This window comes from Melitaea cinxia, chromosome 6, assembly GCF_905220565.1.
Source record: "Melitaea cinxia chromosome 6, ilMelCinx1.1, whole genome shotgun sequence".
Taxonomy (NCBI): Eukaryota; Metazoa; Arthropoda; class Insecta; order Lepidoptera; family Nymphalidae; genus Melitaea; species Melitaea cinxia.
This window is the reverse complement of record NC_059399.1, coordinates 3,560,059-3,664,837: the sequence shown is the minus strand read 5'-3', so window position 1 is coordinate 3,664,837 and position 104,779 is coordinate 3,560,059. Positions and strand designations below refer to the sequence as shown.

Genomic DNA, 104,779 nt, shown 5'->3' with positions numbered 1-104,779 from the left:
GATGCTGCTGCCCGTCTTCGGCCTGTGTTTTTCAAAGCCAGCAGTTGGATTGTTATCCCGCCATCGGTCGGATTTTTAAGTTTCAAGGTGGTCATGGAACTGTGTTATCCCTTAGTCGATTCTTACGACACGCTATACCTATATTCTTTAATGCCCTAATCAAACAGCATATATGATACATAGTGTGTCAATAATCCTTTCTATTAAAATGTCAATGTATAATAAATGTAATAATTATGATTATCAATAATGATATATAATGACGCAATCGTTGCGAAATGTTTTTATTCAAAAAAAAAAAAAATACAGTCGAATTGAGAATAAAAGAAAGAATCCTCCCTTTTTGGAAGTCGGTTAAAAAGTACAAAATAAGTTTTAAATTCACATTAGTTTAATTACAGTTTTGTTTTCATACATCCTTTAAAAGGCCTTATTTTATTTTATCCTTAACACAAGCCGGCTTCAAGCAGGATATTTACAAAATGTTATAGTAGCAGTAACATTTAATGACATCTTAAAAATAAGTATTTTTGAGAATGTGGTCCTTAGTTATTTTTATTTTATAGTATAAAAACTCGGTCAAATTGTTGTTTTACTCAATTATACTCTCTCTGTTTTGTTTGTGTTTACAGTCATGAGTTATAAAAATACATTTAGAAAGTTACTGTGATAGATGTTTTTCTTGTTATGTATAGTTAAATTGGAGGGTGCTGGGTCAATAAAGAAGGTTGAGGATATTTTGTAGTTTTATTAGTAACCCATGCTGACCATCAGCGCGAAACGTTTTAGTATCTCGCTGATCGCCACGAAACACGTGAAAAAATACTGAGTGCATTGCAGATGCACTCTGCTGTGCAGACGACGCGCGACGTCCACTCGGCTCGACATATGGATGTGAAAAAGTAAATTTTATATTAATAAGTTAGACTAAGTTGTATGGATTATATTTTTCCCTATTAAGGATGAACTTAAAAAAAAGAAAATGATAGTTCGATTCTGGCTATTTAATCGATTTTTCGCAAATCATATCATTTCAACAAGAAAATCGAATATAACTACTAACTAAACGATTTTTTAAAAAAAATATTTTATCCCTAGAGCGACACAAGAATGCCTGAACTGCCCTAAAGACATTGTGGCAGGGATAAGAAAATTTAATTGATTTTTATTATAGTCATGAAAATCGATTTATTTTTAAAACAAAATAATCAGTACGTGTCACATCCTTATAAAGGCGCGCGTGCGATGATAATCGCTTACGGCTACGTGTCTTTTAATTTCTAATGAGGTTTTTTATATTATAAAATTACCATAATATAGACAAGACAACGTTACTGCAGCTTACTGACGAAAATGAATAAGTAAGTAAAAAAGGTTACGTTTTAAATAAATCACAAGCTTATGTGCTAAAATAGCATTATTTATTTTAAGTTTAAAGTCAGTTCAGTTTCTGTCTTTAATTTCGTTACATGTGATTTATATTTGATTTTGATGCCTTTTGACGTAAAGCTGCAGATTTTAATTAATTTTTTTAACAGTGTAGTGTGTAATAAAAATTATTTTTTATTATACGTTTTTGAAGTAAAACTTCTTTACGCACGCTTAATTGAGGAGTAAGTTGGTAAATGCGTGACGAGATCGTTACGAAAAGTGTGATTGGGTGAGACGAACGGAAGTTGAGAGGGAGATATAAGTTAGATGAAGCTAAAGAAGTTTTACTTCATTATTTTGGTCTAAAGCACACTCGTTTTTTTATTGTTGTTTAAGTTTTAAGAATAAAAAATAGTTGAAACTTAAATTTAGCTAAGTTGATTCAGGTGATATTAATTCAACACGTCATATTAAAATTATTTAACACATTGAATTTCCCGCACAAAGCTTAGTGACGTTTTAGCTGCTTGATGCTAAGTTGCTAAGAACATATGATAATGGTATTCCGTTTTAGCCCAAAACATTTAAGAAAATATATAATTACTACTAAACATTTCGGCAACTATTAATTTACACAAATATCTCGTTATATAATCTTTTAACATATTGTAACTAAAGTATATAACAATAAGCAAAATGTCGTAAAAACAATTAAAACATATTCTATTGCCTAATAGGAACGTAAGTGAACATCGCTTCGCATCAGCTGTTGAATAAAAAAAATAACGGGAAATAAGCGATGGAGATTGGTCACACCGACGGCCACATCAAATCTGGGGGTCTAGCGTGTGACCCTGTTATTTCTATCCTGCAATAAAATAGCTGTGTAATCCTAGATAAGTTCTGCATTGTTAAAACGGTAAAATAAATAATTGGTGGTGTGATATATGTGTAAAATATGGAACGTGCAACAGGAACAGAAGTATACGGGTGTGGCTCGTCCCATTCGACGGACATAACGCTAAATATACAAACGACAACGGGTGGTAGTTTCTCTATTAGTGTGAACGGTAAAAACACAGTGGAACATTTAAAAAAGCTCGTTTCCAAAAAACTAAAAGTGTCAAAGGACAGAATATGTCTTCTTCATCGCGAAAGGTGAGTGCAGAGCCGTCAGACGCCAAACTTCTATTGTTAAACATAGTTATCACGGAAATAAGTTGCGTCGATATGATGACGCATCCGCGTCCTTTGACATGATTATTGATAAATGATTTCGTTTTCGCAGACAATTGAGAGATGGTACTCTACAAGAAAACGGCTTACTCGATGGGTCGCGGGTCATTTTACTTCCGAGTGTCGAGACGGGCCTTCTGGTGAGTACGTCACGTAATTTCGAAACTCAATTCAGTGCCCCATGATAATCACGTGTTTCACAACAGTGTAAAGCTAATCAATAACAGTTTATCATTTGTTAATATGATGTTTATAATGTATTTCACATATTTCAGAGTCAAAGGCCCGAAAACTCGGTGATGCAAGCTCTGGAGTCGCTTAATGACTCACAAGTCAATGATTTTCTGAGTGGCAAATCTCCTCTAAATTTGACCATGAGATTAGGTGATCATATGATGTTAATACAATTGCAGTTATCAACTTTGAACTCTAGTTCATCAAGTGGCTCTCGGACTTTAAAGACATCCACATCAAGTAAAAGTTCACATATAAGAAACAAGTGTGATTCGAGGGACACTTCACAGTCATCTCATAAATCATCACATTGTGAAGAATCAGTTGGGCAGAGTGATAGGAATAAACAAGAAAATCAGATGACTAGTTTACAAAAGCAGGATCTAGATATGTTACAGAATGCCTTTGATTTATATCGTACAATGGCTGAAGAGAAATTTGCAGGAAAATCAAGTACAGTCAAAGAGGAACCGACAGATACATCAAAATGTTCACTTTCAGATTTGTCAGACACATTAGAAAGTGAACAGTCTCCTATTAAATCTCTATCTAATTTGGTGTCTAGTCCAATTGATACAAATACCTCTGAAAATAGAGGTTTGACTGTAGCAAGTTCTGTCAAGAGTAGTTTAATAGACTTATTATCGAGTAATAAATTACCAATGGAATCTGTGCCCTCAACCAGTGCCATGTGTGATAAAGTCTGTCCGACGACTTCACATGTTTCAGACAGTTCTGTTAGTGATGACAGTGACAATTTCACTGACCAAAGTTCATTCCTTGCCGAGAGCACTATAGATGAATATCCAATGGAGAATTTATTTAACAGTGCCGTTGATAAAGGCTTGTTCAATGAACAGGATGAGTCGATGATGGACAGGGAGATATCTAATTTAGCCACCACAAGTCATGGGACACAGGAGACACAAGCAACTTTGCCTTCATTCCAAAGTTTGAACGAACCATTAAAAAATAAGCGTTTCCAGTATCTTCTTCATAAAACCTCAAAATTTAAACACCCGATTGGTCACAATAAGCAGAAAGCTTTCATGCAATCTGTTGCAAATAAGCACAAGAAAAAGATTTCTCCAATCAGTAGTCAGTCAGATGCAATTTTCTCACACCAATCAACCTCTAGAAACGAATTGTGTGCCAGTGCAAAAAAACAAATCCAGTCAGAACATATATCACTACCATCTACTTCAAAACAAATACCTTTTAGAGCTCCAGAGGCACCTAAAAAGCCACAGAGAGCATCTCCCACTCCACCTGTTGATACAAAAGCTCTGATAGAGGCATCAAAAAATTTAACACAAAAATTAAAGAAATTATCAAAGGAGGTACTAACCAACAAGATTGATCTCAAAACAGTGGAATCAGTGCGCTCGAAAATAGGTCCAGGGGCAGTGATAGAATCCATGAAACACCATGGGAAAGGAATATATTCCGGCACATTCTCGGGAACACTGAATCCAGCTCTTCAGGACAGGTAAATTTTTTTTGTCATATAATTATATTGGTTCACCACAGCTCACCTGATGCTAAGCGGTTACTTGTAGCTTTTAGATGCCTGCACCACCAGAAGCATCGCAACTTCATTGCTGACCTTACCTCCGACCCTTCCCAGGATCTTTGACCACCTTACTCACCACTGGAACACAACACTGCTTGAAAACAGTATTATTTAGCTGTGATCTTCTGTAAGGTCGAGGTACTTCCTAGTCGGTATATAAATATCATATTCTTTATGTTATGGATTATTCATTCATATATTTAAAGTATCAACCCTTAAAATAAACATCCTTATACAACAAGTTTTTGTCTATTTTTTTTAATGATGCAGTTCATTTTTAACTACTTTATGACATGTTCAAATGATTATTGCAATAATAAGTTATTAAAGAACAGTCAAAATCCAAGTGTACAACATAAATTTTCTGTAATCACCCAGAAGACACCTCACTCACTGGAGCAGCCATAATTATTAAAGAAAATCTAACACATGCACTTCGTAACTGTTGTCTTGATAACTATAGGCTGTAGTACTTCATGAATGACAGTGGACACTTAACCTAGCTGCCATCTATGTCCTCCTTGACACAAAATAACTAAAACAACATTCTTTGATTTCTTCATTACTCTGGGGCAAAGATTTATAACAGAAGGGGACTGGAACTCTAAATCACCTAGTGAGGTTCCAGGTTGACAACTAAAGGGCGTGTGGCGACATCTATCGCGCGAAATACGAACGACTACAAAACTACGTAATTAGAGAACACTGACGTATCCTACATCGCGCTATCAGTTTTCAAAGTGATTAAGTATATATACAAGAACCGGACAACAACCGTGGGGGCGTTAACCCGCCAGACACAACTTCCGTCTGGTCGGAGGATCTCCCCGACGTGATATGAACACGCAACCTTTGCAAAAGCCACGTCATAGTGACGTCATCATCACTTGACCCCGAGCATGAAAATCAGCGCAACCTTCATCGTCATCATCACTTCCTCAAGCTTTCGAGCAGCGAGTAGTATCCAGCATCTACGGCTTCATCCAGCCAGCATCTACGACTATTACGGGTATCTTGACCACCAGCATGCAGCGGACGCGCATTCCTGGTCATCGCCCACAGCCTTCTCAGCGACTTTGGCACAGCACACTGCATTTGGGCCGGTCAGCAAGCAGAGACGCACTTCTCTCCTGGTCGACGCAGCAGCCAGCCACTACGCAGCACTGCACCACTCCTACTCACTGGAGCATATGCAGTATCACCGCAGACAGTTCCGACTCACTGTGAACTATGCGGCATCTGGTTCCGATTCACTGGAACATTCCACTGGCCCAGCAAGCACCACAAGATGAATGGACGACTCAACCTGCTATCGACCTCCGGTCTCGGAGGGGAGTGATGTGGCGACATCTATCGCGCGAAATACGATCGACTACAAACTACGTAATTAGAGAAAACTGACGTATGCTACATCGCGCTATCAGAGTTTTCAAAGCGATTAAATATATACAATACAAGAACCCGACAACAACCGTCGGGGCGGTAGCCCGCCAGACAGAACACCCGTCTGGTTGGAGGATCCTCCCTTTTCGATGGCCAACGTGATTCTTCACACCCTGTTCATTACACCCCCAAACTGGTGACCCCGATGTGATCCTCACATCCGCCCAAAGGCGCAAACTAAAAAATGAGTTCAATAAGAACAAACTTCACATTTTATCAACAAGTAAATCTATATATTGGCGAACTGACACCGACAAAATACCAGACCTCATAGATTTTTTGCCACCAAAGGGAACAGTTGTACATTAAAGTAGAATCATGATTGGATGGTTCTTCAGATCACACCCCAGTTATATGCACACTTAGTACCATGTTTATTATCTTGAAGGAACCACATGAGACATTGAATAATAATAAAACTGATTGGGAAGGTTTGAAAAACTTTATAGATATAAATGTTAACCTTCAACTACCACTTAAAAATGAAAAATTAATTGAGGAAACAGTATTGTATGCTACTAATCTCATACAGACAGCAGCATGGTTATCTACATCAACTCTAAAATGTACCTCACATAAATATGACATTAAAAATAAAAAATCTTAAAACACACGATTAAGGCGACAGTGGCAAGTAACTAGGATTTTGTTGATAGGAAAGCAAAAAAAAATGTTAAACATAGCCCAGGAGGAGCTAAAATGAATGATTAAAGCAAAACAGGATAAAATATTGCAAGATAAACTGAGACTTTCAACATTTCAAAGCAATGAATTTAGTTTATGGAAAGTCACCAAATCATTTAAAGATCAACAGACCATGTACTACCTCCATTGAGAAAAGAAAGTGGAACCTTGATTAACAACTGATTGGAAATGGCAGTATGCACAGTTCTTGGAAGAGACATTTAAATCAAATGACCCAGATCAAAGATGAACAGGGTTATTTCCTGGTTAGGGAAATGGAGAATTGAAACTAGTGCTGCAAAATCAACACTATGTTTGAATGGGATCATTAATCTTCCACAGAAACACAGCAAAATACTTGGGGAAGCATTTAGACAGAAGACTTACCTGGAAAGATCATATCAAGGCAAAAAGAGAACAGGTATTGGCTAATAGGAAGACAATCTTCTTTGAGTCTAAAGAATAAATTACTCATCTATAAATCTGTAATTAAAGCAATATGGACCTATGGCATAGAAATCTCGGGCACTGTAAGTCACTCAAACATCAAAATATAATAACGTTTTCAAAATGAAACCTTAAAGTACTATACTGCAAAACCCACAATTCAGGAGGAGGTCAAATATTCATGCAAAAAGTACAGAAAAAGACTAGAAGAACACAAGAATAAATTGACCACATCCATGCTACACACTGACAAAAGCATAGACTGGCTTCTATTTAAAATACTTGCGCCAAGGCTGCATCATACAAGACATGAATACAAATCGCTGATAGATAAAATCAAATTGAAAAAATATATATTACATAAATATTATGTATTTTTTAAATCTAAAAGATACTTGCATTAATGTTAAAAATTGTAAGATATATTTTGTTATTACTATAGTGTACTGTATTGTACGTACATAAAGGAAATTTTGACATGAACATGATTGCAGGTTACCACTAGTTCTGTGTACTTATCAAGCAATAAAATATAGCTCTGCAAATAAATGACAATGCATCTTTAAACACATTAAAACCTTATGTTTTCTTAATGAGTATTTTTGTATTTCTTTAAAATATTTAACCAATATTAATATTTGTTATCTCCACATCTAGAGATTAGATATATTCATAATTATGTTTTCCTACTACAATTTGTTACTTTTGTCTTCTTTTACTTATTACAGATATGGACGACCAAAAAGAGATATTTCTACAATTATTCATATACTGAATGACTTGTTATGTGCAGCACCGCCCATTCCTTTACCACAGGTAATTTTCATATACATTTTTAGATTTGTATGCAAATATTGTGTAATTGTTTATATTTTCCCGAAAATACGAAGTAAAGTTTGTATAAATAGTTGACATTTCTACTGAATTTCAAATAATTATATTAAAATTTGGTTACAAAATATATAATATATAATACAAAATATGTTATAAAAAAATAAACTTGATATTTAAATATTTTTGTTAACCATTACAGAAGGAATCAAAACACTCTTGTGCAACTATAAATCTCGATGAAGATAAAAAATGCCTAGGCTGCAGTCAACCATCTTGTTCATATGGATTATGTGATGGCCACCTTCCGTCTACTTCAAGTAAAAACTGTATATGCGATCATAAAACATGTCAATGCAATCGACTAGACCCAAATGTGTGCATTTCATGTGAAGGCAAATCAATACCTGGGGAAACTTGCAAGAAATGCGATATGGCAAAGGCGTTAGCAATTGAAAATACAAAAACGAAATGCAAACTTGAACAATTAAGACTTGTCATGCAGCAAAAGAAACAGAGACGGGAGGCCCGCAAGTTAAAAACTCTGCCGTATACCACACCGACTAAAGCTATAACAGCGACAGAGCAACAAACTGCCATACAGGAAGAAATAGAGACTGTTGCTTAACACCAAATAATTTTATTATAACTGCATCTTGCTAGGGCTAGTGCACTCTCAAAAACTAATGTTTTGATTTACAGTTTATTGTTATTTTGATTACAGTTAAAATTAGTTTTGTATTTGAAAACACTAATGGTTCCATTTAAAATGGGCGTCCAGTGTGTTAACATGCTTTCATTGAGAGCTTGCAGATTGTATATTATATCGTTACCTGTATATTTTTAAAATTGACGAATATTTTTTTAACACTAAAAATTCGTTGATATTACAACTTTTTAAAACTGCGCATTGGCGAGTTACGTAGCTTTATCGCGTGTTGCATTTGAAGGTTGGCAACAATATATATATTCTAAATTACCATATTTAATAGTTTGATGAGTAGAAATTAAGCGCTATTATGCATGTACAAAATATGAAGGAACTAGCGAAATCATAGTTGATAGTATAACTAATCGCGTAGGGTACTGATTGATATTGCCTGGTGCGGCAGAAATGAATTTTTGTTGTTTTATTTTAGATTATATTTTATTATATTATTTTGGGACTGTCAAGTTTTAGACTCGTGTACCTAGTTAATTTTTTTTCCAGATCGATGTTGATTTATGTACATTTTGAAGGTTTTTGATGTTAAGAACTTAATTTTCACTCTTTTGGAGTATAAACATTTTCACGAGTATATTAATTCTTCTACCATTACACAAATTTAGTAGAAAATAATTAGCACTGTTATCTTTAGTTACTTTTTTGTTTTATTATTTCTTTATTTTCCAAACTGTTGTTTTAATAAATGTTTATTTTTCATTATACCTTTTTCTAGTTTGTTTTACTTTTCTTTGTTTTTACTAATTTGTAAATTATTTACAATGACTAAGAACACCAATCAATATTTATTGCAATAAGAAGATAATATTATTACAAGCCTATAAAATGATATATTATAGTGCATAACAAGCTTTGTATATAAGTAATAAATAGATACATAGAAACGCTTACTATTTTCTTTCTGTTTGTAAAAACGAAAAATGTACTTTAAATTGTTGTCGCTACAGAACATTAGCAAACCACTTTTAATACACTATTTAATTTTCAATATTCTGTGGATGTCGGATATTGTCTGAAATAAAAGTTTTGATGGAATTTGATTGCATAGTGTGAAATATATTTTAAAATTTAAATGTTAATCTAGTGTTCCGTCAGTAACGGTATATCGAGATGTGGTTTATTTACCGCTATATTTTATCTGGTATTTTGTTAAGAAATCTATTTTAGTAAAACAGGGATATGAGATCTATTCTCTAGGGATAGTTCGGAGATTGTTATAAATCAACACGATGTGGGGTTACGTCTTAGTCTTCCGTAACTTATTTTACGTTGCAGTTGTACGAATCCTACCTTGGCGAGGGACCAAGAGACAAGCTAATATAAAAACTCGATTCCGCAACTGTTATCAAAAGCAATAAAGTTTTCCTTACATTGCCGTTGAGTAACGCAAAGTGCCTATTGATGTGTAGTGAAGTATACTTACATAATTATAAGTGTTGTGCCATATGAAGTTTTTAGGTTCATTATAAAACAATTTTAACATGTGGCACCTACATTACCCTTGTTTTGATTCGGTTCTAACGATAAGATCTCATGAAACAATTGTATATACTTTTTTTTACAATGAAAGACGCACTTAAAGTTGTAATAACACTTTCGTTACCATATTTCCATAATCGTTTCGCTATCCGACTATTTCATATTTAATGGCTATTATTTCACAGGGTTCAAGCAAAAAATAGCAAATTGTTTTTGTCTTTGTATTTTGCATGTCTAGTAAAGAGAATAAAGTTACATACTAAATATTACTTGTTTTATTTGAAAATTGTGCAAATTTATAATAAATTCTTATTTGTTTTGTAGAGGTATTTTGTAAATATAGGTAATATAGGTGTAATTTGGTTTGCAAATAAAAACAATTTATTTCACTTTTTTTTTTTAATTTCCTGACATGTAGTGTGGTAAACTATATGATATAATAACACCGCACACAAAAACAACAGGTAAGTGAATAATAATTACGAGTGGGCTCGCTTATTGCTATTAATGATATGAATCATAAACTTTAAAATATTTACAATTTAACATATACCTAACGGAAAATTAACAGTTAATGAGACTTTTAACACGGCTGTTTTAATTGAAGATAAACAGATATTAAGAGCCCTGTGAGAAAACACTATACAAGGTTAGATTGTTTAGAAAGGTTGACAAGTGATTAATTATATTCAGTATTGTTTTCTTATGTTCACGCGAATTTCACTATTATTATGAAACAACTTTTTTGGAGGACCTCTCGTGACCATGGCTACCGTAAAGTATCCGAGACGTCGGGCATTTAGAAAACTTAATAAACTGCGATAAAATCTGAAAAAGTTGTTAAATTATACTCAGTATTTTTTACCACATTATATAGCATTATACTTAACTAGTAAAAATACTGTACTAATTTTTAATTGTTTCCATTAGTAAGAATTTATTACAACACTTAAATTTACAATAACTTCTAACATCAATCTGTCATGGGAAAAAGAAAAATCTGTAAATCTCGTTAATTATTTTATTATATAAAGTTCATCTCATATAAATAGCACATAACCCACACACTCGCACGCACAAACGGAACGGCTAGAACATCGCTATAAAATAAAAAATACGACTAAAAATTTTACACAATCACACGTAGAGGCCTAATAATCACTCTTATTTATATATTACGGTCAGTTCTAACGAACGACGAAATAATGCAACTATTAAAACGGAAAATAAAAAGGTAAAGGTAGTCGCAATAAAAACCGTGATATAAAAATATGAACAATCAAAATCGATAGTTTTAAAATATACACCTAAACGTTCTAGCCGCTACGCATGCCATCAGACTGAGGTTTAGAAGAGGAGCGTGCTCATGCCTCCCATTTCCGCTTGTTCCTTAACAAATATTTCGAAGTACTGGTATATAATTGTGACAGCCAGCAATATTCCAGTCCCTGAACCAATGGCTCCAAGAAAATCAGCCAATACTGAGAGGGCTCCGATACAAAGACCTCCAAAGGCAGCTGCAGTAGGGATGTATCTGTTTAGTTCATGGATCATTGAGTTATCACGGTGACCACGCATTACCATTTGCTGTTCTTTCAATTGTTTTGCGACCTGGATGATAAAAAAATACATATTTTAGCATTTTTAAACAAGTATACATATTGTAAGTGTATATATATGTATAGGGTAGTTCTACTCTATATTCAAAGTGGTTTTTTTGGTGTATATCACAACAATAATAATTTCAGAATTTTAAAAAATCTTAGTAATATAATTCATCAAATCCATTTGTTAGCAATTTGCCTATTATTAAGATGCTTGCTGAATGTTACAGTACATTAAAGTTTAACGACTACATGTATAATTCAACAAATCTTTCACTTACATCCTTAGCCGATGATCCAGACACATCAATCCAGGTCTTTGAGAAAAAGGCACATGAGCCCAACATGAAGAAAATATACAGTACTGCGTGGAGCGGGTCTTGAGCAATGTGGGCAAGGGACTCTGGGGGGCTGAAGTAGTAGCATAGGCCTCCAACAGGGTAGGCTCGAGCTGGGCCACCACCTCCTACATCGGCCCACACTCCGAGGAGATTTACTAAGAAGTTACCGCTGAATTTTACAGCTAACATCTGAAAAAAATAAAGGCCAATTTAAAACGATGTAACAACGCACGCGAACACTTTAGTTTTTTCTACATATACGTAACAACAACATATTCGTAAATTTAACACTATAAACACATTAAGGGCTGGTTTTACCAGTTCAACATAAAGTTTATCCAGAAAATAAGTTACGAACGGCCATTAGGGCCTATTTTTCCTCAATGAATATACTGCAACTTTTATATTCATATTTGCAAATACAAGTACAGTCGACTCTCGTTAATTCAAACTTGCGATAATTTGAACCTCTCTATAATTCAAAGTCATCATGAGTTCCCTACAAAATCTCTTTATATTTCCAACTAAATCTATACATTTTTACACACATGGTAATTCGAACGAAAAAAACCATTGCTACGGAACAAAACGACGCGTTAATTCGAACTTATCATCTCACTCATCATTCGAGTCTTTGTTTTATTATGATTAGTTTGACACACACTTCCGCACGAATTGGTTTGTTTAATTATGTTTATTGTTATTTTTTTATTAACCGACTTCCAAAAAAGGAGTTGGTTCTCAATTCGACTGTATTTTTTTTTTTTTTTTTTTTTTTTATGTATGTTACATCAGAACTTTTGACCGGGTAGACCGATTTCGACAAATTTTGTTTTAATCGAAAGGTGGTGTGTGCCAATTGGTCCCATTTAAATTTATTTGAGATCTAACAACTACTTTTCGAGTTATATCTAATAATGTGTTTTTACTTGACGCTTTTTTCGTCGACCTACGTTATATTATACCGCATAACTTTCTACTGGATGTACCGATTTTAATAATTCTTTTTTTGTTGGAAAGGGGATATCCCTAGTTTGGTACCGTGATAAGGAAACTAGGATCTGATGATGGGATCCCAGAGCAATCGAGGGAAACTCTCGAAAATCCGTAATAACTTTTTACTGGGTGTACCGATTTTGATAATTTTTAATTTAATCGAAAGCTGATGTATATCATGTGGTCACATATAAATTTTATCGAGATCTGATAACTACTTTTTGAGTAATCTTTGATAACGCGTGGTTGCTTGACTATTTTTTCGTCGATCTACGTTGTATTACTTGTCGATGTAATTGAAGTCGGTTTTTTTTTCGTTTGCGAGCAAACACAATTATGTTAATTACTGTTACTCTTTCGTTGTATACCTACATATTAAAAGTTTGTGTTAGTTATGAGTCCTAAAAAATATAAATGCTTAAAGATAGCTCAAAGAAGGTAATCGAAAAAGTAGAGGTAGGTGAGAAGAAAGGTGACTTTTGTTAGTGTTAAAGAATAGCAGTTAATAAATTTGTATGTAATAATTGATCAACACTTAATATTTCGAAGCTTTATTTATTTTCTCTCAAAAATTTCGAACCATTTGATATTTCGAACACTCGATAATTCGTAATATTTTTCGAGTCCCCTCAGTTTCAAATTAACGAGAGTCGACTGTATCTTATAAATACAGTGCAATTCGATGGTAAAAAGAATAATATATAAGAAATTGGATTCGTCAAATTGCATTCTGGTGAAGCAGGCCCTAAGTAAAAAACAAACATTCTTTGAAATATACCAATTCCTAAACCAAAAACTAACACTAGTTGACACAAATTGTTATGGTATAAGAAGGAATATATTAACAAGAATAACTTGCTTAAAATAAATTTACAATGTTGAAAATTACCTGTGAAATAACATAAAGATTGGAAACGAGAGCAGACTGTAAAATAATGGGAATATTTGATGTGTAGAACAGTTTGATGGGGTAGGATGAGTACTGGCCGCGGTAGCGAGCGGACTTGATTGGTAGATCCACTCGGAAGCCCTGTAATACAGAAAATTTATTCTTTCAGAAAATATACATATATCTATCTCATTAGCATTTATGATTACAGATAATAGATAACATGTACACAATTTATTGTGAATATTAAAATAGATGTAACACAAAATAAAATAATTGAGCAATGATATAAAAAGGACTAAATTATAGAGAAATTGTTGCATAGTTTTAAGTGTGTCACTTGGGCACAGTTTTGCCAATTCGACAAATACCAAAAATCGAATCGGAGCACCCCGCTCCACGTGGTCTTGGTCTGCCCTACCCCTAGTGTTCTTAAGAAACCGGAGGCGCGGAGGGAGGGCAGCCGTCGCACGCAAGGGCGGAAGGGCTGCACTTCCCGCAGCGCCGGAGCCAAGCGTTATTCTAGCTTCAAAACTTTAACCATGGCATGGCAAAATAATGCATTTGTGCTTAAATTATTTTTCAACGAAACGCTGAGTGACGCGCTATTTTGTTTGAAAGTGCCTATTTGTCAGTCGTTAAACGTTAGTTCGTATCGTTTGTTGATCTTGCAGTCGAGATTGTTTTTGAAAATAACGCGTGAAAGTTACGAAACGGAGCATGAGTGCACTTCCCGCAGCGCCGGAGCTAAGGTGGAGTCAGACGCGGAGCTCTAAGGTATTTCGATAGCTCTAAATAACACAATTCTAACCTCAAAACTTTAACCACGATATCTGCATAACCATGGGGTTTTGAGCGGTGGGAGTGGTACCAGAGGGTAATCCCCTCCGCCCCTCTTCCTCTCCACCCCAAACCCCATAAATCGTCGCCCGATTGTCTATAGATACCCAATAAATAAATAATAAAAATACCTGGAAGTATATAACTATAGCGAAGACCAGAACGGTGGCCAGCAAGTTCATGAGGTTGGGCAGGTTCTGACGGTAGAAGGCTTCTCGGAGAGCTCGCACTTTGTCGGGTCTTGTGGCTAAGAGGTGGAACAGAGCTATCACTGCTCCTTCGAATTCTGTGCCGCGACCTGATAATAATAATAACAAGATTATATAAAAGTTAACAGGGAGAGAGAGGGTGTTCTCTAGGTCAAAAGATGTCTTGAGTAAGATGTTGTAAATGGAATTATAGTGTCAAAAACGCAGTTCCACCAGAAATACAGCCCAGAAAAATAATTTGTTGAAGTTACAAATAAGTTTTCTCAGTTAAGTAGTTAAGCTTACAATCATCTTTTTTCCAAGAGATTATATTCAAAAGTACTTATTTAAAAGAATTTTAAATAACATACACAATTTTATTTTGTTACTTACCAGTATTGACGGTAGCAGGAGAGAAGGCTTTCCATACAATAGTCTCACAAATGTTTGTAGCAATGAACAGAGATATACCAGAACCCAAGCCATATCCTGAAATAAATTACAATGTAAAGATTACACTTACTTGTATATACACTAATCTAACATATAAAATTCTCGTGTCATGGTGTTAAACATTGAACTTCTCCGAAACAGCTCGACCGATTTTAATAAAATTTTGTGGGCATATCGGGTAGGTTTGAGAATCGGCCAACATTTATTTTTCATACCCCTAAGTTATAAGGGGGGGGGGGGGGATTAAGCGGGTTAATAACATATATGGCAAAGAAACATTTGCAGGGTCGGCTAGTTATATTTATATTTTATAAAGTTGCTAAATATGGTATACTACATGTATTTTTATCATGTATTCCTTACAATACAGACATAATATTTATGAATATTTATGACATAGCTAGGGTCAAAATTTGAGATATAATCATTAAATTACATTAAAAAAAATTATTAAATTACATTAAAAAAAATTATTAAAAACCTTTTTGTAGTAGTTCATCAAGTAGTAGAACAATCAATCCAGCAACAAATAGCTGAATGATAATCAAGAGACACACACCGGCTCCGATTTCACTCGGCTCTCCGTACATACCAGTCATCACATATACAATGGCTTGACCCACTGTTATTACCATACCAAACACTGCCAACAAAGAAAAATTTCATTAATAACTTTCAATATTAATTATTCCTTATATGTTTTGACAATAAGATGTAATTTGTTTAAAAACTTTCTTTTTTGTGGAGAAAACGGCTTGTACCCAGAAGTAGGATGTTACAAGCTGAATCAAGCAGTAAAAAATTGCAATTTTTTTAAATAGCAATAAGTAAAGATTAGAGAAAGTTGTATACAATTGGCATTTTGTCAAATTTATAACACAGGCACACAAAAAAAATGAAATGGAATGTGCATTTGACCGGACCTACTTACGGGTACGTATTTTGGTCCGCTGAATCCGAATTTGAGGTCAGTTTGACCTGTACACCCTCAGAATTTCGAGAAAACTTAAAAAAACCGTAAAAATGATGAAAATCGACAGTTTTAATGATGTAAAAATTTTTTTAGAACTAAACTAAGAGTTATTTTTGTGTATTTTGATCCGCTAAATATGTGTCGAAACTTTATTGAGACCATGGGTCGCTTTAAATGCAAAAAAATCGCACAAAACCCTCGAAAATTCCAAAAAAAGTATTTTTTTTGCTTTTTCACTTTTGTTTTTGACTTTTGAAGGCTTAATTGCTTGTGCCTGTAACCAGGGCACCTCCACGTGGTGACGGTGGGCAACAGAACCATCTGGCAGAGTCCCTGGGTAAACGGCGTGTGTGCCGTCATGGCAGGTACAAGTGATAAGTACTTTACGATGCAGGGAGTCGGAACCCCAGTATCGGCGTCTGGTCAGAGTGAGAAAGCAGGCTCGCAGGCGTCGTCATCAAGCGACTGCAGCTCTTTAGAAGTGGGCAACTTGGCTACTGGAGAGTATACTATTACAAGAAGTAATTCTCATCTGTGTAATAAAAATCCTGATTCATTTTGTTACATTTGTGGCGAATTCAATTTGGAAAGGAATCGAAGATCGTTATCTGATAAGATCAAACAAATTTATGAAGAATGTTTTGGTCTCCAAATTACTAATTTGGATTCAACGTGGGTTCCACATACGATTTGTAGTCGATGTAACATGATGTTAACCCGGTGGGAAATTTTTTTTTTTTTTTCATCAAAACTATATTTTTTCGAAAATTTCGAGGGTTTTGTGCGATTTTTTTGCATTTAAAGCGGCCCATGGTCTCAATAAAGTTTCGACACATATTCAGCGGATCGAAATACACAAAAATCACTCTTAGTTTAGTTCTAAAAAAAATTTTACATCATTAAAACTGTCGATTTTCATCATTTTTACGGTTTTTTTAAGTTTTCTCGAAATTCTGAGGGTGTACAGGTCAAACTGACCTCAAATTCGGATTCAGCGGACCAAAATACGTACCCGTAAGTAGGTCCGGTCAAATGCACATTCCACTTCATTTTTTTTGTGTGCCGGTGTAATTATTAAGAGAAATTGGCAAATTGCCTCAAAAAGACGTAAATGTTTTATTATATCTAGTAGTTCATAATATGTCTACAATTTATCTTTTTTTTTTTTATGTCACTCGGTCGGCAAACAAGCGTACGACTCACCTGATGGTAAGCGATTACCGACCCAGTCCCCAATCCCCCCAGGAGCTCTGGTCACCTTACTCACCAACAGGAACACAATACTGCTTGAAAACAGTATTATTTTGCTGTGATCTTCTGTAAGGTCGAGGTACTACCCCAGTCGGGCTGCTCCATATTTTGAGCAGGAAATTCCTGCTGTGCCCTATCTCAGAGGGAATCTTGGTACTCTTGGTTGGTTCTGGGTATCTTGTACTTTAGCTATCTTTCCATGTCTAATTTGAGTAACTTAGCATAGTTGTTTATTTGTATTGATATAATACTGTACTGAACAAGAAATTAATAAATATTATTTATATCTTACATTTTTGAGCTCCATTGAACAATGCTCTATCTTTCGGAGTATCTCCAACTTCTATAATCTTTGCACCAGCAAGCAGTTGCATGATAAGTCCAGATGTGACAATAGGCGAGATACCAAGTTCCATAAGTGTTCCTCTGTTAGACGCCAAGATCACACGGATCCAGTAGAATGGATCTGCACTGTCCGATGACATTATACCGAATAATGGGATCTACAAACACATTACAATGTCTTAGAAAATGTATACAAACGTTGGAATTTATATTAACTTGTGTTGTTTAATAAAATTTACTTTTACTTATATAAATGTGTTCCTAGTTTAGTTACTTTAATTATTGTTATTATTTTGAGTATAGGCATTAAAAACTATAGGGTTTTAATTGGTTATCATTGTTTGAAGGAAATCAAAATACAATTAACATAATTACTATTATGTGGCAAAACATAATTTTCATATATTTATTCTTTCACTGTAATAATGATAACTGTTAACTGATTTCACTGACTTTCGTGTGCAGTGATACAATTTTAACTATATTTTATATTTATTGTACTGTAATTGTAAACTTACTGTAAATACGAAATTGCTTACCTGGCAGCATACTAAGAAAATAAATAGCGTTATTGCTGTCCATAATACTTTTTCCCTGAATTGAATCTGAAAAGTAAAAGTTTTCGTTATAGTACAGTTACTCTTCAATAGGTACTAGGTTAGGAAAAATACTTTCACTTTGATATTGTATGTTTTACCATTTAAATATGCTTAATTTGATTAGAAGTAACACAATTCATGTCTTATATGACAAAATGAACTCTAATATAAAGGATGATATCGAGTAGTCGTGGACTTACCTTTCTCTCTGGTTTTGCTATTTCTGGTAATATACTACAAAATGGCTTTATAACCTCGAGGAATTTTACTGGAATACGAAAAATATTAGTTACTTAACACATTTATCACATTAATCTCCAATTTAACACAAAATCTTCGGACAAACTAGTGATACGTGTCTACTATATATATTTACTTATTTCAAATATTAATAGTAAAGAATACTCACTCGCCATTATGATTTACTGTGATTTAACTATCCTAACTAAAATATCAACTGATCAATCCGATTGAAACCATTCAACTTTTGTTCAATAATAAGACTCCAACCAGACTTTAACAGAAATGAACCTGCGCAACGGTACCAACGAGCTATTCACAAATGACACGTCCACAACGTCATGTCACGTGACCTGTGATGTTGGCGTGTAAAATGTTGCCTTAAGTTCAATATTTTCTGACCTATTGACAAATTAATTACGTTTTGCTTTTGTTGTTATTTTTAACCTAAACGATGTTTAATTACTTTCACTACTTGTTAAGTTTAGTTTTATTTATTTTTCTAACTACTAATTAATAAAACTAACAATATTTTGACAAATTTATTATTGATTGGAAAAAGGATTACGATAGGGGAATTTTTGTTATAAAATGATTCTAATCACCCTATCCTAATTTATGAATATGGTACGACTTATACAAATATTTAATTTAATTATAACAATAATGTATCAAATGGAAGGTATCTTAAGAAGTTAAGATTTAATTTTTGGTAGTCCTTAATCTGATTTTAATTTATTTGAGGGAACTAAGTAATAAAAACAAGAGTAGTACATTACGTAGCACACACTGTGTTAATTATCAATATATTTAAAAAAAAACAATACAAGAACAAATAAAAACACAATTTCTTATTTGGATTGAATTCTCGAACAATGTTTTACTATACTCGAGTCTAATATAACTTATTAATCTTATTATAGTATTTTTAGTAGCAGATTTTCCTTAACATTTTTTTAATTAACAAAGAGTATTTATTTTTACATTTTTGCAAAATTTTCAATGAATATCGCCAAATAAATTTTCTTAATTAAAGTCTAATTCTATTATTTAAAATCATTTCGGTCGTCTCCATTTTCCAACTAATTCTTGTTTTTATCTAAGTTTTAGTTGTCACCAAGTTGTCACACTTTGACAGCAGTCTTTTGTTTGTCAACTGTCAATTATAAAACACGTGAGTTGTGATAATTGTCATTATTGTTGAAAAATAGTTAAAAGATTTGTTTATATGCTATTAATTATATGAGAAAATGCAGCAAGCTCATCGATCTGGAAATTTAAAGCAGAGCAATAAAGCTCACAAGTCTCGTCATAGGTCTAAACGAGGCATTTCCGCAGCAGTTAAAGGTAAGGTTAACAATTCGCGAGTGCAGTGATTATTTATTTATGTGTTATTAATTAATTACAAAATAATACAGGTAAAGTAAATATTAAGGAAATTGTTCGACGAAATCGCCATATATTAAAAAAAGATGAACGACGTCATCAAGCTTTACAAATTCGTAAAAATAAACGCGAAGAAGTACTTTCGAAGAAACGTGCTCTCGGTGGGAACCGAAATCCACCGTTTCTTGTGTGTGTCGTTCCGCTGAATGCGCAGTTGGATGTACAGTCCGCATTGGCTATATTAAGAACATGCTCTGAAGGAACTGTTGTCAGTCAGTCTCTGAGTGGTGTATTACATATAGGGTAAGAATAAAAATATTAAAAGTAAAAAGTCTAAAATTGCATTGTATTTCTTTTGAAAATAAAGAATCATCTTTGTTGTAAAATTTATCATAATATTGTATTATTCTTTTGCAGGTTACCTAACTTCAAGCAGCGTTTTTCATTTATTTGCCCTGAAATCGAAAATGAATTTGCTCTTCTTGATGCTCTTAAAATTGCAGATACAGTTTTATTTGTTAGTTCTGCTCTTGATGAACCAGTTGATGAGTGGGGAGAAAAAGCCTTAGCATTGTCAATGGCTCAGGGTATGCCAACACCTATTGTAGTAGCTATGGACATAGAAGGAGTACATCCTAAGAAACGGACTAGTGAAAAACAAAATGTACAAAAGCTTGTTTCAAAGTGGTTGCCAGAAGAAAAAATTATGCAATTGGATAAGAGCTCTGATGGTTTAAATGTGCTACGGAGAATTGGTAATCAAAAAAGAAATGTTATACATCATAGAGAAAAGAGACCTTATTTGCTAGCTGAAGATGTTGAGTATGTGCCAGATGCAGAAGGGGAGAGTGGTACACTTAAAATAAGTGGTTACTTGCGTGGCATGCCTTTGAATGTAAATGGCTTGGTTCATATAACTGGGTTAGGTGACTTTCAAATGGTTAGAATTGATGGACTAGATGACCCACATCCTTTAAACTTAGGCAAAGAAAGTACAAAAACTGACACAATGGATGCTGAAGTCACTAAAGTATCTGTGTTACAAGTAGCCGACCCAGGCAAACAAGAATCCTTAGTATCTGAAAATATTCCTGATCCAATGGAAGCAGAACAAACATGGCCAACAGAGGAAGAAATCAAACAATCAAATATTGAAACAAAGAAAAAGATTAAAAAAGTTCCAAAGGGTTGGTCTGACTATCAGGCAGCTTGGATTGTCGAGTCTGATGTAGAAAGTGATGGTTCTGAGGGAAGTGAGGATGAATGTGGTGATGATGAAGTCGATGATGATGAATTTATGTCATGTGAAGAAGAACATTCAGACCAAGAAGCTAACAAGGAAGATAATGATTTTGAATCTGTCACAGAATCAGTAGTTGGTCCAACCGATGAAAAATATGATGCTACAATTGATGCATATGAGGAACATGAAATGCTGAAGAAATTATTAGCTGCTAAGGAAGACCAACAGTTTCCAGATGAAGTAGATACACCACAAGATGTACCAGCAAGGGAGAGATTTATGAGATATAGGGGTTTAGAGTCATTTAGGACTTCGCCATGGGATCCTAAAGAAAATCTCCCAGAGGATTATGCTAGAATATTCCAGTTCGAAAATTATGAAAGAACAAGGAGAAGAGTTTTTAAGGAGCTTGAAGATAGTCTTGTTAATATGGTAAATAATCACATTGGTCAATTTGATAAGAAGTATTCACAAAGAGCTTATTTTGGCTAATATGTCTTGTTGTAGCTGTTTTTTGCACTAATGTACTGTATGTACTTAACTAAAATCTGGTATTACAGTTGTAAAATGTCATGTGTTTGACCAAACATGTGTAGATTAACAAATAGCATGATCGTATGTAAAATACTTTATAAATAACTTGTAATTAAGATATCTTCAAAATTTATTTCAGTATGGCTTCTACATAACTATTCACGTGAAGAATGTTCGACAAGATTTATGGAACGCGTTCCATACAGCCAATGCTAATGCTCCACTATCTGTTTTTGGCCTTTTACCACATGAACATAAAATGTCATTGATGAATGTAGTATTAAAACGTACTGGAGCTAGTGATGAGCCGATAAAGAGCAAGGAAAGATTAATATTCCAAGTGGGCTACAGAAGATTTATTGTCAATCCAATTTTTAGTCAGCATACTAATGGTAGTAAACATAAGGTTTGTACAACTAGAAATGATCCTAAAATAATATAAATATTTAATTTGTTTTGTAAAGTAAATGTGATATTTTATTTCTTTTTTTAGTATGAGCGTTTCTTCCAGCCAGGATCAACATGTGTAGCAACATTTTATGCGCCCATTCAATTTAGTCCGTCAACAGTCCTATGTTTCAAAGTAAGTATTGTAAGACAAAGTAAAAGTTTTAAGAATTAGGAATATAATTATATTAATTTTCTTTTTTTTTTATAGGAAAAGAGGAATACAAAATTACAACTAGTTGCATCTGGAGTTCTACTGTCATGTAATCCTGACAGACTTGTGATAAAGAGGATCGTTCTCTCTGGTCATCCATATAAGGTATATCTATTAAATTTTTTTACGTGCAATATTGGAAAAAAAATCCAGGTTACGAAATTAATTATCTGTCTTAATAAATTATCAAAAGTCATTTCTTTTCATTAAAAGACTCTTGATAGCTCGAAACTGCTTTAATTTTAAACATTGTACTAAAACAAATTATAACCTTGGATGGACCATGGATTTGATATTGTCTTAAGTTTTATTTTTTTTATATCATGACAATAATGTCTTATTTACAGGTTCACAAGAAGTCTGCAGTTATCAGGTTTATGTTCTTTAATAGAGATGATGTGGTATACTTCAAACCATGCAAATTGAGAACGAAGTATGGACGTACTGGTCATATAAAGGAGCCTTTAGGTATGTTTTTATTATAATTTAAAATAACAAGATTTTAGGAAGTTTTCATGTTGTATGAGATATTTATAAATTTATAATATAGAAAATCAACCATTGGAAAATTTGTCCATTAAGAAGTACACACCGGAATCATATGTCATAGGTAACAGTAGTAAAATATTTGCATATTTTGCTATGCTCACACACACACACACATACACACACACTTCAGCCTATCGCAGTCCACTGCTGGACATAGGCCTCCCCAAGTTCGCGCCACACATCCCGGTCTTCCGCAATCCTCATCCAGCCTACACCGGTAATCTTACGTAGATCGTCGGTCCAACGGGCCGGAGGACGTCCCACACTGCGTTTGCCAAGACGCGGTCTCCACTCTAGGACCCGTCTACTCCAACGGCCATCGGTCCTGCGACACAGATGACCAGCCCACTGCCACTTCAACTTGCTAATTCTGTGGGCTATGTCGGTTACTTTCGTTCTCTCGCGGATAGTCTCATTTCTAATCCTGTCTTTGAGAGAGACCCCAAGCATAGCCCGTTCCATTGCACGTTGAGCGACTTTAAACTTGTGGACCAGTCCCTTGGTCAGTGTCCACGTCTCGGCTCCGTATGTTAACACAGGCAGGACGCATTGCTCGAAAACTTTTGTCTTCAAGCATTGCGGAATCTTCGAAGTGAAGACTCGACGGAGTCTGCCAAACGCCGCCCAGCCCAACCCAATCCTCCTATCGGCCTCCTTCTCGAAGTTGTTGCGGCCTAGTTGGATAGTATGGCCTAGGTAAATATAATCCTGAACAACTTCGAAAAGGGTACCATCGACCGATACCGGTATCGGTATGACTATCGCTATGCTCAGAAAATGCCAAATAACATAATTATACTCAACTTCTTTAAAAGAAGGAAGTTCTAAATTCAAATGTATTTTTTAATGTGTGTTGCATCATAACTTTTTACTGGGTGCACCGATTTTGGCGATTCTTTTTTTAATACAATGTTTGTTATGTGGTCTCATATTAATTGGATCGAGATCTGACAAGCACTTTTTGAGTTATCCATAATGATGCGTATTTAATTATTATTTGTATATTACCTACATTATATTACTTGTCTAAGTAACTGAAGTCGGTTTTTTGTTTGTTTGAGTGCAAACACAATTGTTTGTAGTACTTTTTATAACATTATTAATAATACTATAATTCTTTCAGGAACTCATGGCCATATGAAGTGTGCATTTGACGGTCAGCTGAAATCTCAAGACACAGTCCTTCTGAATTTATATAAACGTATTTTCCCGAAATGGAACTACGAAAACTGTATCGTTACAGACAGAGACGGAAAACAAAACGACGTTGCTATGGAATAATGTAGATACATTTAAAATAAATTTATATTGTATATTTAATTAGATGTGGATTTTATTTTAATATTTCAAGTATTTAACACCCAGGAAAAGACTTAAAGAGATTGGCCAAGATATAAATAAAAGAAAAGACTTGGTTTTCACATTTTTATTGACACATGAAGCGCAAATACCTACGCACAGTGATCATAGACTGATCCTCTTAGCTTATATGATAATCTCTGGTAGAGGCAGTGGGCGGGACCCTGCTTATGCGTCTACGTGTTGCGTCGATATTTTATTGGTATAAATGTTTATTTGTTTATAATATGGTAGGTTTGCTTTTCTCGTAAGACATTTAACAGAAATATAATGAAAATAAAAATATATGTTTTTTTGAGTGAATAATATGTTAGTTTTTTTTATATTAACATGGAGTGTAGACGAAAGGAGCGCCGTATTATATTGTGCTGAGATCGAGAAACATTTGGTATATGTAACCTAAACAGTTACTATTTTTACAGAGATAACTTTGAAAGTCAATAAATTATTGTGAATTATAAAGAGCTTTTGCAAGTGACATTAAAAATAAAAACGTATAAAGTGACAATTGTGATAAAAATTGCACAAGCGAAAGTATTTCTATCCGTATCTATTTACCTCTCCTTATTCTTTAATTTTTAGCACTTATTTGAAAATTACCCTCGCGCTACACATGCGTCTCCTATTTAATGTCTTTGAACAGACGCTTTCTGATATATAAAGATGATATTCCTTTCTTCTACACTCTATAGATATTAAGTATAAGAATTGTGTTGTAATTAGCGTAATTGATATTTGCCATAATAAACATTTTATAGCAACAAAATAATCGACTATACAAATTATAATTAAAAAAATCAATTCATAGGCACTGAACACTACACATTATTTCAGTATTAGAATTATTCATAATATTCGTTTTAATGACTTAGTATTTCAAACAAAATATTAAAATAACTTATACAAAATATTACATAATCTGTAAGAATTCTTGCAACAATTGTTCAAAATAGTTTTTTTTTTTTTTATAATAATGAATGCAAACATGATTGTACTATAAGGTCATTTAATAAGTGAAATTTAGTAATATATATCGAAATATTTAGTATTAGAATGTTAAGTTTATATTTAATATTAATTTCAAGATGAGAATCTGAACACTTAAAAGCTAGCTTCCATATTCAAAAAACATTTGGTTTTACTCATGATCTCGAACGGTCCGTTTTCTAAACATAAGAATCAGGCTTAAGTAGTTTTGGTGTACTAGTCGTATTAACTTGAAATTAAACATCAAAAGTTGTGATATGTAGTCAAGTAAAAAAAAAAAAACAAATACTCTTAAGAGGTCAAAAACAGCATTGCAAAATTTAATTTTATGCAAATTCTTTTAATAGCCTCCTCAATCTTTATAATTGAATGTCATTAATAATACTTTAAATTTATAAAAATAGAGAAAAAAATAGTATTGAGTCAGAATGATCAGATCATTTTACGTTAATGTCAAAATTTTAATTGAAAAGTCATATGTATTTGATGGAGAAAGTGCAAAATATATTTAATCAACATTATTTTACAATCACAATGACGTAAAATTTGCTTCAAAATGAAATTAATTGAATGAAACAATTTAAATTACAATAGTACTGTGAAAAGTTAATATGTTAAAAGTTTTTCGAATTTTAGATTATTTGTGTGCTACAATGAAGTAATTAGTGTTAATTCGCAAAAAATTACAATAAATTGAAAATTATGATTTAATAAAAAATACGATTTAAGATTTCAAGATACATTAAGTTCTAAGCAAACTGCAATGACACGCTTTGTACACAGAATTTTTGTGAAGTAAGAGACCATAACATTATTATTTAACAAGTACGTAGAGGTCTCTAACTCCTGAAGTACGCAAATCGTTTATCCATCGTCCAAGAGTCATTCATTAATATCATTATAATCTGTTCTGTTGTCTATTGTAGAATTTTACGGTATATTTTTTTCTTAATTAAATAAAATATATATTTATATCGAAGGCATATTTTCACAAATAATTACGACGGAACAATAGGCTCGAACTGGCTGATTTGCAATCCAAACCTACCGGTGTGGGGATTTACTTACATGTATTATTTACTTTTATTTTAAAGGTACAGATTATATTAAACTTTAGGTTTTTTAGTCCGACGTTTTTTCGCATCCGCTGCTTCGGAAGGCGATTGAGATTTTGGTGACACGCCAGACTTACTGTAGAGATTGTTGAGAAATTCTTCAAGATTGGGATCGGGACTGAAATTGTTAAAAAATGTTTGAGATTAGATATAATTTTTTTAATACGTTTTGAAATAGAAAAGAACCATTAATTACGAGAATATAAACTAATGATTATTCAAGTGATAATAACGACGTGTTGGCAATGGTCACAGCACTGGTTTGTGGCTGTAGCGCCGGCGATTGTGGGTTCGATCCCCACACATAGCAAACTTTTGTATTGGCCATACAGATGTTTGCCGTGGTTTGGGTGTTTGTGCAGTCCTTGTAGGTTTCCTCACCATGCCTCAGATAGCATGTTAAGCCGTCGGTCTCGGTTGTTATTATGTACACCTGATAGCGATCGTTACTCATAATAGGGAATATATCCGCCAACCCGCATTGGAGCAGCGTGGTGGATTAAGCTCTGACCCTTCTCCTACATGGGGAAGAAGGCCAGCAGTGGGATATTACAGGCTAAAGCTCACCCGGTCGAGGCTCGATGACTGAAGTCCGCGGTGGCCGACGCCTTGTTCCCCAGCACGATCCTGTACTGCACCACGTGGCAGTCGGGACGCAGTTGCTTCAGGTTCTTCTTCTATTTATAACAATACAAATAGAATTAAATTATGTTCATTGAACTACTTTTTAATATTAAATCCGCTGACAATAATGTATTTTTATTGACATTATAAATTTTTGCTAAGATTGTATATTTTAATTTCCACATGTATAATGCTAATGAGCTCTGTAAACTCGTATGTATGGAATAATAATAAATAAAATTGAGAAATTATTAATTCAAAGCTAGTGAAGTGCTTATATGTCAAATAGCTTGTTGGCACAGTTAGTTGTAGTAGTAGTTAGTTTAGTAACTCTGCTTTCCACTTTAAATTCGTGGGTTCGATTCGAGTTATAAAAAATATAAATTACCCCACGTTGTCTTGATTTTAAGTAGTTAGTAACTCCCTTTCATGCCTTTCTGGCGTGACCTTTCCCACAATCTACTGTATATCTGTACAAAATCGTTCAGTAGTTTAGGAACGAAAGCGTTACACGGACAGACAGAATTACTTTCGCATTTACAAAATTACGTAATATTTTTTAACCAATTTTCAGGTCAGTTATTTACTTGTTTCTACCCCTGTTATCTCAAACCAGTTTTCTAACATATAGTTTAGCATTATGGCAGTTTAGTTAAATGTTTTTTTCTTTTAAGTATAAGGTAATCTTAGATGCGTACCTGACAGCTCGCCCACTGAGTTATCTGGTAGACCGCTCCGTCCATACACGCGTAATACATGACTAGCAGCCCCATCATACTCGACTCCGCCCAGATATCACCCTAACAGAAACAGAATTATACATTGATTTTATAACGTGTGTATGTTAAAGACGTAAAAAATGCAGTTTCGTATAAAGCTTTATAACTCTAGTTAAAATTAAATTCTTAATTGTATAGCTCTTAGTGTAAGATACTGTAAAAAAGTTTTTAATTTACATGTAACATTTTTTCTTATCAAGGTAGTGAATAACTGAATAGCAGGAAATATCTTAAGAGTAGCAACGTCTGGCTAAAGAAAGTAGAAACTCGATTTTTTTTGCAAAATTTTTACATGACAACACTAAAGTGTTCCCACCATTGGGAAACCTACAACAGATCAAAAGACGAAAACATAATATATTTAAACATCCATTTTTATAACTATCTTATAAACATTATGTACTATATGAATAAAATATTATATATATCAGAAAGATATTTCCTTAATTGTTATTCATTATAATGAAGTAAGTAGGTAAGTTTTAATGACCATTATGAAAAGTGAAAACCAATGCAAAGCCTTAATATAATCCAATAATTGCGTAATCAACATTCAAAAATTATTTAAAATAACCAAAATAGCTCGTGAAATTTAATTTGTAATAAATATTTACGAATTTCGGCGAATTACTCAAAGATTTATTTTTTTAAATTTGGCGTGTTTTTTAGTTTCTATTTTCATTAGCCAGACTCGAGCTAGTCAATTTAGGTAGGTTAAGGCAGGTGGCAAGTGCGGTTATCGGACGGGATCTCTCGCTGCCGAGTGTCGTAAAGGCCATGCTTGACAGCGAGAGATCGTGGCAGGCAGTGGTCTCCTTCTGCGAAGAGGTAATGACGCAGAAGGAGACCGCGGAGCGGGCCAGAGAGGAAGACGCCTCTGCTGGCCCACTCCGGCGCAGACGTACGGGGGCAAGGAGAAGGCGGTTTGCCCCCCTCCTCCCCCCCTCGTAATAGTGGGGTCGGCGGCCGATAGTCGGGGGACTTCGGCCGGCCGGACGACACGACCCCATACGTCTGGGGTGGCCTTGTTGTGAGCGAGGCCACCCCACCATCATGCCGGGGCCCGGAAGCTTTGTCCGGGCCTACCGCTGAGGCGAGGTGGCGAATGCTAGCGCGACCCCTCTCGCCCCACCCAGGCGGATGACTGCTAACACGTGGTGGTTTTTAGTCAGTAGGAGTCTGACATAACCCTCTGGCGCCCCCACGCTGGAGGGTATCTATGATGGATTTTCCCCACGTAAAAAAAAAAAAGGTGGCAAGTGCGGTTAGAGGTGGGTAGTTTACGCACCTCCTTGGCGGAGTGTCGTATGCGGCACTGCGCGCAGTAGCGCGCGGCGAAGCACGGCCGCGCCGTGAGCACGCGCTTGTGGCGCCGGCCGCAGTTGGTGCAGCTGCGCACGGACACGGTTAGCGGGCACGCTCATCGCACACGTGCTTACATGAAAACTTTCTAGGAAATCTATTTAGACAATAAGCTTAACTATTGTATATTTTGATAACGTGTTGCAAGGAAGTCGTTCACCACACCACAGACGCAAATCAAATCTAAGTAAGCGTTTATTAGTACGCGCGCTCACTTTTCTCTCTCACACACACACACACACACACACACACACACACACACAAGCTCGCGCGCACGTACACGCAGTGGATACGCAAACATAGAGCCGTTCACGACTAGGTGGACGACCCGTGACACCGTGCGGCACACGGTAGCAGTGCAGTGTTACCGGATGGTGTTGGCGGCGAACTCCATCTTGTCGTGCAGCTGCGCCAGCAGCACGCTGAGCTCGCCCCACGCCGCCTCCGCGTGCCGGGACTACACATAGAGGTGGACGACCCGTGACACCGTGCGGCACACGGTAGCAGTGCAGTGTTACCGAATGGTGTTGGCGGCGAACTCCATCTTGTCGTGCAGCTGCGCCAGCAGCACGCTGAGCTCGCCCCACGCCGCCTCCGCGTGCCGGGACTACACATAGAGGTGGACGACCCGTGACACCGTGCGGCACACGGTAGCAGTGCAGTGTTACCGGATGGTGTTGGCGGCGAACTCCATCTTGTCGTGCAGCTGCGCCAGCAGCACGCTGAGCTCGCCCCACGCCGCCTCCGCGTGCCGGGACTACACATAGAGGTGGACGACCCGTGACACCGTGCGGCACACGGTAGCAGTGCAGTGTTACCGGATGGTGTTGGCGGCGAACTCCATCTTGTCGTGCAGCTGCGCCAGCAGCACGCTGAGCTCGCCCCACGCCGCCTCCGCGTGCCGGGACTACACATAGAGGTGGACGACCCGTGACACCGTGCGGCACACGGTAGCAGTGCAGTGTTACCGGATGGTGTTGGCGGCGAACTCCATCTTGTCGTGCAGCTGCGCCAGCAGCACGCTGAGCTCGCCCCACGCCGCCTCCGCGTGCCGGGACTACACATAGAGGTGGACGACCCGTGACACCGTGCGGCACACGGTAGCAGTGCAGTGTTACCGGATGGTGTTGGCGGCGAACTCCATCTTGTCGTGCAGCTGCGCCAGCAGCACGCTGAGCTCGCCCCACGCCGCCTCCGCGTGCCGGGACTACACATAGAGGTGGACGACCCGTGACACCGTGCGGCACACGGTAGCAGTGCAGTGTTACCGGATGGTGTTGGCGGCGAACTCCATCTTGTCGTGCAGCTGCGCCAGCAGCACGCTGAGCTCGCCCCACGCCGCCTCCGCGTGCCGGGACTACACATAGAGGTGGACGACCCGTGACACCGTGCGGCACACGGTAGCAGTGCAGTGTTACCGGATGGTGTTGGCGGCGAACTCCATCTTGTCGTGCAGCTGCGCCAGCAGCACGCTGAGCTCGCCCCACGCCGCCTCCGCGTGCCGGGACTACACATAGAGGTGGACGACCCGTGACACCGTGCGGCACACGGTAGCAGTGCAGTGTTACCGGATGGTGTTGGCGGCGAACTCCATCTTGTCGTGCAGCTGCGCCAGCAGCACGCTGAGCTCGCCCCACGCCGCCTCCGCGTGCCGGGACTACACATAGAGGTGGACGACCCGTGACACCGTGCGGCACACGGTAGCAGTGCAGTGTTACCGGATGGTGTTGGCGGCGAACTCCATCTTGTCGTGCAGCTGCGCCAGCAGCACGCTGAGCTCGCCCCACGCCGCCTCCGCGTGCCGGGACTACACATAGAGGTGGACGACCCGTGACACCGTGCGGCACACGGTAGCAGTGCAGTGTTACCGGATGGTGTTGGCGGCGAACTCCATCTTGTCGTGCAGCTGCGCCAGCAGCACGCTGAGCTCGCCCCACGCCGCCTCCGCGTGCCGGGACTACACATAGAGGTGGACGACCCGTGACACCGTGCGGCACACGGTAGCAGTGCAGTGTTACCGGATGGTGTTGGCGGCGAACTCCATCTTGTCGTGCAGCTGCGCCAGCAGCACGCTGAGCTCGCCCCACGCCGCCTCCGCGTGCCGGGACTACACATAGAGGTGGACGACCCGTGACACCGTGCGGCACACGGTAGCAGTGCAGTGTTACCGGATGGTGTTGGCGGCGAACTCCATCTTGTCGTGCAGCTGCGCCAGCAGCACGCTGAGCTCGCCCCACGCCGCCTCCGCGTGCCGGGACTACACATAGAGGTGGACGACCCGTGACACCGTGCGGCACACGGTAGCAGTGCAGTGTTACCGGATGGTGTTGGCGGCGAACTCCATCTTGTCGTGCAGCTGCGCCAGCAGCACGCTGAGCTCGCCCCACGCCGCCTCCGCGTGCCGGGACTACACATAGAGGTGGACGACCCGTGACACCGTGCGGCACACGGTAGCAGTGCAGTGTTACCGGATGGTGTTGGCGGCGAACTCCATCTTGTCGTGCAGCTGCGCCAGCAGCACGCTGAGCTCGCCCCACGCCGCCTCCGCGTGCCGGGACTACACATAGAGGTGGACGACCCGTGACACCGTGCGGCACACGGTAGCAGTGCAGTGTTACCGGATGGTGTTGGCGGCGAACTCCATCTTGTCGTGCAGCTGCGCCAGCAGCACGCTGAGCTCGCCCCACGCCGCCTCCGCGTGCCGGGACTACACATAGAGGTGGACGACCCGTGACACCGTGCGGCACACGGTAGCAGTGCAGTGTTACCGGATGGTGTTGGCGGCGAACTCCATCTTGTCGTGCAGCTGCGCCAGCAGCACGCTGAGCTCGCCCCACGCCGCCTCCGCGTGCCGGGACTACACATAGAGGTGGACGACCCGTGACACCGTGCGGCACACGGTAGCAGTGCAGTGTTACCGGATGGTGTTGGCGGCGAACTCCATCTTGTCGTGCAGCTGCGCCAGCAGCACGCTGAGCTCGCCCCACGCCGCCTCCGCGTGCCGGGACTACACATAGAGGTGGACGACCCGTGACACCGTGCGGCACACGGTAGCAGTGCAGTGTTACCGGATGGTGTTGGCGGCGAACTCCATCTTGTCGTGCAGCTGCGCCAGCAGCACGCTGAGCTCGCCCCACGCCGCCTCCGCGTGCCGGGACTACACATAGAGGTGGACGACCCGTGACACCGTGCGGCACACGGTAGCAGTGCAGTGTTACCGGATGGTGTTGGCGGCGAACTCCATCTTGTCGTGCAGCTGCGCCAGCAGCACGCTGAGCTCGCCCCACGCCGCCTCCGCGTGCCGGGACTACACATAGAGGTGGACGACCCGTGACACCGTGCGGCACACGGTAGCAGTGCAGTGTTACCGGATGGTGTTGGCGGCGAACTCCATCTTGTCGTGCAGCTGCGCCAGCAGCACGCTGAGCTCGCCCCACGCCGCCTCCGCGTGCCGGGACTACACATAGAGGTGGACGACCCGTGACACCGTGCGGCACACGGTAGCAGTGCAGTGTTACCGGATGGTGTTGGCGGCGAACTCCATCTTGTCGTGCAGCTGCGCCAGCAGCACGCTGAGCTCGCCCCACGCCGCCTCCGCGTGCCGGGACTACACATAGAGGTGGACGACCCGTGACACCGTGCGGCACACGGTAGCAGTGCAGTGTTACCGGATGGTGTTGGCGGCGAACTCCATCTTGTCGTGCAGCTGCGCCAGCAGCACGCTGAGCTCGCCCCACGCCGCCTCCGCGTGCCGGGACTACACATAGAGGTGGACGACCCGTGACACCGTGCGGCACACGGTAGCAGTGCAGTGTTACCGGATGGTGTTGGCGGCGAACTCCATCTTGTCGTGCAGCTGCGCCAGCAGCACGCTGAGCTCGCCCCACGCCGCCTCCGCGTGCCGGGACTACACATAGAGGTGGACGACCCGTGACACCGTGCGGCACACGGTAGCAGTGCAGTGTTACCGGATGGTGTTGGCGGCGAACTCCATCTTGTCGTGCAGCTGCGCCAGCAGCACGCTGAGCTCGCCCCACGCCGCCTCCGCGTGCCGGGACTACACATAGAGGTGGACGACCCGTGACACCGTGCGGCACACGGTAGCAGTGCAGTGTTACCGGATGGTGTTGGCGGCGAACTCCATCTTGTCGTGCAGCTGCGCCAGCAGCACGCTGAGCTCGCCCCACGCCGCCTCCGCGTGCCGGGACTACACATAGAGGTGGACGACCCGTGACACCGTGCGGCACACGGTAGCAGTGCAGTGTTACCGGATGGTGTTGGCGGCGAACTCCATCTTGTCGTGCAGCTGCGCCAGCAGCACGCTGAGCTCGCCCCACGCCGCCTCCGCGTGCCGGGACTCGCGCGCGCGCCGCTCATACGCCTCGCGACGCTCCTGAGACACACATACATTTTTATAGATAAACATATATAGTTTTTTTGTTATACGTCAATTTTTTTTATAAGGCAGCAAACAAGCTTACGACGCGATGGTAAATATAAACACCTATAAATTCTTGCAGAATATTGAAAGTGCGTCGCCGACCGTACCCCCTAACCTAACCCTCCTCAGGAACTCTGGCCACCTTGCTCATAACAGGAACACAACAATACTTGAGAGTAGTCTTATTTAGTTATGATCTTCATGTAAGGTTGAGGTACTTCCGTAGACTGGCTGCTCCAGATTTTGAGCAGGATATAGTCTGCTGTGACCTACTTTAATGAATATCTAGTCTATTTTGAGGTTACTTTCTATAGGAGGAAGTGGTAGGTTCTAGTTTGAGCTTACCTAAAGAAATAATAAAAATAATCTGGATATTATTGTTAATGCTGTATTTCCTGTACTTTAGTACTCGACCTGTGCTATATTGATAAAAGCTCTCTATATTAAACATACCGGTTCTCCGATTAGATCAAAGGCATGTTGCAGTATTTTGAAAGCCTCCTCTGCACCGGGTTGCTGGTTCTTATCCGGATGGACGAGGAATGCTTGTCTGCGGTAGTAACGCTTTATCTCTTCATCTGTGCACGTCACACTTACACCTAAGATACTGGAAAGAAATATATGTTTTGAAAAATCTCTTGATGTTATTATTCTGAAAGCAACTTATATTTTTGTGTCACAGACAAAAAAAGTTCAAAATGGATACAAACATGACACGAGATATTATATTATTCTATTGAATTTTTATAAATAGCTTACCTATAAGGATCCTTGCCTTTACAAGCCAGTAAGCGTTTCATAGCTTCCTCACCAGTTGCAGGCAAAGGTATATTTGAGTTCAGCTTTGATGAGTCACTGCCGTTGTCAGATTCAGTTTCTATTGAATGACAAAAATACCTAAGATAAAATTTTATAAAATCTTTACACATCCCGCCCGCGATTTCGTGCACGTGGAATTTAACAAAAAATTTATTGTTCAGTTCGCAGAGTTATAATATAATTAATTTCTAAAATAAAAATAGCCTAAGTTACTCCTTACTACATCAGCTATCTGCCAGTGAAAGTTCTGTCAAAATCGGTCCAGCCGTTTCAGAGATTAGCCGGAACAAACAGACAAACAGACAGACAGACAGACAGACAGACAGACAGACGGACGGACGGACGGATAGACAGACAGATAAAAATTGTAAAACATGTTATTTTGTTAATGCAATACTTCTGGTGTTGCAGGGGTCTATAATCTACGGTAATCGCTTACCATCAGGTGAGCAGTACGCTTGTTTGCCGACCTAGTGGTATATATTAAAAAAAAAGGATTAAAAAAGATTATGTGGTGTCATTGGACACCAGGTAGGAACGAAGTTCCTTCGGATAGTATAGAAGCAACACAATTTGAAAAAAAAATGTTGAATGGTTTTTAATTAAGTACATAAAAGTATTTAGGAAATTTAGTGTTAGAAAAAAACAAATACCGTAAAATAAAATAAATCAAACCAAATAATAATTCAAACTATTAAGTGAAATAAAAAAACATACGTCTTTATTTTTTTTATACGTCTTTATTTTAGTTTTACAAACGTCATATTATACAGTCGTGTGACTGATATTAAGTCACTTCCGTTATATATTTTTCTTACGGTTTTAGTATCACATTTTTTACAGTTTGGTCACCCAGCCAAATGTCAAGCAACTACCTCTAAGGAACTGCGTTCCAAAAAAACAAAAAAAAAAAAAAAAAAAAAAATACAGAAAAATTGAGAACCGCCTCCTATTTAGCTGATACTTCTCTTGTAGTTCCTTTTAAATTTGATCAAGTTAACATGAGTAATATTTGAAGACGTGTATTTATGTGATGGTGCGTATGCGGTATTAGAAACTACTTCGGTTCTAACTATTAATCAAACGATGTTACACGGCTAGATCCACTGTAACACAGTGAGCTATATTATTCACTAGAGGGCAGTGGCAGTTTATTGTTTATAAATAATTTTTATGATGCTTGTTTTTATCGAAAACTAATTAATACCTGAAGTCAGTATTTTTTTTCGTTTGTAAGGAAAAACAATTATTTTAAGTAAAAAATTTGTATTTAAGTAAAAAATATTAAATAGTATTTTTTATCATATTCACTGAATGTGTTTACAAATTAATATATTATATCTTTTGTACATAATATTTTAACTTGGTGTGTTTCTGTGTTTGCATTTAAATAATTTACAGAATTCATTGAAGGATGTAAACTCCTACTGTCCTACTTTTTTTATACAAAATAAATTTAAAAATCCTGCTAAAATATATACCACAAACTTGCATACAAAATTAATGAAGATTATCTAACAGGACATTACAGCAAGACACATACGTAGGCTAAGTTCCTAGTATTGGTTAGTTATGAATTAAGTTTTAAAAAAAATTACCTTTTTTAAACCATTTCAATTTCCTCCAGAAACCAAACCTTGTGTGTCCAAATTTTCTGTCTATATACATTAAGTATTTATTTTCACCAATCTTAGAGAGCCAATCTTTGCTGCTACGCCACACTGCTTGTGAGCTGACATAGGTTTGGGTAAAAGCTGATGTACATCTGAAATTAGTTTAAAATATATTTAACTTTACTAATGACAACATGAAAAGTAGTGTAGTTTAGACTTGAAATAAAAAATTAAAAGCAAGGAGAAGATTTCATTAGTATAAAGTTAGTAAATACTAATAAAATGTATTTACTAATTATGTACTTATTACAAAAGTACATAGGGTCATTGCGCCTGTTCGCGTCCACCGCCCAATTCGCGTCCATTTTACGGATCTCACTTTGAAAAGTCTCGAAATTAAGTATACTAAGACACCAATAAGTCGAAAAATAATTACCGGCTAATACCTCCATGTATAAGAGGCACGTACGCATAGACAAAAGTTCCGTGCGTCCAAGCAATCCTGGGTAAAAAAAATAGTTAGTGAGGGCTGTTCAACAAGAGAGTGCGAAGGCACGGAATAATGAGAAGAAAATAGTGGGCAGTGGTCCGTTTGAAGGTGAGTCTTTTATTGTTTTATGTTTATTTTGGATACATAGCTGTTTCTAGGCGTTGGTTATGATAAAAGGAATTATAATAATTATGAATTTGCTTATTTTTTTTATACTTAACAGTTAAAATAAGGTGGACGCGAACTGCGACACCGAATTTATAAAACTTCCACTTTGCGTCCGCAATGGACGCAAACTATACCTAAAGGGATTAATAAGAAAACTAAATCGCGTCCATTTTTTAAATTAATTCTATAAGTTTAATACATAAAACTAAAAGTTTAATACCTATTCTACTTTGAATGAAATAAGTAATTTCTTTCTTATTTTTTTCTGTTTAAGATGAGTTCTTTGCAGATAAGAAAGAAGAAGGAAAAAAGAACATACACAAAGGAAGATTTAAGGGAAGTTTTGCATGACATCCAAGAGAAGAAGAAATCGGTAAGACAAGCACATATGCAAAAAATATGCTATTACGATATTGGATAAAATCAGTGGGGGCAGACCAAGAGGGTACAAAACTTATCTACACAAATAAATAACATTGGAGTGTCTGTTTGTAATATTAAAGTAACACCTTTTTACTAAATGTATATTGATTGATACACGGTACATATACCAAAATAAGCAATCTCTTTACTGTATGATGCCCTAATAAGAAGTCAGCTTGAGTATAATGCGGTAGTATGGTCTACACATGAAGTCAAATACAGTCTCATACTGGAACGTGTTCAAAATAAATTCACCAGGTTTCTTTACCATAGGCTTTATGGCATGTATCCCTTGTATCCCATGATGTATCCAACATTGTTTGTATTGGGCATGGTTGGATACAACAAGTTGGAGACTAGGAGAGAGCTGGCTCTGGCAACTTATATTTTAAAATTATTTCGCGTTATTGTCAATAATCCAGGGGTACTGCAGTGGATAGGTTTGAGCGTACTCGATAGGTATCATCTACAACGAAGACAGCGACCGAGCTTATTTGCAGTACCCCACGGCAGAACCGAGCTAGTGCGCAACGGCCCCCTTGCTCGTTCAGTCAGAACGCTAAACTTGGTGGCTAACACACTAGACCTTTTTTCTTATTCGTGGAGTGAATTCGCAAAAGTTACTTTGTATATAATATGTTATGAGAAATGAATTTAATATTTTTATTTTTATTATTGTTTTGTTTTTAGTATTATGTTCAAGTCAGCCAATTCTTTTTTAATTATAGTTTAACATTTTTTTCCTTTCGCTTTTTGTCTCCTTTACTATGTCTAATGAATTGGGTTATGCCTGTAATATTAGATGTAAGAAAATAAAATAAATAAATAAATAAAAACATTTTTTAGAATTTTTGTCTGTCTGTCTGTCTGTTTGCTCCGGCTAATTACTGAAACGACTGGACTGATTTTGACGTTACCATCTAGATAGCTAATGAAATAAGGAGTAAATTAGGCTACTTTTATTTTAGAAATTTATTTATTTTGTAATTCTACGAACAGAACAATATTTTTTTATTATAATTATAATTATAATTACACGCGAATGAAGTCGCGAGCACAGCTAGTATCAAATAAAATCAAGTAACGAAGAAGAAAACAGCGGTATTATTAATATTTAATGCGAATGGAGATATGTGTGAACCTCGTATTTTGTTTCCATAATTATTATTAATCAAGGCTGAGCTTTGTGGTGCTGTGTGCTTACGGCATCAAAGAATATAAACACCCCCTCTCTTCCCGTGGGTGTCGTAAGAGGCGACTAAGTTCCTGTACTACCGACCGATGGCGGGATATCCATCCAACTGCTGGCTTTGAAATACACAGGACGAAGACGGGCAGCAGCGTCTTCGGTACGACAATGCCAGGCCTGTGGTCACCAACCCGTCTGCCCAGCGTAGTGACTATGGGCAAAACACAGGAGTGAACTTGTCGAGGCCTATGTCCAGTAGTCGACTGCGAAAGGCTGCTGTGATTGTAATTACAGGCTGATCTTTAGCTTGCTTACATTTCTTTAAAATTCACAGAACAGATAATTGTTGCATTTTAAAGGTGAAATTACTATTTACTGACTACATAGGTACCTAATTTGTTTTTTAATTTTAAGTTCTATCAATGTTTAGAAGAGTAAATAGGTGTATTATTTTCTTTATAGTGATTTATTAATGTTAATATGTTGATTTTTAAATAACAATAATTCTTCAATAAATAAATTATTAAAATCCAATGTCTCTTTACATTATTATAAAAATATCACCTCTTTATTCCTTTTCTAAGCTGGTGGACGCGAAGTGGTCCAGCGGGTGGACGCAAATTGGATTTTATGGACGCAAACTGGGTAAATCGCCTAATTCTGACGTTTGTATTTAAATAAAATAATAACAAGATGTTTCGAACAAAACTGAAAATTAATCTTTAAATAGACTATATAATGAACACAGTAAATAAATTTTTCATAGAAATTAGTGCGGGAACATTTTTATTTTCTTCTTCAAACTTGCCAACTGCACTAAGTGGACGCGAACAGGCGCAATGACCCTACATAAATGGTATATACTTTTGTTAATAGTTTCTTTGTATGTACTAAAAATATGATAAATGTTTATTTATTTATTAAAAACTGTAAAATAGAAACTCATTCCAATAGTTTATGGTTAGTTGTTTTAGAGATTGAGGTAACAAATAATACTCACAAGTCAAATGATAGGTGGAGACTCATACGACAGATATCAGAGAGCAGATAAAAGAACCAAACCAGCGCCTTCCACGATGCTTCCCCCCAATGTTCAAGATAGTTCTGCACCAAGCCCATGTAACCAGGTTTATTTTTCCTACATTTTGTTTGATTACCCTTCTTTTTCTCAACAGTCTTTGATAGTTTGTGGTGACTCCGAGGCTCTTTTTTCTTCCTAGCCTTGCTTGATTCATTTTGGCCTTCTTGAAATACAAATTGAGACTGTGATTCTTCATTTTCATTATTGTCATTGTAACTTTCAAAACTTTTCTCTGCATTTTTATTCTTTTCTTGCTTCCGTTCTTTCTTTGTTGACTTTTCAGAATCATTCATTATGAAAACAAAGTTATTCTCACTTTCCTGATTGAAACTCCCATTTTCTTCATTGGCTATATCATCCAATGATGACCACTTACGAGACATATTATTTCTTTTATTTTTAGACTTTTTGTTTGTCTTTTGATGTTTTTCTGTCTCATCTGTGTTTACATCACCGGATTCACTACCAGAGGATTTGGTACTCGGTTTCTTCTCAATTTTACCTTTATTGTCCTCATTGTGTTTCATGTTTGAAGAAGTTTTTTCAGATTTTGGATTTAGTTTATTTGGTGTTTTGTTTTCAGGATTGTTTTGTGGTTTAACCTTTTTTGTTGCCTCTGGTTGTGTATTTTTTGTATTTTTAGCTAACACATCTGAGTAGCTCGGACGCATTGGCTTTACTTCAACAACTATGCGCTTTTTATTACTTGTGTCAGCCAGAGGATTGTTTTCGTTCCTTTTGGGAAAGTTTTCTGGTTTAATTGGTATTACTGATGGTTCTAGCGTTGGGTTATTCTTTACAATAGTAGGCGCATCAGGGTGATTGAGAGGATAGTTTTGACCGAACGGTGAGTAGGTACCAGATGAGTTTCGTTCCCAATTTCCTAAGACTTCTTTTAAAAAATTAGAAGTCGGTATATTAGACGTTTGATTGACATTTTCCTGGTTATATGTACTCGGTTGGACTGTAGCAGTCGATGGTTGCATATGAACATTATTATTCGCACTGAATTCTTGATTCAAGGTAAAAAGATGAGATGGTTGTGTTTGCAAAGGAACATCACAGAGGTTTTGCTTACCGTTAAACAATTCATATTGTCCCGACATAGGAAATATCAGTTGTTGGTTATTTTCATCATAAAACACTCTCACAACCTGTCCATTTCCTAAGTTAAGCATAGCATTGCCATAATTTTGACGATTTACACGGTTCACATTCGGCATGGCGTTGTAGGGAATATTATCATCGTTATTAGTAACGTTATCACCAGTCTGCATGTTGTAAGGTTTGTTAATATAAACATCATTAGAGAAATTCGTTCTACCGTAGATGTTTTCTGATAATACACTGACATTAGGCGGTAAGGGTCCTTGTTTTAATTCATTTATACCACCAGGTGTACAATTCTCGCCGGTTTCCGCGTGATAATTCCATGTATTGTCATTAAATCGTGGATCATTCTTAGGCGACCTTGCCATTATGAGTAAGATAAAGTAAAGATAGACAGTATGTAAATAATTTTTTGACGGCTATACTAAAGATTTAGCATTGTTCTACTTCATATATGGATTAAAAAAAATTAAATTGATAAAGAATAAGTGTATTTTTGAGATTTTGACACTACATGAAATTACTATTTACGGCAGTCAGCAGTGACACTTAGATTGGTCGCTACAGATAATTTACAGCGGGTGTAAAAGTATGTATTTATGTTAAATTACTTACCCCACCCCAGCCTACAAAATAATATTTTGAATAAAAAAATACTAATCGATAAATTTCGAATAGCTCAATTCAACTACGTTGTCCATTTAAATTGCTCACCTTAAATTATTTAATTAAAAATCAAAAAAGTATAATAGACAGGTGAGCGTTGCGCATGCGCAATTGCGCACAGACAGTGATGCGAAGCAAAAACAAAGGCCTCAAGTGAAATGGAGCTGAAATACTACAAGCGTAAACATCATCTAATATCATGTATTTTTATTACTTATAAACTTATTCATTTTGTTGAATTTATTTAAAAACCAACTCATGATTAAAAGTTACCTTTATTTCAATACTTAATGTCTTAAGGAGGAGTATTAAGGAAAGTGGAGCTGCTCTAAACTATACTTGAGCAATTATAAATGCAATTTGACCAGTTTTTAACACGCAACGGATTTTGATGCGGCTTTTTTTTTAAAAGATAGAGTGATTGAAGAGGAAGGTTTATATGTATAATAACATCCATTAAATAGTGGAGACGGTCACCAACCCGCCTGCCCAGCGTGGTGACTATGGGCAAAATACATGAGTTCACGCTATTTTTGGCGTAAACTTGTGGAGGCCTATGTCCAGTAGTGGACTGTAAAGGCTGTAATGATGAAATAGTGGAGAACTACTGTTATTTTTGAGGTTTCTAATGTGATGTCGTAAATAATTACATTTTTTCCGCTTACATTGCAAACGCAGCCTGAACCCTACGAGATTTATCAAAATAGTGTACTAAGTATTGTACACATTGAAAAGGTCTACAAAAAACTCCGCTATGGTATATGTCTATCTCTTGTGGATATCCCACAATAACATTTTTTTGTCATTTACTTTTTACGACAAGTAATGGCTAATTTTCAAGGTGATTTTAACCAATACAGCATTAATCCTTATCTAATTAAATAGCTTAAATACATTGTTGATTTAATATAGATCTATATGGCCCTTTACAGCATATGCTTTAAATAAATATTTTCGAAGATATTACAGTTTAAAAATTGCGGTACGTAGCGTTTGTGGCGGTTCCGGCCGGCTTTTTAACCGACTTCCAAAAAAGGAGGAGGTTTTCAATTCGACTGAATTTTTTTTTAATGTAATTACATCAGAACTTTTGACCGGGTGGACCGATTTCGACAATTTTTTTTTAATCGAAAGGTGGTGTGTGTCAATTGTTCCCATTTAAATTTATTTGAGATCTAACAACTACTTTTCGAGTTATATCTAATAATGCGTTTTTACTTGATGTTTTTTTCGTCGACCTACGTTGTATTATACCGCATAACTTTCTACTGGATGTACCGATTTTGATAATTCTTTTTTTGTTGGAAAGGGGATATCCCTAGTTTAGTACCATGATAAGAAAACTAGGATCTGATGATGAAATCCCAGAGAAATCGAGGGAAACTCTCGAAAATCCCTCGCCCTCATACAATATGTGGATCGGTCGAGCGACTGATCGGAGTCTATTTCCGAGAAGTCAATGTCGCCGAGCGATAGTGTTGTTACCGGTTTGTTTGTAGATTGTTATCGATAATAACTGCAAAGGCAAAAGAGGAGATTTTGATTTATTTAAAATATTATATTGCTAGCTTTTTTTAATAAACATAGTTATATAATAAAATTGCATTAAATTTTATTATAATATATAATTTAAATTTTATATATACAATTTAAATTTTATATAAAAATATGGCAGGTTTTCTAAAAATCCAAATTTAAGGGATACATGAAAAAAAATTGTAATAACAGATTAACCTGGACGCCCACAAAAAATAGTGTAATTTGTTCAGATCATATCAATACCACTAACTTTCAAGTGTTGGCGAACAATAGAAGGATTAGTCGAGGGCACCAAACCAACACTAACGCCACACTGTTTTTGTCCCGTAAGTTTTTTTTTGTCTCATGTACAAGGTAATCAAGATATGGTTCACCTTAGTCATAGTAGTGAAAAGAAGCTTAGATTTATCAACTTTGAAAATTAACAATGTCCATCCTTTCAGAGTCATCAACAAATCATTCAATCTAGCAGATGACAAGCTATCATCTTATGATGCCATTAGTGCTACGCTCCCTATTCCCGATTCGTTGACGTCACCGTGTACATCATCAACTCCTCAAAATGCATGTTAACTTTAAATCGTTTATTGTAGACTGGCATTATTTGACACAACAACGTTGCACCAAACGTACTGTGACATAATTATAATAGTTAGACATATGCTGTCGTGACACTTTTTAACCGACTTCCAAAAAGGGAGGAGGTTCTCAATTCAACTGTATTTTTTATGTATGTTACTTCAGAACTTTTGACTGGGTGGACCGATTTTGATGATTTTTAATTTAATAGAAAGCTGATGTTTATCATGTGGTTGCGTTCAAATTTCATCGAGATTTGATAACAACTTTTTGAGTAACCTTTGATAACACGTATATATTGCGTATATTGTATTACTTGTCGATGTAATTAAAGTCAGTGTTTTTTTTCGTTTGCGAGCAAATACAATTATTGTAGAAAATGATGTGTTCTACAAAGTCTTACTGCATTATATATTTCTATTATCATTAGTTTTTGCAGCGCACGCAATGTAAGGAATTTTTTAGGTGTTTTTTATCCCTTGGGTTACATTATTGGAGTTTTAGTAAGGATCCTTAATATTTTTGAAAATATAGTATAACCTATGTCGCTCAAGGATAGTGTAGCTTCTCAACGGTGAAACAATTTTTTGAATCGGTCTAGTAGTTTCGGAGCCTATTCAATGCTAACAAACAAACAATCAAATCTTTACTCTTTATAATCATTTATTTTACATGAAGATGTTTGATTTGTAGTATATAATAAATTAAGTCTATTTTTATAATAAGATCTTACCTTTGTATCACTTTAAAAACCTTATTTCCCTAACCGAGTACTTGAATTTATCGGCTTGAGCATATCGACAGCTGTTACAACCACGGCTGTAAGCAACTTGTCAGTGTAGTTGCGGCGTGTCATTATACTGTAATGACACAGAATGTATCTATGTGTGTGTGAAAAATGTAAGTGTGATTTTAATTTAGAATGTGTGAGTTTCGTAGTGACAGACAAATATTTTAGTGGGGGAATTCGATAAAATGTGGATGTGTGTAATTTCCCCCCGGCAAAAATGACAGACAGTTTTGTATCGGTAACAAACGCAATGGCTACTCCCCTCCGTGTTGCTCTATGGTATATGTAGAAACAAAGTCGAAATAAGTTGCCAGCACATTTGGCAAACCTGAATGATGAAAATCGATAACTCGTCTATATAATATAGGTATCTCTATTATGAAATATTATCTTTTATACGATGTATTTTAATGTATTGCCCGGTATAGGAAAGGAAGTTGTTAGTGCATATTATTTTCCTTAAGCAGATTTACTAGCAGTTGTATTACCGGTGGTTTCTATAAGCCGGAAAAAAATATCAGTCATTAGTTAACATAACATTTAATAAACTTAAATTTGTTTTTCAAACTTATCGTTTTTCGTTATCATCGTACTTGCGAAACCCCTCAGCGTGCATTAAATGAGCAACCTAAGTAATAGCCACTTCATTTTTTAGGCTTTATAATATAATTATCATTATATATAATAAAATTAAGTTGATAAAATGTGTGTGCCGATAAAACTTAAAAAGGAGTTCCGGCACGATAAAGGGACTTATATAGTGTGATAGCCCTTTATCCCCCCTCGAACAAGAAAGTTCCCGTCTTAACCTAAAGGGCGTGTTTTTAAAGATATAAGGGCTTTTCCAACCCTTCAACTTGGAAAATAAGTGTAGTGGCGCCATCTGTTGTCGAGTATTTGAACTTCATTGAGAACAAGGATTATTTGCGTTGTATTTCGAAAGGCGCTGCGAGCAATGGCAGCATGTGTAGTAATGGCGCCAAATTTAAAATTCCAATTTCAATAAAGTCTTAAATTACATTTGTTACTATAATAAAGTTATTAAATTTTATGTATTTATACAGCAGTAGCTAACTTATATTTTGGAGCTAAAGCGACATAATTTTAGTTATTCAAATTAGTTCTGAAAACATTTTAAAATTTAAGTTTTTAAATTTAGCGCCTTTACTACGTATGCTACAGCTGCAGAACCTATTGTTACGGCGGACGATAATGTCGAGAACATTCAAGAAGGTGTGAGAAAGAAAATATTTTCAAACTTTTTCGAATATCCTAGAGCCTAGCTCTCTGAATATATAAGAGCCCGGTGTCGCCCGCCAGAGTTAGTTCGATTTGAACCGCTAAATAAGCGATTTCGAATAGAAAAGGAAAGATGTTATTTGAAAAATATTAGGGATTAGAAATTTTTGTTAAATACCCGTGCGAAGCCGAGGCGGGAAGCTAGTTATTGATAAATGATTTTTTTAAAAGACTTTTTTAGAAAACTAGCTGCTAGCTTTTGAAACTAGCTGTGACCCGCGGTGTTACCCGCGTTAATTTGAGGAAAATACGAACAAAAATGTTTTTAAACCAATAATGTGCCACTCGATTGACTTACGCAGGCGTGCGGTGCGACGCTTCGTCGATCATATGATTTTTTATTTTCTCCTAAATTAGGCCTATTTATATGGTATAAATCTATATATGTACAGCCTTCCTAGGTAAAAAGACTTTCCAGATCCCAAAATAATTTCTCAATTCGAAAAAGTAGCTTCTGAGATTAGTGCGCACAAACAAACATAAGCAAACAAACAAACTTAAGCTTTATGATATTAGCATAAATAATAAAATAAATGACTATGCATAGTTTTGTCATATATAATAAAGTTTTTATTTTATTTTTATTATAAAATTTACACAGTATATATCCATTACAACAATTACTCTATGTAAAAGATATAAACGTCTATTTCAACAATAAAAGCCGCTGTATGCTCGTTGAAATATATTACTAGTGTTAAACAACTCCATCGAAACGTAAATAAATTCATTTTTGTCAAAGAAATATTAACCAGCTGTACACAAACTTCTTCAGAAATTACATAAAAAAAAACGATTTTCTTTTCAATCTTATTCATATAAAAGTATAAACAGTGAACTTATGGAGAAGTTCCTGATGATAGGCGTTATAACTAATATATCTAAACGTTGCTTTCCGTAGTGTTCCTTTTTAGGCCCTGCTCTATTTGGTAACCTAAGTCGGGATGAATAATTGAGAATAATTTTACTGCTCTTTCCTGTAAAGATGCAGTAGCCGGTGCTAAGCTATACAATATATTTTCCACCAGCCTACTTCTTTCGTCAGTCGTCATTTCATTCACGTACACCTCAGTTGCTTGTTTGACATTGTTTGGTCTATGTTCTACAATTTCTATTAAATTCGACCTATTCGTATCGATATAAGGAACAGGACCATTGAATGTATTGGGAAAGTAGTTTGGGATATCTTTTTCATTATCACCTACCGGAGGGCGGCCATCTCTGTTATATGTAAAAGTTTTTGTTCTAAACGGACAGTTCACAGGTATTCTGTTGAAATTGGCTCCCAAACGGTAATATTGGGCGTCTCGGTAAGCTAAACGCCGTGCCTCAAAAACTTTGTCTGGTCCTCCAAGAATACCAGGGACTAAATTAGTTGGACTGAAGGCGAGCTGTTCTATTTGTGCAAAGTAATTTACTGCGTTTTTATTTAAAACAAATTTACCCACAGGATGCAAGGGAAATTCGTCTAAAGGAATAGTGTTTGTGACATCAAATGCATCGAAGTTAGCATTCTTAATGTCATCGATTGTTAACACTTGGATACCAACTGACCACGTTGGAAAGTCTCCGTTAGCAATAGCTTTATACAAATCTCTGGTATTATAGTCGGCATCTTCTGCGCCAATTTTCATAGCCTCTTCAGCGCTTAAATTTTTGATTCCAGCATCAGGTGTAAAATGAAATCTCACAAAATATATGTCCCCCTGCTCATTTTCAACTTGGTAAGTATGAATCCCGAATCCAGGCATATGACGATAGCCATCTGGTATACCGCGATCGCCGAAAACTAATAAGAACATGTGTAAGCTTTCAGGTTGCAGTGTTAAATAGTCCCACAATGTGTTAGCATCGAAAAGGTTAGTAGCTGGATTTTTCTTTTGCGCTCGAACAAATGTAGGAAATAGACGAGGATCATTCAACGCAAACATAGGAGTGTTAAACCCGACAATATCGAAGTTCCCATCTTCAGTATAAAACTTCACAGCGAAACCTCTAACGTCGCGTGATGTATCGCTGCCACCTCTTTCTATAATAGCCGGTGAAAATCTTGCCGCTACTGGTGTTTTCTTGCCTATTTCACTAAATAATTTAGCTTTGCAGATGTTTGTAATGTCATGAGTTACTTCAAAATAACCAAATGCTCCACCTGCCTTTGCATGAACCAGTCGTTCAGGAATTCTTTCACGAACAAGATGAGTCATAGTATCCATAAAATATTCATTAAAAAGGAGTCTGGAATTTAACGTATTCAAAGCGTCCCTTTTTTCAACAGGCGCTCCAGCGCTTGTTGTTATGATACCAATAGGAGTCTAAAAAAAAATATTTGTAATTGTAAGTAAAAATACTTAACATATATAATTTACGCGTCACATTGTTTGTCCGCGATGGACTCTTAAACTACTAAACCAATTTTGATCGAATTTGCACACCGTGTGCAATTGGATCCAACTTGAAAGATAGGCTATATTTTATTATGATATACAAAGAAAGGCGATACAAAGTTCGCCAGGACAGCTAGTATTAATATATTTTAAATATATACGTTTATCTAAAAGTATAAATTAAAAGTGTACGAAAATAAATAGTTAAGTTTTAATTGCAATCCAAATCCATTACTTATATAAAACTCTATCTGGCTTGGTTCAATACGATCAATACTATTGTCACCACGAGAAATGACTTCAAAGGTTTCATGACTTACCGGATTTCTTTCCTTAAATAATACGATTTGTTGCGCAGCCGGATCTTTCTCCTCCGAGGCTGCCGTAAGCGCCATCAGCGACATAGACACCATCAACAATAACATCTTGAACCACATTACACCTGTCACGTAGAAGTGTTTCATCAATTCCCTTAGAGTCGAGCACCGTCTTTATAATGCTCTGAATATTGCGATCTTGCTGTCCTTACGGCATGGACACCGCGATTCTTACCCAAGTTTTTATAGCGGCACAATAGATTCCATTGATCTGGAAGTACTTAAATAATTATTAAAGTTGTATTGTTAACATTAATTCAATGATTTAATAACTGAAGTGTATCTATTATTAAAATTTCAAAAGAAGGAGTATACAATGTGCGTCTTCATATCAATAAAAGAGTTATGTTTTTCAGGCCATTTAGTAGAGGAAAACTAAGAATAAAATTACACTAAAATAAGTATAGCTTAATGCAATAATAGAATAGTGATAATTTTGTTTGCTCGCAGTTATAAATAACAACTAAATAAAAATAATTCGATTTAAAATTATAAATTACTTAAACTAAATAAGTAAATGTATTTTTGGATGCCAACACCAACTGCTTGATAAGTTGGATTAATTTATAATAAATTACATAAAATAATAAGCACTTAACTATTTTTCAGTAAGCATAAATTAAACTACGCAGATGCATCTATCGTCACTGAAACTCAGGTGTAGCATGTTAACTGAATGCAGTCTTTTATACTCCCAACTACCGCATTTTATCATCGCAGCATTAATATCGCAGAACATTTAAAACCGGGTTAATATCCTCAAACATTAGAAACATTTAAAAAACTCACAAAAGAAATGTATTTATCGTCTTAATGTATGTCAAGCAATTTTATTTCAAGTACTTTATGCTATGATGTTTTGTCTTTCATTTAAAAGTTTTTTTTTTAAATTGTTATTGATATATATATGTACTCGTGTATGTATGTGTTTGTGTATGTATATGTATGTTTATGTATATGTATATGTATGTGTATGTGTATGTATATGTGTATGTATATGTATAGTATATGTCTGAATGTATGTATATGTAAGTAAGTATTATGTATATGTAAGTAAATGTATTTGGTGTACATGTACGTTTGTGACCATAACATGTTCATATGTATGTTACATAACATTTTTGCGCCCCATCCCACACCTCTTATTTAGTCCTCTGCCCAAAGGTTGCCTGGAAGAGATCGCTGTATTAGCGATAAGGCCGCCTGTTGCAACTGATGCAAATTTTATTTTTATATATCATTTGTTATGCTGTTAAAACCTTGTATTAGTGTGCGAGTGTGTAAATAAATAAAATATCCAAGTATTATTTTTTTCATTTATTTATTTTATCTATTTTTTTGTAGAGTGGGTTAATTTTGTTTACATTTATTAAACATACTATAATTTCATTAAAATAATTTTCACTAACCCGCTAGCGCAGTTTGCAGTATCACTGCTGCCCCCTAGGGTTTCAGAGGAGTATAACTACAAACACCGCGACACGAGAATTTTTATATATTAGATTATTTGTTGGCGAGTGTATTACAAAAAAATAGGTCGCCTATAACCTAAAAGACAGGCATTAGTTGCTTACGTTAGAAACAAACTACTAGTTCTTACAAAAAAAAAATAGGTTTATTGTAGACCAATGTGTATTAAAATACCGTTTGAGAAAATTTGTCATCAACCCTATTATGGGCATGATTTTTTTTTAAAGATCGCCAACTAGCGTATGGCTCACCTGATGGTAAACGATTACTTTAGCTTATAGACGCTTGCAACATTTGAAATCATTTGAACTATATCTAGTTACAGGGCGGGTCATAGACATAGCCTGATCGAACTTTATTCAATCTCACGCCTTTTCATCACTAAGGTATTCATTGATGTAATAATAAGCTTTAATACATAAAGTTTACTTGGTAATTTTATTAATCTTCAGTAAAGGCATAGATTTAACCGCAGCCGGAATGTTATTATATATTAAAAAAATACATTCCTATAAAGGAACGAGTTTTTTTTCTGAACCGGCATTTAGAAAATTTTAACATGTATGCTTAACTATATCCTTATTTTTAATTAAAATTACAAATAATTTTTTTTGAGTCCTACTGGTATTATAACAACAAGCACTGGAGCACTTGTTAAAAAAGCGACATTTTACACTGAAGATGGAAACTTCGGTATTGTCGGGTTTAACACTCCTATGTACGTGTATAATGGTTTTCGTCTATTACATACATTTGTTTGAGCGCTAAATAATAATCTTTCTACTAACTTTTTCGACGCTAGCAAAATGTGGGACTTTTTAACGCTGCAACCTGAAAGCCTACACATGTTTTTATTAGCCTTCTGCAATTGTGGTATACCAAATGGATATCGTCATATGCCTGAGTTCGGAATTTATAGTGATTGAGACTGGCTGCCGAAGGCGGCCATCACGGAACGCTATTTCAAAACACAAATTGATTTATCAAATATAAATTATTTTATTTTGTCTCCCCTCAATAGTTTCTGGGTAGCATTAGTGGCCACAATTTAATATTTGATGGCGATTTTAGCTTAATTTTGACGATCAATTAACGTGGGTTGAGTTACATTTTAAACTTACTGAGTTAAAAAATTTGAAACTAATAGAATATCTTATTTGATGTCATATATTAATATTTTAGGAGTTTATTGCTTGTAAGCATGGTACAGATGTTAAAAATAACCACCATGCTGAGTTGGAGTTTAGAGTGGCTTACATATAAGGTAACTAGTGGCTAAGATAGTATCATTCGGACGTTTGTTATTTGTGACTGACTTATTAACTGAGAAGACAACGTAGATTTTTAGAGGCAAATAATGCTATTAAAAAGAAGTCTGTTTCAAGAGCGCCCTTTTTTAAACCACAAATGTGCAACTCGGGTGACCTACGCAAGCGCGCGACATGACGCTTTGTAGATCATATGATTTAACGTTATCTCCTAAACTGCGTAAATTAGAGGAAAAAACGTATTAAGATATTGTACAGTGTAGAAGATTTATTTATTTATTTATTTAATAGACACACCATCGACACATCATAAAAACATTGCAAGTAGAAATACAAAGCTAGACATAGGTACAATAGAGTGTGATTTGTCTTTTAAGGTGTATACAGCAATTATTTTACAACAGTTAGTGACCACATAGAGTTGACAGGTATGAATCAATACAATATAAAAGCTAAGTTAAGTCTTATAAACATACACAAAATTCCGACGGATAAAAAGATTACAGTTTTAAATTAATGACGAATTGTAAGCAAACAGACAATTTTTAGCAAATTCTTTACAATTAATAGAAAAAAAGATATCAATGTCGCCTCTTAACAACAATTCATTGTATGTTCCCATTAATCTGGAGAGGAGCATATTTTCCAACGTTAGTCCTTGTACAGGAGGGAAAGAAAATTTTGTTATTAGGATGTCTTGGAATAGATCTAGGGACGCCGATGTTGATTCGTTGGATGACATTTGAACAATTCACTTGCCCATGTAGAATCTTGTGAAGCGTTTTCAAGTCACAAATTTTTCGTCGCATATCGAGGGAGCTTAAATTGAAGTGTGATAATCCAGAGTGATAGTATTCGCGATAGGGACAACTAGGATCCTTGTATGCCAGAAAGCGTGTGAAACTGCGCTGCACGCGTTCAATTCTATCAATGTGTATATTATAGTTAGGTTTCCAGATAGGGGACGCATACTCAAGGATACTACGTACCAAGGCTTTATACAGGGTAAGGATAGAAGCGGGATTTTTAAAGTATTTACATGTTCTCCTAACCAAACCGGATACTTTCCAGGCACGTGACGTAATTAAATCAATGTGTTCGATAAAGTTTAATTTTTTTGTCTAGAATGACACCTAAGTCACGTACAGACGGAGTAATAGTTAGTGTTTTATTACCAACTGCATAGCATGATGGGTTAACAATTCTCTTTTTTGTAAACTTTATATGAAGACAATTGGAAGCATTTATGTTCATTTTATTGGTACTAGACCAGTGGATTACTGAGTCTAAGTCTATCTGCAGAGACTCAACTAGAACTACTAGATTTTTTTCAAATTGACCCAGTAGTTCCTGAGATTAGAGCGTATGTAATATGCGTATGAAGCGTATGAAGTAGAGCGTAAGTAACAAACAAAATGTTCAGCTTTACAATATTAGTATAGACAATTATGTAAACGAGTACGCATAATTCATCATCTATAAATAAATCAAAATAAATTATTCAAATAAATAATATTGGATTGTCTGTTTGTAATGTTAAAATAACCGCATTTTACTAAATATGCATATAGATGTAATACATGGTACATATACCAAAATGACATTTTTTACAATTTTTGTCTGTCTGTCTGTTTGTTCCGGCTAATCTCTGAAACGGCTGGACCAATTTTGACGGAACTTTTACTGGCAGATAGCTGATGTAATAAGGAGTAACTTAGGCTACTTTTGTTTTAGAAATTTATTTATTTTATAACTCTGCGAACTGATTAATAACTTTTTTGTTTCATTCCACGCGGACGAAGTCGCAGGCACAGCTAGTATATAATAAAGTTTTTATTTCATTTTTATTACCAAATTTATACAGTATAAATACTTTTCAAAATATACTCTTTGTACAAGAAACAAACGTCTATTTCAATACCAAAACAGTGGTACAATACAGCGGTATGCTCGATTAAATATAACACTAGCAATAAACAATTCCATCGAAACGTAAATAAATTAATTTTTGTCACTTGAATCACAATTACTTTTTATAATTTTATGAAGAAAAACAACCGTTGAATTAAAAACAAGCTTCATTGGTAAATTATAAAAAAATCTACTTTTCAATCTTATTCATATAAAAGTATAAACAGTGAACTTATGGAGAAGTTCTTGATGATAGGCGTTATAACTAATATACCTAAACGTTGCTTTCCGTAGTGTTCCTTTTTAGGCCCTGCTCTATTTGGTAACCTAGGTCGGGATGAATAATTGAAAATAATTTTACTGCTCTTTCCTGTAAAGATGTAGTAGCCAATGCTAAGCTGTTCAACACGTTTTCCACCAGCCTACTTCTTTCGTCAGTTGTCATTTCATTCACGTACACCTCAGTTGCTTGTTTGACATTGTTTGGTCTATGTTCTACAATTTTTATTAAATTCGACCTATTCTTATCGATATAAGGAACAGGACCATTGAACGTATTGGGAAAGTAGTTTGGGATATCTTTTTCATTATCTCCTACCGGAGGGTGGCCATCTCTGTTATATGTAAAAGTTTCTGTTCTAAATGGACAGTTCACAGGTATTCTGTTGAAATTGGCTCCCAAACGGTAATATTGGGCGTCTCGGTAAGCTAAACGACGTGCCTCAAAAATTTTGTCTGGTCCTCCAAGAATACCAGGAACTAAATTAGCTGGACTGAAGGCGAGCTGTTCTATTTGTGCAAAGTAATTTACTGCGTTTTTATCTAAAACAAATTTACCCACGGGATGCAAGGGAAATTCGTCTAAAGGAATAGTGTTTGTGACATCAAACGCATCGAAGTCAGCATTCTTAATGTCGTCAATTGTTAACAATTGAATACCAAGAGTCCAACTCGGAAAGTCTCCGTTAGCGATAGCTCTATACAAATCTCTTGTATTATAATCAGGATCTTCTGCGTCAATTTTCAAAGCCTCTTCAGCTCTTAAATTTTTGATCCCAGCATCAGGTGTAAAATGAAATCTAACAAAATGTATATCTCCCTGCTCATTTTCAACTTGGTAAGTATGAATCCCGAATCCAGGCATATGACGATAGCCATCTGGTATACCGCGATCGCCGAAAACTAATAAGAACATGTGTAGGCTTTCCGGTTGCAGTGTTAAACAGTCCCACAATGTGTTAGCGTCGAAAAGGTTAGTAGCTGGATTTTTCTTTTGCGCTCGAACGAATGTAGTAAATAGACGAGGATCATTGTACACATACATAGGAGTGTTAAGCCCGACAACATCGAAGTTTCCATCTTCAGTGTAAAATTTTACAGCGAAACCTCTAACGTCGCGTGATGTATCGCTGCCACCTCTTTCTACAATAGCCGGTGAAAATCTTGCCGCTACTGGTGTTTTTTTGCCTATTTCACTAAATAATTTAGCTTTGCAGATGCTTGTAATGTCATGAGTTACTTCAAAATAACCAAATGCTCCACCTGCCTTTGCATGAACCAATCGTTCAGGAATTCTTTCACGAACAATATGAGTCACAGTATCCATAAAATATTCATTAAAAAGGAGTCTGGAATTTAACGTATTCAAAGCCTCGCTTTTTTCAACAGGCGCTCCAGCGCTTGTTGTTATGATACCAATAGGAGTCTAAAAAAATAAAAAAAAATATTTGTTATTGTAATCAAAAATAAGTATATAAGGACGTAATCTAATATATAAAATTCTCGTGTCGCGGTATTTGTTGTTAAACTCCTTCGAAACGGTTTGACCGATTCTCATGAAGTTTTGTGTGCATATAGGGTAAGTCTGAGAATCGAACAACATCTATTTTTCATCCTCCTAAATGTTAAGGGTAGTCCACCCCTAATTTTTTTTAATTTTTAGACAAATTATTTATGCTTTATTTTATTATGATTCGGCGTTGAAAAATACATACAACCCTAAACTTTCACCATTCTACCACAAACCCCTATTTTTAAATAGCGTTTAGCGGCAAGACAACGTTTGCCGAGTCAGCTAGTATTAATATATTTTAAATATATACGTATACCTAACAGTATAAATTAACATAAGTGTACCAATTGAAACACATCACTATCATCATTATCACTTCAGTCACACAAGTTCGCGCCAAAAATGGCGTGAACTCATGTGTGTTGCCCATAGTGACCACGCTGGGCAGGCGGTTTGGTGATCACAGGGCTGGTTTTGTCGCACCGAAAACGCTGCTGCCCGTCTTCGGCCTGTGTATTTCAAAGCCTAAACACAGTAAAACCTAACAACAGTAGAAAATATTCACAGATACCCTCTTTAAAGAAATATTATTTTCTGTATGTTTTGCGATTGTTGCTTTGTGTCGTCGCACATCTCTATACGATTTTAGTGGTAAATTTAATTTAATGATGTTCGCATTTAAGTGAATATTGTATTCTTTTTGATAATAAAGTTTTTTTAACCAAAAGTCAGCAGTTGGATGATTATCCTGCTATTGGTCGGCTTTTAAAGTTTCTAGGTGGTAACTGAACTATGTATTCCCTTAGTCACCTCTTACTAGAGAGAGGGTTGGAAGGAAGAGAGGGGGTTGCTATATTCTTATTTGCCGTAACCACAAAATAAACAGTTGTCTAAATTGCAATTCATCACTTATATAAACTCGATCTGGCATGGTTCAAAACGATCAATACTATTGTCACCACGAGAAATAATTTCAAAGGTTGGATAACTTACTGGATTTCTTTCCTTAAATAATACGATCTGTTGCGCAGCCGGATCTTTCACGTCCGAGGCTGCCGCAAGCGCCATCACAGACATAGACACCATCAACACTAACATCTTGAACCACAATACACCTGTTATGTAGAAGTGTTTTATCAACTCCCTCAAAGCCGAGCACCGTCTTTATAATGTTCTGAATATTGCGATCTTGCTGTCCGTAGGTGCGGCACAGACACCGGAATTCATACCCAAATTTTTATAGCGGCACAATAGATTCCATTGATCTGGAAATACATATACAATTATTAATGTTGTATTGTTAATATTAATTCAATGATTTAATACATACATACATACATACATACATATAATCACGCCTCTTTCCCGTAGGGGTAGGCAGAGACCACTTTTTTCCCCTTACTACGATCCTTACATACTTCTTTCACTTTGTCCACTTTCATTATTTCCTTCATACATGCTCTTCGGTTTAGGTTAGGGGTACTCTTGAGTTGGCCTTTTTTCAAGACGTCCCTTATTTGGTCTCGGAACGTCCGCCTAGGTCTATGCCTTCCAACCCTTCCATCCACACTTGCCTTATGCACTTTTTTCGTCAATCGTTCTTCACTCATTCTCTCGACATGACCAAACCATCGGACCATACCTTTCTCAATTTTTGTCACTACATCTTTCAGACCATTACGTTTCCTTATCTCACTATTTCTTATCCTGTCACTCAGTTTAACTCCTATCATACTTCTTAACGCTTTCATCTCAACTGCATTTATTTGCTTCATGTTTCTTCTGCCACACCCAACTTTCACTTCCGTACATGAGTGTTGGAACCAAGACCCCCCCCCATGCACAGCAAATGAGCCTTGTTAGATACCTTCCGACTGCTCATAAATGAGTGCAAAGCTCCAAAACCCTGTTTTCTGCATTCACTCTTCTTTCAATATCACTCTCACACTTTCCATCTCTTGTAAACTTTGAACCCAGATACACAAACTCATCCACCTGTTCAATTTGTTCATCTCCAATTACGATATTGCAGTCTGGCACTGCCTCATCTCTTTCAAACACCATCATTTTCGTCTTCTTTACATTCATCTTCATTCCCTTTCTTACAAAGGCTCCACTCATATCAGTTGCCATCTCCTGCAACTCCTCGGACGAAGACGCAAGTAGTACTTGATCATCAGCATAGAGAAGACATTTGACGAGTAACTCATTCATTCTCAACCCATTTTCATTCTCTTTTAAATCTGTCAAACAATTGTCCATGAATAGATTAAACAGCCACGGAGACGCTTCCCATCCCCGTCTAACACATTTTTCGATATTAAACCATTCAGTGTTTGCTCCATTTATCCTCACACAAGCACTAGAATCCCTATAAATGCTCGATTGAAATGCTCGTATGAGGACACTGCTCACACTATTCACAGACAATGCTGACCACAATTCATTCCTCATCACTCAATCATAGGCCTTTTCCAAATCCACGAACGCGCAATAGAATTTTTTGTTTTTTGCCAATCACTTTTCGGCTATGCACCGTAAAGAAAAGATCTGATTCGTACATCCCATTCCCTTTCTAAGTCCATATGATTTAATAAATTAAGTTTATTATTAAAATTTCAAAAGAAGAGTATACAATGTGCGTCTTCGTATCAATAAAGAGTTACGTCTTCCACGCCATTTAGGAGAGGAAAAATACGAATAAATTACACTGAAATAGGCATAACATTAGACGAATAGGTATACAAACGAAAAAAAACCGACTGAATTACATCGACAAGTAATAAATAGGTAGTAAACTATATAAAAAGAAATAAGAATAGAACCAGAAACATAGAATATAATTTTAATATATAATGTATTAAGAAATAAATAACAACTAAATGTATATAAAGTATATATAAAGTATATTTGTATTGTATTGTATTGTATTGTAAATAAAAAATGCGTCGATTTAAAATTATAAATTACTTAAACTAAATAAGTAAATGTATTTTTAGATGCCGACACACATTGCTTTGATAAGTTGGATTAATTTATAATAAATTACACAAAATAATAAGCACTTAACTATTTTTCAGTAAGCATAAATAAAACTTAGCAGATGCGTCTATCGTCGCTGAAATTCAGGTGCAGCAAGTTAATCGAATGCATTCTTTTATACTCCCAACAGTTTAATCGTTATCGCAGAACATTTAAAACCGGATTAATATCTTTAACACAATTATAAATATAAAGATAGCGTTAATTATCCTTTTTTGTAAAGCGGGTTAATGTTGTTAACATGTATAAAATATTTTATAATTTCATTAAAATAATTTTCCCTAACCCGTTAGCGCAGTTTGCAGTAACATTGCTGCTTAGGGGGTTATGAGTTTATAAGGATTTTTTTCATAAACTGGAAAATGTCTCTGAATGGAGAAAAGAAAGATAAATGTTTAGGTGTTGCAAGTTCTTTTGCGGAATTGGATATTAGTAGAGAATGAATTCCATCTAGCCTTGTACCTTTGTGAGTGTTAACGTGTTACAATTCTATACACCGTAGGTCGAACTGCTTAAGTCACATATTAAATTATCAGAGCATAGTTAAAAAAATTAAAACGGAATGGAAATAGTCATTAAAGTCCTCGCCAATCTCACCAACATTGGTCAGAATTTTTTTATTCTTTAAAAAAAACCGGCGGTTTTGTCACACAGTGACTACGACACCTCTATCGTTCTTAACTAAATCAACAACGTCTCATTAAATATATTAGGACTAATTTATAAACATTTCTAGCCTCTTCAAAAGTTGGTGAAGCCAAGATTCTGTTGAAACCCCCATCATCTAAATTATAGTACCTGAGTGACTGAGCTCAGCTCGGTATTTTTAGTAAATCGTGAAGGATTAGTAGAAGAGAGAGTTAAAATCATTCGCCGCCGGTTTGGATGAAGTATTTTTTAACCGACTTCAAGAAAGGAGGAGGTTACTCAATTCGACCGTATATATAAATTAATGTATGTTCGGTAATAACTTCGTGTTTATGAAAAGATTTAGATAATTCTTTTTTGTTGGAAAGGAGATGTCCCTGGTGTAGTATCATGATAAGGAAACCATGATCTGATGATGGGATCCCAGAGAAATCGAGGGAAACTCTCGAAAATCCGCATAACTTTTTACTGGTTGTACCGATTTGATGATTTTTAACTTAATCGAAAGCCGATGTTTATCATGTGGTCACATTTCATCGAGAACTGCAGGGCTATTCTGTAAATAACAATTTCGATATCGAGCTTCACCTGAGTGACAGCGCTCACTTCGAAAGCGAACCCACTTCACCTTGGTTTGGAATTCTGTAAACATTCCGTACGCACAAGCGATGTGAAGTGAGTGTCGAATCGAAGAGCGGCAATTTAGAGCTGTGTTTATTTTATCGATATTCTTTTCTTATGACTTTATTTTAGAATATGTGCAATGAAGTCAAGTGTCGAATCAAGTCTCGAATTGTGATGTGTGAAGCGGTAAATCCCCTTACAGAATACCGAATTCATACTATTAAATGTCAACGTTCTCACGCAACAGGGTTCGACTCGTCGCCGCACTCACAAGTGTGGCGCTACGGGACTGTCGAGTTTTAATGAATACGAATTTGATATCTCACCGCGGATTCCGCTGTCGAGATACGAAAATGTTCTTACAGAATAGCACTACTGATTACAAACTTTTGGAGTGATCTTTGATATTGCGGATTTCTTGACTAATTTTTCGTATACCTACGTTTGTCGCGCGTTAAAAAAACATAATAAATATATGTAATGTAATTAAATTCAAAGAGCATAGAATAAGAGAATATTAATTCTTTCTTAACGCGACGAACTAAATCACAGAGAGGTAAATATATATTTTAAAAAAAGTTAGAGATCAGATTGGATTGGAGAACAAAATTAAATTAGACTAAATAGAAAGTAATTTAATACAAGAAAACACAATTTTAACCTTAATACAAATTTGAATGAACAAACAACTTTATCTTCCTTTTATGGATTAAACGAACGAGTTTAAAACAACCCGAAATTATTTTAAATCTACTCTATGGACCGAAATACATTTTTGATTAATCCAATATTAATTTAAACTACACCGCGGGTTCGAATTATTTCTGACACGTGGGTGGAGGTTAACTGTGGTCACTTATCATAGCGGGTTTCTTGCTTGTCCATGCTTGTCCACTAGCTGTTTTTTGGGAGCCGGCCACCATGCATTGTCGAAAGCGCCCTCTATGTCAAGCGATACCAGAAGTACTATCTTCTTGGACTTAATTTCCTGCCTGATATGCTCGACGAGATCGTAGAGGGCGTCTTCCGTTCCCCTCTGTGGCATGAATCCGTACTGGCTTCGGTGCAGCGTGGGGAAGAGTCTCCACTGAAGTCTACCTATAAGCATTTTCTCAACTGTCTTTCCTAGGATTGACAGGAGTCCTATAGGTCTATAGGACTTCGGGTGGGTGTAGTCCTCTTTGGCTGGTTTGCGGAGGATGCGTACGTGGGCGACTTTCCACAGCTTGGGGAAGTGGGACAGCGATAGGCATTTGTTCGCCAACGCTAGGAATAACTCCCTGTTGCAGTTTATTGCCGCCGCGCATATATCCGACGTTAACCCGTCTGGGCCTGGAGCTTTTTTGGGATTTTGGCTCAAAAGAACCTGTTCCAGCTCCGCGGCCGTAAACGGCGGGTCGTCATCGGACAGATCTTCTAACTCCGCGGGAGTTCTGCCTTCTACGGCCTCTCGGATCTGTTTGTGATGGGCGGTTTCGGTCTCTACAGAGTCATCAGGGTAGAACGTTTTTGCTAGGAGTTTTGCCGACTGTTCTGGTGACAGTGTTTCGCCTGATTCGTTCCTTAGCAATGCGTCCTCGTGTCTACGAGAGGTCTTCCTGATGACTCTGTAGATACCGTCCCACACGCTTTCGCGGTCCTGTGCCGTGCAGAACTCTTTCCAGCTCTGAGTGGCTGCTTTGTCTGCCGCTTGTTTATATTTTTCCTTGGCCCGTACGTATTCTTCGATGACGCCAGCCCTTCTGCAGGGTGCAGCATTTCTGATGCGACGTTTGGCTCTTAGTTGTTCCCTTTTCAGGGAATCTAGCTCTACCGACCACCAGGGCGGTCGGGGGTCGCCTTTCCATGGTTTTATCTTCGGGATGGTACTCTCGCATGTGCGGTGAATAATCGCGACGTATTTTGCGATTATGCCATCGAGATCGTCCTTGTTCGAGACATTTCGGACGGCTTCCAGAGTGATGCTTTCTTCCGCGAGGCCGGTTGTTAGGGTAGCGGAGAAATCTGTCCATCGCGCCTTTTTGGTGTTGTATCTACGCGTCGAGATTGGGTCCAATGGTTTCAAGGGCCCCTCAGTGCGCAGACTAAACGTAATGGCGTTGTGATCAGATGTGATCAGATTTCGTTCCACTCGCCAGGTTTCCAGTCTCGTGAGAAGAGATTGACTGGTTAGAGTCAGATCTACGCAACTCGAGTATAGCCTGTCTCCTCTGTGAGTCTCGAATGTAGGAACTTCCCCGTTGTTATGAATGTGGAGGTCCATTTCGGTGATAAAACCATGGAGTTGTGCTCCGCGATGGTCTTCTGAGCTGCTGCCCCACCAGTGACTCCAGGCATTGACGTCACCGGCCACTATCTGATGGTGTGTGGGAAACTTCGTGGTAGCCGTTCTCACCTGTTTAAGATATGGTTCTATATCTTGGTCCCTTGGTTCGAAGTAGACGGACAGTATGCCAAGCTCGAGTCGGCCGGCCTTTACGAAGACGGCGGCCACGTTCTCGGTGACAATTTGGGGGTCATGAATGACTTCCACGTTGTCACCGAACACGATAATCGCCGCCTTTACTGGTTTCTGGCGGCCCAGGGTGCACTGGATGATCTTCGTGCCAGGGTATTGCCTCATTTCGCCCGTTCTTCCGGTATACGGTTCTTGTACTAGGGCGAAAGAGATCCCCTTTTTCTGGGCCACCTGAAGCAGTTCGCTCGTTGCCAACCTTGAGCGCTGCAGGTTTGCTTGTATAAAGCGCAAAGCGCATCCTGCACCGTCCGCCTTTCTGTTAGGGACCACAACTTTGGTCTCCGGGTCGCCCTTAGCAATATTGCACCCGTGATCTCGCTATGTTGTCCCATTTTATTCTCTCTGGGCACTCAGCGCTGTACGCGGTGTGTTCCAGGTCAGGACCGGATCTTTTAGCTCTGAGACAGTTTATACACTTGGGCAAGTCACTTTTCGCTTTCGAGGGACAGGTCGCCCCCGTGTGTTCTCCAGCGCAGTAGTTGCATGTGTTTTTGTCCTGTTTGCAAAGTGCCCTGGTATGTCCGAAGCCAAGGCACCTCATGCACTGGACGAGGGGGGACTGATCCTCGACCGTGCATCTACTGAATCCTACATAGATCTTGCCCTTGTCTATAAACTTTCCCCAGAGCGACGGGGAAAGCTCGATCACAGGGTGACATTCGTGGGGGTTTCGGGCGCGCTTCCTAAACCGCACCTTCATTTTAAGTGCCGCCTTGTCTACTCCTTCGAGGATATGACTATTTTGGGCCTTGATAAGGTCTACAATCTCCTCGTTGGTGTAATTTGACAGCACTCCCCGCACGCAGACCAGGGGGTCCTGGTTTGTGGGCTCCCGCACCGTCAGCTCTGTATTTTTCTGGACCTGGCCCCTGATTTTAGCCATGTCCTCTTTTGAGGCGCACCTCACCACGACTTTCTGGTCGCGAGCCTTACGGACCCTTTCCATCCTCGCCCCAGACTTCTTTAAGTCCAGCGAGTCTTTGACCTTGGTAAGCACTTGCTCGCTAGTCTCCTGCGGGTTTCGGGACGAAATGATGAGAGTGTGGTTGGGTCTTTGTTCCACACTCTCTGTTTTTAGTCGGGCTGCGGCATGGGCGTAGGTTGTCGGCGCCAAAGGAGCTAATTTTGTGACTCCTTCTTTAATAGTATTGAGGGTCTGCTTGACCTCCTGAACCGCCATCTCTGTCTCCAGTGTTGGTTTTTTTGGGGATGCGGTGGTCTTGCTAGAATCCCTCAGGGTGCGCAGCTCCGAGGACATGATCTCGACCTTTTCATTTAAAACTTCGAATAGGGGGGCCAGATCTTGTTGTGGGTTTGGCTGTGTACTAGATGGTTGTGTATTTATTGACTTTATGTGCTGCTTGATCTCATCCAGATGGGTTCTCCATGCCGTGTCCTTGTTTACCTGTGGGCGGCTTTCGTCGTCCAAGATCAGTGGGATGTCGTCAATTTTCGCAGTGAGGAGGGTCTTGGTATGAGTTAGTTCGTCTTTCAGCTTCTCTAGGCCACTTGAAAGCGATCCTATTTTATTCTCCACTGCCTTAAGTAACTCCTGGACTTTACTGTCCGTCTGCGAAGTCACTTCACTGCCGTTCCTGGTTGACGAGACCACCCTATGGAGCTCGCTCAGCTTTTCTTCTAATTTGACTTGCGTTTCCCAGATGTCGCGGATCCGCCGGAAAGGCTCCACCGTCTCGTACTTCAGCCAAGAGCGGACGGCTCGAGTCTCCCTCAACGTCTCCACCAAGTCTGTCTGAGTTTTTTGCATCCCTGAGAGGAGCGTCTTTTTGAGTTCAGTGAGCTCTTTAGCATGAGCTCTTTCGACCCGCACCAATTCTTGGGCATGACGGGCGCGCTCCTTCTCGAGGCTGCACTTGTGTCGGCTGCGCGAGTCCGAGAGCGACAGAACCGTCTCGTAGAGGCCCTGCAGACTCTCATAGGCGATCATTTTCACCCCACGCTTCATATTGCCGCTACTTTATCGTAGATGTTGGGGTCCTAGCAGTCAACCCACCAAATCCTGCCACGTGGTATCACCGGCAACAACGGCACTGCACGTGTTCGTCACGCCAAGGACCCCAACAAAATCGCACCCTGAACCTGACCGAGGCTGAAGACCAAGAAAAAGGAAGGAGCCGCACAGCACCAGCGCTAGCCAGCCAGTGTAGATTAGGCTCAGCACTATATAAATAGTGCTGAGCCTAATCTACACCGCGAACCCCACCAATGGCTGCATACGCAGCTCCACGTCACACGAAATACGCCAATAGCGAAACGCCTAGCAATGAAGAATAATAATTCGAGGAAACGAAATAATTGTTAAGAGAATGAACGAAGAATAAAAATATACGTTACAGGTTGTATTACTTGTCGATATAATTGAAGTCGGTTTTTTTTCGTTTGCTTGCAAACACAATTATTAATAATGAATTAACGCACGATGTGTAACAAAGGCAATGTATAAAATAAAGATAAATAATGGCGATAAATTAGAAATTGATACAAATTACACAATTACAAGATTTACAGTAATTGGTTTTCAAAAACTGATAGGCGCTCCAACAAATCGTTTTTTTAAATAATATTTAAATACGAATTGCATATTTATAAAATATGAATAGTACGTTTTTTTTTTTACCGACAATAGTAAAAAATATAAAAAATCAAAAATAAAAAATAATTAAAAAATAATAATGATAACATATGAATAATATTTTTCGATTTCACCGACATAATAATAAAAAATAAGAAGCCTATTTAAATAAAAAATGACGGGTGCAATTATGAAAAAAAAAATGATCAGAGACATGGGGTTTGAACCATTCTCGGTTGATCCCACCGGCCGATTTCCCACCGAGCTATTACAACTTTATTGACAGTTGCGAAATTTACCTTCGTATTCTAACGATACTGTAGCTATTTTTTTCATTGCATAATAACAGAGATAAAACGACATTTTCTAAAAATGAATCCTAGCTAGATGGATTTATCTCCACCGAAACCTCCTATATAGTAAATTTTATGAAAATCGTTGGAGCCGTTTCCGAGATTCAAATTCGATATATAATATAAGAATTGCTCGTTTAATAGTATTCGATTCTGGATACTGCATAAAATCTATGCCCAAACCTATGTACAACACATATTCAGAAATGTCACTGGAAGAATTTTCGGACTTAACAAAGGCTTTTAGGGCTTAAATTTTGACTTCAGACAATTTTAACTGAGTTAGGGCACAGCAGGATATATCCTGCTCAAAATCTGCAACCCGACTGGGGTGGTAATTCGACCTTACAGAAGATCACAGCTAAATAATACTGCTTTCAAACAATATTGTGTTCCTGTGGTAAGTAAGGTGATCAGAACTACTGGGGTGAATTTGCAGGCATCTATAGGGTACGGTAGTCACTTAATATCAGGTGAGCTGCACGCTTGTTTGCAGATCTAGTTTTGTAAAAAAACAGCATTCTGCCACTATCAACATAAGCCTGTTTCGGAGAAGAAGAAGAAGAAGATATGACTATCAACCTTCGTTCAAGCTGTCGTTTAGTTTTATTTCATGTGAAATTTAAGCTTTATCTTATTAATGGAGGACGTTTATTTTTACTAAATATATTACGAGTAGTAACGAATGTATCTATCAATTTGTTTAAAGACTTGTAAAAACAACTCTTCATTAATTCGATATCCGTCATAGTGTTAAAAACTTTCTTCAAATGAGGTTTATGAAATATTATTCAAATAAAGGCAGGTGTTAATGCAAAAAACGTTTAAAAAAAATACGAGTGTACTTTAGACCATGACTAAAGTAAAATTTTTTTGATTCTCTTTCTTTCTATTTTCTCTAATTTATATATCACTCTCAAATTACGCTCGCCCCTCCCGATCACCATTTTCGTAACTCGTCACGATTTTACCAGCTTACTCCCCAAGTCAAGTGTACGTAAAGAAGTCTTACTTCAAAATTAATCTATAGTGACTATTATGCGTATTCTCAGTTGTTAGCGGTCACTCGGGTCGCGTAAACAATATGTATGTCTCACGCTTCAGCCTGTAATATCTCACTGCTGAGCATAGGCCTCTTTCCCCATGTAGGAGAATGTTCAGAGCTTAATCCACCACGCCGCTACATTGCGGGTTGGTGGATATATTCCCTACTATGAGTAACGATCGCTATCAGGTATACATGATAACAACCGGAAACTTAACGTGCTCTCCGAGGCACGGTGTGAAGACCCACAAGGACTGCACTATTTCTGATCGTTAAAAATTAAATCTAATGATCTACTCTTAAAATTAAATTGATTATTCATCACTTTACTCATCATCACTTCAGCCTACTACAGTCCACTGCTGGACATAGGCCTCCACAAGTTCTCCACGTTTCACCACGCTGGGCAGGCGGGTTTGTGACCGCAGGGCTGGCTTTGTCGCACCGTAGACGCTGCTGCCCGTCTTCGGCCTGTGTATTTCAAAGCCAGCAGTGGGATGGTTATTCCGCCATCGGTCGGCTTTTTAAGTTCCAATGTAGTAGTGGTACTGTGTTATCCCTTAGTCGCCTCTTACGACACCCACGGGAAGAGAGGGGGTGGCTATATTCTTTGATGCCGTAACCATACGGCATACATCACATTAACGTATTACAAATAATAGAAACCACAAATAAATAAAATAATACTTAATCAAAGCTACCTTTATTTCCTTAATTTTATTAAAGACATTAACCCGGTCATAAATGTTTAGCGAAAATTTTCAATCTGAGTGAGTAAAAAATGCATTCGGTTTCCCTGAGTGTCCGTGGCGATAGATGCCTTTGCCAAGTTTTATATACGCTAGGAAAAAAATAAGCAAAGCGATTATAATTTTATGCAATTTATTATAAATTACTCCACTTTATCAAGGCAATATGTATCGGCACGTAAAAACACATTCACTTATTTAGTTTATAACATAATTTATCATTTTGAATGTAAGTAAAATTTTAGCTGTAATTTATCACTTAATACATTATATAATTAAATTATTGTCTGTGTTTCTTTTTACATATTTTACTACCTTTTTACTATTCGATTATTACATTAAATTATACCTATTTCAGAGTTATTTTCTTCGTATTTTTTTCTCTGCTAAATGGCCTGGAGAGACACCATTATAATCTTCTTTTGAAATTTTACTTTTTGTATCCATTGGATACATTGTATTTAATTCATGAAATTAATATTAAAATAACAACATTAATAATTAATTAAGTACTTCCATATCAATGTAAACTATCGAGCGGTTATAAAAAAGTTTATGTTTACGTGTAAGGATTGATCAATTTTATTATAGTTGGGTAATAATTGCGGTGTCCATGCCGTACGGACAGCAAGGTCGCAATATTCAGAGCATTATAAAGACGGTGCACGGCTTTGAGGGAGTTGTTGAAACACTTCTACATGACAGGTGTATTGTGGATCAAGATGTTATTGTTAATGGTGTCTATGTCTCTGATGGCGCTTGCGGCAACCTCGGACGTGAAAGATCCGGCTGCGCAACAGATCGTTATGTTTAAGGAAAGAAATCCAGTAAGTTATGCAACCGTTGAAGTTATTTCTCGTCGTAACAATAGTACTTATTGATCATATTGAACCAAGTCAGGTCGAATTTGTATGTGATGAATTGCAATTGAGACACACTTTTAATTTATACTATTAGATATACGTATATATTAAAAATATATTAGTATTACGTCATTATATGCTCATTTTTAATTACAATTAAATTCATTTTTCTTTTTAGAGTCCCATCGGAATTATAACAACAAGCGCTGGAGCACCTGTTGAAAAAAGCGACGCTTTAAATACGTTAAATTCCAGACTCCTTTTTAATGAGTATTTTATGGATACTATGACTCATCTTGTTCGTGAAAGAATTCCTGAACGATTAGTTCATGCAAAGGCAGGTGGAGCATTTGGTTATTTTGAAGTAACTCATGACATTACAAATATCTGCAAAGCTAAATTATTTAGTGAAATAGGCAAAAAAACACCAGTAGCGGCAAGATTTTCACCGCCTATTATAGAAAGAGGTGGCAGCGATACATCACGCGACGCTAGAGGTTTCGCTGTGAAGTTTTATACTGAAGATGGGAACTTCGATATTGTCGGGTTTAACACTCCTATGTTTGCGTTGAATGATCCTCGTATATTCCCTACATTTGTTCGAGCGCAAAAGAAAAATCCAGCTACTAACCTTTTCGACGCTAACACATTGTGGGACTTTTTAACACTGCAACCTGAAACCCTACACATGTTCTTATTAGTTTTCGGCGATCGCGGTATACCAGATGGCTATCGTCATATGCCTGGATTCGGAATTCATACTTACCAAGTTGAAAATGAGCAAGGAGACATACATTTTGTGAGATTTCATTTTACACCTGATGCTGGAATCAAAAATTTAAGAGCTGAAGAAGCTCTGAAAATTGGTGCAGAAGATCCCGATTACAATACCAGAGATTTGTATAGAGCTATCGCTAACGGAGACTTTCCAACGTGGTCAGTTGGTATTCAAGTGTTAACAATCGATGACATTAAGAATGCTGACTTCGATGTGTTTGATGTCACAAACACTATTCCTTTAGACGAATTTCCCTTGCATCCCGTGGGTAAATTTGTTTTAAATAAAAACGCAGTAAATTACTTTGCAGAAATAGAACAGCTCGCTTTCAGCCCAGCTAATTTAGTCCGTGGTATTCTCGGAGCACCAGACAAAGTATTTGAGGCACGTCGTTTAGCTTACCGAGACGCCCAATATTACCGTTTGGGAGCCAATTTCAACAAAATACCTGTGAACTGTCCGTTTAGAACAGAAACTTTTACATATAACAGAGATGGTCGCCCTCCGGTAGGAGATAATGAAAAAGATATCCCAAACTACTTTCCCAATACGTTCAATGGTCCTGTTCCTTATATTGATAAGACGAGGTCAAATTTAATAGAAATCGTAGAACATGAACCGAACAATTTTAGACAAGCAACTGAGGTGTATGTGAATGAAATGACACCTGACGAACGAAGTAGGCTGGTGGAAAATGTACTGTACAGCTTAGCACCGGCTACTGCATTTTTACAAGAAAGAGCAGTAAAAATATTCTCAATTATTCATCCCGACTTAGGTTACCAAATAGAGCAGGGCCTAAAAAGGAATACTACGGAAAGCAACGTTTATAATAGTTATAACGTCTATCATTAGAAACTTCCCCAAAAGATAATTTTTTATCTTATATATAAAATTCTCCGGTCACAATGTTTTTTTACCATACTTTTCCAAAACGGCTGGACCGATTTTTATGAAATTTTGTGTGCATAAAGGATAGGCCAGCATCTATTCTTCATACCCCTATATTATAAGGTGGTTAATAATATATATATATTGTACTTACATGTTTGTATGGTATTAATAAATAAAATAAAAAAAAAAAAAATGGTATTGTAGCGTTTGCGGGGTCAGCTAGTAGTTTTATATGAATAAGATTGAAAAGTGGATATGTATTTTTTATTTTTTACTAGCTGACCCGCCGAACTTCGTATCGCCTAACACAAACTTTATCGTATGGTATTAAAGTTCAAATTGACTTTTAAGTATTATCACAAATCTTTTGTATGGGAGTATAGAAAAGTGTTGTTTTTAGACATTTTCAGGAAATTTAAATTTATTTTTTTTTAGAATTTTTCTCTCCGTAAGAACCATCCTCGTATTTAAAGGAATATTTTAAAAATTCTCGAGTTTTGCGCTTAGCAACACATTCAGCGACTCATTTTTTTAATATAGATAATTTACCGAAGAAGCTTGTGTTAATTCAATGGTTTTTCTTCATCAATTTATTTTGATGAAAAGTTAATTTTGATTCAAGTGACAAAAATGAATTACTTACGTTTCGATGGAGTTGTTTATTACTAGTATTATGTTCAAACGTTCATACGGCAGCTTTTAGTGTTGAATTAGACGTTTATTTCTTCTACAGCGAGCAATTGCTGTAAATTATTTAAATAGTATGTAAATTTTGTAATAAAAATAAAATAAAAGCTTTTTTATTTATGATCAAACTATGCCTATTCATTTACTTTATTGTCTATACTAATATTGTAAAACTGAAGAGTTTGTTTGTTTTTTTTAAACGCACTAATTTTAAAAACTACTATCTCTAAACTTTGTTTAAGAAAGAATATGAATTTCGCACATAAAATATTTTAAACTCCTAAAATTAGACTATTATCCTTTTCGACGCTAACACACTGTGGAACTTTTTAAGAAAATTATTTAACCTTTATATTTATGAATTCATGTTCATTTTCAATAAGTAATTCAGCCCAAATCCGTTTACCACACAAATTTCACTATTAACAATTAAAATTTAATCCCATTAGATAAATTATCCAGCTAAAATTGTTTTATTACATTAGTGACGAAATATGTAAAATAATAGAAAAAAATAGCTGTTGCATTGCGTTAACTTTGTCCTAAACCTAGAACTGTATACTCGTAAAAATAATGTTAAAAGTGAACAGTAACAAAATAATAGTTCAACCGTAGATAAATTAATTTTTGACGTTATGTTGACATGATCTTAGACTATTGCATTTATAAAATCATAACATAAATTTCATACAGCACTTCATTAAGAAAATATCGTATATACTCGTATATATAGTATTTTTATTATATTAATTTATTTTTTATTTTGATATAAAACCGTTGCAAGTTTTAATAATAGAAACTTTAATCCAGTCTAGTTTAGTTGGGTTCACCATCCCTACTCGGCCCAGTACACCTTCGAGGTGTGCCCGAGATGGGTGGCTGCGTCGCGATCTGACGACAGTCCTCGGAGGGGACTTGTCACTGCCGAGCGTCATCACCGCGATGCTCGGCGACGACGAGTCCTGGAAGGTGATGGTCTCCCTCGCGAGACAGTAATGTCCCAGAAGGAGAATGACGAGCGGATGAGAGAAGGGGCCGCCGACGAGGCCTCCGTCCGCAGGCGACGAACGGGGGTGCGTAGGAGACGCTACTTAATGCACCTCTAGTAACGCCCCTGTACCCGTGTCGGGCCGGGATGGGGACCTGGTCCTGTTAGACACGGCGTCGTCGGGATTGTTCAGAGGTGAGTCGGACAGTCCCCATGGAAGAGAAGTCTGGCCTTTTCGCCGAAGCCAGCCTGTCGCTGGAGGGATCCTGTTGCCTGCAGATCCGGGACCTAAAGGCTCCCGCAGGGGTTTGGTCGGTATTGCACCCCCAAGTGCTGAAGCCGACATACGGCTTAGGACTGCCTACCCGGGCGTCCTGGATATAACTCATAAAGGAGTTCCCCAGCGATACCAAAAAAAGGTCCACCACCCGTACCGAACCCGGTCCCAACTTTACATAAGATGTTAGCCAAACAGACTGCTAGGAAGTAGTGTTGTGTTCCTGTGCTGAGTAAGGTGTGGTGTTCTTATGTTTTAAGATATGAAACTACTTTTAAAAAATAACAAAAAATACGTCGTAGCATATACCTAGATAATACGGATGTCTACGCGGTTGGACAGATCGAAAGATGATAATAAGGCCTTTTAAGATCTATTAATTGCGCTCTAAGTGAGCAATTAATCATAATTCTTGGCACGAAATCTAATTACCTATCGACACGGATATATCAAGAGTGCCAAATGATTTTTATGTAACCACATAAAACACGTAATCATATAAATATTATATACACCTGAGGGTTTACTGAGACAATCTTCTGTATTAATAAATATGAATTGTTAAATTTGTTGCTAACCGTAAAACTCGAGAATGCGCTAATTTAGATTTATTTTAAAAGTTTTCGGCTAAGCTCTAGACTAGGAAAAACCGAATTATGGGGTTTTTGGGTGTGGAGGGCGGAGGGTGTAGGGGAAGCTATACAAGGTTACACTGCTACACTTCGAAACCCCATGGTTATGGAAATATCCATGGTCAAAGTTTTGAGATTAGAGGAAGAATTTAAAGCTATTATAATACCTTTGACCTCCGCGTCAAGTCAGCCGTGAAGTCAGCTTCACTTTAGCTCCGGCGCTGCGGACAGTGCAATCCATGCGCCGTTTCGCAACTTTATAAGTTATTTTCGAAGAGGAGTACGTAAAAACGATCTCGACTCCAAGATCAACAAACGATACAACTCGCGGTAACCATGCTTAGTTCCGTAGCTTTCAGAAGTTATATTCACATTTCGCACTTGTTAATAACATTTCAGACTTTAAGTTATTGTTTTCACACGGTTTTTTAACAAACGATACAACTGATGTTTAATGACTGAGATATAGATACAGCCATACAGACCATACAGCCTTGTTTCATGCTATGTTTTTTAATCAAATATATTTTATTTTTATTTACTGTTGTAAAATTACGTCGATAAACGGTGTAATTTTTAAATTAGATAGGTTAGGGTTATTTTTTTGTTGTAACGAAACTATGTCTATAAACGGTGTAATTTTTAAATTAGATAGATTAGGGTTATTTTTTTTTTTCGTAACAAAACTATGTCGATAAGCGGTGTAATTTTTAAATTAGATAGGTTAGGGTTTTTTTTTGTAACGGAATTATGCCTATAAACGGCCCCTTACTGAAGTCAGATAGATTATGGTAATTTTTTTTATTCATGTCATGTTTTTCACTTCATTATATTTTATTTATTTATTGTCATATAAAATGAACTAAAATATTGAGTGTTTTTCGTAAATAAATAAAAATAAAATATATTTAAGTAAAAAACATAACACGAAACAAGGCTGTATGGTCTTAGACCTTTGCTTTTACAGTTATTTAAACAAAAACAATGAATTTATGCTTACATTGTTTTGGAGCGAAACGATAACTGGCCTGTCATTTTTTATTAAAACATCGATTTCTCAGTTGTTAAATATTAGTTGTATCGTTTGTTAAAAAACCGTGTGAAAGCGTTAAATTAACGTGTAAAATGTTAAAATCAAGTGCGAAATGTGAAAATAACATGTGAAAACTATGGAACGGAGCATGAGTAACGTAAGTTGTATCGTTTGTTGATCTTGGAGTCGAGATCGTTTTTATTTTGAAAATAACTTATGAAACGTGAAAATAACGTGTGAAATATGAAGATAGCGTGTGTGAAATATGAAAATAATGTGTGAAAGCTGCGAAATCTTCTTCTAACCTCAAAACTTTAACCATGGATATCTCCATAACCATGGGGTTTCGAAGTGTGACATTGGTACGAGGGGTAGCGTTCCCCACCCTCCCCCCTCCTTCCTCCCACGGTCCCGAAATTCGGTTTTTCCTAATCTAAAGCTTTACCAAGTTTTCTCATTCTTTTTAAAATATTCTTACAAAATGTAAAATAAAAGTAATTGCTTAGAAAATTTGAATGCTTCAAAAACGTAATTAATTAATATTTAAGACAAGCTGTAGCCTACGCGCGTTGCTACGCTTTTTTTTGGTCGTACCAGCTAAGAAAACTTTGTAGGATCATGTACACTAGACATAGATTTCTAAGACGTGTTATTTAAAGACATGTCGTTACAAACAATTTGGAAATTCTATTCTTTTACACAATTAGGATAGTACACAATTGTACCTGCAATGCAAGCAGCATCATGAGCGGCGTACCAATTTTTAAATTTATCATCCTAACGTATGTTTTTTTAGTTTTTAATAAATAAATAGATATAATAGTGCTGTGTGGCTACGGCACTAAAGAATTTAGCCACTCCCTCTCTTCCCGTGGGTGTCGTAAGAGGCGACTAAGGGATAACATAGTTCCGCTACCACCTTGGAACTTAAGAAGCCGACCGATGGCGGGATAACCATCCAACTGCTGGCTTTGAAATACACAGGCCGAAGACGGGCAGCAGGGTCTTCAGTGCGACAAAGCCAGTACTGCGGTCACCAACCCGCTTGCCCAGCGTGGTGACTATGGGCAAAACACATGAGTTCACGTTATTTTTGGCGTAAACTTGTGGAGGCCTATGTCCAGCAGTGGACTGTATAGGCTGTAATGATGATGTAATGAAATAAATAGAAAATAGTATTCTTTATCTAATATAGCATACCTTTTGTCTTGTGGCCTTTCTTGTGTCCCTTCTTTTCACCGAAGTGTGATCCTCTGGAACCATACGCCTCTTCTTCGTATTCACCTCTGTGATCAGCATTGTCGTGATGTTTTTTCTTTTAGCCACCAGCTTCTTCATACTCCTTGCGGTGTTGCTCATCTGTCTTGAAGCCCTTAGCGCCCTTGTCTAGATGATGGTTTGACTTCGACCCCTTAATTGTCTGAAATTGTTTACAGTTACTCATTTAATAAATACGTCAAATAAATAAAAGTTGGTTATACCTACATATATTTTTATTTTTAACTATGAAACTCCACTTTATCTACACTAATATAAGACAAACTTATGTACTAGCAATATTTTATCAAGAACAGACCCTAAATGTAAAATTTAATGAGTCAGTCGAGTATAAAAATCTGTCAACAGTCATCAATAGATATATACAACATTCGTGGTAATAAAAAAGTGACACAAAGTTTTCACTCAGTTCAAACACGCCTCTTGACCAATTCAATTTAAGGAAGTTAGAAATCAGAGTTCACATTGACTATTTGAATTACAAAACACTAAACAGTCTTTTCTGAATTTTAAAAATAAATATATATTCGTTAAAAATAAAAGAAAATCAACAGTTCATAGAAGAACTACAAATTAAAGAAATACGATGACCATGTTGTTAGTATAAACACGATGAGGTCTTTGGTGAAGAGCATTACACGATTAAATGCATAGTTTACGATTCTATAAAGGACATACAGACAACATTCATTTATATATATATAGATTAACGAGTTTCACTACTCAAGAGCACAAATGAATTCGTTTTTGTCACGTGAATATAGAAAATTCGAAGGAGAATGGTTGATACGCTCAAAAAAAAAAAACGCACCGATTATTTAAACTTCTTGCTTTTGACAGTCCACAAGACAGAACCACGTGGCTAATCTTATGTCTAATAATAATAGTTTGACACCATAAAAATGAACTAAATACATATATAACCTATGTTAATTGAGACTTCGTATTAGTAAAAGAGTAATTAATATAATTAAAGGAAAATACAAAAAAAAATTTAAAAACTAAAGAATTTATGATGACATGTGTAATAACTATTGTGACAATATTGAATAAAATATTATAATATGTAGTAAGTAGGTGACATACTGTGCAAAAAAAATCTTTAAATATTTATCAGAATGCCTGCTGTATTAAAGCGGATTATTCGTTTTCGAGCATGTTTGCAATAGCGATTGTTAAGGCGCTATTCTTTCCGGCATTTTACTAAATTAGTTTATCATAAATAAATAACAATATCATTTACATTCTGATCGATGTACAAAAAAGCAGTTTTATTCCAAGCCAAGTCAAAGTCAAGCCAGGTCTTTTGTTTTCTGAAGCATCCTAACACAAATCATAATAAATACAGACATTTAACTGAGGTCCTCGACCTTACAGAAGATCACAGCAAAATAATACTGCTTTCAAGCAGTTTTGTGTTCCTGTGGAGAGGTAAGGTGACCAGATCTTCTGGTGTTGCAAGCGTCTACAGGCTACGGTAGTCGCTTATCATCAGGTGAGCCGAACGCTTGTTTGCCGACCTAGATGTCTATAAAAAATACGCTTTATTTATACATAAACACATCTAATTTTATAAACTAAGCTTTTTAAAAACTAACTGAGGTAGGGCACAGCAGGAAATTTACTGCTCAAAATATGGAGCAGCCCGACTGGCTTAGTACTTCGACCTTACAAAAGATCACAAATTATATCAATCAGCATAGATATAATCATTATAGATGGCATCAATAGTAATTTGGGTACTGACAAATAAATTTAAATTAATAATTAATAAATTAAAATTAACATATTTTTTATAACTTGACAGTTCGTAAAATTTTATGACGAAGAAAAGACATTTTCACGTGCTTAAGAAGTCTATTTTTTATTATATATATATAACATAACATAACATAACAATACACTTTATTGTACACCAAAACAGAAATAATACATATTATGAACTTAAACAGAGTATCATCAGGCACAAAGGGCGGCCTTATCGCTAAAAAGCGATCTCTTCCAGGCAACCTAGGGGCAGAGGAGATGGTATTGTGTCAGTGTAGGTGTACAAATTGAGACATAAACGTTTGAATATATTTACTTATTTACATACATACATACATAAACATATACATAAATACATACATACGTACATACATACATACACATATACATACATATATACATAAACATATACATACACAAACACATACATACAAACATACATACATATGTATATATATATAATTTTATTCACGTTGAATATCAAGATAATGCTTCCTGACAGCCTTTTTAAAAATAGAAAGCGATTGTACACGTCTAATATGCAAGGGTAAAGAATTCCAAAGTCGAGAAGCTTGAACAGTGAAAGATTTAGAATAAAAGGAAGAGGAGTGAGGGGGAATTTCAAGAAGTAAGGTATTCTCAGAGCGAAGACTGCGTTCATGGATATCACTAAGGAATTTAAATCGTTGCTTTAGATAAGCAGGTGCAACAGGGTTAAATAGAATAGAGTAAAGTAAGTTAAGAATATGCGTATTTTTGCGAAAGCGAATAGGGAGCCACTTAAGTTTTTTACGGAATTCAGAGATATGATCATATTTACGAAGTCCAAATACGAATCGTATACATAAATTCTGGATTCGCTCAAGTTTATTAATCTGCTCTTCAGTAATGTCAAGATAACATGTGTCTGCGTAGTCCAGAATTGGTAATAGAAGACTATTTGCAAGAGCAATTTTGGTGGGAATTGGAAGTAGATTACGCAGCCTGCGAAGAGATCCAGCCGAAGCAAAAACTTTACGACTGACTTCACAAATCTGTGGGCCCCATGATAGATGTTGATCAAAAATAACGCCAAGATTCTTCACACTTTCACTATATGGAATTACAATACCATTAAAAATTACAGGAGGTAGTTGAGATCGATTTATACGGCTAATTAATTTAGAACTTCCTATAATTATAGTCTTAGTTTTGGTTGGATTTACTACTAATCCGTAAGCTTTACTCCATGTGGTAATGGCAAGTAGATCACCATTTATACGAGAAACACATTGAGGCAAGTCACTTACAGTAGAATGAGAGTATATTTGGAGATCGTCTGCATAGAGGTGGTAGAGAGAAGTTATAATATTACAAATGGAATTAATAAATATAGAAAATAATAGAGGGGAGAGCACACCACCCTGGGGGACACCAGCAGCAACCAATGACCAGTTTGAAAATGTGTCATTCAATTTAATTCGCTGCCGGCGACCCTGTAAGTAACTTTGAAACCAATCAGTGGCCTCTGGAGATATGTTAAGAGAACGCATAATGTCACAAAGTATATCAAAGTCTACAGTACTGAAAGCGTTACTGAAATCAAGCAACGTCAATACTGTAACCTCGCGCCTATCCATGCTAGATCGTATATCGTCAGTTATTTTGACAAGTGCAGTAGTCGTACTATGACCAGGACGGAAACCGGATTGCGAGGTATTTAGGAGACTGTGTTTCAAAAGGAATAGGTTAAGTTGATTATACACAAGGCGCTCGAAGACTTTGGATAAAAAGGGAAGAATAGAAATGGGACGATATTCGGACAGGGATGATGGATTAAGTTTTTTCGGGATAGGTATAATATCAGCATCTTTCCACGTAGACGGAAAAGAGCCAGTGGAGATTGAAGTATTAAAAATTTTGGTTAATATGGGTGTAAGTAAATTAAGGAGAGGAATGATCATCTTACGACTAATGCTGTCAGATCCGACGGAGTTGGACTTAATAGCTAAAATGTTCTTCTTAACATCACATTCAGCCAACTGATTAAGAAAGAAAGTGGGAGTATTAGGAGTTGGCAAGGTTGAAAGTCGATTTCTTGTCAAAGATTTAGTCACACTATCAATGGTAACAGATGAGGAAAAATGTAGATTCAACTCGTTAAGGTCTAAATTTTGAGAGCGATAATTCTGATGCGCTTTGCCAACTCCCAGTGATTTTAGAAAGTTCCAGACTTTACTAGGATCTTCTTCTTCGATGACAGATTTATAGATGTGGCGTCGTTGTGCATCTCTACACACCCTATTACAACGATTCCGAGCCTTAATATATATCTCTCTATTAGCTTCACAGCTATTCAATCTGTATCGTGACTTTGCGCGAACCTTTTTCTCCTGTAATTTTCTAATTTCAGGAGTAATCCATGGAGCAGGGTGATGTCTTACCCTTACAGGTCGAATGGGTGCGTGTACATCATATAGTTGGATTAACAGAGAGTTAAAAACAGCCACTTGGTCGTCGATTGTATCTGCATTACAGACAACTGACCAATCGATTTTCGCTGCATCATTCTGGAGTCTATCTAAATCCATCCCACCAAAATTCCGTTGCAGAAGAATTCTAGATTTAAGTTTAGGGGGCTTAATTTTGTACGATAGATACAACAAATCGTGAAAGGAGAATGCATCGGCAGAACATTGACCGTGTTTTTCGACATGGTCAACGGAAGAAACAATAATGAGATCTAAAAGAGATGGAACACTATTAGGAAAAGCATGAGTAGCAAGGAAAGGCAGGATATGAAGATTTGACGCATTAATAAGAGTTTTAAGACGGGAAGACCGGTGATCGTTTTTGAGCAGGCAGGTGTTAAAATCACCCATGATCACTGTGTGGCTATACAGAGGAGTTAAATTTTGAAGTAAAGATTCTAATGAGTTAAAGTAATCAACAGTAAGGCATGGGCTATAGAAGACACCAAGAAGAAGTTTTGTATGAGAAAAAATCACCTCCACAAAAAGATGCTCTGCACCGTCGGTCTGAGGTTGCGAAGTGTCAATGATATTAAAAGGGATATGAGAGCGGATATATATTGCAACCCCTCCACCAGCCCGACCAATGCGGTCGTTACGGATCAGGTGGAATCCCGGTAAAGAGAAAGAAGTAGAGGGCAAACAAGGTTTGAGCCAAGACTCGGAGACTAGGACACCATGAATATTGCCATTATTGAGAGAAGACAACAAGTCTGGATAATGAGCAGGGATACTCTGTGCATTTATGTGTACTAAATTGAAGTTCTTAGGAGTATTCGCAAAACAGGAGTCTAACGTGTCGCTCAAAGATGGAATACTATAATAACTGTCAACACTACTTAAATCATCGGAAGCAGAAGATAGCGATAAAAAAGCATCACTATCATTAATGAATGACATTTATGATATTAAAGATATATAAATAAATTAATGAAATAACTAAATAAAATATTTTCTAAAAATATATTATGATAAAATAAATAAAATAAATGAATAATAATTAAAAACCAATATATATTAAAATTAAGAAATAATAATAATAATAATAATAGGTTGATATAAAATTATACGTATATATATTATAATAAAATATGTGTAAATACCGTTCAATGCACCCACCAGCTGCATGGAGAGTAATTTAATATACTAAAAATAACAAAAGATTAATGAACATGAGTCGTAACTAAAATCATTACAAAATCATCACTAAACTATTCATGTACTTACTATGAAAACATTTACATGTATATAAAGAAGTCTTAGTAAAATTACGCAATTTCATAGACAAAAAAACTATTATCAAATAGCAGTAAATGCATCTATTACCTGTGCACATCGGGTAACACTATCAACTAGCTATCAATATCAATAAGTTAAAATAGCAAAAAAAAAAAAATCATAATTTATACTAAGTAACGAGTTATTAAAATTAATATAAGTTAATACAGCAAATTAAATAATTAAATACCGATGACGAATAACAGGACTGGAGGAGATGCCTGTCACGGTGTAAACTGCAAAACACAAAGCTATTTCTTTAACCCCCGTTTTGGTCGAGATGCAGCCACCTTGCTTTCCGGCTGTTTCTGGACGGCAGTGGTGTTTTTACACGGCGACTTAGACGCTTCTGTCGAACTGGATCCTGGGATTTTATCGAGGTCAGCCAGACACTCGGCCCGATGCCGCGTTCCGTCCGGGGTAATTACGAAGATAGTGCCTTCACGTGTCCAGCACCGACTGACACCAAACCTCTCTCTAGCCACAAGGAATGCATCATGACGAATCTTAGTTAAGAATTCTGATTGTGTGACACCAGTTCCTTTCAACTTCGTCTTGGCGTACCAGACTTTATCACGGACTGCGATATCACTAAAGCGAACCACAATAGGACGCGGTTTCTCTGCAGATGGACGGCCTAATCTATAAGAGGTTTTGATGCTGGTACTAGAGAAATTGGCTAGGTTCAAATTCTCAGCAACAATGCCGGTAACTCGCGCCGATGTATCTTCACCCTTGTCTTCAGGGACACCGTGGAAAAGAATCAGCTTGCGCCTAGTCTTCATCTCTTGGCGGTCAATAACTAGGGTCAAAAATTCGACTTGCCGCTGGAGTGCTGTGAGAGCAGAAAGAATGAACCTTTTGAAGTTGTCGAAGTCAGCAGCCAATGATGTGGTAGTCGCATGAGGCGAAGCCTTCAACAAATCTTGCTGAAATTCATACATCTGGGCTTGAAATGTTTCAGTCAGAGATGCCACTGTGTCTTTCAAGGAATCCATATTGATAACGATGTTTAGGGGTGATTTTTAGTGAGAGGAATTACTTGCTGGTGGGTAATGGAACTTAAATACCACAATTAAACATAAATTGTACAAAGATTACTATTTTTAAATAATAAAAGTCTTGGCACAAAATTTTGTTGTTACTACTTATTTGCCACCATATATATATATATATATATATATATATATATATATATATATATATATATATATATATATATATATATATATATATATATATATATATACATATTTACATATTTATTTATTTATACTACGTCAGTCGTACGTAGTAGTACGTCTATGTAGGGCATAGCAGGATTATCCTGTTCAAACTCTAGAGCGGCCCGACTGAGAAAGAACCTCAGCCTTACAAAAGTACTACGGTAGCAGCTTACCATCAGGTGGGCACACGCTTGTTTACCGATCTAGCCACAAAAAAATAAGTTGCGTATTAGAGATACTTATAATCATGGTTATAAATTACTAATGTTCGCGATAATTATATACAACTAGCTGACCCGGCAGACTTCGTACTGTCTCAATCGATAAATAAAAGACCTAAACTTTTGTATAAAATAATCTTAAAATAAACAAAACGAATCCCTACTTAATAAAAAGGCATTTTTTGAATAAAGCATGAAGTTTTATTATTATTTTCGACACATCATGTTGCTTTATTACAAAATAGAATCATTCATTACAGCCTATACAGTCCACTGCTGGACATAGGTCTCCACAAGTTTACATCAAAAATAACGTGAACTCATGTGTTTTGCCCATAGTCACCACGCTGGGCAGACGGGTTGGTGATCACAGTGCTGACTTTGTCACACCGAAGACGCTGCTGCCCGTCTTCGGCCTGTGTATTTCAAAGCCAGCAGTTGGATGGTTATCCCGCCACCGGTCGGCTTTTTAAGTTCTAAGGTGGTAGCGGAACTGTGTTATGCTTTAGTCGCCTCTTACGACACCCACGGGAAGAGAGGGGGTGGCTATATTCTTTAGTACCGTAGCCACACAGTACAAAATAGAGTTTTCCTGAAATACTGGCCATTTATAAGGTTTAAATTTGATATTGACAGACACACACTGTTATGATACAGTCTGTTAACCAATTTAAAGCTTTCCCATAAAATATATTTTTTATTTTGTTTTGTGGTGCGTAAATAAACAAAGAAGCTGCTGTGGTGCTGTCATTCCCAAACACGACAATACTTTATTTGCCATCAATAAACACAAATCTTCTATCATGATCAATGTCTCATTGTAAGTCATTTGTAGTGTAGGATTAAAATTTTGACGGCGCACACGATGCAAAACATCCTCAGACATGTCATCTCTAACTTAACCCACAAATATTTTGGATTCGAGGGGAAACATGTCGATATGATAATCGCAAACAATGTACGAATTTGATGCGGCGATGAAGATATTACGGAATCCTTGAGCGTATCATCCTAGTGCGAATCATTCTCAAGTAAATGTAATAGTTGACATGCCTCACGGTAAGTCGCACACAGCCGTTCATTAACTGTTCTAAGTTGTTTAAACGATGATGAACCATGAACATTCACAAACAAAAACCGCAAATAATAACATTCATCGTTATTTGCATGTACTGTATAGATGCGACCCAGAGCGTCTGAAGCAAATACATTTGGATGTCCTTCAACTGGTGTTCCTTGTTTTCGACGCAGAAACGATTTCGATGATGCATTCCATGTGTCAGCATACAGCAAAGTGCGAGCAAAATCATCAGTATGACAGACTGTGAAGAAACTTATTAAAGTTGTCGATGGCGGACGTGCAGCTCTGTCTGCCGCATTCGATTCATTAAAATAAACTCGTTGGCCATTTTCTAAATGGACTGCCAAGTGGATTACTGTAGGGTGTCTTTCATGGATCGCAAATGAAAAGATAGGCCAAATTGCTTCGTTGCTACTTACATAGCGACCCATCTGGTACTGTGATATTTCATCATTTGCATAGGTTACAGCGAAGACAGCCATATCGCTACCGTTGTTAACATATTTACATATGTACTTTATCGACTTCACAGAGTTACAATATTCCACATTGATGTAAGTCTCAAAAGCTTTGGAAAGTATTGGCGAGTATGGCACAATCCAACGATTGTCTAAATCAACATTTTGTCCTCCTACCTTCACAACTACCGATCGCCCACTGTCCGCAACTGATCGCCGACGAAGCAATGGGTATCCATCATTTCCCGTTATGGTTTCAGCAAGCAGGTCTCTTGGCTATTGCTTGGAACACTTGCCGTCGACCATACAGGGTGAATTGTAGTTGAAAAGTCCGCAAGGTCCATGAATCATGTGTTTGGTAACTACTGCATGCAATTTTGGGTCAACTGTTTCATCCACTAACCAGACTAATATGTGCGCATGTGGCAATCCACGCTTTTGCCATTCTATACAGTACATCCAACAATATTTATCAATCTATAAAACAAAATAATCTGATAGATTAACAACTGAAGTTGGCTAAAATTAAGTTTCGCGAAGCCGACCAAATCGAAAATCAGTACTACTAATATGGTCGCATTCGCGATAATTATTATCACTGACATTAGATCCTCCAACACGCACGCGAAGACTATTTTGATAGATATGATTGAATTTGAACTTTGTGCAACGGTAATAAATTGCAAATGGACTCTTTGAAGTTAGGAACACACCTACATTTCTTAGACAACAGTGAGTGATTATAATTTAATATGAACTTTATTGAATAGCAATAAAGTTCAAATTGACTCCACATTTTATCTCGAAAACTTTTATATGGTAAAAAGAAAAGGGCTGTTTTTAGGGGTTTTCCGGCAATTATTCGAATTTTTCTCACCTTTTAACCTTCCCTAGACCTCCACGAACATTTCAAGACCAAGATAAGTTAAATCCGTTCAGCCGTTCTCGAGATTTTGCGAGACTAACGAACAGCAATTGATTTATATATATATTCATATATATATATATATATATATATATATATATATATATATATATATATATATATATCTTTATATTATATATATATATATATATAAATCAATATGTATATATATAATCAGTACTACTAATATGGTCGCATTCGCGATAATTATTATCACTGACATTAGATCCTCCAACACGCACGCGAAGACTATTTTGATAGATATGATTGAATTTGAACTTTGTGCAACGGTAATAAATTGCAAATGGACTCTTTGAAGTTAGGAACACACCTACATTTCTTAGACAACAGTGAGTGATTATAATTTAATATGAACTTTATTGAATAGCAATAAAGTTCAAATTGACTCCACATTTTATCTCGAAAACTTTTATATGGTAAAAAGAAAAGGGCTGTTTTTAGGGGTTTTCCGGCAATTATTCGAATTTTTCTCACCTTTTAACCTTCCCTAGACCTCCACGAACATTTCAAGACCAAGATAAGTTAAATCCGTTCAGCCGTTCTCGAGATTTTGCGAGACTAACGAACAGCAATTGATTTATATATATATTCATATATATATATATATATATATATATATATATATATATATATATATATATATATCTTTATATTATATATATATATATATATATATATATATATATATATATATATATATATATATATATATATATATATATATATATAAAGATAGGGGAATTTTTCAGATTAGATCTATTTAGTTCTTGGTCTGCGTTATTCTCGCATCAACGTAGGTGATTAGGCACCTACATGGCAGACGCACCACTACACCACTGCGGTGTCCTACTATGTATTAGCTTACAAGTAAAATTTCTTTACGCACGTTTGAATTAGGTACCTAGTAAGCGGCTGAATGCGTGACGAGAGCGTTACGAAAAGTATGATCGGGCGAGACGAACGAAAGTTGAGAAGGAGATATAAGTCAGATGGAGCAAAAGAAGTTATATTTTAGTCGTATGGTATTAAACACATCGTTTTAAGAAGTTTAAATTAATACTGTATTGTTAAGACATAGACATACATGTATAACATAGCCAGTTTTTTGTACACTTAAAGAGAGTTATAATTCTATCATACATTCTTTTTCATATCTTACAAGGAATAAGGCAGCGTTTTTGATGAAAGTTCCTAGACGGCTCAAATTACGTTGACCTTTTAAACAATTATCGTCATATTAAAATTAATTTATATGAGTAAAAGCTTAGCAAATTATCCACCTGAACCTTCCCTAGGGATCACTAAATTGTCATGAATGAAATTCTTAAGTTTATCGCATATGACAGACAACAAACAGACAGAGCTGGGTATTTCATTTTATAGTAATAAGTTAAGACATGTTGTGAAACTAAAAGTTGTATTTTATTTGATGGGAAAGACCTTAATGAACTAACACACTAATGCACTAATGCGGTAAAACCATTAAAATAATTTTATGTACCTAATTAAGTATATGCATAAAATTTAAATTTATCTAAATATTTTTTCTCAATTATTTATTATCGTCAAACTTATAATTAAACGATATTTTTTATTTAATTATTATTTAAAACCACAAAATATTATACTTATAATAATTGTGTCTACTCGGAAATGAAAAGAAAAAACTTAAATGGCATCGACCAGACAATACGACGACGTATGTAAACGAAATAATAGTCAAGTAGGTATATAACCTAATCACAGATCACTCAAAAGGTAGTCATATATCTCGATCAAATTTTTAAATGAGACTACAAGACAATATTAATGTATAATGTAATGTAAATACAAAAAAAAAAAAACAATCCAAAAAAGTTGAATTTCTAAAAAAGTATGTCAATATATGACCATAAGGTCTTATGTTTATTTGGAGACAGTTTTAAGTGTTACTTTTGTATGAGACTGTGCATCTAGGGTTTTTTATAAATCAATGCTGCTAATGTAAAACTAGCTTTTGACTATTTTTTACTATGCTGTTGACACATATAGTATTTCATCTTGTGATTGAATGTTTTATGTTGAATATATTGTGACTTGATGAATCAATTTGTTAATATTATCTTGTTCCAAATATTACTACTTACATGAATATGTTATAGACTTATTTTAAATTAGTTGTGACTTGCGGATTCACCCACGTTAATTTGAGGAAAATACGAACGTACTAAAATATTTTTAAACTACTACTGTGCAACTCGGGCGACTTATGCAAGCGCGCGGTGCACGCTGCGTCGATCATAGTTATGATTTAACATTATCTCCTAAATTTGACGTAAATTAGAGGAAAATTCGTACTAAGATATTGTATAGTGTAGTAGATTTTTTTTAAATCGGACCAGTAGTTCCTAAGTTATCTCAGGAACTACTGGTCCGATTGTGTGCGTTTAAACAAACAAACAAACTCTTCATCTTTATAATATTTGTAAAGTTAATAAAGTAAATGAGTATGCATAGTTTTATCATAAATAAAAGAGTTTTTTCATGTTTGTTACGTTAAATATTTTCAACAAGTACACTTTATAGAAGAAATAAAAGTTTTTTTTTTTTCAATACAAAAAGCCACTGTATTCTCGTTTGAACATAATACTAGCAATAAACAACTGCATCTAAACGTAAATAAATTAATTTTTGTCACTTGAATCACAATTACTTTTTATAATTTTATGAAGAAAAACAACCGTTGATTAAAAAACAAGCTTCATTGGTAAATTATAAAAAAATCTACTTTTCAATCTTATTCATATAAAAGTATAAACAGTGAACTTATGGAGAAGTTCCTGATGATAGGCGTTATAACTAATATACCTAAACGTTGCTTTCCGTAGTGTTCCTTTTTAGGCCCTGCTCTATTTGGTAACCTAGGTCGGGATGAATAATTGAAAATAATTTTACTGCTCTTTCCTGTAAAGATGTAGTAGCCGATGCTAAGCTGTTCAACACGTTTTCCACCAGTCTACTTCTTTCGTCAGTTGTCATTTCATTCACGTACACCTCAGTTGCTTGTTTGACATTGTTTGGTGTATGTTCTACAATTTTTATTAAATTCGACCTATTCTTATCGATATAAGGAACAGGACCATTGAACGTATTGGGAAAGTAGTTTGGGATATCTTTTTCATTATCTCCTACCGGAGAGTGGCCATCTCTGTTATATGTAAAAGTTTTTGTTCTAAACGGACAGTTCACAGGTATTCTGTTGAAATTGGCCCCCAAACGGTAATATTGGGCGTCTCGGTAAGCTAAACGCCGTGCCTCAAAAATTTTGTCTGGTCCTCCAAGAATACCAGGGACTAAATTAGCTGGACTGAAGGCGAGCTGTTCTATTTGTGCAAAGTAATTTACTGCGTTTTTATTTAAAACAAATTTACCCACGGGATGCAAGGGAAATTCGTCTAAAGGAATCGTGTTTGTGACATCAAACACATCGAAGTCAGTATTCTTAATGTCGTCAATTGTTAACACTTGAATACCAAGAGTCCAACTCGGAAAGTCTCCGTTAGCGATAGCTCTATACAAATCTCTGGTATTATAATCAGGATCTTCCGCGCCAATTTTCAAAGCCTCTTCAGTTCTTAAATTTTTGATCCCAGCATCAGGTGTAAAATGAAATCTTACAAAATGTATGTCTCCCTGCTCATTTTCAACTTGGTAAGTATGAATCCCGAATCCAGGCATATGACGATAGCCATCTGGTATACCGCGATCGCCGAAAACTAATAAGAACATGTGTAAGCTTTCAGGTTGCAGTGTTAAAAAGTCCCACATTGTGTTAGCGTCGAAAAGGTTAGTAGCTGGATTTTTCTTTTGCGCTCGAACAAATGTAGCAAATAGACGAGGATCATTGTACACATACATAGGAGTGTTAAATCCGACAACATCGAAGTTTCCATCTTCAGTGTAAAACTTTATAGCGAAACCTCTAGCGTCGCGTGATGTATCGCTGCCACCTCTTTCTACAACAGCTGGTGAAAATCTTGCCGCTACTGGTGTTTTCTTGCCTATTTCACTAAATAATTTAGCTTTGCAGATGCTTGTAATGTCATGAGTTACTTCAAAATAACCAAACGCTCCACCTGCTTTTGCATGAACCACCCGTTCAGGAATTCTTTCACGAACAATATGAGTCATAGTATCCATAAAATATTCATTAAAAAGGAGTCTGGAATTTAACGTATTCAAAGCCTCGCTTTTTTCAACAGGCGCTCCAGCGCTTGTTGTTATGATACCAATAGGAGTCTAAAAAAATAAAAATTATATTGAAATCTTATACTATTAAACGAGCAATTCTATTTATACATATATATAGAATCTGAATTTCGGAAACGGCTCCAACGATTTTCATAAAATTTAGTATATAGGTTTCGGGGAAGATAAATCCATCTAGCTAGGATTCGTTTTTAAAAGAGCTCGTTTTATACCTGTTTTTAGGGACTGAAAAAATAGCTACAATATCGTTAGAATACAAAGCTAAATTTCGCAACTGTCAATAAAGTTGTAATAGCTCGGTGGGAAATCACCCGGTCAGGATCAACCGAAAAGATCATGGTTCAAACCCCCATGTCCCTGATCAATTGTTTTTTTCCTTTTTTTTCTAATTGCACTCGATATTTTTATTTATATTTTTATTATTGTCGGTAAAAAAAATATTATTCATATTTTATAAATATGTAATTCGTACTTAAATATGATTTCAAAAAAAACACGATTTGTTGGAGCGCCTATCAGTTTTTGAGAACCAATTACTGTCAATCTTGTAATTGTGTAATTTGTATGAATTTTTAATTTATCGTCATTTTTTATTTTTATTTTATACTTTGCCTTTGTTACACGACACACACGAACGAAAAAACGAAAAAATAGTCATGAAATACGCATTATCAAAGATAACTCCAAAAGTTGTAATCAGATCTCGTTGAAATGTGACCACATGATAAACATTGACTATCAATTAAGTTAAAAATCATCAAATCGGTATAACAAGTAAAAAGTTATGCGGATTTTCGAGAGTTTCCCTCAATTTCTCTGGGATCACATCATCAGATCCTGGTTTCCTTATCATGGTACCATTATCATGGTACACCAGGGATATCTACTTATCAACAAAAAAAAAATATCAAAATCTTTTTATAAAAAACGAAGTTATCCCCGAAGATACATTAAAAATATATATACTTATATACGGTCGAATTGAGTAACCTCCTCCTTTCTTGAAGTCGGTTACAAAAGACTTCCAAACCGGCCGGACATCCAAACCGGCAGCGAATCATTTTAACTCTCTCTTCTACTAATCCTTCACGATTTACTAAAAATACCGAGCTGAGCTCGGTCACCCAGGTACTTGTAATTAAAAGTAAGCATATAAGAACGTAATCTATAATATATATAAAAGCGAAAGGTCACTCACTCATCACGAAATCTCCGAAACTATAACACCTACAAACTTGAAATTTGGCAAGTAGGTTCCTTATAAGACGTAAGCATCCGCTAAGAACGGATTTTACGAAACTCACCCCCTAAGGGGGTAAAACGGGGGATGGAAGTTTGTATGAAAGTCCTATGTTTTTGAAGTAAGAGACTTGAAATTTAAAATGTAAGCTCTATAGATGGTGAAAAGGTGTCCAAATAACATATCTTTAGAAATCAACCCCCTTTTGGGGTTAAAACGGGGGATGGTACGCTGACTCACTCATCGTGAAATCTCCGAAACTATAATAGCTACAAACTTGAAATTTAGCAGGTAGGCTCCTTATAGGTTGTAGACATTCGCTAAGAACGGATTTTACGAAACTCGACCCCTAAGGGGGTAAAACGGGGGTTGGAAGTTTGTGTGAAAGTCCCATGTTTTTGAAGTAAGAGACTTGAAATTTGAAATGTGTGCCTTATAGATGATGAGAAGATGTCCAAATAATATGTCTTTAGAAATCAACTCCCTTTTGGGGTTAAAACGGGGGATGGTAGGTTTACTCACTCATCACGAAATCTCCGAAACTACAACACCTACAAACTTGAAATTTGGCAGATAGGCTCCTTTTAAGGCGTAAACATTCGCTAAGAATGGGTTTTACGAAATTCGACCCCTAAGGGGGTAAAACGGGGGTTGGAAGTTTGTATGAAAGTTCTATGTTTTTGAAGTAAGAGACTTGAAATTTAAAATGTACTTTCTTTAGATAGTGAGAAGGTGTCCAAATAATGTATCTTTAGAAATCAACTCCTTTTTGGGGTTAAAATGGGGAATGGTAGGTTGACTCCCTCATTACAAAATCTTCGAAACTATAACAGCTACAAACTTGAAATTTGGCAAGTAGGTTCCTTATAGGGCGTAAATATTTGCTAAGAGTTGATTTTATGAAACTCGACCCTTAAAGGGCTAAAACGGGGGTTGGAAGTTTGTATGAAAGTCCTATGTTTTTGAAGTGAGAGACTTGAAATTTAAAATGTATGCTCTATAGATAGTAGAAAGGTGACCCAATAATGTATCTATAGAAATCAACTCTCTTTTGGAGTTAAAACGGGGGATGGTAGGTTGACTCACTCATCACGAAACCTCCGAAACTATAACAGGTACAAACTTGAAATTTGGCAGGTAGGTTCCTTATGGGGTGTAAACATCCGCTAAGAACTAATTTTACGAAAATCGACCCCTAAAGGGATAAAACGGGGGTCGGAAGTTTGAATGAAAGTCTTATGTTTTTGAAGTAAAAGACTTGAAATTTAAAATGTATGCTCTATAGATGGTGAGGAGGTGTCCAAATAATGCATCGTAATCTTAATATATATAAATCTCGTGTCACAATGTTTGTCCTCAATGGACTCCTAAATCACTTAACCGATTATAATAAAATTCGCACACCATGTGCAGTTCGATCCAACTTGAGAGATAGGATAGTTTAAATCTCAAATTATAGTCGCAATTTTAATTTATTGCTAATTATTTGTCTGTTATTATTTGACAGTCACAATTATCTCTTAACTCCAAACGATTCTAACAGATGTCGATACCTTTCGACTGGGTTGAGTAAGTAATCAATAGATGGCGCTGCTGTGGTAAATCTACGAACGTGTCATATAAGCTACATTTTAACAGCATAATTACCACGTGTTGTTGACGCTATAAAATTAATTAAATTTATTTTGTAGTGAGCGAAATACCGTATAATTCAAGGACTGATTGATGTTCTCTTATTGTTCCTCTTAGATTGTTTACTATAATGTAATATAACAAAAACTTTAGCCACAGCAACGCGTGGCCGGGTCAGCTAGTCTATAATATATATAAAAGCGAAAGGTCACTCACTCATCACGAAATCTCCGAAACTATTACACCTACAAACTTAAAATTTGGCAGGTAGGTTCCTTATAAGACCTAGGCATCCGCTAAGAACGGATTTTACGAAACTCAACCCCTAAGGGGGTAAAACAGGGGTTGGAAGTTTGTATAAAAGTCCTATGTCTTTGAAGTAAGAGACTTGAAATTTAAAATGTAAGCTCTATAGATGGTGAAAAGGTGTCGAAATAATGTATCATTAGAAATTAACTCCCTTTTGGGGTTAAAACGGGGGATGGTAGGCTGACTCACTCATCGCGAAATCTCCGAAACTATAATGGCTACAAACTCGAAATTTGGCAGGAAGGCTCCTTATAGAGCGTAGACATCCGCTAAGAACGGATTTTACAAAATTCGACCCTTAAAGGGGTTAAACGGGGGTTGAAAGTTTGTGTGTAAGTCCCATCTGTTTGAAGTAAGAGACTTGAAATTTAAAATATATGCTCTATAGATGGGAGAAAGGTGACCAAATAATGTATCTTTAGAAATCAACTCTCTTTTGGAGTTAAAACTGGGGATGGTAGGTTGACACACTTATCACGAAACCTCCGAAACTATAACAGCTACAAACTTGAAATTTGGCAGGTAGGTTCCTTATGGGACGTTAACATCCGCTAAGAACTGATTTTACGAATACCGACTCCTAAGGGGATAAAACGAGGGTCGGAAGTTTGTATGAAAGTCTTATGTTTTTGAAGTAAGAGATTTGAAATTTAAAATATATGCTCTATAGATGGTGAGGAGGTGTCCAAATAATGCATCGTACTCTATATATATATAAAAGAGAAAGGTCACGGACTCACTCATCGCGAGAACTCAAAAACCGCTGGATGGTCTATCCATCCAGGTTGGACAAAGATAAAGTTTGGCAGGGATGTACATTATAGTTAGCAGACGTCCGCTAAGAACCGATTTTACGATATTCCATTGCTAAGGGGGTTTAATTGGGGTTGATAGTTTGTATGAAACATATACAGCTTGAAAATGAAACCAAACATGTGGTGTATAGAGAGGTTTTATAAAAATAACTATTAAATTATACTAAATTGTGCCTTTTAAAAAGTTACTCAGTTTGATAAGCATTTCAAGTGACTGAAATAAAAAAATAATTTGCGTTAAACATCTTAATAGTAATACATATCTTCATAACCACGAGGACGTAATCGCGGGCAACAGTTAGTGTACAAAGTCCCCAAAAGTGTATGTGATCGATTCGCTCAAAATTTACTGAACGGATTTTCATGCGGTTTCACCATTATAGAGGGCACCACCATTGGCAAGAGGAAGGTTTACGGAGCGGCTAAGCCGATTTTGATGAGAGTTTCACTGGAAGTTTGCGGGCAAAACTTTGTGACACACTAATTTCAACGCGGGCGAAGCCGCGGGCACAGCTAGTATAAATATATTTTAACTAAACTAACCTAACTAACCTAACAGTATAAATTAACGTAAGTGTACCAAATGAAACACATCACCACCATCATCATCACTCCAGTCACACATGTTCGCGCCAAAAATGGCATGAACCGATGTGTGTTGCCCATAGTCACCACGCTGGGCAGGCGGTTTGGTGATCACAGGGCTGGTTTTGTCGCACCGAAAACGCTGCTAACCGTCTTCGGCCTGTGTTTTTTTTTTTTTTTTTTTTTTTTTTTTTTTTTTTTTTTCAATTTATTGGCCAATACATAACAAATACATTTTAATTTGAAATTTAAGTACCACGAAAACCTCGCGGGTTTATCTGGGTACAGGGAGTCACTCAGTTAATTCAGTTTATTTTTGTAAAAAATATTTTTTTAAACGTGATTTGGTTTTCGTGGTACTCTTATACATTTCTTGCAGTTCTCTGGGCAGTTCGTTAATATATTCGGGTATTAAGTAGTCGTCAGTTCTCTTTCCATACTTATTGTTAGTTTTTGGTAGGTGATATTTAAGGTTTGAATCAAGTTTACGTAAGCTATAGGTCTTAGTTTTTCATTTAACAAGGTTGTATTATTAATTTGGGTTAGAACAGAAAATTTAACTTTATCATATATATTCATAACATTACAATGACGAAAGAGCTGACTATAGTTGTTCTTATAATTATTAAGTATGCGTTTAGGTACAATTGTTTTTAATAATCTTAACTGTAAATTGTAAATATTTTCCAAGTTTGATCTGCAGGATCTACCGTAACTACTGACACCGTAATCGATAACCGAGTCAGCCAAGGCCACGTATAGGAGCCGCAGTGTCTGGTATGGTAATTTGGCTTTGAGTATACTTAGTTTGCTTAATAAGGATCTTAATTTTGTGCACACGTGATCTATATGCGGGCCCCAAGTAAATCTGTCATCGATTATTAAGCCTATGTACATATGTGTTTTCACTTGTTCAATATTTTCACACGAACAATTTAGACTGCATGAGGAGTGCAAACAAGAGTGGCTGTGAGCCACGATGGTAGGTCTGATGTCTGTCTGGTTGTGTGACGAGTGAATGTGTATCATCTTCGTTTTATGTGCGTTTATTATCAGACCCACATCGTGTGCCCATTTACATAATTGATTAAAATTATGTTGTAATTTTTCCTGGGCATGTTTAACTGTTTTTTGAGCTACCACTAAACACGTGTCGTCCGCGAACTGGTATACAGTGCCCTCCTTTATTATATTAACCATGTCGTTTACGTATAACAAGTACTCAGTGGGGCCAATAATTGAACCCTGTGCTGTGCCCCGTGTGGTTGGTATTAAGTTACTCCATTGTTTAGATAAGCTTACTGTGGTTTTTCTGTTATGATGATAATTTTTTAATAGTTTCAGTAAAGGACCCTGTATACCACCCCGCGAAAGTTTATCGAATAAGATATTGTAATTTAATACATCAAAGGCTTTGCTAAAATCTACGAGCAGAACGAGCACGTGAAGTTTTTTGTCTAAATGCGTATTAACTTCATTAGTAAATTTTCTTAGTAGTTCGGTGGTGCTTTTATTTTTTTGAAAACCATATTGTTTATTATTAATGATTGAATGTTGAGCTAAATATTTATTTATTTTATCCCCTAGGTACCTTTCTATAATTTTATCTACACATGACAAAATAGTGATGGGACGGTAATTATTATAATCGTCACGCTTTCCCTTCTTACAAATTTCAAAGCCAAGTTAACAACAGTAGAAAGTATTCACAGATAAACTCTAAAGAAATATTATTTTCTGTATCTTTTGCGATTGTTGCTTTGTGTCGTCGCACATCGCTTTATGATTTTAGTAGTAAATTTAATTTAATGTTCGCATTTAAGTGAAAATTGTATTCTTTTTGAGGATAAAGTTTTTTAACCAAAAGTCAGCAGTTGGATGATTATCCTGCTATCGGTCGGCTTTTAAAGTTTCAAGGTGGTAACTGAACTGTGTAATCCCTTAGTCACCTCTTACGACACATACTCTTACGCTATATTCTTATCTGCCGTAACCACAAAATAAACAGTTAACTCTAAATTGCAATTCATCACTTATATAAACTCGATCTGCCAGGGTTAAAAACGATTAATACTATTGTCACCACGAGAAATAATTTCAAAGGTTGCATAACTTACTGGATTTCTTTCTTTAAATAATACGATCTGTTGCGCAGCCGGATCTTTCACGTCCGAGGCTGCCGCAAGCGCCATCAGAGACATAGACACCATCAACACTAACATCTTGAACCACAATACACCTGTTATGTAGAAGTGTTTTATCAACTCCCTCAAAGCCAAGCACCGTCTTTATAATGCTCTGAATATTGCGATCTTGCTGTCCGTAGGTGCGACACAGACACCGCAATTCTCACCCAAATTTTTATAGCGGCACAATAGATTCCATTGATCTGGAAATACGTATACAATTATTAATGTTGTATTGTTTTTTATTAATTTTACACATTAATTCAATGATTTAATAACTTAAGTTTATTATTAAAATTTCAAAAGAAGAGTATACAATGTGCGTCTTCGTATCAATAAAGAGTTACGTCTTCCACGCCATTTAGGAGAGGAAAAATACGAATAAATTACACTGAAATATGCATAACATTAGACGAATAGGTATACAAACGAAAAAAACCGACTCAATTACATCGACAAGTAATAAATAGGTAGTAAACTATATGAAAAGAAATACGAATATGAGCAGAAATATAGAATATAATTTTAATATATAATGTATTAAGTAATAAATAACAACTAAATGAAAACAAATGCTTCGATTTAAAATTATAAATTACTTAAATTAAATAAGTAAATGTATTTTTAGATGCCGAGACACATTGCTTTTTTTTATGTCACTAGGTCGGCAAACAAGCGTACGGCTCACCTGATGGTAAGCAATTACCATAGGTTATAGACGCCTGCAACACCAGGAGCACGCAAGCGCGTTGCCGACCCAATCCCCAATCCCCCCAGGAGCTCTGGTCACCTTACTCACCAACAGGAACACAATACTGCTTTAAAACAGTATTATTTTGTCGTGATCTTCTGTAAGGTCGAGGTACTACCCTAGTCGGGCTGCTCCATATTTTGAGCAGGAAATTCCTGCTGTGCCCTACCTCAGTTAAAATATGCTTTATAAATTGGATTAATTTATAACAAATTACACAAAATAATAAGCACTTAACTATTTTTCAGTAAGCATAAATAAAACTTAGCAGATGCGTCTATCGTCGCTGAAATTCAGGTGCAGCAAGTTAATCGAATGCATTCTTTTATACTCCCAACAGTTTCATCGTTATCGCAGAATATTTAAAACCGGATTAATATCTTTAACACAATTATAAATACAAAGATAGCGTTAATTATCCTTTTTTTTTGTAAAGCGGTTTAATGTTGTTAACATGTATAAAATATTTTATAAATTCATTAAAATAAATTTCCCTAACCCGTTAGCGCAGTTTGCAGAAACACAGCTGCTTAGGGTTATGAGTTTATAAGGATTTTTTTTCCATAAACTGGGAAATGTCTCAGAACAGAGAAACGAAAGATAAATGTTTAGGTGTTGCAAGTTCTTTTGCGGAATTGGATATTATTTGTAGAGGATGAATTCCATCTAGCCTTGTACCTTTGTGAGTGTTAACGTGTTACAATTCTATATACCGTAGGTCGAACTGCTTAAGTCACATATTAAATTATCAGAGCATAGTTAAAAAAATGATAACGGAATGGAAATAGTCATTAAAGTCCTCGCCAATCTCATCAACACTGGTCAGAATTTTTTTATTCTTTAAAAAAACAGGAGGTTTTGTCACATAGTGACTAAGTCACCTCTAACGTTCTTAACTAAATCAACAACGTCTCTTTAGATAAATTAGGACTAATTTATAAACGTTTCTAGCCTCTTCAGAAGTTGGTGAAGCCAAGATTCTGTTGAATACCCCCACATCATCTAAATTATAGTACCTGGGTGACCGAGCTGAGCTCGGTATTTTTAGTAAATCGTGAAGGATTAGTAGAAGAGAGAGTTAAAATGATTCGCCGTCGGTTTGGATGAAGTATTTTTTAGCCGACTTCAAAAAAGGAGGAGGTTACTCAATTCAATCGTATATATATATTAATGTATGTTCGAGGATAACTTCGTCGTTTATGAAAAGATTTAGATAATTCTTTTTTTGTTGGAAAGGAGTTATCCCTGGTGTAGTATTATGATAAGGAAACCAGGATCTGATGATAGGATCCCAGAGAAATCGAGGGAAACTCTCGAAAATCCGCATAACTTTTTACTGCGGGTACCAATTTTGATGATTTTTAACTTAATCGAAAGCCGATGTTTATCATGTCGTCACATTTCATCGAGATCTGATTACAACTTTTGGAGTATTCTTTGATAATGCGTATTTCTTGACTATTTTTTCGTATACCTACGTTGTACTTATTACTTGTCGATATAATTGAAGTCGGTTTTTTTTTCGTTTGCTTGCAAACACAATTATTAATAATGAATAAACGCACGATGTGTAACAAAGGCAAAGTATAAAATAAATATAAAAAATGACGCTAAATTAAAAATTGATACAAATTACACAATTACAAGTTTGACAGTAATTGATTCTCAAAAACTGATAGGCACTCCAACAAATCGTGTGTTTTGGAAATAATATTTAAATACGAAATACATATTTATAAAATATGAATAGTATGTTTTTTTACCGACAATAATAAAAAATATAAATAAATATAAAAAATCATATTAAAAAATAATTAAAAAATAATAATGGAATATGAATAATATTTTTCGATTTTACCGATATAATAATAAAAAATAAGAAGCCTATTTAAATAAAAAATAACGAGTGCAATTAGGAAAAAAAATTGATCAGGGACATGGGGATTAGAACCAATCTCGGTTGATCCCGACCGGCCGATTTCCCACCGAGCTATTACAACTTTATTGACAGTTGCGAAATTTACCTTCGTATTCTAAAAATTGCGGGACGTGGCGTCTGCGGCGGTTCCGGCTGGCTTTTACTCTAAAGTTAACGCGTGCGGGCCACGGGCAGTAATGAATAAATCAAAACTACTGGATCGATTTTAATCATTTGTTCAGTGAATGACATTAATTATATTTTATACCCGTGCGAAGCCGGAGCGGGTCGCTAGTATAATATATAATATAATATAATATAATATAATATAATATATAATAGATTACACCACCTTATCAAGGCAATATGTATCGGCATGTAAAAATTCACTTATTTCGTTTATAATATAATTCATCATTTTGAATCTAAGTAAAATTTTAGCTGTAATTATTACTTAATACATTATATAATTCAATATATATATATATATATATATATATATATATATATAATATTATTGTCTGTATTTCTGCTTATTTGTGTGTTTCGTTTTACATATTCTACTACCTTTTTACTATTCGATTATTGCATTAAATTATACCTATTTCAGAGTTATTTTCTTCGTATTTTTTTCTCTGCTAAATGGCTTGGAGAGACACCATTATTTGGATGATTTGAAGACGCACATTGTATACTCTTCTTTTGAAATTTTACTTTGTGTATCCATCATGAAATTGATATTAAAATAACAACATTAATAATTAATTAAATACTTCCAGATCAATGTAAACTATTGAGCGGTTATAAAAAAGTTTATGTTTACGTGTAAAGATTGATCAATTTTATTATAGTTGGGTAATAATTGCAGTGTCCGTGCCGTACGGAGAGCGAGGTCGCAATATTCAGAGCATTATAAAGACGGTGCACGGCTTTGAGGGAGTTGTTGAAACACTTCTACGTGACAGGTGTATTGTGGTTCAAGATGTTATTGTTAATGGTGTCTATGTCTCTGATGGCGCTTGCGGCAGCCTCGGACGTGAAAGATCCGGCTGCGCAACAGATCGTTATGTTTAAGGAAAGAAATCCAGTAAGTTATGTAACCGTTGAAGTTATTTCTCGTCGTAACAATAGTACTTATTGATCATATTGAACCAAGTCAGGTCGAATTTATATAAGTGATGAATTGCAATTTAGACTCAACTGTTTATATTGATACACTTTTAATTTACACTATAAGATATACGTATACATTAAAAATATATTAGTATTACGTCATTATATGCTCATTTTTAATTACCATTAAATACACTTTAAATACACTTAAGGTTGCCTGGAAGAAATCGCTATCGAGCGATAAGGCCGCCTCATTGTGCATTATACTTCTTTTTTCTTTACAATTCTGTATTAAATTACTTTATGTGGTGTACAATAAAGAATAAATAAATAAAAAATAAATAAATAAAACTTTTCTTTTTAGAGTCCTATCGGAATTATAACAACAAGCGCTGGAGCGCCTGTTGAAAAAAGCGATGCTTTGAATACGTTAAATTCGAGACTCATTTTTAATGAATATTTTATGGATACTATGACTCATCTTGTTCGTGAAAGAATTCCTGAACGATTAGTTCATGCAAAGGCAGGTGGAGCATTTGGTTATTTTGAAGTAACTCATGACATTACAAACATCTGCAAAGCTAAATTATTTAGTGAAATAGGCAAGAAAACACCAGTAGCGGCAAGATTTTCACCAGTAGTCGTAGAAAGAGGTGGTAGCGATACATCACGCGACGCTAGAGGTTTCTCTGTAAAGTTTTACACTGAAGATGGAAACTTCGATATTGTCGGGTTTAACACTCCTATGTATGTGTACAATGATCCTCGTCTATTCCCTACATTTGTTCGAGCGCAAAAGAAAAATCCAGCTACTAACCTTTTCCACGCTAACACACTGTGGGACTTTTTAACACTGCAACCTGAAAGCCTACACATGTTCTTATTAGTTTTCGGCGATCGCGGTATACCAGATGGCTATCGTCATATGCCTGGATTCGGGATTCATACTTACCAAGTTGAAAATGAGCAGGGAGACATACATTTTGTGAGATTTCATTTTACACCTGATGCTGGAATCAAAAATTTAAGAGCTGAAGAGGCTCTGAAAATTGGCGCAGAAGATCCCGACTATAATACCAGAGATTTGTATAGAGCTATCGCTAACGGAGACTTTCCAACGTGGTCAGTTGGTATTCAAGTGTTAACAATCGATGACATTAAAAATGCTGACTTCGATGCGTTTGATGTTACAAATACTATTCCTTTAGACGAATTTCCCTTGCATCCCGTGGGTAAATTTATTTTAAATAAAAACGCAGTAAATTACTTTGCAGAAATAGAACAGCTCGCTTTCAGCCCAGCTAATTTAGTCCGTGGTATTCTTGGAGCACCAGACAAGGTATTTGAGGCACGTCGTTTAGCTTACCGAGACGCCCAATATTACCGTTTGGGAGCCAATTTCAACAGAATACCTGTGAACTGTCCGTTTAGAACAGAAACTTTTACATATAACAGAGATGGTCGCCCTCCGGTAGGAGATAATGAAAAAGATATCCCAAACTACTTTCCCAATACATTCAATGGTCCTGTTCCTTATATTGATAAGGCGAGGTCAAATTTAATAGAAATTGTAGAACATGAACCGAACAATTTTAGACAAGCAACTGAGGTGTATGTGAATGAAATGACAACTGACGAACGAAGTAGGCTGGTGGAAAATGTATTGTACAGCTTAGCACCGGCTACTGCATTTTTACAAGAAAGAGCAGTAAAATTATTCTCAATTATTCATCCCGACTTAGGTTACCAAATAGAGCAGGGCCTAAAAAGGAATACTACGGAAAGCAACGTTTATAATAGTTATAACGCCTATCATTAGAAACTTCTCCAAAAGTTAATTTTTTATCTTATACATAAAATTCTCCGGTCACAATGTTATTTACCATACTCCTCCAAAACGGCTGGACCGATTTTTATGAAATTTTGTGTGTATAAAGGGTAGGTCTGAGAATCGGCCAGCATCTATTCTGCATACCCCTATATTATAAAGGAGTAAGGTAGTTGATACGAACGTAGCGTTTGCGGGGTCAGCTAGTAGTTTTATATGAATAAGATTTAAAAGTGGATATGTATCTTTTATTTTTTATAATTTACCGAAGAAGCTTGTGTTCAGTTCAATAGTTGTTTTTCTTCATAAAATTATTTTGGTGAAAAGTTAATTTTAGATTATACGGCGGCTTTTGGTGTTGAATTAGACGTTTATTTCTTCTTCAGTGAGTAATTGCTGTAAAGTATTTATACTATGTAAATTTTGTAATAAAAATAAAATAAAAACTTTTTTATTTATGATAAAACTATGCATAATTATTTACTTTATTGTCTATACTAATATTGTAAAGCTGAAGAGTTTGTTTGTTTTTTTTATACGCACTAATTTCAAAAACTACTATCTCTAAACTTTGTTTAAGTAAGAATATGAATTTCGCACATAAAATATTTTAAACTCCTAAAATTGAACTACTATCCTTTTCGACGCTAACACATTGTGGAACTTTTTAAGAAAATTATTTAACTTTTATATTTTTGAATTCAGTAAAAGTAATTCAGTCCAAATACGTTTATCACATACATTTCACTATTAGCAATTTAAAATTTAATCCCATTACATAAATTATCCAGCTAAAATTGTTTTTATTACAGTAGTGACGAAATAAGTAAAATAATAGAAAAAAAAAATTGCTGTTGCGTTGTGTTAACCTTGTCCTAAACCTAGAACTGTATAAAAATTAATGTTAAAAGTGAACAGTAACAAAATAATAGTTCAACCGTAGATAAATTAATTTTTGACGTTATGTTGACATGATCTTAGACTATTGCATTTATAAAATCCTAACATAAATTTCATACAGCACTTCATTAATAAAATATCGTATGTACTCGTATATATAGTATTTTTAATATCTACGATTTTATTTTTGTGTTACCCACACATTAGAGATTGTAAACATTTTTGAATATCATATCAAAAATTGACCGCTCCAGCGGTTTGATGATTTTTATATTCGGTTTAAACGAACATCATATCAAAAATTTCGATCTGGCAGGTACATCGTTCCATAGCTTAATTGGCTAGAGCGCCGACACGGTCAGTCGGAGACGTGGGTTCGAACCCCGCTGGAGCGGTCAATTTTTGATATGATATTCAAAAATGTTTATAGTTTTTTTTATTACATTTATTTATTTAATATTTTGATATAAAAGCGTTTCAAGTTTCAATAATAGAAAATTTAATTCAGTCTAGTCTAGTTGGGTTCACCACCCCTACTCGGCCCAGTATACCTTCGAGGTGTGTCCGAGATGGGCGGCTTTGCGTTGCGATCTGACGACAGTCCTCGGAGAGGAATTGTCACTGCCGAGCGTCATCACCGCGATGCTCGGCGACGACGAGTCTTGGAAGACAATGGTCTCCTTCTGCGAGACGGTAATGTCCCAGAAGGAGAATGACGAGTGTGTGAGAGAGGAGGCCACCAACGAGACCTCTCTCTGCAGGCGACGAACGGGGTTGCTACTTAATGCGCCTCCGGTAACGCCCCTGTGCCCGTGTCAGGCCGGGATGGGAACCCGGTCCTGTTAGACACGGCGTCGTCGGGATTGTTCAGAGGTGAGCCGGACAGTCCCCATGGAGGAGAAGTCTGGCCTTTTCACCGAGGCCAGCCTGTCGCTGGAGGGATCCTGTTGCCCGCAGATCCAGGACCCTCCAATTAAAGCGGCTGAAGGCTCCCGCAGGGGTTTGGTCAGTATTGTATTCCCAAGTGCTGAAGCCGACATATGGTCTAGGACTGCCCGTACCGAACCCTGTCCCAACTTTACATAAGATAATAGCCAAACACACTGCTATGAAGTAGTGTTGTGTTCCTGTGCTGAGTAAGGTGTGGCAACCTTGGGAGTATCGGGGATAGGGTTGACAACGCGCTGGCAATGCTCCTGGTGTTGCTGGCATCCAAAAGCTAGGTATCTGCGTACTATCAGGTAGACCGTTCGCTTGTTTGCCATCTTGTCTTTAAAAAAATGGCATTATTACGATGAACCAATCAGTATCTTAGTCTACAAAAATACCTCCGTTCTTATGTTTTAAGATGTGAAACTACTTTTAAAAAATAACAAAAAATACGGATGTCTACGCGGTTGGACAGATCGAAAGATGATAATAAGGCCTTTTAAGATCTATTAATTGCGCTCTAATTGTGCAATTAATCATAATTATTGGCACGAAATCTAATTACCTATCGACACAGATATATCAAGAGTGCCAAATGATTTTTATGTAACCACATAAAACACGTAATCATATAAATATTATATACACCTGAGGGTTTACTGAGACAATCTTCTGTATTAATAAATATGAATTGTTAAATTTGTTGCTAACCGTAAAACTCGAGAATGCGCTAATTTAGCTTTATTTTAAAAGTTTTCTAATTATTTTTAAAATATTCTTACAAAATGCTTCAAAAAACTTAATTAATTAATATAATATTTAAGACAAGTTGTACCCTGCGCGCGTTGCTATGCTTTTTTTTGGTCGTACCAGCTAAGAAACTTTTGTAGGATCATGCACTTTGGTGAAGAGCATGACACGATCAAATGCATAGTTTACGATTTTATACGAGTTTCACTACTCAAGAGCATAAATGAATTCGTCTTTGTCACATGAGTATAGAAAATTCGAAGGAGATTGGTTGGTGCACTCAAAAAAAAAATGCACCGATTATTTAAACTTCATGCTTTTGACGGTTCACAAGACAAAACCACGTATCGTATTATCGTGGCTAATATCTAATAATAGTTTGACGCCATTAAAATGAACTAAATGCATACATAACCTATGTTAATTTAGACTTCGTATTAGTAAAAGAGTAATTAATATAATTAAAGGGAAATACATGAAAAATTAAAAACTAAAGAATTTATACTGACATGTGTAATAACTAGTGTGACAATATTGCATACAATATTATAATATGTAGTAAGTAGGTGACATACTTGTGCAAAAAAATCTTTAAATATTTATCAGAATGCCTGCTGTATTAAAGCGGATTATTCGTTTTCGAGCATGTTTGCAATAGCGATTGTTAAGGCGCTATTCTTTCCGGCATTTTACTAAATTAGTTTATCATAACTAAATAACAATATCATTTACATTCTGATCGATGTACAAAAAAACAGTTTTATTCCAAGTCAAGTTAAAATCCTGGTCTTTTGTTTTCTGAAGCATCTTAACACAAATCATAATAAATTCAAACATTTAACTGAGGTCCTCGAGCTTACAGAAGATCACAGCAAAATAATACTGCTTTCAAGCAGTTTTGTGTTTCTGTGGAGAGGTAAGGTGACCAAAGCTCCTGGGAGGACTGAGGTTAGGGTCGTAAAATGCGTTTGTATTACTTCTTTTGTTGCAAACGTTTACAGGCTACGGTAATCGCTTATCATTAGGTGAGCCGTACGCTTGTTTGCGAAGAAAGAGGAGGTTCTCAATTCGACTGTATTTTTAACCGACTTCCAAAAAAGGGGGAGGTTCTCAATTCGACTGTATTTTTTTTTATGTATGTTACATCAGAACTTTTGACTGGGTAGACCGATTTCGACGAATTTTATTTTAATCGAAAGGTGGTGTGTGCCAATTGGTCCCATTTAAATTTATTTGAGATCTAACAGCTACTTTTCGAGCTATATCTGATAATGCGTTTTTACTTGACGCTTTTTTCGTCGACCCACGTTGTATTATACCGCATAACTTTCTACTGGATGTACCGATTTTGATAATTCTTTTTTTGTTGGAAAGGAGATATCCCTAGTTTGGTACCATGATAAGGAAACCAGGATCAGGATCCTAGAGAAATCGAGGGAAACTCTCGAAAATTCGCAATAACTTTTTACTGGGTGTATCGATTTTGATAATTTTTAATTTAATCGAAACCTGATGTTTATCATGTGGTCACATATAAATTTTATTGAGATCTGATAACTACTTTTCTCTAGTAATCTTTGATAACGCGTAGTTACTTGACTATTTTTTCGTCGACCTACGTTGTATTACTTGTCGATGTAATTGAAGTCGGTTTTTTTTTCGTTTGCGAGCAAACACAATTATTTATTATTATGTTACCTCAGAACTTTTAACTGGGTGGACCGATTTGAGTAATCTTTGATAACGCGTATTTAATTGAATATATTTCGTCTATACGCTGTATTACTTGTCGATGGAATTGAAGTCGGTTTTTTCCGCTTGCGAGCAAACACAATCAAATATTATAATTTATTACGTCACTTAACTTTATATCAAGTCTCAAAATAAAAAATATAAACAAATTTTTAAATGCCAGCAATCATTACCTAAAACAAAATAAACATATTTATGTGTCCTTTTTTACACAGGTTTTTTTATTTTCAATCTGTTGAATGCCTCCATTGTAAGTGAAGAGTACGGTTTAAAAAAAAAGGTGTTAAAGTCAACTAGGCAAGTGAAGGGGGCACTGTTCGTGAAGTATCACTTTCGTATACAAGTAAAAAGGAATATTGCGACAATTTCCCATCGGCTTCTAGTGTTACACATATCGAATCCAGCTTTCTAGTGAAAACAGAGCGTTTGAGGTAGGTTGTGCAACGTACCGGAAGAATAGGAGTACGGACAGGCGAAAAAATGATGACGTAAACTTATTTTTTAGGAACTTAAAATCTTTTGTTTCGTTATAATTTTTTTGATTTAGTCATATGAAATATTATTTTTGCATTTTCTTTTAGGTT

General features: G+C 36.4%; 9 protein-coding genes across 9 annotated transcripts in view; 4 read left to right on the top strand and 5 right to left on the bottom strand.

Moving 5' to 3' along the window:
• Positions 1-2,186: 2,186 nt before the first annotated feature.
• Positions 2,187-10,286, top strand: LOC123654189 (midnolin homolog). Its single transcript, XM_045590112.1, has 5 exons — positions 2,187-2,529; positions 2,660-2,747; positions 2,883-4,330; positions 7,717-7,804; positions 8,022-10,286. Exons 1-5 carry the CDS (start codon positions 2,330-2,332, stop codon positions 8,445-8,447), a joined length of 2,250 nt encoding a protein of 749 aa, XP_045446068.1. The 5' UTR covers positions 2,187-2,329; the 3' UTR covers positions 8,448-10,286.
• A 116-nt stretch (positions 10,287-10,402) lies between these two features.
• LOC123654190 (protein transport protein Sec61 subunit alpha) lies at positions 10,403-19,088 on the bottom strand. The gene is made up of 10 exons (XM_045590113.1): positions 18,911-19,088; positions 18,702-18,769; positions 18,442-18,507; positions 17,850-18,060; positions 15,815-15,976; positions 15,274-15,369; positions 14,824-14,990; positions 13,853-13,993; positions 11,908-12,156; positions 10,403-11,633 (listed from the first exon to the last, which is right to left on the bottom strand). Exons 1-10 carry the CDS (start codon positions 18,915-18,917, stop codon positions 11,370-11,372), a joined length of 1,431 nt encoding a protein of 476 aa, XP_045446069.1. The 5' UTR covers positions 18,918-19,088; the 3' UTR covers positions 10,403-11,369.
• Positions 19,089-19,886: 798 nt separating this feature from the next.
• On the top strand, positions 19,887-24,437 carry LOC123654188 (pre-rRNA-processing protein TSR1 homolog). Its single transcript, XM_045590111.1, has 8 exons — positions 19,887-20,088; positions 20,160-20,430; positions 20,545-21,802; positions 22,044-22,310; positions 22,398-22,487; positions 22,563-22,670; positions 22,913-23,033; positions 24,238-24,437. Exons 1-8 carry the CDS (start codon positions 19,992-19,994, stop codon positions 24,393-24,395), a joined length of 2,370 nt encoding a protein of 789 aa, XP_045446067.1. The 5' UTR covers positions 19,887-19,991; the 3' UTR covers positions 24,396-24,437.
• Positions 24,438-26,552: 2,115 nt separating this feature from the next.
• LOC123654587 (putative uncharacterized protein DDB_G0282133) lies at positions 26,553-41,215 on the bottom strand. Its single transcript, XM_045590484.1, has 9 exons — positions 39,484-41,215; positions 36,199-36,365; positions 34,541-34,658; positions 34,235-34,388; positions 33,609-33,733; positions 29,267-29,369; positions 27,898-27,999; positions 27,143-27,252; positions 26,553-26,693 (listed from the first exon to the last, which is right to left on the bottom strand). The coding sequence occupies exons 1-9, from the start codon at positions 41,040-41,042 to the stop codon at positions 26,567-26,569; spliced, it is 2,565 nt and encodes an 854-aa protein (XP_045446440.1). The 5' UTR covers positions 41,043-41,215; the 3' UTR covers positions 26,553-26,566.
• Positions 41,216-46,094: 4,879 nt separating this feature from the next.
• Positions 46,095-48,356, bottom strand: LOC123654490 (catalase-like). Its single transcript, XM_045590390.1, has 2 exons — positions 48,252-48,356; positions 46,095-47,859 (listed from the first exon to the last, which is right to left on the bottom strand). Exons 1-2 carry the CDS (start codon positions 48,354-48,356, stop codon positions 46,429-46,431), a joined length of 1,536 nt encoding a protein of 511 aa, XP_045446346.1. The 3' UTR covers positions 46,095-46,428.
• A 4,875-nt stretch (positions 48,357-53,231) lies between these two features.
• On the bottom strand, positions 53,232-55,847 carry LOC123654489 (catalase-like). The gene is made up of 2 exons (XM_045590389.1): positions 55,743-55,847; positions 53,232-54,662 (listed from the first exon to the last, which is right to left on the bottom strand). Exons 1-2 carry the CDS (start codon positions 55,845-55,847, stop codon positions 53,232-53,234), a joined length of 1,536 nt encoding a protein of 511 aa, XP_045446345.1.
• An 11,196-nt stretch (positions 55,848-67,043) lies between these two features.
• On the top strand, positions 67,044-68,817 carry LOC123654488 (catalase-like). The gene is made up of 2 exons (XM_045590388.1): positions 67,044-67,148; positions 67,363-68,817. Exons 1-2 carry the CDS (start codon positions 67,044-67,046, stop codon positions 68,815-68,817), a joined length of 1,560 nt encoding a protein of 519 aa, XP_045446344.1.
• Positions 68,818-86,085: 17,268 nt separating this feature from the next.
• LOC123654487 (catalase-like) lies at positions 86,086-94,289 on the bottom strand. Its single transcript, XM_045590387.1, has 2 exons — positions 94,185-94,289; positions 86,086-87,516 (listed from the first exon to the last, which is right to left on the bottom strand). The coding sequence occupies exons 1-2, from the start codon at positions 94,287-94,289 to the stop codon at positions 86,086-86,088; spliced, it is 1,536 nt and encodes a 511-aa protein (XP_045446343.1).
• Positions 94,290-97,904: 3,615 nt separating this feature from the next.
• LOC123654486 (catalase-like) overlaps positions 97,905-104,779 on the top strand; it is a 14,429-nt gene continuing 7,554 nt past the window's right edge. The window contains exons 1-2 of the mRNA XM_045590386.1: positions 97,905-98,009; positions 98,400-99,824. Coding sequence (XP_045446342.1) covers positions 97,905-98,009; positions 98,400-99,824 — 1,530 coding nt within the window. The remainder of the gene's footprint in view (positions 98,010-98,399; positions 99,825-104,779) is intronic.

Bases quoted from the DNA above. Each gene is read 5' to 3' on its own strand.
- LOC123654487 (XM_045590387.1), bottom strand. From the start codon at position 94,289: ATGTTAGTGTTGATGGTGTCTATGTCTCTGATGGCGCTTGCGGCAGCC. The intron at 87,517-94,184 runs GTAAGTTATGCA...TTATTTTTTTAG, and splicing joins TATTTAAAGAAAGAAATCCA to ACTCCTATTGGTATCATAAC.
- LOC123654490 (XM_045590390.1), bottom strand. From the start codon at position 48,356: ATGTTATTGTTGATGGTGTCTATGTCGCTGATGGCGCTTACGGCAGCC. The intron at 47,860-48,251 runs GTAAGTCATGAA...ATTTTTTTTTAG, and splicing joins TATTTAAGGAAAGAAATCCG to ACTCCTATTGGTATCATAAC.
- LOC123654188 (XM_045590111.1), top strand. From the start codon at position 19,992: ATGCAGCAAGCTCATCGATCTGGAAATTTAAAGCAGAGCAATAAAGCT. The intron at 20,089-20,159 runs GTAAGGTTAACA...AAAATAATACAG, and splicing joins CATTTCCGCAGCAGTTAAAG to GTAAAGTAAATATTAAGGAA. The intron at 23,034-24,237 runs GTATGTTTTTAT...TAATTCTTTCAG, and splicing joins TCATATAAAGGAGCCTTTAG to GAACTCATGGCCATATGAAG.
- LOC123654587 (XM_045590484.1), bottom strand. From the start codon at position 41,042: ATGGCAAGGTCGCCTAAGAATGATCCACGATTTAATGACAATACATGG. The intron at 33,734-34,234 runs GTATGTTTAATA...TGTGTGTCTCAG, and splicing joins TTGATCTAATCGGAGAACCG to GAGCGTCGCGAGGCGTATGA. The intron at 28,000-29,266 runs GTGCGTAAACTA...TGTTTCTGTTAG, and splicing joins TACGACACTCCGCCAAGGAG to GGTGATATCTGGGCGGAGTC.
- LOC123654488 (XM_045590388.1), top strand. From the start codon at position 67,044: ATGTTATTGTTAATGGTGTCTATGTCTCTGATGGCGCTTGCGGCAACC. The intron at 67,149-67,362 runs GTAAGTTATGCA...TTTTCTTTTTAG, and splicing joins TGTTTAAGGAAAGAAATCCA to AGTCCCATCGGAATTATAAC.
- LOC123654489 (XM_045590389.1), bottom strand. From the start codon at position 55,847: ATGTTAGTGTTGATGGTGTCTATGTCTGTGATGGCGCTTGCGGCAGCC. The intron at 54,663-55,742 runs GTAAGTTATCCA...TTATTTTTTTAG, and splicing joins TATTTAAGGAAAGAAATCCA to ACTCCTATTGGTATCATAAC.
- LOC123654189 (XM_045590112.1), top strand. From the start codon at position 2,330: ATGGAACGTGCAACAGGAACAGAAGTATACGGGTGTGGCTCGTCCCAT. The intron at 2,748-2,882 runs GTGAGTACGTCA...CACATATTTCAG, and splicing joins GTGTCGAGACGGGCCTTCTG to AGTCAAAGGCCCGAAAACTC. The intron at 4,331-7,716 runs GTAAATTTTTTT...TACTTATTACAG, and splicing joins AATCCAGCTCTTCAGGACAG to ATATGGACGACCAAAAAGAG.
- LOC123654190 (XM_045590113.1), bottom strand. The intron at 18,508-18,701 runs GTAAGTCCACGA...TTTACTTTTCAG, and splicing joins TAGCAAAACCAGAGAGAAAG to ATTCAATTCAGGGAAAAAGT. The intron at 15,977-17,849 runs GTAAGATATAAA...CTTTGTTGGCAG, and splicing joins GTTCAATGGAGCTCAAAAAT to TGTTTGGTATGGTAATAACA.